General features: G+C 40.7%; 6 protein-coding genes across 16 annotated transcripts; 4 read left to right on the forward strand and 2 right to left on the reverse strand.

Moving 5' to 3' along the window:
- Positions 1–1,928: 1,928 nt before the first annotated feature.
- On the forward strand, positions 1,929–30,773 carry LOC114147108 (unconventional myosin-VIIa-like). 3 transcript variants are annotated; one of them, XM_028021658.1, is made up of 50 exons: positions 1,929–2,283; positions 2,466–2,501; positions 2,655–2,756; positions 2,847–2,999; positions 4,195–4,263; positions 4,354–4,469; positions 4,562–4,689; positions 5,394–5,536; positions 5,808–5,921; positions 6,025–6,178; positions 8,150–8,226; positions 8,308–8,427; positions 9,444–9,586; positions 9,689–9,899; positions 9,981–10,116; positions 10,220–10,386; positions 10,719–10,859; positions 11,733–11,891; positions 12,014–12,106; positions 13,207–13,301; positions 13,550–13,634; positions 13,743–13,844; positions 15,232–15,443; positions 15,480–15,585; positions 15,665–15,931; positions 16,543–16,713; positions 16,815–16,883; positions 16,976–17,100; positions 17,189–17,315; positions 18,380–18,499; positions 18,580–18,753; positions 18,841–19,071; positions 20,452–20,622; positions 20,711–20,828; positions 21,744–21,870; positions 21,946–22,103; positions 22,188–22,366; positions 22,623–22,732; positions 23,557–23,705; positions 23,857–24,010; positions 24,135–24,290; positions 25,077–25,182; positions 26,526–26,639; positions 27,478–27,565; positions 27,852–27,958; positions 28,631–28,816; positions 28,954–29,070; positions 29,158–29,241; positions 30,348–30,467; positions 30,538–30,773. In XM_028021658.1, the coding sequence occupies exons 2-50, from the start codon at positions 2,490–2,492 to the stop codon at positions 30,628–30,630; spliced, it is 6,459 nt and encodes a 2,152-aa protein (XP_027877459.1). In that variant the 5' UTR covers positions 1,929–2,283; positions 2,466–2,489; the 3' UTR covers positions 30,631–30,773. The 3 variants fall into 3 exon arrangements, with proteins under 3 accessions (XP_027877459.1, XP_027877458.1, XP_027877460.1); XM_028021657.1 differs by having other exon boundaries at positions 1,929–2,501; XM_028021659.1 differs by having other exon boundaries at positions 1,930–2,501; positions 15,480–15,586; positions 15,681–15,931.
- A 2,766-nt stretch (positions 30,774–33,539) lies between these two features.
- LOC114147110 (serine/threonine-protein kinase tousled-like 1-B) lies at positions 33,540–51,728 on the forward strand. Of its 6 annotated transcripts, none has more exons than XM_028021663.1 (22): positions 33,540–34,087; positions 35,880–36,001; positions 37,664–37,732; positions 37,896–37,934; positions 38,084–38,159; positions 38,795–38,838; positions 38,930–39,013; positions 39,105–39,185; positions 39,300–39,392; positions 40,462–40,572; positions 41,504–41,640; positions 41,798–41,989; positions 42,243–42,309; positions 42,915–43,012; positions 43,658–43,739; positions 43,837–43,928; positions 45,483–45,572; positions 46,377–46,546; positions 46,622–46,757; positions 47,605–47,716; positions 47,806–47,913; positions 50,416–51,728. In XM_028021663.1, the coding sequence occupies exons 1-22, from the start codon at positions 33,961–33,963 to the stop codon at positions 50,563–50,565; spliced, it is 2,280 nt and encodes a 759-aa protein (XP_027877464.1). In that variant the 5' UTR covers positions 33,540–33,960; the 3' UTR covers positions 50,566–51,728. The 6 variants fall into 6 exon arrangements, with proteins under 6 accessions (XP_027877464.1, XP_027877463.1, XP_027877467.1 ...); XM_028021662.1 differs by having other exon boundaries at positions 33,541–34,087; positions 38,924–39,013; XM_028021666.1 differs by having other exon boundaries at positions 33,542–33,815; positions 38,924–39,013.
- A 2,578-nt stretch (positions 51,729–54,306) lies between these two features.
- Positions 54,307–60,338, reverse strand: LOC114146878 (Golgi reassembly-stacking protein 2-like). 2 transcript variants are annotated; one of them, XM_028021294.1, is made up of 10 exons: positions 60,149–60,338; positions 59,227–59,307; positions 57,918–58,121; positions 57,749–57,835; positions 57,525–57,655; positions 57,297–57,429; positions 56,284–56,392; positions 56,072–56,179; positions 55,500–55,628; positions 54,307–55,373 (listed from the first exon to the last, which is right to left on the reverse strand). In XM_028021294.1, the coding sequence occupies exons 1-10, from the start codon at positions 60,209–60,211 to the stop codon at positions 55,159–55,161; spliced, it is 1,260 nt and encodes a 419-aa protein (XP_027877095.1). In that variant the 5' UTR covers positions 60,212–60,338; the 3' UTR covers positions 54,307–55,158. The 2 variants fall into 2 exon arrangements, with proteins under 2 accessions (XP_027877095.1, XP_027877094.1); XM_028021293.1 differs by having other exon boundaries at positions 56,269–56,392.
- A 2,647-nt stretch (positions 60,339–62,985) lies between these two features.
- LOC114146879 (anionic trypsin-1-like) lies at positions 62,986–66,646 on the forward strand. The gene is made up of 6 exons (XM_028021296.1): positions 62,986–64,752; positions 64,985–65,177; positions 65,259–65,444; positions 65,913–65,974; positions 66,076–66,200; positions 66,294–66,646. The coding sequence occupies exons 1-6, from the start codon at positions 64,539–64,541 to the stop codon at positions 66,441–66,443; spliced, it is 930 nt and encodes a 309-aa protein (XP_027877097.1). The 5' UTR covers positions 62,986–64,538; the 3' UTR covers positions 66,444–66,646.
- Positions 66,647–72,144: 5,498 nt separating this feature from the next.
- Positions 72,145–93,301, reverse strand: LOC114146428 (glutamate decarboxylase 1-like). 3 transcript variants are annotated; one of them, XM_028020440.1, is made up of 17 exons: positions 93,034–93,300; positions 92,105–92,224; positions 88,943–88,999; positions 87,699–87,836; positions 85,819–86,061; positions 84,311–84,401; positions 79,377–79,489; positions 77,789–77,904; positions 76,638–76,717; positions 76,481–76,535; positions 76,281–76,397; positions 76,132–76,196; positions 75,170–75,248; positions 74,897–75,046; positions 74,698–74,805; positions 74,484–74,573; positions 72,145–73,935 (listed from the first exon to the last, which is right to left on the reverse strand). In XM_028020440.1, the coding sequence occupies exons 2-17, from the start codon at positions 92,178–92,180 to the stop codon at positions 73,762–73,764; spliced, it is 1,752 nt and encodes a 583-aa protein (XP_027876241.1). In that variant the 5' UTR covers positions 92,181–92,224; positions 93,034–93,300; the 3' UTR covers positions 72,145–73,761. The 3 variants fall into 3 exon arrangements, with proteins under 3 accessions (XP_027876241.1, XP_027876242.1, XP_027876243.1); XM_028020441.1 differs by having other exon boundaries at positions 73,762–73,935; positions 92,105–92,259; positions 93,034–93,301; XM_028020442.1 differs by lacking the exon at positions 88,943–88,999 and having other exon boundaries at positions 73,762–73,935.
- Positions 93,302–123,844: 30,543 nt separating this feature from the next.
- On the forward strand, positions 123,845–132,120 carry LOC114146882 (kidney mitochondrial carrier protein 1). Its single transcript, XM_028021299.1, has 9 exons — positions 123,845–124,090; positions 124,214–124,361; positions 124,593–124,687; positions 124,909–124,994; positions 127,204–127,299; positions 127,403–127,527; positions 128,340–128,463; positions 130,478–130,558; positions 130,992–132,120. The coding sequence occupies exons 1-9, from the start codon at positions 124,027–124,029 to the stop codon at positions 131,031–131,033; spliced, it is 861 nt and encodes a 286-aa protein (XP_027877100.1). The 5' UTR covers positions 123,845–124,026; the 3' UTR covers positions 131,034–132,120.
- The last annotated feature ends 10,538 nt before the right edge of the window (positions 132,121–142,658 follow it).

The raw sequence follows: 142,658 nt of genomic DNA on the forward strand, positions 1-142,658 counted from the left end.
TCTGCCTCTTTTTTTTTTAAGATTGTGACTTTTTTATTTTTTTAAGAACTACCTGGATGATTTTCAATTGTTAATTTTACATAAGTGACGGTAGAAAATTGTGATTTAGTCACAGGAGAAAATAAAATCCAAAAGCGGATTTTTGTAAACCTTTTGAAAACGTTGTCTTGTCATTTATAACCTAGATGTTCAGCATTTAATGTTTGTTCACTCTGTCTCCCAAAGATTGTATTCAAATGTCTTTTTGTTTGTGGCTTCAGAACAATACACTTATTAACCCAAACTGTGTTGTTTTATTTAGGTTTCACTTGTCTTTGGCGGAGTCGCTGAAGAGAGGGAGGGGGATACAATGTCTAATCCAGGACAGGGAGAACATCGAGTCATCAGTTCTGCTCATTACTCACCAACAAGCTGGCACACATACCTATGCTGTTTACTTAAAGCGGATAAACAGATAAGACCCATGTTTGTCTCCAAGGCGTGTCTTCCATCAATTAGCAATAAATGCCGTGGTGCAGTATCACTCTGATAATGAGGCGGGACCAATATTAATGTACAATGATGAGGGACTTCACCAATAAGCCGGACAGAAACTGCTGCTGTAGTTTGGGTGTGTTGGTTAAGATACTGACAGCTACAGCAGCCACCAGAATACTTCAAGTAAACATTTTGTTGTTGTTGTTGTTAGCTTGTTAGGACATTCAGGGCTGTGTTTACTGATGCCCGACTTCCTGGGAGTTCTTCATCAGAGCCTGATCACAGTGACGCTGGTGAATAATCGGTAATAAAAAAAAAAATAAAATAAAAAAAAACAAACTCCTTCCTTAGCACGTTATTGAGTAGGAATCATTTTCCATCATTGTTTTGGCGCCCCCTGTGGAGCAGTGGGTATGCCTTGCGTAGTGCATACCCACTTTTTGTGCCACATAAGAAGTCATGAAAAAACTTAAATGGTCTTAAACATGCTGATCACAAATCTTAAACACGTCGTGGCGGGACAATTTAATCTCGCATATTCTCCCAAAGTTTTATGTCAGGGAAAAGTCTGAGTCACGCGCAGGCATCTTCACTCTTGTTCTGTGACACGAGGCGGCTGCGGCTGCTGGTCGCTAGCTGCTAATATACACTTCCCAGCTGACTTTTTTCTTTTTTTGTCTGTTATGGGTAAGTACACATGTATAGCCAGTTGCCTGAACGACGTTACGAAGTTATGCGCATAAATAAAAGCTTGGCATTAGGGGTTTAAGGCTGTAAAGAAACATACCGTCACATTCATAAAGATAATGGCCCCCGAGTAATATTTTTTCGCCAAAAATGTTTTTGTTTTTTGCCTAAAAAATCTTGTGGGGGAAAAAAAAGAGGTGGTGATTTATTTATTTATTTATTTATTGCCCAAATTATTTTTGGTAAAAAAAAATAATAAAAAATAACGTAGGCCATTATTTTAGAAAGGTGACGACATACCGTGTGAGAAGCACAAAGCCTCGGGAGCCACAAACCTACTACAGAAATTTATCAATATATGCCATGCTTGATTGTAATCCAACCATCTCCTATGTTTATATGTTTTGGGGCTTCAATTTAACTCAAAGTGGCATTAAACGCATCTTAAGTCTTACATTTGACTTGCTGATCCAGTGAGCAGAAAAAACGTCACCAGTCAGGGTTGAACTCCTGAGTGAAGCTATAAGACCAGGAGGAAGGAGTTTTTAAGCTCTGCCGTTTATCTTTATTGGTGTGGCAGCGAGATGCTCCCTTACGCCTCCTTGGATTTACACAAGCAGGGTCCAAAGGCTGCACATAAATTCATTTCACCACTGACCCTGGAAAATCGACGTCAAGGCTGTTTATGTAAACTATTAAATAACAGAAGCATCGATGCTGATGTCGTGGCAGCTTTCTATACTAAAACTTCATAGATTTAGTCTCAACATTTGGATGCCTGTTTTCCCCTGCGTCAATCAACCGTTGTTTGCACGGTGTTCAAACAAAGGCAGTGATTTTACAAAAGTTTCTTTCAAGTTGAGGGGGAAAGAATTGACAAAATGCCACCCTGGGGACGAGGGCGGATTCAGAAAGAGCTCATTAAAGGGGAAGACAGCTGTTCACCTCTCCAAGTTTCATTTCCTTCCCGTCAGAGCCAGTCCAAAGTCAAAGCACCATAAACTGTCCATCAGTCATAGAAGAGCTGTGTTTCCTCCTTCCTTATACTGAGTCGGCTACTAAACGAGCTCAAGCCAAGTCGGGAGGCTTAATGAGGATCACGAACCAAAGGATCCAGGGGTATTCTTCCTAATTATTTTTGGTTTATGGTGTATTTTTCTCTTTTTCTCTCCCCCCCTCTAAATATTTGACAATTTAACTCGGAACTCACAAGTGGACTTCGTTGAACACAATGAATTACGGTGACACAGCTCAAAGTTAACTTGAGAAACTTGCGGATTTCACATTTGGATTTATTTCAGGGAGCTGGAAAAGCCTAATTCAAGATGCTGAGAAAGGTAAGACTATGAAGTGTCTTAAAAAGTTAGCTTATCAGATCTGGCTGTTATATCACCTCTGTGTCTTTTCCTAAAACCTAGCCACACAGTAGCCTGTAGAATACCAGAAACTACATGAAGCTGTCAATGAGTTTGCCATTGTTTTGTTTCCAGGGAGAATGGGTCTGGGTGGACTCAAAGATCGCGGTCCCCATTGGAGCCCGGGTCAAAGAAACGCCATCTGGTCAGAGGCTACTGGTGGACGATGAGGGAAATGTACGTAACCACTGATGACGAGAAGAAGGAAAAAAAATTAAAAATGTCTCCATCTGGCACTGTGCATGTTTTCTCTCGATGTTCCCTCAGGAGCGGCGCCTGTCCCTGGAGGAGGAAGCCTCGCTCAAGATCATGCACCCGACATCTGTGGAGGGGGTGGATGACATGATCAAGCTCGGGGACATGACAGAGGCTGCCCTCCTCAGGAACCTGCTGCTCAGACACAAGCAAGGCCACATCTACGTGAGTCACACACTCGCTCAGGAAAAAAACACCGTGGAAGATTTTCCCTTTCGTTTCCAGAAAACACGCTACTTTACACACCAGTTTGTTCATGTGGAGCCATCTATTAAAGGTTTCTACAGAAAAATAAGTAGAATAACTGCCTGGGTAATGAAATTATATGAGTATTCATCTAGTTAGAATATTTTTATTGAGCCACCAGGCTGGCATTGCACACTAGTTACTCAAATGTCTTTCTTTGGAAATACAATTTCTACCCAAAAATACATTTGGTGGATCTTTGTAAAATAGAAGATGAGACTAAAATAAAAAATAATCACTTTCCCTATCTTTTAATAGACACATACTCTGTACAACTTAAAGAAAAAATAAATCTGTTGAAGAAAAGAACTATGTGGCTGCTATAACCTGGTTGTGTGGGCGTACGCCCTTTAGTACACAGCTAACAGCTAGCTATTAGAACATTGGGACAGCAACAATAACTAACAGCTAACTATTAGCTATTGCTTTGTACCACAACCTGGTACATAACCATAACAATAGCTAATAGATAACAACAGCTATTGGCTGCTTGCTAACAATAGATAACAACAGCTATTGGCTGCTTGCTAACAATAGATAACAACAGCTATTGGCTGCTTGCTAACAATAGATAACAACAGCTATTGGCTGCTTGCTAACAATAGATAACAACAGCTATTGGCTGCTTGCTAACAATAGATAACAACAGCTATTGGCTGCTTGCTAACAATAGCTAATGACCTCTCTGCAATAGCTTTAGCTAAAGATAAGCAACTATGCAAATTTCAGAAAAATCCCAACAGAGGATTTAGCTTTATTCCTGGTTAATCAGATTCTCTGTAACTGATGGCAGCTGTGAACTCAAAAGGACTGAATGCTGAAAATATTAAAACATATTCTGTTTTGAACTGTACAAATATGTCACATTGAAGGTGGAAAAAAAAAGTTGAAATAATCTCAACAAGGGTGTATCTCAGAGATTTTCCAAACACAATCAAGCTAAGCTCTTGACACTCAGTGTGAAGGATTTTTGTTTTTCTGCATTTATTCTATAGTTTCAATTTATTTTTGCAATTTATATATTCATAAATAAGAAACCTTTGATCCTTCTCCTCATATCAAATCATATTTTTCTTCTGCTGACCACAGATCATTTTATTCTTTTGTTCTCCAGACCTTCATAGGTTCCGTTTTGGTGGCAGTGAATCCCTACCAGGATTTTCCGATATATTCACCCGAGCAGGTAGGTTTCTGCCTTTTATCTCCATCCATTACAACCTGCAGCCGTCTCCACCAATCACGTTCCCGGTGTGAACCTCCTGCCGTTCTGCAGGTGGATTTATATCACAGCCGGAAGCTCGGAGAACTCCCCCCGCACATCTTTGCCATTGCTGAGTCCTGCTACTTCAACATGATGCGCAACCTCAGAAACCAGTGCTGCATCATCAGGTCGGAGACTGCCACGCGTTGCCTTGGGTTACGCTGCTCTTGTTTGTATTCCCTTGCTTCCTGTTCATCCATGTTCTCTGCTTTTCTCTCAGCGGGGAATCCGGAGCTGGGAAGACGGAGAGCACAAAACTGATCCTGCAGTACTTGGCAGCGGTCAGCGGGCAACTCTCCCAGCAATCGATCGAAAATCAGATCCTGCAGTCCAACCCAATTCTGGAAGGTACGCCAGCAGCACCTTTAGAGTGTTTTTACAACTGATAGTCCGGTAGACCTGGTTTGATTGGGAAGCAGTGTTGGAACGTTTGTTACATTTTCAGATGGTGCGGTTTGCTTTCACACTGCACTCTGTCAATTGACCCAAACTAATTGAAGAACCTGTTTCCCTCCTCTGCACCAAGAACCACTGAAGGAAACGACACAAAAGCCTCAGAAGACACTGAGTGCAACTTCCTCCTTCTGAAAATGTTAACAAAAATAGAGTAGCATCAAATTTGAGCAGTTGTAGGATTTCTCATTTGTCACTGGTAAAAGAGCACAAGGTATCGCTAGACACAAGCGTTTGTTTTTGGTATTATTTACCCAGAATGCCCTATGTTGTTGGACACTGCCTGTTTTTGGAGCAGTCTCTGGTTCGCTTGGCGTTCACACATGCATTCGAATCGCACCAGAGTTCACTTCAATCAAACTGATGTGGACCAGAGTTTCCTTTTTTTGGTCCGCATCAGAATTGGATTGTGCATTCACACCTCCCCAAACGAACCGGACTTTCTATTCAAACAAACCAGCGTTCTATAAAAGGCGGACTAAACAAAGTTAGTGTCGATCCATTGTTAGCTCCCCTTAGGCTCGTGTGAACAAAAAAAGCAGACGTCGTGGATTTTTTATTTTTTATTTTTAAACACCATGGTTTCCTGCTTCTTTCAGCTTTTGGGAACGCCAAAACAATCCGCAACGACAACTCCAGCCGCTTCGGCAAGTACTTGGAGATCTTCTTCAACAAAGACGGGGTGATCGAAGGCGCTCGTGTGGAGCAGTACCTCCTGGAAAAGTCTCGAGTGTGCCATCAGGTGAGGTAGCTCCAGCCAAACAGATCCTGCCTGCCTGTTATCTCTACGCCGGAAAGGTCGATACTGTAAGCTCATAAAATCCCCTGAAGGACACCTCTGGAGTGTGTTGTTGGTGTTTCAATCTGCTTAGTGAGATTTTTAAACAACTGTGCTCAGGGAGAAAAACATGCTATTAATCATGATCCACTCTAAATGCGGCTCTTGATTTCTCAGAAAGGCTTAAGCATATTTTCTTTCCTCTTCTGTCGCCATAAACTTTTATTTTTCCCAGGCCTCAGAGGAGCGAAACTACCATATATTTTACTGCCTGTTGGCAGGAATCACCACTGAAGAGAGGAAGAATTTGAGGCTTGGTCATTCCAAGGAATATAACTACATTACTAAGGTATTCCAAATAAAAGCCACCCTTCATTCTGGGAAACAGACGCACCCCTCACGACGCTGACGTCCACCAGTTTCCCGCAACCAGATTCTCTTGTGTCCTTTAGGGCAACTGCATCGTGTGCGAAGGCAGAGACGATGCTAAAGACTTCAGCCGCATCCGCTTGGCCATGAAGACGCTGAACTTCTCGGAAGACCAGTTCCAGGAAATCCTCAAGCTGCTGGCGGCCATGTTGCACCTCGGAAACGTCAGCTTCAAGGGTGAGCGCCGTTAGATCGGGAGTGGTTGCTTCACTCTGTCTACTTTACCGCAAAATTCACAACATCACGGCAAAAGCTGGAACTCTGTCTTTTAGGAAGCAGAAACGGAATCAATTAACACTAAGAATATCATGAATACAAATGACTGGAAACTTGAAGTGCTTTTTAATATTGCTCACATCTAGTTATGCCGAGTTTATTTGTAGAGCATATTTCAGCAACAAGACAGCTCAAAGTGCTTTACACCACAGAAACATCATACAGGCACCAATGGTGAAACAAGCACTAAACATTACATCTGAATCGTCAAGCAAATATACATCAAACATACTAATCAATGTTCCAGCTATTATTAATCAAAGGCGGCTCTAAAAAGGGTTTTTGGCCTTGATTTAAAGAAACTTTTAAGTGTTTCAGCATCGTTGCAGTTTTCTGGAAGTTTCTTCCAGGTTTGTGGAACTTTTTCACGCTTGCGACAAAATTTGATGCGTTCTGTTGGGGTTTTTTTTTTTATCGGATAGTCTAACATAAAATGGAAACAGCAGTGTTGTGGAAGGGAAAAGGTTATTTGATTAATTTCAATTTTAAAAAAACTGAATGTGTGGCTTGGATTTGTATTTAGCTTTGCTTCTCTACCCAAAGGTTTCTACCGGCAGAAAAACTCAGTCTTATTCAAATTGGAAGGGGAGCATTTGTGAAAAGCATTTTTGAAGATTCTCAGTTAGATTTAGGTCTGGACTTTGACTACACCATTCTATTTTTATTTTTAAATGTGTCTTGTCCGGCGGTGTGACACTCAGAATTATTGCTGCTTTGTGTTTCATCGCTGACCTGTCCGCTGTTTCTTCTTCTGCATTCTCTGACAACTTTACACAAACGTGGTCTCTGCTTACTCATCCGGCATTCTGTTGTAGTATATTTGATTCAGAACAGGGATGTCCAAAATGTGGGCCGGAGGTCATTTGCGGCCCTCTGGACGATTTTCTTTGGCCCCACAATACAAAAAATGGAGCGAATTTGCGATTAATGCATCTCCAAACACAGAAAAACAAGAAAGAAAAAACAAGAGTAAAAAAGAAACCCCCAAACTTTTGGAAAATATTTACCTGTCATGTAATACCGCAAATGTGCAACTGTTTATATTTTGAATCAACAATGATTTACAAATTCCTTTTCTACAAAAATCAGACTACTTAGCTTTATTGAAATATTGTCTGTAAAGCAAATATTGTCTACTCTGTTGAAATATTGAAGAGGTATTGTTTACCTCTTCAATATCATTTTATTATTACTTTTACCTTATTGAAGAGGTAAAAACAATAAATATCTTTAGAAAGAAATCTTTTCAGTTTTGATAAAAAATAAATAGATAAATAAACGGGGCCCTCGAGTTCTCTCAATTTAACAATTTTGGCACAAAAGGCAAAAGCGTTGGTCCACACTGATTTAAGAGTTTCACTGGAAAAGGGCTGGACAAAAACTCTCGCCACTTTCCTATGCTGACATGGGTCAAAGGTTAAATCTCCTAACCATGCACTGACGTTTCTAGTTGCACCATCGTTATAATAACTATAAAATAAACTATTACATTCTTGTAGCTCTTAAAACAAGGTGATGGGAGTCCACACGGCACCACACCGCTTTACCTCATGGTTTCATTAGAAGTAGATAAGGAAAACAGAAAACAGAAAATCCTGCATTAGGAGCAATAAAAACATAATTTTACTGGCCCCTAAAGATTGTGACACAGTGTAGTCAATAAAGTTACACCCTCCTGCTGTATCTGTTAGCTTTAAAAAGGAACCAAGCTGAAAGTTCTTTAATGTTTTATAGAATTCAATTTACTTTTTGACCTTTTATTGTTTTGTAAAATTATAAAATACACCTTTAAAATTCGCAGTTGTTCAAGTTCATGTCATTTACAGTCATTTGTGGCTTTTTTTTTTTGTTGTTGTTGTTGCATGCGACCAGGCTCCGTCATAAACAACCTGGAAACCAGTGACGTGGGCGAATCGGAGAGTTTCACCATCGCCTCGTCGCTGCTGCAGGTAGGCGGCCGGGCCACCGTTCACACGTCTGTAAATACGACGGCGCTCCTGGCTGGATTTTAACATGCGTTCGCCCGACAGGTGCAAAGGTCTGTCCTGGCCAACGGCCTGACGCATCGGTCCTTTATGGCCAACAGAGAGCGAGTCACTAAGGCCCTCAGCGCCGAGCAGGCCACCGACTGCAGGGACGCCTTTGTGAAGGTACCAAAGTTTAGCCACGGACTTTAAATCACAGTCGGCTGTTTCCTTATTGAGCCCTAAATCAGGACGACAATGGCACAACTGTGTTACGGTCCATCGTATAAGCAAAGGGAGCCAGTCAAATCTGTCTTAGAGCACAAACTGCTTTGACAGAAAGAGCTACTCAGTGAAATGTTAAAGAAAATCTCTTTCTAACTTATTTGCATTCTTTTTAGATGACTGTATGGCTGTTGCATCATGACACAGCAATCATAGCCCCATAAACACAAATATTGCCCTTGAATAATATATCGGCTTCCTCGGGAAAACGTTTAGATAAAGAAGTGTGATTTTATCACTAAGCAGACTTTTTTTTATGCTCTCATGGATAAAGAGTGAAGTTTTCATTAAAGATGTGCCGATCGAATATTAACATCTGTATCCTTCCTGATATTGAAACATTTTTTAGATTGATTATTGTGATCCATAAGCCCAGATCTATTCAGTCTAATTCTATGCTTTGTGCTCTGAGAGACACAATTTATTAATTAATTACATTTATTTTCACATTATGTTTAGAATTCCTAATTGTACGTTATGAACCATTAGAAAAAAAGTTTGTTGCAGTTTATTTTTTACATTTTTTTTTTACCAATATGTAAATGACTATTGTTGTTGTCAGTTTCAGTTTCTTTATTATTTTTACATTGGCTGTTTTACTAATAAATGCACAGACTGAACAACTTAAAGTTGTTTTCACATGTTTGACCAAGCTTGTTAAGCTGTTGCTGTATTTAAATGTGCTGCACAGGTGCAAAGTTATTAAATTAATTTGTAATTCAGTACATTTACGTCTGGTTTAATAAAAAAAAAAACAAAAAAGAAACATTTTAAGCCAGTTTAGCTTTATTTTTTCTGTATCCATTCCGTATGAGCCGATACCAAACTTCACATATCGGTTTCGGAAGTGAAAAAAGTGGATCGGTGCGTCCCTAAAAACATCTTTTTCTGCATTTATTCTGTGGTTTTTCTCACAGGCAATCTACAACAAACTCTTCATATGGATCGTTGGAAAAATCAACAGTGTCATCTATCAGAAACTGTCCGACAAACCCAGTTCTTCGCTTCTGTCCATCGGCCTGCTCGATATCTTCGGCTTTGAGAACTTCCAAACAAACAGGTCGGGGGCGGGCGAGAAAAGATTTTCTAGCTTGTTATTGAATTTTACAAACTTTGCTACGCTTACAGTATATCTTGTACTTTTTTTTCCCCCTTTTACCAGTTTTGAGCAGCTTTGCATCAACTTCGCTAACGAGAAGCTGCAGCAGTTCTTTGTGGCCCACATCTTCAAGCTGGAGCAGAAAGAGTACCAGAAAGAGGGCGTGCTGTGGAACAACATCCAGTTCACCGACAACCAGAAAGTCCTGGACCTTCTGGCCGGGAAGCCGTGCAACGTGCTCGCTCTGATCGACGAAGAGAGCCACTTTCCGCAGGTACGCCGACCGGGCCTTGGGCCTAGACTTCTTAATTGCTTAAAAAAACAGTTCTCAGTTTTCACTCTGTTTTCGCCACAGGGGACAGACTCCACCCTGCTGACCAAGCTGAACGGAGAACATAAGGGAGACAAGGCCTACATCAGTTCCAAGCGCAATCACGAAACAGACTTTGGAATTCGCCACTTTGCCGGCCCCGTTTACTACAACACCAACGGTAACGCAAACCACTAAGCAAAAAAAAAAAACATCTGTGATGCTGGACTTCTGGGAATACGAAGATGATTTTTTTTTTTTATTATTATTTTTTCCCTCTGTAGGATTTCTGGAAAAGAACAGAGACGGAGTCAGTTATGACATCATTAAAACGATCGGCGTCTCCACCAGTAAGCTCCTCCGGGACATCTTTGAGAAGGACATGGCAACCAACGGAGTGAAGGCAACTAAAACCGCAAAGTTCATCTTGACGCCGCAGAGCTCACCACGGGTAGGAAGCTACGCCTTCCTTTCAGCTCACGCTTCATACTTGACATCAGAACTCACAAAATAAACCAGTAAATTTAATTCTGCTGGTAGATTTAAATTAATTTAACAGTGAGGAATCTTATTGCATACAACCTGCATATATTAAGATATTTAAATGGCTATTTAAGGTCCTCTTCATAACTGATACAATCATGAAAATTGTAAATCAAATCAAAATCTGCCGGATTCGTTAACCCCTAATGTTCCTTGACTTCTCATTTATCTTCCCCAAGTTATTTTGTTACCACGGATACTGGCGTCATAAGCGGCATTTTCCTTTTGTTGTCTCCGCAGATGCAGAACGACAAACGCAAGCAGATGCCGACGCTGAGCAGTCAGTTCCGAGTGTCTCTGGACTCCCTCATGAAGGCTCTGTCCGCCTGCCAGCCCTTCTTCATCCGCTGCTTCAAACCCAACAACGACAAGCAGTCTAAGGTGAGTGAGCTTCCGCCGCGGCAGCACAGATAACGCACGGCAACACACGGATGGTCTTCAGCGTGGATAAACAGAGCTCTGTGTGCCTTAGATAAAAGATTAGGAGGCTTGATTCCAGTCAACATGCCAAGAAAACTAATGTAATTTTATGATATCGTGGACAGTTGAACAAGTGGGAAGCAACCTGGATCAGTTTCAAGCTGCTAATGCAAAGAGTAAAGTGCAATACTGTGGCAGCATAAATGCAGTTTCGTAAGTTCAGTACAAGTCCGTTGTGCAGGCTGTGTGTTTTTTTGTTTTTTTTCTATTACCACAACACAACATTGGTATTTATGTACGTACTTTGACTGCATGAAAATGTCAAACCCCAGACTAAACTCACTGGCGAATGTTTATTGGCGTCTACAGTTACAATTCATCTTTTTTTCTGAAACGTTTAAGTATATTCTAGTGTCATGATTCTCAATCTGTGGGTACAAGTCCCACTGGTGGCGCCCTCAGCGAGGTTATGCGATCGTTATAACTATAATCCTTCAAACAATCACAAAATTTTCAAAAGAGGAAGAAATGAAAACTTTGAGAAATTGTTGAAGCGGACAATAAAACCTGCCGTGTGTTATCTGCTGTAAGTTCTGATCTGCCGCATCTCTTTGCCCCTTTGGTTTTCATTTTGAATTCCTCACTTATTCTGAAACTATAGCATCCATTAAGTCTTTGCTCAGTAACAGCATTCACTCTGAAGAGTGTTGGTGAAGCGACGCGGTGCCACGTCACGTTTCCTCAAATTTATCTGATTTCAGACAGGGGACCAATTTCTTGGTGCTTCAAAAAAAAAAAAAAAAAAGAATTTTCACTCACTCCATTCCCTTGCAGAAATTTGACCGAGAGCTGTGCTTGCGCCAGCTGAGGTACTCCGGCATGATGGACACCATCCGCATCAGGAAGCTGGGGTATCCCGTGCGTCACAAATTTGAGGACTTCCTGGTGCGCTACCGAGTCCTGCTGAAGACCACCGTCTGCAATCCCAGAACCGTTAAGTCACCATTTTCTTCCTGGACTTTGAACAATTTTCTCCCAAAGCGGTTTTATACGGGCCGTATTTGGCAACTGTGAGTGTGAGTACGTAAAATAAAATCGTTTGACTCTCCCCACAGACCGACGCCGCAGTCTGTTGTGAAGCCATCTGCAAGGCTGTAATCAAAGGAAGAGACGAGTGGAGAATTGGAAGGAAGAAAATTTTTCTAAAGGTACGAAAAGACTAAGATTAAAATCTGGTGTACAGTTTATGCGTCAGTCAAATCATTGCAGTTTTTTTTTATCTGTTTATTGCCAAATTACAGCAATCAGTTCCTCCAGTGTTTCACGAATTCACGTAATGTCAACACAGATCCCTGCATTTTTTCGCGTGCAACTGTGATTTATTGGAAGTCTTTCACAAAAATTGTCAGAAACAATTTACGTATTTTCTTGCCACATAGTGCCATTTTGCAGAACAATAAAGTAATTGTGTTATCTTCAGCTGTTATAAAAATGCTATATCGATCAAATATGACCTAAAAGAAATTTGACTTTGTAATTTTACACCTTCAAATTTAGTCTCTGTCTCTTTAAGAAGCTTCTGTTCTTTTTGAAACGTTACCTTCAGGAAGTCGTCACAACATGTTTTTGCCAGAAACTCAGAAACTGCAGCTCTGAGGAGGAGCTGAATGGTTGCCATAGAGATTAAAGTATTTCTCAAACATGCATGAAAGAATCAAAGCAAATACTCCAAGCATGTTTTTGATGACGGAATAACATTTGAAAATGATGTAAAACTCCAAAAAGGCTGGGTCACTTGGCGATTTTATATAATACTGCCCCTTTAAGCGACTGCTAACTCCCACCTTTAGGGGGCAGTATTTCTTATTTTTACGACACTGATGCAGGTTCACATCAACCTTACTTGATGTCAAGTTACCTACCTGTAATCTACGTGGAAAGCAACAAAAGTCACATTTACAGTCATATAAGCACAGATATTGGAAATAAAATTTTAAAAAAGTATTGCAAAAAAATACATATATATCATAAAAGAATGTAAAATCCCAGAGGGCCTGATCAATGTGAAAAGACGATCAACAATAGTTCATTTTAAAGAGACTTGAATTAAAAGAAAGCTATTTAGTCAAAGTTCAGCAGTTTGTGAATGGGTTCATTTTGGTGTTCCCCTAAATGAAATGATTTTGACTCTGTCTGATTATGTCAGTGTTGAAACGTTGTTATCTGAATCCAAAACTCTTTGAGAAAAAAAATCTGAATCATCTGAATTAAGTCATTAGTTTTTTGTTGTTGTTGTTTTTTTTCCCAGGATGCCCACGACGCTGTTCTGGAAAATCTGCGGGAAGCAGAACTGAGCAGGGTGGCCGTGGTGATCCAGAGGGTCATGCTGGGAATCAAAGACAGGTGCTGCAAGAAGAGCTGAAATCTTAAACCGAAATGTGAACGGCACAATTAAATTTATCTTTCCCGCCCCGCCCCCCTTTCCTCTCTCCACCCGCAATAACTGATAGGAATATCACCGCAGCACATCTACAGATAGTGATTTACTGCCCTCTGTGTTGCCTGGATAAGCGAGATGTTACATAAGAACACGTGAAAAGATGATGATTATGACAAGTGTTTATGGAACGAATCGAATCTGCTTTTTTCAGAAAGCTCTTCCTGAGGAAACGGGGCGCGGCCGTGGTGCTGCAGAAGCAATGGAGAGCTTACAGAGAGAGGATAGTGCAGAAGAAGGTTTGATGGTTTCTAACTTCCAGTCGACCTTTGGAGTGTGGACCTTACTCGTTGATCTCAGATTGTTTGAAGCTATTTTTGTTTTGTTTTTTTGTTGTTTTTTTTCAGATTCAGCAGGGTTTCGGGCGCCTGGTGTCAAAGGTCCGCGGTCGGAAGCTTAAGTCTCAGTACCAGAGACGGCGAGCGGCTGCCATCGTCATCCAGAGCCAGGCATGTGGTCTGAATACCATCATGAGAAACCGAAAGCTCGCCCCCGCCTGTCTCCATGACAAATTTTTCTGGACGATAAATTGTCCCAGAAGTTTTCGCGATAAACAACAATTTTCAAGTAATCTAAAGCTAGTGACATAATAATAACGCAAGAGCACGTTCTCAAAAGTCAATCAACTTTAAATTCTAATGAACAATCTTGTTAGCACTGGGAACTGGAAGACGTTTTAAATATCCAAAACAATAATAATAACAAACAAAACTACAGGAACAACAAATAAAATGAATTATCAAGTTTCTGTAAACAAAGTTGTCCTTCAAAAAAGGGGCTAGCTGATCATCATGCAAATGGCATTATTGGGCTCGTTTCAATTTATCAGTACAATTATTTAATTTATTGCTTATTACGACAAGCCTAAGCGCACCCTCTGCCAAATGAGGAGCTTTACGGATCAGGACAAAAGTGGACAAATAAGATAAATAAGGTTCTACAAACCATTGAACTCTACTCTCAGGTGCCCAAACACACAAGGCATACTACACACTGCCCCCTTTTATAAAGCCAAACACAACTTTATCAGTCTCACACAAACTGTGGAAGGATTTCGTCCCACCCTTCCCAGGGGGTTAGGGTTAGGTTAGACTCCATTGAGTCTTGGAAACATCTGTTCCTGCTCAGGGCAGGCTGAAGTCTGGATAGCGACTGGGACATTAGTACACTTTCATTTATGTCTTCCTCTCATAGATTTGCCGCTGTGTTTGGGAATCGCTGTCCTGTTGGAAGCCAACGTCATTTGCTAACCAGACAACCTCACAACGGTTTCTGAAATTCAATATTCTAAATCCAGTTGATTTACTGCAAAGAGCCGAGGGCCTTTGACAGTTCACCGGTGTTTGTTGGTGCCGATATGTTGCATTTGGCTTTCTTCAGACTCAGCCCTCTGGATCTGCTCTTATCTGTCCAAAGCACATTGCGTCCAGAAGTTCTGCGGTTCACTTAGATACAACTTTGCAAACCTTTAAGTCGGTGTTTCTCAAACTTTTTCAGGGTGAGGACCACTTAACCCGTTTAATAAACACTCGCAGACCACCTAACTTGAAGTTGACTCACAACAACACAATCGTAAAAAACAAATTACATTTCTCACTAATTGAGAGTAGCAAAGAGCCATTAAAAAGAATCGAATCGCTCGCGAACGACACATCAAAGCAGGTTTAACTTGGCTTCCTCCTATCAAATAAGTAATCCTGGCGTTGTTTTCTTTGCGATAGGTCCTTTGAAAACATAGGGTATTTCTTTTTCTCTTATTCATATGTAAAATAATTTATGGTGGATGTCACCCTTCAAATATTTAAATTTTAATTTCTTGTGCTGAACTGACCGTAGGTGCGAGGCCACCGGGCGAGGAAAGACTGCCGGCGGAAGAGAGAAGAAATCGCCCATCAGGCTTTGCTCTTAGAAATGGAGAGGCAGGAGCAAGAGGATCTCGGAGAAGAAATCCATCAGAGGCTGATGCAAGTCGCTGAAGAACAAGCCGACATAGAATCACAAAAATCTGGCAGATCTCACAAATCTGAGAAATCTAGTGAATCTGAGAAATCTAGTGAATCTGAGAAATCTAGTGAATCGGAGAAATCTAGTGAATCGGAAAGCTCCAGTGACTCTGAATCGGAGGACGGCTCAAATAAAAACCTCCAACTCTCTGATGAAGACATGGAAGACAAAAGATCAGACGCCCAGGTCAGGCAACTACTCTGTCGTGTTGCGCTTTATTAATTGTCCATTACATTTCATTTGACCTTTTGTTTTTTCTGAGTAGGGCATTCGGGAGGCAAACGAGAAAAGCCCTCGCAGTTCGAACCAGATGACGGTCGTCGTCACGCAGTCCTCTAACTCAGCGAGCTCCACGCCGTCGCTGGACGAGGAGGAGGAGGAAGAGATTGATGATGGCTTTGACGACGAGAGCGACATATTCTCCTTTTACAACTTCAGCAAACGCCACTTCCAGAAGGACGAGGACCACAAGCACACCGCACAGAGGCTGAAGCAGCCGCTGCTGCACCACGAGGACGAAGCAGATGCCCTGGTGAGATGAGACCGTAGTATTAATATCTCGGGGTGTATTCGCACCAACCATGTTTGGTCGACTTTAATTGAACACTAGTTCATTTGTCTAGGATGTATCGAACTCTTGCCCGCCTACAAACCTAGGTCTAGGTTTGGTTGAGGTGAACTCTGGTGCGGTTCAAATGCATATGTGAACGTCAAGCAGACTGGAGACTGCTCCAAAAGCAGGAAGCAGACAATAGAGCTGGACATTCTGGCTAAATACTACCAAAACAAGTATGAAAGTCTAGCATTAGCTGGAAAACAGCTCATTGTCTTCTATCAATGACAAAAGAGAAATCCTACAACCACTAAAATACTCAATTTTTGTTAACATTTTGCAAAGAAGGAAGTTGTGTTCAAATTTTCTTCTAAGGTGTTCCTCGTTTCCTTCAGTGGTTTTTGGTGCAGCGCCCCCACAGGTGAGGAGGGGAACAGGTTTTTTAAAGCGCTTAGTCTGTGTGACAATGCAGTGTGAAAGCGAACCGCGCCAGTTGAAAACGTAGCAACTGTAGACTCGGTTGGATTGCTCCCCAATCCAACCGAGTCTGCTGGACGTCTGCCTCACATTCAGTGTTCTCCCTCCGCCAGGCGTCTCTGACCGTGTCCTGGATTATCATGCGGTTCATGGGCGACATACTGGAGCAGAGGCCTGCAGACTCCATATCTCAGCACTCCAGCACCCTCTCCCAGAGCACCCTGTCCCGCCTGCTTCCAAACAGGCAAGGCCGGAGGCTGAGCAATCTGGTGGGGCTGGATCAGGTAAGCTCCTGAGAAACAAGAATAAAAAATAAATAAATAAAAACATTTTCTTTTTGCTTTAGTGGTCACTATTTCATCTTTATCCACACTTTTCTGAACAGAAAATCCTGAGGAAGAACAAGAAAAAGTTTGGCCCTGGGAACAGAAAAGCCTCGGCCATCTTGGAGGAGGTTGGAACCATATTTGTCTCTCTTCCAGTTGGTTCTTATTCTCGGTATTATTTGCGTTTCTAACTTCTCTGTTTGGTTCTCATCTTTTGCAGCCAGAGAACTTGACCGAGGACGAGGACATTCTGGTGGGAGAGAGCACGACGCTGGATCGACAGCTCACACAGCTGGAAAAGCTGCACATTATCGTTGGATATGGCCTGTCGCGGCAGGGCATCAGGTAAAATGTGAACGCAGCTGGCGAAACATTGTGTTTTGGTGGAGAATAGCGGTGTTTTTTTTTTTTTTACCTTTTCTTGAACTTTTAGGGATGAGATCTACTGTCAGATCTGCAAACAGCTGGTGAACAACAGGAACAGGAAGAGCTGCATGCAAGGCTGGACTCTCCTCTCCCTCTGTCTGGGGATCTTCCCTCCAACAAGCCTCTTCATGGAGGTCGGCAGTCTCTGTTTAGACACTCAGATGTGGTACTATGTTCACTGGGTTTAAAAAAGTTGTCATTTAAAAGGGTAATTAATCTCCAGTTGCTCTTGTGACGGTGTCCTGGAAGAAATTGTTCACCTTCCTGCAGGACAAGGACCCAAAACATGTAGCTTGAGCAACTAACTATATGATGACTTAGAAAAAAAGTCATCATATAGTTATGATGACTATATGATGAAAAGTACAGATATAGTTATCTGTACTTTTTTTTTACAGATGACTAGATCATCTGGACTCATGATCTAGTCAAAGTCTAGATCTGAGTCCTTCTGTTTAAAGATGTCTAAATTGAGTAAATCAGAGCTATTTTGCAAAGAATAGTTAAAAAAGCCGCTCAGGATCGGTTCTCTTAATCGCCGGAGCTTTTAGATCCATCCTTGCTCACACATTACTCAGCCAGATGTCTAAGTGACCAGGTCTACGTCAAATTCTGCAAGGGCCTGCTCTAGATGTGCAATGCTTGTAGAGTTCATAACCCAAAGGTTTTACAGCTGCATCAAATGTTGAAAAAACATGTTTCCTTTTCTTAGTTATTCACAGTTACCCATTACTTTTTTTTTGTGAGTGTGTCGCATAAAATCCCGGAAAAATTCCTTTATGTTTGTTGTTTTAATCTTACCAAAGCTATGAATGGCAAGATGTGACTCTTTTTTTCACTTTAAGATTTCATGACTTAATAGCAACCAGCTAGATTTTTATAAGAGCAATATACATTGCTATATTTAGTTTGCAAACTAAATATTTATATATTTAGTTAATCTAAATATAAATATTTAGATGAACTAAACATTTAGCTATACTAAATATTTAGCTTTAAACTAAATATGCAGCTTGCTTATTTAGTTTGCATCTGTGGCATTTATGAATGAATGAATAACTCTGAGGTGAAATACAACAAATTATTGCTGTTACTTTTTTACTGTGTAACTTTACAAACACCATCCCCATAGGTTTTCCATTGCAGAGCCTTTGTTTCTTATCGTTTTTAATGTTTTCCGCTCTCCTCTGTCGCACAGTGTTTGGAGAGCTTCCTTCGAAGAGGTCCATACGGTTACAGAGAGTACTGCATTGAGAGGCTGCATCGCATAGTAGCCAACGGAGAGAGAAAAGAGCTCCCCTGTTGGCTAGAGCTGAAGGTAAAGTCCTGTATCCTGATGAATTTGGTTGTAGAGTGACTCTTTCAGTCATTTTCACTCATTATCATCTGTGATAACAGGCCGCCAACAACAAGGAGCCCATTGATTGGCCGGTGACACTAATGAATGGTGAAACGGTCAAAGTGCAGCTGGATTCAGCCTCCACCTCCTCAGAAGTCTGCCAGGCTGTGGCTAACAAGATCGGACTCAAGGACACCTTTGGGTTCTCCGTCTACATCAGCTTCTATGAAAAGGTTCCTGGGAGCTTCTTTAGTCACGTGGCTTCAGTGTTCCTACCTGCCTATCACAGAGTTATATCGGTGCTGGTGTTTTGTCTCCAGATGTGGTCTCTGGGATCCTACGGGAAGACCCACGTGTTGGATGCCGTGTCTCAGTGCGAGCAGGAAATGAGGAGGCAGAACAGGGAGGAGAAGGATACGCCCTGGAGCCTCTCCATCCGCAAGGAGCTGTTCTCGCCGTGGCACGACTGCGACCAGGACGCAGTGAGCACAGACCTGATCTACAAGCAGGTCATCAAGGGCATCAAGTCTGGAGAATACGTCAGTGAGAAGGTGAGGGGCTGAAGACAAGCTTCTGTTTTCAGTATTCCTGAAAGAAAAACGTATTCCTGCAGCTTCAGACTGGTTGAGTTAACAAATTGAATTAACGAAACATAGAAGAGCAGCAGATAATTGAATATTTCAGCAATATCTGTCAGATGCAGATACAAGAACCTAACTTAGAACAGAGGTTCCCAGGGGATTGACATTAGCCACTGAAAAATTCAAGATAGCTGCCAAGGTTGTCATGGACAATTAAGTTTTTGCACTAAAATCACCAATTAGATTGCCGTGTTTGGTGTCAAATCACTACCTACATATTTTGAACTATAGAAATCATTTATCTTTTCCTGATCTTCTGTTTCCTTTTTCCTTTTTTTTCCAAAATGGTTTTAATGGTCAGGTGATGTTTGCACTAAAATTGGCAGAAGTAGTAGAAACAGAAAGTTAGGTCCACCAACCACTAATTCACCTAACAAGAATCTTTGCTCTGCTCACCTTAAACACATGAAACACTTAGCACAAGCTAACGCGAAGCACATTAAAAAAATTGCATGAGCTAATGCTAAACCACTGAATATATAAAAAGAATTAGCAGAAGCAAACGCTGAACTGCTAAACACATGGAAAAAAATAGCAGAAGCTAACGCTAATCGGTAAGACGACCGTTGAGACTCTCAAACGGCAAAAAAATCCTCAATTTCTGATTTAAAGTTGTGTGGACAGGATGACCAAAGTCAAAAACATATGATCCAAGTCATGAAAATGGGTGACTTGGTACGGCAAGAATTGGTTACTATGGGCCTCTTGGTTTACAGTTTTGCCATAATCCATTTTCTGGGTAACTGTATCTATAAATATTCACAGCCTGAGATTTTGTTTTATGACCTAAGTCTGCTTTAAATTACCGCCATCATCCCTGACCTGTCTCCTGTGATCTTTGGCAGACATGACCGCCGTTCGTTCACTAATGTTCTGAGGCCTTCATGGTATTGGACTGAGATTGAATTACATACAGTTGAACTCCATTTATAAATAAAGTGACTTTTAAAAGCAAACAGTGGCTCTGGATTTTACTTAGGGGAGTAAATCACGCTGAATGCTTTGCAAAAAGTTTGACAACTATGTATCCTTCCACTTTCCACAGAATACATTGACGTTTGTGGTTGATAAAATGAGAAAAGATAGACATCGGACTTGTGTTGAAAAGGAAAGATTCACTTTGTTTTTGCCGCTTTAAAGAACGAAGTGCCATATTTATTGATATTTTTGGCACACAATGACTTCCACCGCTTGTTAAGCACAGCAAAAAAAATGTCTCAGTCCATCACAGACTTAAAGAAGTAAATTAGTAGATTACGTAATACAATATAACCGTTCTGCATGTCTCAGGAGGACGAATACGTCCAGCTGGCTGCGAAGCACTACTTTGTCCAGTTCGGCTCCCAGGAGCCCGCCAGAGAGAGGGTGCAGAGGGTGGTCCAGGAGTGCATCACAACCACGCGGATCGAGAACAGATCCATGACGATGTGGATTGATCTCATCACGGCAGAACTCTCAAAGGTGAAAGACAGAGCAGCAGTCTGAGTGTTGCAGTGAAATCCATGTAATCAGTCAGATATGAGCTGAGCTCAGACTTTGGTTCTCGTAGGAGAGCTATAACAACGGGAGACTGCAGGCAGAAAAGGTGAAAGGAGACGTGGTGGACATCGCCCGGCAGAACTGGCCGCTCGACTTCTCCAAGCTTTACGAAGTCACAATGACGTCAGGTCGGTCGTCGCAACTCGCCCTGTTAAAGACGCAGCTCGAAGCATCGTACGAGCAAAATTACAATACAGTGCAGAACATATTTTCTCTCATATAGCAACTTCCAGAGGTATTTATGACCCTCCTCATTTTGCCAGGTTCCAAATATTACATAACGGGAAAGTTGGAGGATTGTCATTTCCACCAAAATAAGATCATCTTATGCTGGGTGAAACATAAAAGCAGTTTATGTAAAATTATAATAAATTGAAAGGAGCAATCAGTACTTACTGTACATCTCCTGCCTATAATAATCATTATAAACTTTCAAATATATGTGAATAAAAATAGCTTCTCTCTTTGCAAATCCAGACATTTTTCTTATTACAAAATTACCTTGCACTTTAAGTGGGCCATTATAAACACATGACAATGCTTCAATATGAAAACACTAAATCTCAACAAGTATTTTTGCTCTAGCTTCTACAACTACTTGAACCACTTGACAAAATTAACTTAAAGTAACTTTCCAGCAAGAAACATGAGCTTGTTTTAAGTCAATAATTTCATAATATTGATTAAAAGGTTGTAGTTGTTGGTGAAATAATCTGCCAACCAAACATTTTCCCACATTATAAGTTAAAATGTCTTGTTCCACTGGCAGATTATTTCATTTACAGCTAGTACTTTTCCATCAATATTAAGGAATTATTTACTTTAAACAAGTTCCTATATTTTTGATGAAAAGTTACTTGTAAGTTATTTTTGTCTTATTTCTAGTGCACAAGAATCTAGACAAAATGAATTTGGTAAGATTCTGTTTTTGCAGCGTGGATCTCTGCAGCTCCTACAAAATTACCTCTGGCCTCTTCTCTACACCTCCACAGCCATTTATAATTGCTAATAATAACAATTCACATCCTGCCGTTCATCCGCAGGACCCCCGTTGCCCAAAAGCAGATTTTTTGTGGCCGTAAACTGGAAAAGCATCGTCTTCATGGAGCGAAGGGAGAAGCTCCTGCTGGAGATTCCCTACGTAGAAGTGAAGAAAGTCCAGATGCCGAGGTAAATCTCTATCTCTGCGGAACGTTTTTCTTTGTGTGCTTTTTAAAAAACCTTTGCCGTTTTTGACGCGTGTAGCGACAGCCACCAGTCGGTGAGCGTCGACACGCTCAGAGGACAGTACACCCTGAGGTGCCAGGATGCGGCGGACATGGCAAAGATGATGCAGTACAACGTGAACGGGCTGAGACAGCGCTCCGTGTACGCTATGGTTCAGCAGGACGTTCCCAAACAAGGTGAGGCGTCTTTAATTCCCACGGGACGTTTCGGGTTGACCGATTCGATCTCCGAACTCCAACTGGTCTCGTGTCCATCCGCAGACGATCCCAGCTACCTGATCTGTAAGCGGGGGGACCTGCTGCTGGTGGAAAAAGACAGCTATCCGCCAGACAGCGACTTGTTCACAGCCATCAACCAGAGGACCAAAAGCAGAGGGGTGGTTTACAAGGACAAAATGGAGTTTCTCCCGACTCTGACCGAACCCGCTGAGGATATGCTGGTAAAGTAACCTTCACCAATTTGATTATTTCTTTACAAGATTGCCTTTCTGACAATATATAGACAGCAAGACGGCAAAGTAAGCCTCCCTGGATGGAAATCAGAACTTCATCCAACTCCTTAGATCGGATGCCGACTAGAAAACCCGTGATGAAATTCTTCCCATTATCATAACCTCACTGGGAGTGTTTGGCACTCTGCTTCATATGACTCTGCCTGTGTGCTGAAACCGATCCGCTTCCTCTCCCCCTCCACAGAACCTGCTCAGCCCGAAGCAGCGGAAAGCCTCCGTCCCAACCATCGTCCCTCTGGTCGAAGAGACGGTGGCTCCCGTCTCTTTGAAGGAGTTTGCTCTTGAGAATTTCAGGTAACAAAGGCAGATTTTTTATTTTTTATTTTTTGTCTTATCATCTCCCCCCGCGGTAAATTCAATGTAAACTCTTTGGATTTAAATTTAAAATATACATAAACACAGAAAAAGGCTGGAAAATTGGCTGGATCTGTTCACGTTGATGCATACTTTTAATCTGAACATTTTTCATGTGTTAATGTAACATAATGCAGGTTAACCAAACTACCTATCCTGACCTAAAGAGGAACATTTCTAAATTAACATTTAGAATTTCTATTAAACTTTCCTGAATAAAAACTGACAGTTTTCGGAAATGTTTGGTTGGAGACAATAAAATTTTTCTTTTGAAAACAAGCATAGAGTGTTTATGATAAAGACTATTTGGGCAGTTGCCCAGGGCACATCAGAAAGGGGTGGAGCACCCAAGAACTACAAAATAAAAAATCCATCTTATCAGTCAGTTGTCCCCTGAGCAAGTTTGCTACTACTACTAGAGGTGTATACATGTGAAGTGGAGTAAGTTTCCCTTGTTTGCTGCTGAGCACTAAGAAACTAAATTAAAAATCAGATAATTTCTTGCATTTTAATTGGCTGGAGTGTGGCAGGAGGAGGGGCTTACCCTGGGCACCGTTCCTGGCAGAATCACAGTTGCATGCATATTTATATTTCACGCTTATAAAGTTAGGCACAGTGATTAAGTTTAGTGTCAGTAAGATTGTTCTGATAGAAAAAAAAAATCAATTGACAGCACTCATTTTGACACAAAAATGAGTAGCATCCATGTGTTTCCAAGAATCTCTGCATGATTCTGCTGACACCGTTTCGCCTTCCTCTCTCAGATCAGTCGGTAAAGGCGGCGGCCGTGGTTCCAAGGGCTCCAGCAAGGAGAAGCTGTGGATTTTCTCCAAGGAGCCCATCAAACAGCCGCTCTTGAAGACTTTGCTTAACAATCCAGAACTCAGCAACATGGCCTGCAACGCCTTCATTGATATCCTTTGAAAAATAACATGCTTACTTTTCCAGGCATTAAGGGTCAACACTTCTCAAGCATATTTTGTTTTGTGAATAGTTTTCCACAGAACAATACCTTAGACTTATTTTAAACACGGACAGTGTGAGTCCTTGACCTGGTCTCCTACCCATCTTGAAGTACATGGGCGACTACCCCATCAAACATTCTCGAAGTGCCACGGAGCTGACTGACCAGATCTTCGGTCCAGCCACTAAGCATGAGGAGCTGCAAGATGAAATCTACTGCCAGATAATGAGACAGATGACCACAAATAGCAGCAGGTGTTTCTCAGTTGATACAAATCTGTTTAAAAAAAATTTCAAAATTGAAAAGCTTCATAAACTAAAACGTTAACGCAATTAATCTTTTGTATTTGTGGTTTGCCTTCTCCGACTGATCCATCAGGATGAGTGTGGATCGTGGGTGGCAGCTGACATGGATGTGCACAGGCTTGTTCCCGCCAGGTCCCAGATTAAGGACACACGCGCAGCGCTTCCTGGAGTCCCGGCCCAGGGACCCGCTGGCTGCCGGCTGCTTACAGAGGTTTCGGGATTTTTCCAGGTCAGCCTCGGGATAATGTGTGATGAAGGATAAATAGGCGTTTATATCCTCTCACTTTATTTCTTTACAAAAAAAACCCCAAAAGAAACCTTTACAACTTAAATGCATCAAAAACCACCAGAGATCAAATCTGTTTTAAAAAAAAATAGTAAAAAGTAACCATTTCTTTGTGTGACAAAACAAATTTCCATTGAGCAAATCGGCATTTTGACAACTTGATGTCCTCCAACAGGGGGCTACCAAACATCCAAGGACCGGTGGACCAAGATTATTATTATTAAGATTATTTATTATTGAGCTATCTATCTTGCTAGCTGGCTATGTAGTTAGCTAAGTAGCTATAGGTAGGTGGCTATGTTCTTACATAGCTAGGTAGGTACATAGCTAGCTAGCTAGATAATATATGGGGCTGGAGTATGTTTTTAAATGTTTTCCTCTGCTTTTGTCCTAAATTTAAAAGTAGTCAAACCCCTGTCAGTTTTTTTTTTTTAAATTATTTTCTTTCAAACAAGAAATGTTTCCGATAGACAGTATCTCTAAAGGATAATTAAACAATGTACAGAAAGAATAAATAAAAATAAATTGATATTCCTTCAGACTAGCCAGCAGAAGAGTCAAATTCTTCCTATAACTGCTAACTGTTTTACTTGTTTCCATTTGTGTTTTGGCAATTTATCTATGGCGATTTAGCCAATAACTGGTTTATGTTCTTACTTTGCTTCCATTGATCTGCTAAGATATTTTGTTTCGTCAGATTAATTAATCTAAGTGTTTTTGCCCCTTCAGTAAAGAGCCCAGGACACTTCCTCCCCATCAAGCAGAGGTGGAGGCCATCCAGCAGAACAGCACTCAGATCTTCTATAAAGTCCACTTTCCAAATGACACAGATGCTGTAAGAACCAACATTATTTACTTCTCAGAAATGTGGCTCAGTGTCAACGAATTATGTCATCATTTAAATAGGAGGTTTTCTGCATTTTTGGATTTATATTAAAAACTAAACGTTTGTCTTTTGGCATTATTTTTCTTAATTTGAACTCAGTTGTTTTAGTAACCATGTTGTTGCTGGTGTAATTTTTATGGAATCAAGCTGATACACAGTTTCAAGATCAGTTTCATGGAAACCTTGACAGTATACATATGAAAAGAAAGTACACCCTAATTGAATTATTTTTATACATGAGGACATAATAAAGAGGATCTGGTCATCACCAGCTGACCAGCAGTCCTTACGAACGTAGCTTTTTCATGTTGACATTCTTAAGTAAATAATTTCTTGGTGGGATCTTTAGTGACTTTTATGCTTCATGTTTTAAAGGGGCGGTATTAGGTAAAATCTTGTTCCCTCATCAAAAATATACCTGGAGTATTGACTTGATTCTTTTATGCATGTTTGAGAAATCTTTTAATCTCCTGGGGCAACCATTCAGCTGTTCAAAACACCTGGGTGGACTTAGCCCCGCCTTTCAGACGAAGCTCCTCCTGCAGTTTCCGAGCTTCCACTTCACAGAGCAGCTCTTCCCTGTGACTCCCCTACTCAGCTCCTTCAGACTAGCCAGCAGAAATTAGCAAACACCTCCTGAGCTCATTATAGGGGCTACTTCTCAGTTCAACACTCGTAAAAATGTTGTTAAAGGATTAATAGAGGAGCAACGTTGTGATGACTTTCTAAAGGCGGAGTTTCAGAAAGAGCAGGAGTTTCTTAAAGACACAGAGGCCCAATTTAAAGGTGTTAAATTGTGAAGTAAATTTGCTTTTAAGTCATATTTGATGTATACAGCATTTTTATGATAACTTAAGGTAACATACTTGAGTGTGCTACAAAATAATAATAACCCATAATACTGCCCCTTTAAAAATATAAATATATTAAATCCTGGTGAGGACCAGACAGAGATACAAACTCCTGGAATAAGGATGCACTTTCTTTTTATTATAACTGCAACATTTTCTATCACTCCTTTTTTTGTATAAAACAAACAAACAAATGTTTGTGCTGTACAAACAAATGTTTGTGCTGCAAATGAAAAGATGTCCCTCGGCTCATCGGCTTCACTCACCCTGAAAACAGGAAGCGTGTGGCTTTCGTAAGTCTTCACGGTGTTGCTCACCTACATTCAGTACTTACCACAAACACGGGAGAGAGTCTCCGCTCGAAAACGAACGAGGGAAGTAGGCAAAACCGTGTCTCTCGTCAAAGTCTGAGCTGTGACATTGTTCTGCGATTCCTCACAGCTGGTCGAGGTTTCCTCCACGATCACGAACAGGGAACTGCGCCACAGCATCGCCGCCCAGCTCTCGCTGAGCTCAGCAGAGGGATTCGGCCTGTACATGAAAGTGACACAAAAGGTGCGGCTGGGACGACGACTGTGATCAACAATTTTTATGTTTTTTTTTTTCATATGTAATTTTGTTGATTTAAAGCTATAAAGTTGAATGTATTTTATTGAGATTAAATTTGATAGAGTAAGTAGCACGACTTTCAACTTTTATATTCAGAATTCATTCTTTTATTCACCCTAGATTAAATGCAGTTCAGGCAGTCTTCTCAACCGGGCGGCTGAAATATTTTGTGAGAAATTTCAGTCTTATAAAAAGTTTTAAAAACATATACAAACACCCCTTTGCTTGCACTTCTGGTAAATAAACTCCCAGTGATGAAACACATTGAGGTTTTGTGGTTGAAGTGTGAAACGCTCAGGTTTTAACCTCTGCAGATGTAAGGTGATATTTCCTCACTTTTAGTATTCACAGCGCTTCGACTTTTTTCCACGTTTTGTTACGTTACAATTGTTTTAAATGAATCTCAAAAGTCAGCCAGTACAAGAAATAAGTGCATTTTTATTTTACATTTTGTCTAATCATCAAAATCATTAAGCAATCTTAATCAATGTGTCATTTACTACTAATCAACGCAGATTTGTGGTGCATAGAAGCTGAAAGCTGCTCCTCCATGTTTGTGTTTTAGTGAGGTATTAGTGTGAAGGATTTTGACGAAGGCGATCACAATACAATTTACAAGAATGCTATAAAAGCGACGCTTAGTGAACACTTTCCGGTTGCACCAAGTAATGTAAAGGGAAGTTTTGGTTTTGTGTTGCAAGCCTGCACAAGATCTGTGAAACGGTACGTCATCAACAATCTTCCAAAAGATAAAAATGGTCCTTTCCTGTTTGCCGTGTTGCAGATGATGAGCCTGGATGAGGACAAGTATTTCTTTGACAGTCTAAGGCAACCTCCAGATGTTAATAAGAAAGGGAAAAAAGTGAAAGAAGGTAAATGTCTTTCTGCGTTTAAAAAGAAATTTGAAAACCGTTATGATGAAGCAATGTGGCATTGAATAAGTTGTGTTTTTTTTGTGTATTTGAAACTTGGCTGTCATAGTCTTCTAAGTTGTGTAGTTATAATTACGGCAGATATGATTTATTTTAGTTGTTAGATAAACAATTCATATTTATTGAGTGAATGAAATGAAAAATAAAATGGAAAGTGTTCAGACAGAACTTGTTTACCTGTGTTGGGGGAGTTTTTCATGTTCATAACTCAAATCTCGCTTCACAGTCAGTCAGTCCAATGCGCCGCTCCTGGTGGTCTACAGAAGGAAGCTCTGGTTCAACGTGATCCCAGGAAAAGATCTCATCGCAGATCTCACTTTTCATTACCCGCAGGTGCTTATTGCAGCTTATCGCCTGGGTTTTTACTCGTGTTTGTACGACGGCGTATTAGGGCTGTTGCAGAAAAAAAAACAAAAAAGGAAGAGTGAGTTTCTGCCAGAAAACTCAGAAATTTTTAGATTTATCTCAAAATTTAACGCAGTTGGAAAAAGTCAACATTTTCTTTGAAAATTTCAGAAATTTTTAGATCAGTCAGAAATTTTAAAGAAAATGAAAAATCATAAATTTGAGAGATTTTTAGATTAATCTAAAAGTTGAAAATTTCCTAGAAAAAGCTCTGAAATTTTGAGATTCATCTCTAAAGTTGTCTAGAAAAAATCTTTTGACTTTTGAAACTTGGAAATATCAATGTTTTTCTAAAAACTTTCTCGGATGAATCTTAAAATTTCAGGGTTCTTTCTAGAATTTTTTTTCCTCTTCAAACTTGAAATTTTTCTTGTTTTTTTTCTATAAAACGTCTGAGATTAATCTCAATTTTTTTTTGTGTGGAAATTTTAAACTTTTCAAACTCAGAAATGTTCTCTTATCTTTTCTTGCAAATTCCTGATTTTTTTTGGCAGAAATGTACTCCTCCCTTTGTTTCTTTCTATCTGCTATATCCCTGATAAGCCGTCGTATGTTTGGGATGCAGCGTGATTGTAAAGCATTTCCTGTTTTTCCTCACAGGAGGTGCCTAAGTACCTGCGGGGATACCACACCTGCACCAAAGAGGACATGTTTAATCTGGGTGGGCTCCTGTTCAGAGTGGCCGTGGACTCAGACAGATCCCAGTTTGTCATGATCCCCAGAATGCTGAACGAGCTGGTTCCTTTCGACAAAGTACAAATGATGCAGCCTGAAGAGTGGAAGAAGGTAAAAAAGGGACTTTACAGATAATGTTGGTTTTTTTTAAATAAAAACATCAAAATCAAAGAACAATGGGGGAAAAAAGCAGCCTCACGTTTAAGAGTTAATGATTCCAAACGTATTGTTCTCATGTCTGCCTTCAGAACATCATCTCGTCGTATAACAAGCAGAGCGGCATGACTGTGCAAGAGGCCAAAATTGCTTTCCTGAGAGTCATTTCGAGCTGGCCAAACTTTGGCTGCTCCTTCTTTGACGTTAAAGTGAGTTACGGGAGATGGAGTGGCAATGACATCCTGAAGCCAAGAAAATGTCATTTTTTAAAATGTATACATTTTTTTTTTCTGCAGCAAACTTGTGAGCCAGGGTACCCGAACACACTCTGGTTTACGGTCAGCAAGAAAGGTGTTAGCCTAATCGACCCCAAAACAAAGGTATGCCGAGTTACTGATGGTTATTGTCAGTATTTATGCAGATTAGTGCAGATTGGATGACTATATGATGGAAACAACACAAAGAAATTGAAAGATAATGTGATGTTTTATAAGAGTTTTTACTCTGTGGCATATATTTACTCTGACATCATTCAATAAAATTTATGATGTACCTAATTAGCCATTCTTAACTGGGAAGAGAATATCTCAACTAGAAAATTAAAAATTAAAAAAACACTTCCCACTTACTGATTATCTACATCCAATCTGACTGAGCTCGAGCTAATTATCCAAAAATGTGGCAAAGATTTCTGCGTCTGACTGTAGAAAAGCTTTTATAGAAATATAAGAAATGATTTTGAGCTGGAGCTGCAGCACAAGGTGGTTTAACAAAAATATTTTGAAATCATATTTTATTTTCCTTTAGTTTCACAATATTGTGCAACCATGTTTTGGTCTATCACATAAACTCCCTAAAAAATGCTAAATCTGTGGAGAGAATGTGACAAGATGATGAAAAATATACGGGGTTGAAATATTTTTAAAGGGGCAGTGTTATATAAAATGGACTTTTTTGAGGTATACATCATGTTATAATGTTATTCCCTCATCAAAAACAAACCTGGAGTGTTGCCTTGATTTTTTTGTGAAATCCTTTTATCTCCCTCCCTCAGCTCCTTCAGACTAGCCAGCAGAAATTAGCAAACACCTGGTGGACCTGTATGTCTGCTAAATTCATTATATGAGCTACTTATAAGCGAAACACTGGTAAAGACGTTGTTAAAGGGTGAATAGAGAAGCAGTGATGTGATGACTTCCTGAAGGCGGGGTTTCAGAAAGAGCAGGAGTTTCTTAAAGAGACAGAGGACCAATTTCAAGGCATTAAACTAGAGCGTCAAATTTCTTTTAAGTCATTTTTACAACTGAAGGTAACATGGTTACTTGATTGTGCTATAAAATGTTACTACATGCCTAGAAAATACATAATACTTTCCCTTTAAAGCCCCTGTACATAATCCTTTTTTTTAATGAATTGAGTTATGTCGCTACTGTTTTTATTTATTTATTTTTATCTACACGAACGTACAATTCTCCTAACATTTCAGGAGCTGCAAGTGATGCACCCGTTCAACCGTATCACAGACTACAGCAGCACAGGCAACGTTTTCCAGATGACCATCCGCACCCTGGTGAAGGGCATCAACTTTGTGTGTGCAACCCCACAGGTGAGTGGGCCGAGGTTAAATGCAGATTTAAATAAGGTCAAGTATCAACGGCCCTTTCTTCCTGCCTCAGGCCGGCACAATAGAGGACCTCGTCAAGTCGTACGTCAGGATGTACGAGGAGCAGAAGATGATCTCTCGACCGAAGAACAACATGTTTCCCTGAGGCTTCACACTGAGCCGCTCGGATTTCCACGCACTGTTATTCAGTATCTTTAAGTTTATGCATTTGTAAACAATAAATGATAATGCTGTCCATTATAAATCTTGCCCCTATTAAAAGAATAGTGATATTCAAATGTCTCTGCACTATTTGTGGGTTGGTTTTTTTGGAGGGGGGGGGTTCACTTGACACACAAACGTTGTATTTTTGCAAAGTTTGAACTTAGATTAAGATGAAGTAAGTTAGTTAAAATAATAGTTTTTTGGGGGGTAGTTGATTATATGTTGCAGCTCCAGTTAATGTCTTTACTTGAATTCATTTTTGTAAATATTAAAATTGAACAAGTGTGTTTATGACTTGGTACGGAGACGTTTTAAGGCACAAATTATACGCAAAATCGTGGACAGTAAAGTCAATAAAGACTCTTAGGTGCAGTTCATTAACGGTGCACTTCGTGCTTCTTTTATTTTACTTTAGTCACATCAGTTAAGCGAATGTATTTATAACCTCGGTAGATTTCGTTTGAAAAATATTTTCATTCAAACAAGAGCTAAATTTATCCTCAATCTATCTACCTGCAGTACTCCATCCATCCATCCATCCATTTTCTGTTCACCCTTTGTCCCTAATGGGGTCGGGAGGGTTGCTGGTGCCCATCTCCAGCTACGTTCCAGGCGGGAGGCGGGGTACACCCTGGACAGGTCGCCAGTCTGTCGCAGGGCAACACAAAGACATACAGGACAAACAACCATTCACACACACACACACACCCCTAGGGAGAATTTAGATATACCAATTAACCTAACAGTCATGTTTTTGGACTGTGGGAGGAAGCCGGAGTACCCGGAGAGAACCCACGCATGCACAGGGAGAACATGCAAACTCCATGCAGAAAGACCCCGGCCGGGAATCGAACCCAGGACCTTCTTGCTGCAAGGCAACAGTGCTACTGTTTTGAAAAATAGTTTTTTATTGGTCTGATGAAAGCGGAAAATAATAAACAGAAATAAAAGCTTGAAAACACCAGTCTTTGTGTAATTAATCTTCATAATGTTTTATCTGGTGAAGCTATTAATGTTTTATCTGGTGAAGTACTAATTTACTGAATATAAATTATATTTATATACTAATTTAAATCAAAAGTTAGTAAACAGACATGGTTTAGTTATGTTTATTTGATAGAAACTGTTACAGTTCCAATAATTACCACTGATTTAGTAAGAAAATATGTAAATAAAGCTGTCGTTCCTTAGCTTGAAATGTGCCCTGAATAAAATAATTATTTGTAAATTATTGTTTTTTTTTTAACAAATGTGAGATTATGCCTCTGCCATAGCAAAATGTTTTATCATAAGGCTTGTTCACACATCTTCTGCCAATAAATGTTGTGGGTGCTGTAGGCTTTATATAACATATGATATTAATTTAGCAGGCTTTTTTCAGGTTGCACAGGATGTTCTGTGTTAAAGTGAGAGTAAGTGTTAGATTTTACTGTACACAAATCCTGGTCACGGTAATGAACTCCCTGTAATGTCTTGTGTTTTGCAAAGCATGAATAATCTTTAAACTAACCGTTGCAAAAGTGTTTAACCAACATCCAAATGAAAAAAATTAACAGCTTATTTTCTCCGTATTCATTTTTTGTGATAGCAATATTCTGAATTTTATCCAGTAAAATTAATTAGCTGATGAAAAACAGCACTGTCTTAAAATATAACGATATTACAACTGGATGTAGAATTAGCATTTTTAAGGGTTTGAAGAAACATTTTACTTTACATTCCAAGATTTTTTTTCTTTTTTCTGATTCTTCTTTTTCTTTCTTAGCTTGCAGCTGTGCTTCTTGGCTGAAGAAAGTTTTCAAAATCTCAGCTAACACAACAACTTTACAGTCCTGCATTTTGATTCTCCAAATCTCCTGACAGCTTGTTAAAATATTGATCACCAGTTACTGCTTTCCTTAGAAAACTACGCAGGTTTCACATTGAGGTACAGAACCGCATACACACGGTGTGTGTGTTTGGCACTATGCTATAAATGAGTGGCATATAGGCTGCTTATACAATCATCTTCATAGCCTGTCTAACCTTTTGCAGTTACTATGGAAACCTTGGCACAAAAAAAAAAAAAAATCAGGTTACCATGAGCAGGTGCATATGAAGTGCAATGTGATTGTTTGTACCCCGGTGTGTTGATGCAATCTGACTGCAAGGCTGAGAGACAACATGCCCCTTTACAGTGTAATTAACTTCATCTGGAATGGTAGCCTTAAGTACACTTAATAAAGTTTTTAAGTGCAAGTTTTTTCCCCTCCCATGGAAAAAATTAAAAATGTAAAATATGTCATCGGGTGCAAAAGAGCTAAAGAAGTAGGACAAGTTGCACGCTAAAGTAAAGAGGAGACTGTACGTGTGTGATGCCCTACAAGATGGCAAAGGCATTTTGATGCACTGCACCAAATTTAGAACAAAACACCTTAGAGCCCCAGACCACATCACTATCCTCCCACCTGCACCCCCTCCCTGCAACTTGTACTTCAAGACTAAAAACAAAAAAGGCAGAACATCGAGACCACAGCCCAGTCTAACACATAACATGCATGAATACAAGCACAAACTCTCTCATGTCAACTTAAAACATGCATCTTGTTCAAAATGCACTTAAGGCAGAGCGCCAGTCTGTTTGCATGTATATTAAAAATGATTCGCTGTTGTTGACTAAATGTAAATGTGCGGCTTCTCCCTTCCTGCTCAGGATGCGGACAACAACTTTCAGCCATTTTTTATTTTATTTATTATTTTTTTTGTCGGGATGTTTGTTGTTGGAGCCTAACAAGAAAACTGTTCCCAGGTCGCCGCGGAGCGGCGGCTTCCGGTGAACCCAGAGCTAGTTTGGAGGAGGGTAAAACGATCCCAGATCAGTGTCTCTGTCGGTGTCAAGCCTGCTCTCGCGCTCGCTCGCAGCGCCGCCAGCCTCGCGATAGCCTCGTCTACCGACACTGGAATCAAAGCTCCGCTCGCGAGCTGGATGCTGCTGACAGGCGCGCGCTGTGCGGTCATCATGCAAAGGTTACACTGGATCCGTGTCAAGAAGCCGCTCCCCCGCAGGACCCTCTGGGGCGACAACATGCGAGACGTCTAGCGGCGACGAAGACGGGACTGACGTCTCTCCCCTTACTCTTCTCCCAGGTTTTCTTGTCTTTTCGCGGTCGTGTTCGGCTGCGGCAGGTGCCAAAAAAACAAAAACAAAAAAAAAAACGATGAACGCGATAAGTTCGAGATTTCCGCGAACGGCAGTGTGTGCTCTGGCTCCTCTCGGCGGTAAAGTGGCTTCATGAGTGTCCAAAGTAACAGTGGAAGTGGTGGTGGAAGTTTGGAGGCGACGCCATCTTGGTCGCAGCTCTCCTCGTCCCCTACGATTTCTCAACAACACATAACGGCGACCGCAAAGAGCAGGGAAGGTACTGAAACGCCTCGCCGAGGGCTTGACCCGCTCCCGTTTTAATGAGAAGGTGTCATTTTTATCGTGAGACGGAGGCCTTTTCGGTGGTTGGGAAGCTAACGTTTTGCTGAGGGGGAAAAGAAAAGAAGAAGAGAGAGAGGAAAAAATGGATGTGAAGTTCACTGATGCCGTGAATTGGAAGCCAAACGTCAGCTGTCAGTTCAGTTTAATGCCAGCTCTAAGTAGCAGCGAGCTAAATCACCATGTTTCCTCAGAGGCTGCAGCTAGCTTGTTGACTTGTTTGTGTAGCTTCCAGGTTGAAGCCGTATCAGTGTTGCACTTAGTATCATTTGCCTCCTGTCACTTTGTAGATAAACAACGTAAACTGTGCATGCATCTATTAATGCATAGTTCTGCACGTCCCTGCCATTATTATTATCATTATTAACACGACAGCAGGCCGCTAATGGTACTTTTCAACTAGTTAGTTTTTTTTGTGGATGCATCTGTATTTTTCCTCCGCCTTGTTTTTTGACGTATTTTTTGTGTATGAGGGGTTCGGGTGGAAAAGTAATTTACTCCTAGACAGTGTGGATGGATAAACCGTGATAAGTGGCAACAGCTGGTTTTAACGTCACAGCTTGATCCATTAGTAATAAGGGGCACGATCTGCAACGTTAAAATATTCAGAGCTTTTGTAGTGTTGACAAGTTGATTTCTAAGAAATGTTATATTTTTTTGTCAAAACTGTTCGAGTGACATACTGTACCTCGACGAAAAGAACCCAACAATGAAGCAGTATGAAGCTCGAGCTGCTTTGCATTTCAATCAACCCCCAAATCACTTTCTATTCTGTCCGAGGGTAACCTCTGCTACGTGCTTCATAAGGGTTTCATAATCTCCATTATGCCTTTTAAGGCCTGCCCCAGTGCCAGTAGCTGTGTAAAGATGACAGCCTGGAAATGTCCAATAAGGAAACAAACACTTGGAGCAGTAGGGAGCAGAGCAGCTGTGTTACCTCTCCTCTGTGTGGAAACTGGTTGTACCAGATCAAAGCCCCCCGTCATACAGGCACACATGAGTTTCTTTCTACATGTGACAGGCCGAACGTAACTGTGTGTCTGGAATACGGCTCACCACTGATGATTGTGATTTTTTTTTCTAAAGGTATATCTGGGCTTTTGCTTAGCTGGAATAGCCTTTGTTTATTTTATTTTTTTTTTAGCAGTGTAAGCGCCACTGATGCACACATGTAGCATTTTAATTAGACATGCTGTGAAAGGCCTGGTTGTTTTTGCTTTATGCTTCTTTTTTTTCTTTACGAGTTTAGGTTAACGTAGTTCTAATTGTACAGCTTTAACTCTGCTATTCTAGATGCTTCTAGCGTCTCCGGATGCATAAATGTCAGTGTCTTGTGTGGAGCTGTTGTTTTGACTGCTTGGTGTGATGATACCGTGGGTTAGCTGGTGGAAAGTTTTTGTGTGGACAGACTGGAAGGCTGACTTCACCCACTCTCGCCTTTTCGCTTCCTGACTTCCCAGTGCTGCCGTGACCTTTCTGCTCAGTTTGGAAATGCTCTGACACTAATCTGCTGCACCTTCCACCACACACATTCTTCTTCTTCTTCTTCTTTTTCTTTTAAAGAACCACCTTCCATCCATTTGGTTTTTACTTTTCTACGTTTACTTCCTACTGTTGACATTTTCAGGTCTATCTTGAGTTGATTTTCTATTGTATTTCTTTTGTGTGTGTGTGTTTGTGTGTGTCACTGAATTGACTAAAATGGCAACACCTGTATGCTTTTATAACAGGAGCGATGGAGGAGCTGCACAGCTTGGACCCCAGGAGACAGGAGCTGCTGGAGGCCAGGTTTACAGGAACTGTCAGCGGCAATACGGGAGGCAGCACTGGAAGCGCCAGTGGAGGTGCAAAGGTAATGGCAGCAACCCCACCTCCCCTCATAAGACTGCTTATGAGCTGATATGTATTCAGTATGTTTAGATTCCTCATACGAATGTAACAAATAGAGAAGCAACAAAGAGTCGGCCAGTAATTGGTTTTCCGCTGACTAATTTCGTAATCGATTAATACAGACTCCAAATAAAGGCAATTTGCTGAAAACCCCCAAAATATTCAGAGTAGTAATTAATTACCAAAACTGTAGAAAAAAAAATCTACATTTTGTATTTAAGATAAAAAACACTTTGTGTAAATATGTTCTACCCAAAACTCCTCAAGTGGCCTAATTTAGCTTCACCTGGTAAAAATTGACTAAAGGAACGCTACATTATTACATTTTAGGCAATAAAATATTTATATTCTTATTTTAAACATAAGCTGAATTGTGTATTTTTAGTATTGAACAAAAAGGATTAAGCTGTTCACTAAATAATCTGTAAAATGCACCAATATTTTATCCAGTTAATTCAGAATAATTGATAGAATAATTGATTACTGCAATAATCATTAGTACAGAGATGTAAGAATGAAATTTAAACAATATTGTATTTTCCATGGTATAAGATGTTAAATATTTTGTTATAGAGAGTAAAAAGTATTTTTTAAAAATTAGCTGGAAGGCTGAATGTATTACAGTAAAACTGCCCATTCCTCCCACACTGACTCTAATCGCTAATATAAGATGCTAAAGACAGTTTTAAAATGTCAACCCTATAATCATTTTGTATTTGTTTTAAATTAGTGAAACACTGGCAACTCTCACAGACACGGTGTGACATAATGTCTCCTCTGAATATAAATAATGACCACCCACAGTATGACGGCTACAGAAGCATTTGATATGCTGTCCTGTTTTTTCTTCTTATATCACTGTGTTATAGTTTTTGACAAGAGATTATACTCGGCAACTCTAAACTTTGCAAAAAAACCAAAAACAATCTGAAATCAGTTTGAGCATTCTGATTCGTGCATCTCTTGTAACAAACATCAGCTCAATTGAAAATTAATCCATAATAAAATAGTCTCCACTTTTGGTGCATTTAATGAATGGGGGGATAGGGGAATACTTGTAGCTCACCGATCAAAGCTAACAGGAGGAAAAATTACAGATTTCAATCACATACAAATCGATTAGTGCATTACTAGAGACTACTCTTTTTCATTTTAGACACTGGAACCTTATTTAAATACATTTTCTCACGCTAAACGCTCCATGATGAAATGGTAACAAGTGACGATTAGCTTAAAATCAACTTCAAGACAAAACACTCAGATGCACGACTTCAGCATGATCCAAACTGTATTCAAAAGACTAAATTTAAAGCTACTTTAATCCCAGAAATAAAAGTCCAGCCCCAGCTCCCCACGCTGGAAAATCAAGTTAAAGGTTCCCGTTTTCCTAAAAAGGACTCTTAAGTTCCTGGAAATGTTCATGCGTTGGGGGAGAAACGTCAAGTGACACACCTACTCACTAAGAATCTGCATTCCTGTCAGGCGTGTCAGACTGCAGGCCTGCCGCCAGCGCCTGTTTCTCTATTCTGCGCGTTTCTGTAAAAGTCACTGAGCTTGCACAACACACCTGTACAGACTGTTCTCCCGTTCGCTGACCTGTGTGTGTGTGTGTCTCTCTGCGTAGGGTCTGGCTAACGAATCCTCAAACCACAGCTACGGGAGTCTGGGGTCATCCAGTGACAAGGAGTCGGAGGTAAACCCCACACACAGAGATCTTCACGCACGTCCTTTCTCACGCAAAGACACAAAAGCTGAGTTTCTAACATGTACGCACACATAAAGTGTTGTTATGCACCAGCCGCTCTTCGCTCTGTCTCTCCCTCCACTTCCACCTCCACCTTCTTTTCTCTTCCTAGAACTCTGATTTGAAAAGAGGGAGCTCCCCTGCCTACTCAGTATGTACTCTTTCTTCCTGCTGCTCTTTCCTGCTGAACACCCTGCACTGCGCTCTGCTTTGTTAGGTAAAACGCAAGGGATTTATGTTTTTTTTTTTTTTTTTTGTCTTTTCTTTCTCCTGCTCCTTTCATAAAATATCGATTGTCAGACCCCGGAGAAGAAGCACTCCGAGTCGTCCAGGGGCCGGAAGAGGAAAGCCGATACATATTCTGAGAGCAGTCAAGGTATGTTGCATTAAAATGCTGGGATTCACGCTAACTTAATCACCCAGCAGCTTCCTTTAAAATGTAATAAGGGTTTAAGCGATTAATTGATTATTGGGTTGTCAACTCGTTTAGAAATCAATTAATCCTTAACTGGAATATACAGACTCAAAAAAAGCCATTTGCTGAAAGAACAAGATATTCATAGCAGTGATTAAATCAAAACTACAAAATACTGACATTTTGCATTTCATGATTAATAAAAAAATTTAAAAAACGTGTAAAAAATTTTAACCCAGGACTCAAGTGGCAGAGTTTTAGCTTTATCTGGCTCAGATTCTTTAACAAAAACAAAATCTCATATTAAGCACCGTTTGCAATCTAGTTAGTAATTGGTAATGCAAAACATAATCTATAGATGATTACAGGAATGTTATGTTGTTGCATTTTAGGTAATAAAATGTTTAATTTCCTATTTAAAAATGGAAAGGAATAGTTTTTTTTGCTTCTTTTAATGTATTTCTAATAGTGTTTAAAGGAGGCTTGAGTATTTACCCCAAATATTCAGAATGTGCTATTTTTCATATACATAGGATTAATCGATTAATCCTCCTAACAATCGATTAATAAATATAATTCTGCTGTTTGGTTTCCAGGGAAGACTTCTACGCGTGGGCCGAAGATCAGCGACTTCTTTGACGTGAGTAATTCATTTGTTGTTTTTTTTAAAAGTCTGGAATCCTGATCATTTGAAGCTGAATGTTAATTTGAGGGTTTCTGCAAAGTTTCAGGGAGGAAACGGCTCCAGTCCGGTCAGAGGCCTCCCATCGGCTCGCCGCTCCCCACAGAGCTCGCAGTCGGCCCCGGGCTTAATTGTACGCGTCTCCCTAAGAGTTAAATCGGACCGCAGATTTCTTGTGCGGCGTGTGCGCGACATCGTACCGTTTCCCTTGTGTGTGTTTGCAGATCCGTCAGAACAGCTCCTCTCCCACCAGCCTGTGTTTCGCCGAGCACAGTCTCAAAGCTTCTTTAAGCAAATGTGTCCAGGTTTGAGAAGAAAAAAAAACCCATAGCACACTTTTTGTTTTTAGATCATTCACATCCTTTCTCTCACTGCGGGCCAGCGGACGTCTTAGAAGTATGTTTCTGTTGCCTTTGCAGACGGAGCTGACGGGCCTGAAGCTTGCGGCCCTGGAGAGCAACAAGAGTCTGGACCTGGAAAAAAAAGAAGGGCGGATAGACGACTTGCTCAGAGTGAGTTCTGTCTCTGCAGTAAAATGTAGCAGGGTTCTCGAGATTCTTGAAATGTTTGAATTTCAATTAGGTGTTTGCAATATTTGGAAAGGGTCTGATTTCTTTAAATGTTGTATATTCAAACTGCAAAGTTTTGTAATAAATTGCAATCTTAACGTTTTATTAAAAACCTACATTTAGAAAGCATTATTCACAGTTAAAATCGTGTATTTAAAGATAAGAAGACACTCACGTTTTTTCCTCTCTGTCTGAAGTTAAATCAGACCAAATGTCTCTTGGGTTAGGTCAGTTAGAATGACCAAAATAATTTCTTTCTGATAAATGCCAGAAAATGAAGCAAAAATATTTTCTTAAAGATTTTTTTAGAACTTTCTCAAACCAGTCAGGTGTCCAGAGGGTCTAAGGGAGACAGTTTGCTATATTTTGGATTATTTTATCCCTGCTGTAGAATATATAATACTATCAGAAGACATTAACAATACCAGCGGGAAAAGTGTACGAACTCTGATTTAGTGTTCTCCCACTTCATCATACACAGGTAAATGTACAGAAACATGTTCTACTGCTTCATAAATCCAGCACTTTGGCTGGAAAGCTGGGACTTTATAAGCAGCCATCTCAGCAAAGTTTCTACGTTTAAAAAATTTTTTTTTTATCACATCTAATTGTTTCAGATAATTAAAAAAAAAATCCTGACACCAGACAAAGATAACCTGAGTAAAAATAGAATGTAGTTTTCAAATGCTGATTTTATTATTCTACAATAATTCTCTCAGATTATCTTTGACTAGCAACAAAGCTAGCTTCATCTGAAACCTCCCATGTCTGAAACATGTTATGAGTGCGTCATAACACATGCGTACAGAAAAGCAATGTAAGCAACTTTCACACTGACGATCACTTTTTTTCATGGACGTGAAAATGGGTGTGATTTTAAAAATTATCCTTCCTTGGTGGATCATGAAAGTCCACCTACAACAGGCATCTGTTATGGTTCAGTCAAGGCTGCGATCTGATACGTGGGATCGGGTCGGTTTCATGACGCGCCTCTCGTCTTCGTTTGTAACAGGCCAACTGTGACCTTCGGAGACAGATTGATGAACAGCAAAAACTCCTGGAGAAATACAAAGAGAGACTCAACAAGTGCATCACCATGAGCAAGAAGCTGCTCATAGAGAAGGTAGTCTTCACATGCATGCCCCACCTTCACCTGAGCGACGTCCTTCAAATCAAGGGAAATTGGTGTCAGACGTTTGCAGTACATTTGTGCAGCAAAAAGTTTTGTTTGTCCCTCTTGTCATTTTAAAATTTTTTAATAAACGTTCCTAGAGACCATCAAAGGTCAACCGGCCCCCTCCAGGCTCCCACTTACGAAATCAAACAAATTTTGTGTCAATCAAATGTGCAGCAAACATTTTAGCTGCACAAACATAAAAAGCTTATTTGTATACATTTTGTTTGTGTAACTACTGGAAACCTTTATTTTAATCTTAAGAATTAAAATGGCACAAATTATGTAGCATAGTTATGTAATAAAATTACAAGAATAAAGTCAAAAAAAATACCAGCATAAAGTCAAAACGTTTTGAGAATAAAGTTGTGATATTCCAGGAATACAGTCGTTCTACGAGAATAGAGGCGTTGAATTCCGACTTTATTCTTCTAACATTATGACTTAATTTTATATTTTATACTTCATCATACACAGTTGATTGACACAGTATTTTGTTTGATTTTGTAAACGCGGACTAGCTGGTTGACCTTTGTGACCAATTTTATTTAATTTGAAGAAAGTGGGAGGCAGACTTCACTCTTGTACCACTTTCTGCATAAACGTTATTGGAAAGCGTCATAGCTTACCACTGTAACCAAGTTTAATGTTTCATTTATTCAATGTTGTTGTTCATGTTGAAGATGTCTATGTTGAAAGGCTCTTCTTATTTGTTGTGTTTTGTACTTTTTGGCGTTGTTCTTCAAGGCCACAGATCTTTGAGGGTGTGTGGGGTTCCCCAGTGTGTAACTCTGTTTTCTTTGAGCTGGAAGAGAAACTCCATCCTCCCTCGGCTCATACCGCTGGGAAACCTTCATCTTGTCTTGTTTTCGTCCAACAGAGCACCCAGGAAAAGCAGTCGAGTCGCGAGAAGAGCATGCGGGACCGGCTCCGACTCGGGCACTTCACCACGGTCCGACATGGCGCGTCCTACACGGAGCAGTGGACCGACGGATACGCATTCCAGAACCTGATCAAGTGAGGATTACTGTCAAAAACATTGTTTCCAAACGACCTCAGCTTCTGCTTTAGTTGTAATTCTCTTGTTTCGCTTCACAAGATCATGCGCCTGTCACTTTTTTGGGTTGTTTGGATCCTAATTTATCATCTCTTTTGCTGTTTTTCTGTCGCCCAGGCAACAGGAGAGCATCAACCAGCAGAGGGAGGATATTGAGCGGCAGAGGAAGCTGCTGGCAAAGCGGAAACCTCCGAACCCGGCGTCCCCCTCGCTGTCGGTGGCGTCCACCTCTGAACCGAAGCAGCGCAAAACTAAAGTGGTCAACGGCAACGACTCTGACCCCTTCCTCAAGCCTTCCCTGCCCCAGCTGTGAGTCCACAAAAATAACCGTCTGCCGTAACGGGAAGATGCCGGAACGTACAGAACGGGGTGGCCGCTTGCCGACTATTTATACTTGCTTAAAATCGCACACACTTGATTATATACCCTTCTGCTGCAGAGTATCAAAGTCTGAACTGAATTAAAAAGCACCGGGTGTTTTGAATTAAATCTTTAATACGTTTAGTGAGCGTTTGTTCATTTTCAGTCACCCAATTCAGCTCGGTTTCTCCCGTTTCGACAGACTGACCCTCGCTGAGTACCACGAGCAGGAAGAAATCTTCAAGCTTCGGCTCGGACACCTAAAAAAGGTCAGTCGTAGAGTAAAGTTGCAGAAAGCATCAGAGATCTATAATTCAGGAGGGAGAATCTGTAAATAGACCTACTAAAGGTGGTCCACTCCACAATTTGGTCTTTACAGAAGAGTGGGGAGAAGAATTACCAACATACAGGCTGTTCACACATTCTTAAAAAGGCTTAAATTCATGTATCTAAAAGTAAGGTCTTAAAATGTTTTGAATAAATGTTTTTTAAAAGTCAGTTGGCCTTAAACACAACAATAACAGGTCTTAAGTTTTGTCTTAGCTGGACTATTTAATCTAGAGTATTCTATATGTATGTTTTTTCCTGTGGGGCTTTTGAGGCTAACTCACTGCTAGCATACCCTTGCTAACTAGCTATCTTCTTTTGTGTCTAAAATGGATAAATGTAACTTTATTGCCAATTTGCTGAACAAAGCAAGACATGCTTTGGAATTGTAGGTCGGAACTGATGGAAGAACAGTGGAGCTAAATACGTTGTGACGATGAGCAATAAATCGATTAATTGCATGACAAATGTTTACGTGCTCGATTCCTGCAGAAGAATCCTGAGCTAAAACTTTATTTTCTCTGCGTTTCCTGCTGCGTCTGGTCAGGAGGAAGCTGAGATCCAGGCGGAGCTGGAGCGGTTGGAGCGGGTGAGGAACCTTCACATCCGGGAGCTGAAGAGGATAAACAACGAGGACAGCTCAGCGTAAGTCCACTAAATATAGTCTAACATTTCTGTAAAACCGCAACAACAAACCATAAAACTCTAATCCTCACGATGATATTAAAAAAAAAATCAGTCATTAATACATTCTTCATATTCATCACTTGTAAAGAGTTTTAAAATCCAACATAAAACTCCAGTGAATGTCCTTCATCTAGTCTTGGAAATTACTCTGTTCAATCACGATATTCTCTTTGAATTGTTTTAGATGCTCTAGTTTTAAGCAGATTTTATTGAGTTGTTCATAGAGCAGAAGCTGCTCAAAATGTGTCCACGTGATGAATCTGAGTTACATTTTACCAATTAAAGCTGTAGTTTGGCTCTACAGATCTGTTACCTGCAGCGAACAGCCATTCCAGTGAAATCAGAACCTAACAGGAAATCTAATAAAGGAGTGGAGCTAAAAGCTACTTAGAGGAGATCAAAATCAAGATGGCAAAAAGTCGTCTCTTTTCTCACAGCTTAAAGTTGCTTTATTTTCTGACATCTTGATGGCTGCTGCAGGTAAAGACACTGATAACCAAGAAGTACTACTGACCTAATGAAATAACACCAGGTCCCACTTTGTTGCAGATTTAGTTTCAGAGAAAAGTTGTATTTGTTTATTATAATGTCTTCCTCCAACAGTTTCAAAGACCATCCTACTCTGAACGAGCGGTACCTGCTGCTGCACCTGTTGGGCCGGGGCGGCTTCAGCGAAGTCTACAAGGTACCGCCTGCAAAGCTGGCGTCTCTTGTTTGTCTACTTATTTTCGTGTGAGTTTGCATCTGGAGACAAAATGTCTGTTCTTTTTCGTCGCATGGAGGCATTCGACCTGTTTGAACAGCGCTATGCAGCTGTGAAAATCCACCAGCTCAACAAGAACTGGAGAGAGGAGAAGAAGGAAAATTACCACAAGTAGGTGTCTGCACACATTGTTCCGTTTACAGCAGACGGTTACGAGCTCAATCAGTCAGTAGCACGCTGCCTTGAACTTTTCCGCTTTTTGTCGCACCACAACCACATTTTATGGGAATGACAAAACGCAACGCAGAATAAGAATAATGGGTATATGGCTTAGAATTTTACACAAATAAAAAAAATCTGTAAATTAAACACAGTGCAGCCAGTCGTACTCAAAGGCAACCAGATTTTAAAAAAATCACCTGTATGTAATTTAATACCAGTATATATGGACGCCTGAGGGATTTGTTAGGGTTTGGAGGAAAACTAATACTGCATACCATTCTCTACATACCTCAAAGAAACATGGTGGGGCTGCTTTTCGACAGCAGGGGTGGAGAGGTTGGTCAGAACTTAGATGGGGAAAATATCTAACATGGCTGAAGTTTACAAACTCAAAAAAAGACCATTTGCTGAAAGAACAACACACTGAGCTAAATTTGAACAACAAATATATACATTTTGCATTTAAAATAAAAAAAATCTTTGTATTGTCTACCCAGAACTCAAGTGGCATAGTTTTAGCTTCACTAGTTCAACTTCTGAGAAAACAAAAAATCTCTTACTAAGCACCTTTAATTAATCAGTTAATTCAAAATTGATCAACAGAGTAGCCCTACACAGTATTGATCAGTCTAGAAGCAAATGCCTGAACCGGTCACATGTTAATGTAAGAAGTTGTTTGTTTGTTTTTTTTGCTACAGATGCATTCTTTGCTACAAATGATCAAGTGTACATTAAAGAAATGCTGTCATTGCAATTTAGGCAATAACATTTATTTTTTTATTAAGAAAATTAATTGATTATTTGCATCTTTTAATGCATTTCTAAAATTGTATAAAAAGGCTTATATAAAAAAATCTGCTGAATATCCCAATTTGTTTTTTTTTGCCGATTGTCAGAAATATTGATTAATCAATAGATTAATAAGTAAAATAACCGTGAGCTGCAGCCCAATTATTTGTGTAGTTGAGCTGTTTCCCTGCGCTGCAGCCCTTCACATAAACACAGAAGGAAATGGGGTCAGACAGAAACTGGATGAGACGTTTAGAATGACGAGGCTTTGGTGGGGTGGAACGGAAACCAGTTCTTTCTACAGATCCAGTTAGATCAGAGGACTGGATATATATATATATATATATATATATATATATATATATATGCATGCACAACAAGCTTGCCAAATTTGATTTAGATGACAAGCATGATCATGTTCATTCCACTTTACAAGTATGTAGTTCTTTATGATGAACTATCACCACTCAAGCATGTCTTCAATTCAACAAAACATAAGACGACAAAATTGGCATTCATTTCTTTGAGACGGCACCGTTTGAATTCCCATAAACCTGCATTTTGAGGTTCTGTATGAATAACCGCGTGCAGTTAAAACATAGGATTGGTTCTAATTTATGAACATATTTCATTCCGATCACGCTGGACGCATGCTAATGTTGTATCTAAACGTCAGGAAGATAAGCGCTTCTCTTGTTGCACACACTTTGACAGGCATGCATGCAGAGAGTACCGGATACACAAGCAGCTGGACCATCCCAGAATAGTCAAGCTGTATGACTATTTCTCCCTGGATACCGACACGTGAGTTCACCTCTCCCGACTCCAACATCCTGAGGTTGCTTTGTGTGTGTTCGGGTTACAGCAGCAGCCATGTCTGAGAGTATTCAAACACATCATGAGATGTTTGTATGAACATGCTGAATTGTTATCATAGAAAATAGATTTTCTATAAATATTACATAGAAAGTATAAATTTTTTAATGCATATTTGTTTAGCTTTCTCTTTACATTCATAGTAAATACGACCACATTTAGCAACCGACTTCTACTTGGAAACAAACCAAAATCTGCTTTTATTTCATTTATTAAACCTTTCTTGATACAGCAGTCATTTTTAAAGAGAGTGACCCAAATCCTATTATTGCTGAGAACAGGCAGAATATTGCTCATTGTTTCTTCATCTGACCCCGAAATAATTTGCAAACTGGATGTTTCTTTACTTGTTTAATTTGAATGATTCTATGCTTAGTTTATTGTTGAGCAGTGGGGAAAAACAATGTATTTTTAGAATTCTTTTTGTGGATTAGGAATACTTTTGACTTTTGGCCTACATGATAAAGTTTGGACACCCCTGGTTTTCGTCATGCTTCTTTAGGAGCAGAAAGTCCTGACCTCAACTTCTGTCCTACAAACGGTGAAGGAGTTCAAATGTCTGGTGTTATGCAGCAAGCCTGTCTTTCCAACTCTGGAAAGACAAGTTGGAGCAGCATGCACTCTCTGCAAACACTTCTGCACTGCTGTTTGCTTTTCGACTCTTAAATAAGATTTATTCTCTCGACTAAAGCCACGTTTTTTTCTTTTTTGTTGTTGTTGTTTTTGTTTCAGGTTTTGTACTGTCCTCGAGTTCTGTGAAGGGAACGACCTGGACTTCTACCTGAAACAAAACAAGCTGATGTCAGAGAAAGAGGCCCGCTCCATCGTCATGCAGATCGTCAGCGCCCTGCGCTACCTCAACGAGATCAAGCCGCCCATCATCCACTACGACCTCAAACCAGGTGCGTCGCGTGTCTCTTTCTTTGCCGAACGGAGCGACCGGGAGCGGCGAGTCTGACTGCGGTTACTCTGCACAGGGAACATCTTACTGGTGGACGGTACCGCCTGTGGGGAAATCAAGATCACAGACTTTGGTTTGTCCAAGATAATGGACGACGACAACTATGGCGTGGATGGGATGGACCTGACATCACAGGGGGCGGGGACCTACTGGTGAGACGCGCGCTCCAGTTAGGGCTTAAACAATTAATCGAGTTTAATTATTGAAATAATCGTCAACTAATTTAGTGATAGATTAATCGTTAACTGCATTATACAGACTCTAAAACATGCCATTTACAACACATTTGGAGCAGTAATTCAGCCAAAACTGCAAAAAATATATAAATTTTGCATTTTAGATTAAAAAAAAAGTTTTTTGTCAGTAAGTATGTTCTACCCAAAACTCCTCAAGTGGCAAAGTTTTAGTTGCACCAAATTCTGTAATGATCTCAAATTAAGCATGTATTTTATCCTATTATTAATTGATAAATCAATAAAATAATAACCAGCTCAACCCTACAATGTATTGAAGTTAAGCCAAGCAGGAATAGCTGAGCATGAATAGACATGTTGATGTTAGAAGGTTTTTTTTGGCTGCAGATGCATCCATTGCTACACATACACAGGACTGCTGTTGCATTTTAGGCAATAATGTTTACTTTCTTATTTTAAAAAGGAATTTAATTATTTATTTATTTGCCTCTTACTGTACTGCTAATATTGTATAAAAGAGGCTGACATAAAAAATCTGCATAATGTGCCACGTTTTTTTATTCGATTAATCGCCGGAATAATTGATTAATCAATAACTGAAATAATCATTAATTGCATTAGCTGCAGATTTCCTGCACGTGAAGAGAGATTGCTTATGAAAGCCCTGCATGAAGTGTAAGGGGCTGCGTTTATTGTTCTAAACACGGCCAAAGGCTGCAATCTGAAATGTCTATTTAAGAAGCAAACTCTCCATGAAAATGTCTGTAAATGAGGTTTTTAAAGTGTTTGTGTTGTACGTGTTCAGGTACCTCCCACCAGAGTGTTTTGTCGTGGGGAAAGAACCACCTAAGATCTCCAACAAGGTGGACGTGTGGTCGGTGGGGGTGATCTTCTTCCAATGCCTCTATGGACGCAAGGTACCACCACGTAGTGTTCCTGCTGTCTTCCATGTGGTTGGTAAAAGGCTCTGGAGCTGGGATGACTCTTGTTTGTTTCACTTCTGCAGCCGTTTGGTCACAATCAGTCGCAGCAGGACATCCTCCAGGAAAACACAATCCTCAAAGCCACAGAGGTCCAGTTTCCAGCTAAACCTCAGGCCAGCACAGAGGCCAAGGTGACCCACTCCCACTTTTATGGTTTACAGCTGTTGTTACCATTTCTATCTATTTTATTTATTTATCTTTTTTTTTAGCATAAATGGGGTTAAATGCAAAAGGTCTTCACACAACTAAACTAGTTGTTTTATATTTTATCTTCTAAATCTTGTAGATGTTTTTGGTAAAAAAAAAAAATTAAAAAATGACATTTTCTCCATTTATGCAGAACGGGAATTGGTTCCACATTCAAAGGTTCTCAAACTCTCTCTGTGCCACTCTTTAAAAGTAACGTTTTTGTGGAACTTTAGTTTTTAAATCTTTTACATCTACAGTCTGTAGCCTTTATAACCAAAAGAAACATTTTACTGTTAGGTCAGCAAAAAATAAAAATGAAATAAAAACTTTAAAGCAGCAAATGTTACATGACTTTTAGAAAAAAAAACCCATTTTATAAGTTTAGTTAAATATCTACATTAGAAAATTTGCGGGGCTCGTTGTTTTAAAGAAATATAGTTTCATCTCTATGTCTAGGATTTAAAATAAAGAAACATAAATCTTTGCAAACAGAGCATGGATTTCTTTTTCCTTTTAGGATGGAAAACAATGTAAAATGTTAAAAAGCGAGTCGATTTAAATACATTATTGGCACTTTTAATGCAATTCTTTGTGAACATTCACGTCAAATATTGCAGCCGTTTAAAAATCTGCATTTGTTGTTATATCTCTATTTAAAACATGAGCTGGTTTTTATTTTTGTAACTCATTCTCTACATGAATGTATTTTTCTCATTGATAAAAGGTAACAAAGCTGAAACATAAAAACTTTGTGAACATTTCTCATGAGCTCCAGCCTCATAATCCCCAAAACGATTAATTGGATTCTTTTGCACTTCTCTGTCAGCCCAACCTATGTTAATGAAAAGCCTTCTTCAGTGTTTGTTTGCTTTAAACTTGTATCAGTTTGTCACCAAGCACCATGTTGGCACTAACTGGTTTTACAGCTTTCCACTGGGAAATTGTTTACTTGGGTGTGAAGTGAAACCTACTTAACTCTCGTTAGCTTTGATCTTCAGTTACCGACTGAAGAGACACAGGTCTATAAATAATTAGTTTTTGTGGTTTAATTTAATCCCAAAGACTGGGCTGTAATTTATAACAACTGGTTGTAGTTAAATTTCAGATGTAAAATCAAATATTTGGATTTTTTTTCTCTGAATACTTGATATATTTTTTTATGTTATTTAAGAACAAAGTAAAAATTTCAGCAGATTATTCACTGCGGTTAATCACAGTTGATCACTATGCTGGTTGTGGTTTGATGGAAGAATAATCCACCGACTAAAATCTTTAGTTCATCTCAAGTATCAATTTTGTCTTAAGTCTAAAATTTGAACTAGATATATTTCTGTTTTCACTATTTATATAATTTAACCAGGGATGGAACGATTAATCGTGATTAATTAATCATTGAATTAATCGTCAATTAATTTAGTCATAGATTAAACATTAGCTGGAGTAAACAGATTCAAAAAAGGCCAACTGCTGAAAGAACAACATATTCAGATCAGTAATTAAGTCAAAGCTGTAGAAGAAATATCAACAATTTACATTTAAAATACACAGACAAAAACTGTCCTACCTTATCTCCTCAAATGGGATTTTTAGCATCACCGGTGTGAATTCTTTAAAAAGACAAAATGTCCTATCAATCACCTTTTACAGTCTAATTATTAATTGGTAATTCAAAAATTAATCAAGGAATCTATAAATGATTAATCATACTGTAGGGGAACTTTATGTTGTTACATTTTGGGCAGTAAAATGTTTAATTTTCCTATTTAGAAATAAATCTAATTGTTTATTTGCGTCCTTTAGTGTATTTCTTTAATATATTGTATAAAAAAACGCTCAAGTGGTTAATATCTGCAGAATGTGCTAATTTTCATATCTGATAAATCTTAAGTATAAACGATTAATCGATTACTAAAATGAGCCCTAAATTCGACTGAAAGGTTTGTACAAAGCTCATCGCTGTGTTCTCATCCCCAGAACCAGAACCAAACGAGGACAAGCAGCTTTCAGCTTCTATGCACCACAAATTTGGAACAAACTTCCAGAAAACTGTAAAACAGCTGAAACACTGACTTTCTTTAAATCTAGACTAAAAACCCACCTGTTTAGAATTGGATTTGAAACGTAATCAATTACAAATTTATTGATGGAACCTGACTTAATGTCATGGTTTGATTGTTGATTCTATGTTGCTTTGTGTTTCTGTGTTTGTAATGATGTAAAGCACTTTGAAATGCCTTGCTGCTGAAATGTGCTATACAAATAAAATTTGATTGATTGATTGATCGCAAAGTAGGTGCAGTTCTGTCAGAATCTGACAGAGCATCCGTAAAAATCGATCTAAACGTCTCGCCTGAACCCACAGCATGATGCTGCCTGCTTGAACATGCATTAACAAACGCATAAGGTGAGTCACTAAGAAACCTTCTTCCTCTTCTGTCCTGCAGGCGTTTATCCGGCGCTGTCTGGCCTATCGCAAGGAGGACCGCTTCGACGTTCACCAGCTGTGCTCCGACTCCTACCTTCTTCCTCACATGAGACGCTCGAACTCATCCGGCTCGCTGCAGCCCACCGCCTCCACCCTCCCCACCTTCTGACTGGCGCCGCCCTCAGGTCAACCTTAACACAGGATTGTCAGAGTTGGAGGACAATAAATGAAATGTGGACCTTTTTTTTGTTTTCTTTTCCTCCCCCTCTACGTTTCAAGAATGGACAATTTAGCAACGAGTAAAGTGGGGGGGGGGGGGGGGAATGGAAGATGGAAGAAGATGGAAGGACATGTTCGACTGAACATAACGATGACAGAGAGAGAGAGAAAGAAGAGGGAACTGGAGAAGCCAGAACAGAGAGTGAACCAAGTGTTTCTGCTTTAACCCTTAGAAGAATCCAAAATCAGTATATGACCTCCTCTAGTTGCACTCTATGTATAGTAAAATACAAACCAGATGACTGTAAACGCAAAAGCATCTGCGAGCAGCAGTGGGTGTGGAAAATACTCCCTTCATTTCAAACGAAACAAAAAAAAAAAAGACAGAATAAATCGTCCCGTCTCATCGAGTTTCCTCTGCACGCAACGGGGATTCGTTTTCAAAGTGATGTAACCCTGACGGGGGAGGAGGGGGTTAAATTTGCACTTCCTGTCCCAATCGGAAGCAGTTCGGGTCTGCCGAAAGTGGATCTTGTCTTAAATCTTTTTATTTTCTCGTTGTCGTCCAGGCAAGAGTCCGAAGGTCCGAGAAGCGACATGTTGCGACGCAGTTTGGACTCCATACGGACGCAGAGTCTGTTGTACATTTCTCACTATAGCAGATGTATTCTAACAAGGCTTTTCCCCGCTTTGCTTTCTAAGTGTCCTCCCCTATCTGTTTGTTTCCTCTCAAAAGCTGTTCTTCAGTTCGCTGCTAGCTATAAATGTTGCTTTTAGTTTATTTTTGACAACGGGAATGAGTTTTCACCGCGCGTCGGCCGCGTACTTGAACTTTTCAGAGGAAATTTCCAGAACCTGTCGTTTTGAAAGAATGAGTTGGGTTTTTTTTCCTTCTGCAGCCAACATCAAAATGTCTCCTCAGATTTCTGTTTGCTTACTGACTTCCTTAGAAGACCTAGTGTGCTCTGTCGTGAGGAATATTCCCGCCTGTCCCCGTGCCAGAGGAGGTGAGAAAAGTTACTGCGTTTTATTAACTTCAGCTGGATAACAAATGGATATATCCACACAAAAAAAAATGTTGTCATGGTGTAAATAAAAACAACTCTTACCTGTTTGGTGGTGTCTCTTGACGGCACATTTGCAGACCCAAAAATATAAACCTGGATTCATTGTTTCCCAACTCCGTTCACTTTCATTTGGAAAAATTTCAACCGTCATACAACAGTATGGCTGCTTAAGGCTCCAACACCACAAGGGGGCCCCCAAGAGCATCATTTGATTTTATTTTCCAGTGATTGCACGTTTTGCAAATCTGTCCCAAATTTTAAAAAACAAAAGATATAAATGAAAATCTGCTTGGGCCTCAAAAAAGCTTGGGCCGGCCCTGGCTGTCATCTCAAAGCGTTACATGTCCAAAACGTCCAACTCTGATTCAGTTGGAAGGGATCAACTTTTTCTTTTAAGTAAAGCACAATCATACAGTCAGATTAAAGGGAGTGTTTTTAAGTGGTGTAATGAAAGAATGTGAAACGATGGAGGTTCGATACCAGCATCATGAACTCTGATTGGACAGCCGCAGAATCAGTCGCATAAAAATCCAGACAAGAGTCACAATAGCGAACTCTGCAACTTCACTGCTACGGAACAGATCAAATGGAAAAAACTAAGATTTCTTTTTTGCCTCTCTTGAATTTTTCATAAATTTTAGGGATCTATTTCATCTACTAAGGAGAAATATAGTATGATCTCTCCTTAATCAAACTTTAAAGCTGCAGTGTGTAAATGATGTTTTTTACTTGTTTAAGTGTCACTATGTTACGGCTAATCTTGGAGAAAAAAAAAATCAAGCTCCTCTACCTCCTTCCTGTTGTCCTACTACCACCAGCAGAAAAACACCAAGTCAGAAACGACCAATCAGAGCCAGGAGGAGCTCTGATTGGCTGCTTGTTTACTAAAATGTACCCTACCATGAATGCTAAGGCTAGTTAATATTGCCACCGATTATGGCGGATAAACGGTGTTTCTCTGGCATTAGCACATTAAGCAGTGAGTAAACGAGCTTGATTAACACAAATCAAAACGGCTTGATTTTTTCCCCTCACAATTATGTACATTTTGGCGGTGTAGGTCATTTTAAAATATAAATAAATCACACTTACACTAGGTAAACTAATAAAGCACACAGTTGTCAAATATAACATTTTAAAAGAGGTGCATGTTTGAATATTGACTGATAACTAGTCATCTTTTCTGTTTCACCATCTTGTGTGTATATATATCCAACCATTAGATTGACTTGCAACAGTCCTTCCTGAATTAGCATGTAGCGGCTGCGGACCGTTGATTGCATGGTTTCTGTTGCAAGTCCTCATATTAAGCAGGCGAGTGGAAACAGGAAGTGACCTGCTGCAGACGCTGGATCCGTGTGAACAACCGGCTGATCGATCGGAGAAACGGAGCAGGCATCTGCAACCTCTGTGGCTTTTTGGGTCGCTCCTCATAATTTTGGCAGAAAACGGTAAAGAATCAATGTTTTTAAAATTGAGAGATAAATTCATGTGTTTTCCAATAAATTTCCATAATAGAATTACACAAAAAGTAGCAGTAATATATATATTTTTTAATCCATTTCTTTTTTTTTTTGGCAGTTTGGAGACTTTGTTCCCACAATTTTCCTGAAATATCAACATAAAGAAAATGTTTACATCATCTTTTTTTCCCTAAAGTGTTACATTTTCCCTTTATTCTTAAACCTAAAATAAATAAATGTGTGGTTCTTATAAAATAAATTTCCTATATCATATATATTTTTTTATTATACATTTTCTCCCAAAATAAATAACACGTGGTTCTAAATGAGTTTTAATCAGGCATCTTTGGGGCAAAAGAAAAAAGTGCAATTTGGATTTTAAAGGTAGCAGACCACTAAATAGCGCTTTATGAAGCACTAAGACTACGAAGCGCTTCACAGTACAGTCATTCACACAGATGTTGGATAGAAAGTCCAGGTTTACACTATTCGTGAGTAAATGTGACTGCAGAAAGCTACTATAGATTCTACTCGAACTTCTACTTAATGAGTTTATCAGCTTTATTTTTGTCCGCTTTCATACAGCTGCTAATAAAGTCAAAATGGTGCTGCTATTGAATGAGAATGTAGAAATAAGAGCAGCTGGACGCGGACATCTGCCGATCATCTTTAATCTTATGAATTTTGAACAAATGTACAACTCTATTCATGGCCACTAGGAGGCACTGCACACACTGAGCTCATTAAAGTTGCTACTTTCAGATCTTGAACATTTAATTAGGAAAATTAATGTAAGGTCAGATAAAATAACTAGGACCACGATGTGGAAGGAAACAAGAAAGTTCAGGATTTGAAGGGAAAAACCAATGAATTTACAGTCTGGGAAAATACTTAGAAAACAAAATTATAGAACAAAATCAGAATGAATATCTGAACAAATCTGAAGTGAAATTGAAGCAAACTTTAAAATATGCAAAACTTTAAAATCCTGTATGGATGTTTGAGACTTTTTAAAATGACTTGTCATTTTCTATGTAAGAATGCACTAAAACCTTTGGTTTGTCAGGTTTTTTTCCCTCCACCGAGTCAAACTTCTCAAGTTGGAAAAGTTAAACATTGACGGACCATACAAATCAATAAGAGTGAGCATTGAGACGAAGGCACAGTTTGTAAAACTCATTTGGCTTTATTGCTTGCACCGTGCATTCTGCAGACGTTTTCTCGAACGTTTTTACAGAGACTGTGCTGCAACTGTGACCGACCCAAACAGGGCTCTGGGGCGGGTAAACCAGCAGCAAGAACCATGACCTTTCAACCTGTTTGCTGACATACTGTGTAATATAGAGTTCTGCCTATATGTAGGGACATACAAAGGGACTCTAATCATTTCAAAAAAACACAAACAAAAGTGGTGCAAAATGATGCAGATTCATTCTGGAAAACTTCAGAATTAGTAATTCAATCAGTCTAATGTGTGGGGGTTTGTCAGCTGCTAATAAAAAGGCTGAACAATGGAGCTGGAAAACAGGGCAAAATAATCATGTTTATAGTTGTGTAGATGTTTTTTTTTTTTGTTTTTTTTTTTTAAATACAGCAGTGCAGGAGATAGTCGTCCCACTTCATAGTCAAAAGAAATTCTGCTCATCATCCAGCCCGATTTACATGTAATGGTTATATTAAAAAAAGGAGGGTTGGCAAAGGTAAACCAGTTAGGAAAAAGTGAAAAAAACCCAAAAAACTATTTACTGCAGAAGTGTGAAGCAATCTTCTCTGTACAGTAGCTTTGACAAGCTGCGGCGCTACCAGTTCTGCTGAATGACAATCCGGCAACACAGACGCGTCGGACTGATCTAGAACTACCATCCCGTCTCCTTGCCTCAGCTCTAACTGGGGCGTCGGCCATTGTTGCGTCTCGCTGCCTGCTCTCTCCTGGCCAAATAAATAGAAAAACCACAGAAAGACAGATGGGAGAAAGAGAGAAGAACCGGCTGCGTTAAAAGCTTCGCGACGACATTACGACGGTGGTAGTGTTGTATCCGTGGGGGCCGAGGGTTCTGTGGCGTCTGCCTCTGTGGTGGCGATGGCGGCCGGGACGGTCGCCGCCGTGACCGTGACAGAGGCGGCGACGCTAGAGGCGGGCACGAAGGGCAGAGAGGGGTTGGGGAGCAGGGGAGGGAACTGACCCAGACCTGGTAGGGACAGGGGGGGCAGCTGAGCCAGAGGGGGCACTGTCAAAGATAATTTTTAAAATAACTTTAATTAGTTCAGATTTGTTTAGAATTAAAATGATTTAATATTTTAAAAAGAAAAACAAGAGCTGGAAAACAGAGAGCCTGGTTTTTCTGTAAACTCACCTGTCGTTCCTGCTGCTGTGGGTATGGAGCTGGAGGTTGCCAGGGAGACGGCGCTGAGGTCCGGGAGCGGCAGGTTCAGGTTGGGGAGGTTGGGGAGTGGAGGCAGCCCTCCTGGGAGAGGCATGAGACCTGAGGACGGACACATCACACGCCATCCATTTCTCACACTGGCTGGGTTTCCAGTACAAATCTGCATAAATCTTTGTCAATATTCTGCTAATATCACAAAAAGATAATTTCGCAATTGTGGTGGTTCATCTAAGTAAATTACAATCACAAGTGAGAAAGCTTGTTCATGCGACAAGTCATTAAATATCCTGGCAGCGACAAACGGAGAAGACTACTTCCTGTCGTCTTCATGGTTTTTGCCAGTAGTAACATCCAGCTGTCGATCACATGACTTGTGTGATGCGCAAAAGAAAAAGAAAAAGTTTTCCCATTACAGTTTTGAGAAATACATCCATCTGGTTACGGCTGAAAACCCAACTCATCCTAAGTGCAGAAACTTTGAGAACCGGGAGTTTTTTCTAAATTAGCGTTTCAGATAAGCAAATTCACTTTCAATCGCCTACCTGGTAGCGTTGTGGCTGGGTTAAAACTGGCGGCGGCAGGATTCAGTGGAGGGAGGGGAGCGAAGGAGGAGCTGGAGGCGGAGGGGAAGAGAGGGACCGTGGGCAAGCCTGGAGGAGGAGAGAAACACGGAACGTCAGGAACCAAAATGCAGAGTGGACCAAATATCCAGCTGGCCAAGTGAAAACAAAGGCGATACCAGTCTGCAGCTCACTAGGCATGGTGGGCGGAGCGGAGCTGATGGACAGGCCGGACAGAGCATCTTCAAGGCCGGATGAGACGACAGGCGTGGAGGAAGGAGGAGTTACAGCCGAAAGCTGGACCTGCAAGGAGGAAAGTCAGATTTATTTGTTTAGCACATTTGTAAGATGGGTTATTAGGGCCACTGGAGATAGAAAAAAAAAAAAGAGGGAAGAATAAATTTCCATCAGAAATTTTGAGATCTCAGAAACTTTCTAGAAAAAGTCAGAAGCATTGCTACGAAAAAAAAAAAGTCCAATTCGATTAAAAGTTGAACATTTCTGACTGTCAAAAGTCGAAAATTTGCAGCTTTTCAAACTCAGAAATGTTCTTGTTTTTCTAGAACATTCCTGAAATTAATCCCCAAAACACGTGGCCCCAAACGTACATTTGAGAAACAAGCAATAAACATTTCATTTTGTCAAATGCCGTCATTGAAATCATAACGCAAATATACAACAAACATATTCATCAATGTTCCAGTTGTCACGAATCAAAGGCAACAGGTTAGTTTTTAGCCTCGACTTAAAGGAAGTTGGTATTTTGGCATCTTTGCAGTTTTCTGGAAGTTTGTTTCAGATTTGTGGGGCATAGTTAAGAAAAAGGTGCATCAGGAAAATAGGAAATGTCCCTCAAGTTTACAATGAATGTCAGGTTTTTTTTATAAGTACTTAGTACTGGAGTCTGTTTCAGGATTCTCCTTGTATAGACCCATTTGACAGTGAAGCTGTCATCAGCATCAGTTAACTTAAAATAGTGATTTTCTTTTAAGCTACAGTACATTTCAGAAGTATTCAAATCCCTTGAATATTGAACATTTCCACCAACTTCTATCCATGCTACTGGAACAGTATTCAACGTTTGGTTGTCTTAGAATAAAGCTCAAGTGGGACAAATACTTTTGGAAAACCGTTCATATTCAATCAGCAGTGTGGCTATTCTGAGTTGCCGCCTCTAAGAACTGAACCGTATGAGAACCGTCCTCACCTCTGTGAATCCGTCTTTCAGGGGACTGACTGGCTCTGAAGAAGAGTTTGCAGGGAAGCTGATCTTCTTCCCTTCCTCAAAGGGACGGGTGGGAATCCTGTGGAGGTATCCGTAGCCGATCCCGCATCCAAGGCTAGAGAGATCGGGGGAAAGCAAAGTCAAGGTAGACTGAGATCTTAACTGGAAGTGGAACGTTGAGGAGGCTGCGCGTGTGTGTGTGTGTTGTACCTGCCCTCGCCTCCCCAGGAACCGTTGGGCGTTATGACCACCTCCCTGCAGTTGTCTGTGTCTGTGTTGTAGACGTAGAGCTTCAGGCCCTTTCCCTCGTGGCTCTCTATCAGAGAGAACAGGTCCTCTGACTAAAGACGGCCACGGAAACAACGATATCAGATGAAGCGTAAAAATAGAAGCGAAGGTTCGACTAATGGCTACGAGAAGAACCGACAGCCAACCTCGTTCATAACCATGTCGGCTCCGATGATGTAGTCGGTGTGTGGCCGCAGGCCGGCGAGGGCCGCTGGGGAGTTGGGCTCCACTTCCTGTTTCAGACAGTAAAACCACTTGTTGGATCACATCGGCTCGGACGATGATACGTCCCCGGGTGTTTCCGCGGCTACCTACCAAGACGTGCCACACGTTCTCGTTGGCCCCTTCGAAGCTGCAGAAGCGGATGGACACCCCGAGCAAACCCTGGCCTCCCCACAGGTTGCTGGGAGTCACCGTGGTCTCCCGCAGCTCCAGGGTCTTTGACGAGTACACCAGCATCTTTACTGGTTTCTCCACGTTGGCCTTGAGCAAGTCCTTCAAGGTGTCGTTGTCTTTGTTCTGGAGGAAAATGAGACGGAGGTGAAGGAAGATGGCCAAATGACTCGGCAAAACCCGTGAATGACACTCTCACGGGGAGAACGTCCCAAGTTTTAGAGACCAAAAAAAAGGGGTAAACTAAGACAAACATTTATTGTAACCTTGGCTATAAAACTACAAGTGTGTTATTGGTGTGAACATAACTTGACTAAATGAACTTAACGACCGACGGTGACATTCAAAACGACTCGAGGAGACGGTCAAGCAGGCTGAAAGCGGCGCGCTCCTTCTCGCCCATTTCACCCGATCACTTTTTCCCCACCTGTGGCACCAACCTCGCCAGAACTTCCTGCCAGGCTGCTGCAGGTGACGGTTCTCGCGACTCGATTGAGTTTTGGAGAAGCAGCCGCCTCGAGCCGCAAATGAAAATCGTCTGCGCGCGAGTCGGCCCTTTGCGTGACAGAAAACTACATATGACAATTAATGGTCCTGCCACGGCAAAATGTAAGATTTGTGATTAAGATATTTAAGGTCAACTGACAATTTCTCCCCCATAAATTTAAGACATTTTAAGGCTGTGTGGAATATCTTAGTCCTGGTTCTCTTCACAAACTGCTTTCATGTGTTTTATTACAACTGAATGTAACTGAGACCCATGCAGTCTAATTACATGCACCTTGTTTGTATACGTTTTTATTGTGTCTTGTAAGCTCAGGTGGACTAAACACCTGCAAGAGTGTACGACACATGAAAATAAAGACTACAACTACACCTCAGCTGGAGCAGCAGAACACAAACATATTTAAAGGAGGAATTTGGTTGTAAGTACGCACATTGTACACGAAAAGAGGGAAAGACACAAATGCACATCCTCAAAAAGAATCGGATCAGTTGCCTTTTGTGCCACAAGCACGTGCACACGGACGATTGTTTTTGAACGGCAGTTTTCTTTAAATGTACAACAGCAAACCAGCTGGGGAAAAATGACTATAATATACTGAGCTACAAGTGAAACACCGAAATAAATACAAATTAATAAATAGCACAGAGACGTCTCCCAATTGAGTTTTGAGTTTATCGTGGCTGAAAATTTGCTCTGCAGGAGGCGATGAGTTACGCTTCTCACCAATCGGTTGTTGTTGATGGAGACGATGAAGTCAAAGAAAGGCTCCAGTCCTGCCCGATGCCCTGGCGAGTTGTCCTGAACCTGTGCCGAACATGAGAGACAGACTTAGCGTCTGGATCAGGGCTGCCCAAACTGGGTTCCTCAGAGGGCCCCGGCATCCTGCACGTTTTAGTTCTCTCCCTGGTTTAACGCACCTGGATCCAATGATGGCTCGTTAGAGGGGTTTTAGAAGAACATTGACCTGCTGAAAAGGTTGTTACCACCAGCAGGGAGAGAACTGAAACCATTGAGAACACGACTTTGGGCACCCCTGGTCTGGACACACACACACTTTTTAAGATATATATATATGGAACAAATCCTTTAGTTTTGTCAGATCAAAATTCACGAAAAACAAGTCTGTCAAGTGGGACTTTTGTTTAGAGGCCAAGCTCTTAAATCTTTGTTGTGAATGTTTATGCAGTATGAGACAAGTTATTGAATTTCCTTCTGGTTGGGCGAATCCAACTCGAGAGAGTCCATAACTCAGTTTTAATGAGCTAAATTGAGGCGCGCGGCTTTAACTGTCAAGTTGGGTTTCACCGCTAAAACTGCAACGTCCGATGATGGATGCGGACTCGAACGCAGCTGTCATCCCTCTCCGGAGCTTTAGCTGCCTCCTGCCCTGCTGATGCCCAGCTTCCGGCTGGAATACCTACTAAAGATTTACCCGGAGACATCCAACATGAGCGCTCCAGACGACATCAGACACGTATGACTCTAAAACACGCGGCAGTTCCTTAACGTGATGTTGTGTTTTCCACACGGAGGCCGCAGAGACGGACCCCGGCCTCTCATCAATTCTCCAAGCCAGGAACTCTCTCCCTTCTACCCCTTCTATGCTAAGCTAACAGCTAGCAGGCTACGGGTGATTCAAACTCACCCGGAGGACGTGGTAGCCCTCTGAGCCTCCGCCTGGTATCTCCACGCTCTGAGACGCTCCCATGCTTTGCGTTTTTAGGGGCTTTCCGGGGATCTTGTAACGTTACAGTTCCCGGCGGAGGTGAGAAACCTAAACACTTCCACACACCGGGTACACGTCGCCAAATCACCAGCCTTGTAATGCGCAGGCGCCGTTACGTGGCAGGAAATAACGCCCTTTTCTGAACATGTCAGACATGCAGAGTGCGAAAAGTGTGAAATAAAATAAATACGCATTTAAACACTTCATAGTTAAAATAAAGTCGGAAATCAAATTTAAAAACCTGAGTATTGAAAAGTGCTACGTAAGTCTGAGGTCATTTTATTGAATAAATTAATTTTATATTGTCAATTTTCAAACAGGCAACTGCGACTTTTGTAAATTACAGACAATATAATACATAACATGTTCTTTTTTTATGTGCATTTATTTTATAGCTCCTCAATGAACGTAAACTAAACAATTCTGTCTGTTTTAATTTATTTACAAAAAAACATTAGATGTATTTTTGCTGTCAAGCTAATTCTAAAGTTTGCTTTAGGTCAGCAGTGTCCAAACTTGGGCCAAAATGGTCACCTCGAAAGTACTCATATGTCACAAAATATACTCATAAAAACAACTGTGATTTTTTTTTCTTTTTTAAGTGTTCAACGATAAACTAAGCAAGCAATATTTTAATTTAAGAAATAAAGCAGGCTGGATTTGTTGGAAAAGGAGGTGTCAATTCTTCTAGATCCAGAACACAGCCGTACCAATTATGGACTTTTAAATTAACTGTTCACACCTCTTTCATTGTGAGCACAATCAGGTGTGCATGACTGTCACAAATGTTGGGTCAGACATAATTCCTTTCACACTAATGATGCTATTAGAATTGTTTTGATACCTCTCTGGTGGATGAAGTGTGAATTACACTTGGCTCAGTAAAACAGACGTGTACAGTACAATGGGCAGACTGCAATGATTTATTTACTGAATTTTGCTGATAAATTCATCAAATAATCTTTATCCGAAGCTAGGTTGTGCAATGGAAAAGTACATTTAGGCTTACCAGCATCTTCTGCACATGATATATTAAAATAGACAACATGTGAGCAAAGCGCTGTGCTTGTATTTTGATTATGCAAAATGCAGTAAATGTAATATAATGTACTTTTTTATTTAAACATTGGATAAAAGCTTTTGAGACAGAGTTGTAAAAGCGTGTTTTGTATTCGAGACGCTGCAAGACAAACATAAAAAAACGTTAGTTTAAAAATATATGTTGAGATTTAATTTCTTACACTGATTTCACATTGCAGAATAGGCGCTAGGAGAGTCATGGGACTGCGCAGCAACAGATGGTTAGCTGTATTTGAAAACACTGTCATGATGACAAAGGAACAGTTGGTCAAAAACAACTTTTGACGAGGCCTGTCACGATAACAAATTTAGCTGAGCGATTAATTGTCTCAAAGATTATTGCGATAAACGATAATATTGTTTGAAGTCCATTTTAAACTGATAATAATGCAAGCACATCCTGCCAAAAATAAGTGCACTTTATTTCCAAAAGAACAGTTAACGCTGGAACTGGTAAACGACACAAACAAAAAATAAAATGGACTCTCAGTATCCGCTAACAGAAAAATGCTCTAGAATAAAAACTAAACACAACATAAAACCAAAGTGGAAATAAAAACTACATTCAACCAAAAGAGTACAGATTATGAAGTCTGTATACTATATTGCCCTTCAGTAATCAATAGATTTAGATAGAGAAGACGGGATTATCCGACTACCTGATGCAATAGTTCACTCCTCCCTTACACTGAGGAAATGAGGAAGTGAGGAGTCAGTGAGCCTCTTTTCATCCAGTGTCATCAATAGAAAGAGAAAAAGGCAGGAAGAAACGATAAATTGAAATGAGGTCCATCATTTTCATTTATCATGCGACTAATTGATTTATTGTTTATGGCGACAGGCCTACTTTAGACTCAACTTCAATCTTGTTTGAGAAATAGCAGCATCAATAAAATATTCAACAATACTGAGACGACGACTTCTAGATGGCGCCGTTGGGCTTTTAATGTCATCTTTGAGAGCAGCTGCACCGTATATGTGTGTGCAGGCTTAAATCCTTTGGGTTGCTGTTCAACAAAAGAACGGCTGCTAATCCGTAAGCACATGAACAAAATCTTTTAAATATTACTCCTTAGAAACCAGCATCACATATCCACTCTTAAGATTAACATTATTGTCTGAAAATATCGTTAGACAACGTTTTATTACAAAGCAAAGAAAAGTAACACTAAGAAAAATATATCACCTACTAAACAACGAAATTAACGACAAACCAAAATTGCACAAATGAAACTAATGAGGCTGAGTAAGAAAACCAAAACCCTGGTACAAGAACAAGACAGGACTAATCCAAACTGAAAAACTAATCATGGGAACTAAAGAATAAACTGTGAAACTAGACATGGACTGGCCTGGCAAAACCTGATGAGCAATGGACTTTTTAAAGCAAGGAGTTTCAAATACCATTTTTTTCCTTGTAGGTCTGTTTTTATAAGTTATTCTGGTGTGAACCTTCCTGAGTTGTTCCTGTTGTGTTTAGTTCATTCTGGTTTAAGCCTTTAAAAGACTTAAAACTAAAAAGTCTTTTCGTATCCAACATGTATGTGACACATATTCACTACGCTGCACTTTTTACTGTTATTTTATTGTGAAGGATCGCTACTCTTACTTGAGTGAAATTTCTGGATTCTCAAAAACAAGCAGGTTTTAACAACAAATCTGTTCCATCTTTAAGTTTAAATACAATAAAATTTGTATTAAAATCTAACAGTGGGTGAAGAGTTATATTATATTGTTGTAGATGATCCTTTCTCCAGCTTGGTTCAAAATGTACGAGGTTCTTGAAGAATCAGCGAGTTGAAATCATCAATCCCATTTATTAAGACCAAAATGCAGCACTGTTAGACACTATTTTTATATGTTGTCTCGTAAAGAAACATGGCGATGGACCAGTTTCTGATTCCTTTTATCGATTTTTATCTAAGCTACGCCTTAAAGAGGGCATTCCCTAGTGTAGCAGTAACAATACATAAAGTTACCTTTAAAATGAATCCCATTGGAACATTTTAGTGAGACGGGACGCCGTTTGTAGTCTGAACAAACATTTCTCTTTTTTATTTGTCACTTTCTGTTCTTATATATCAATACATCACAGTGCCACCTACTGGCAGCACCAATTTCTTTTGAAGAAAGTTATTACAGGGAAAACTACATGCATGTTTATGAAAGTAATATCTTGCATTCTTTTTGTGGGAGTGGAATAAAAAGCTATCTGGTTCTCATTTTCTTTAGAGATATTATCATAATTTTTAAACAAATGTTTTCTTCTCGAAGTAGAGAGGAAGAAAATTGATGTCAGAGTTCTTGCAGTTCACCCATTTTCCCCACCAGGTCCGTTTACCAGTTTCAGGACTCGACTAAAATCCCAGTGTTGTTAAATTGAGAAATAATGAGCTCTGGTTAAATACTCATTTTATGTAGAAAATGATTAAATGTTACATGTCATACTAATGGGGCAGATAAAGAGTGACATTCACCGTCCAGCGCCGGGCTCCACCCAGCTGTGACACCAAGTGAAGCAAAGATTATAGCACAAGTTGTGTTTTATTTTCTCCTCATTCTGCTCCCTCTCCAAGGTGTTGGCCTGCCTTCCTCAGATTTTTTATCTGTGACTGTCACCAGTCTTAAATGTTACAGTTATGCAGCCGTGTGCGTGTGAGCAGATAAACCAGATAGAGAAAAGACACAGAGTCCTTTTGTCCATTACAAAATGTTCCTTATGAATTTTTTGTAACATTTCTTATCTATAAAATCACAAGATTTATAGTTTCTTTTACAAAGGACATTTTAGTTCCATTAGTCTTTTTGTTTAACACAAAGTAGTGTACGGGCTTTTTTCTATTTTTTTGTATTTATGTTTGTCCTTAATTTGATCTTTGTTAGCACATTCGCTCCACTTTACATCAAACTACCTTTTAGCCAAGTTTACTATCGTTTTCCCTTGAGCAGAACTCACTGCAAGCTTGTGCAGAAACAGTTCACAGGCTTATTTTTAGTCTAGTCTAGTTTGTCGCGCAAATCTCTCAATTCACTTGAGATAAGGCGAAGCTAACTAACAAATAACTTTTCAGCAAAATAGAGGAGCTTCTAGTTTTTAGTCAACTTCTTATTATTGATGAAAAAGTTCATGTTTCATTGGCTAATTATTTAAGTTATAAGAAGCGGGATGTTTGATTTTTAGTAAAACAATCTGTCAAAGGAACAAGAACGTTTTTCAAGTTTCTTTAGAATGATGAGATGTTACATTTCCTCAGATGACGACGCAGATCAGTGTCCGTGTTGTGATTGGACAGATCGGTGTCCCTCCTGTGGTTGGTGGCTTCCTGTCCAGCAGGAAGTTGTGAACAGAGTTTACAAGCTGCTGCAAGACTGCAGACGTTCACAGGAAGCTGGACCAGCAATGGCTCTGCTGAAGGTTCTGCTGCTGCTGCTGCTGTGGCTGGGTGAGACAGACACACTGGACACACTGGAGACAGTGGAGACACTTCCACTGGCTCCAGGGAGGCTGCTGCTCTCTGTGCCTCTCAAACCTCCCTCTGTTTATGTTTCGGACTAAAACTTCTTTGCATATAAATTGTGATGCTTTTTAATCTTTAACTGTTTATCCTTTTTCTGTCCCAGCAGCCATGTTTGTACCTGATTTCTGAGTAAAGTCCTCTTTTTTTCCTCCTTCAGGTGTTTCAGTGAACTCAGTTGTTTCTCTGCAGAAGAGAATCATTGGAGGTCATGACTGTGATGACAAGGAGCGTCTTCATCATGTTCGACTGGAGAGAAGCAACGGGCAGAGAAGGCCCCGCTGTGGAGCATCTCTGATCCACCCTGAGTGGATCTTGACTGCAGCTCACTGCTTTAAGTCGGAGACAGGGTGGTAGGAAAGAGATATTAACACAGTTTTATCTGCAGATGATCAGGTTTTCTGTGTGTTCATTATATTTAACGTTCTTTGCAGGTATAACGTAGCAATGTTAAAAGTTCATCCACGGACTGCTACACAGCAGGAACAGGTAATCGTGTACGATCCTGTCATTTATGCCGACCACTTACCGAGGCACGACATCATGTTGCTGAAGCTTCGGAAAGAAGTAACAGATGTCCCACCTGTTCAGCTTCCGAATTGCGACAATCGTCTTAAAATGTAAGTTTTTCTCAGATTAAAAACATGACTTCAGGTTTTCTGTCTCCACTCCTCCAGTCCTGCTGCCTCTGCTTCAGCACAGCTGAGTCAGGTAATCAGGCCACCAGTAGAACCAGAACCTGGTTAGCTCAGGTGTGTTGGACCAGAGACACATGTAAAGGATGCAGGACGCCATAACTGAGGACCGGAGGTGGACAGTCCTGTGTCTGTGGATGAAATCCTTCATGGATTTATTTTCTGTTCTTTCATTGTTCTTCATAACAATTAATGGTAACACTTTATTTGACGGGGTGTGAATAAAACTGACATGACACTGTCATAAACACGAGTAAGTCTTCATGAATATTTATGACTGTTGTCATAAAAGACATGACAGTCTTATTCACACCCTGTCAAATAAAGTGTTACCCACTTAATTTTCTACGTTGTTATCTTGTATTTTTACATTTTATTCTTATTGTGTTTTAGAGGCGACACAGTTCAGCTGGCAGGAGAGGGAGGAACGATAACCGGCCCCAATAATGAGCGAAGTGAGAGAAATATTGAAGTCATGAGAATAAAATCTTTGTTTCTGCCTCTACAGAGAAGGTCGAGTGAATAACATGTTTATGATGCTCATGTTTCTCCACAGTAAGAAGACCTAATGTTTCATCACGTCTTCAGTGTGTCGACATGCAAGTTGTTGCTGTTTCCCGCATCGAGCCGACAAGTGGGCATGTGTTCAAAACCGCAACACCAAACAAGGATATATGTCTTGTAAGTTTGTTTCTTCAGTGTCTCTCTACAGCGATGAAAAGACTTTTCTGCTCCACAACATAAATAAATGTGTTGATGTACATTTTTCTACAGGGTGACTCTGGTTCAGGAGTGATCTTCAACGACATGATTTATGGCGTCATTTCTCAAGGTGGACTAGACTATGCATGTCAGGATCCAACTTTTATCATGGATGTGTGTGAATACATGGATTGGATAAAACAAACAACTGGGCTTAAATAAAACCAAAACTATCATGAAATAAAATTCTCATCAAATTTCCTCTCAGATATAATTTTATAGCCGTGTCTTCATCAGTTTGTCTCACAAGTTTGTAGAATTAGGATGAATTAATAGTTCTGTTTTTTTCTCACCTGGCCTTGACCTACCTAATGGAGCTTTCTGTTTCTCAGAAATGAAAAATAAATCAATAAATGAATGTAAAAGAAACATTTTTTGTCTTTATTTTACAGCAGAAATGAATAAAAACGCAGGTCTGATGTTGACGTTAGAAAAACTGTTTCTATTTATATTTTCATAATTGTCCTCGCAAAAGCGGGGAAAAAACCCACCTCGCCCCTAAACACAGAAATGTTTCAGCTGCAGAGAAAACTTCTGACTTTAACTTCATCATTCTGCTAAAGGCTCGGTTCGCTACAGGCAGTCTGAGTCGGATGGGTGCATGGATGGATGGGTAGGTGGATGGATGGATGGATGGATGGATGGATGGATGGGTGGGTAGGTGGATGGATGGATGGATGGATGGATGGATGGGTGGGTAGGTGGATGGATGGATGATCCATGGCTGACACCAAGCAACTTTGCAATGCGTGGAATTGGCAACTGTGTATCTACCATGTCTTGCAGATTTTCCTTCTGAATGCTAAATTGGATCCATCCATCCATCCATCCATCCATCCATCCATTTGCAATGCATGGGATTGACAACTGTGTGTCTACCATGTCTTGCAGATTTTCCTTCTGAATGCTCAATCTTGTTCGCCTTTTGCCCCTTGAACACATGGAGGTCTCTCCTCCTCTGCTTGAAAGCAAACTAAACTATGCCGTTGTCTTACCATTTACAATGGACTCGAATGAATGAATGAATGAATGAATGAATGGAGCTATTTAGTTATGGCCAAACTGCAACAAGAAAAGGAAGTCTAAGCGGACATTACTAGTTAATGATTGATTGGAAACATCCATCAATCATTTACTAATAATGTCCGCTTAGACTTCCTTTTCTTGTTGCTTGGCCATAACCAACCAACCAACCAACCAACCAAACAACCAAGGATGGATGGAAGGATTTAATGGATGGATGGATGGAATGATTTAATGGATGGATGGATGGATGGGTGGGTAGGTGGATAGATGGATGGATGATCCATGGCTGACACCAAGCAACTTTGCAATGTGTGGGATTGGCAACTGTGTATCTACCATGTCTTGCAGATTTTCCTTCTGAGTGCTAAATTGGATGGATCCACCCACCCATCCATCCATCCATCCATCCACCATCCATCCACCCACCCACCATCCATTCACCCACCCACCATCCATTCACCCACCCATCCATCCAACCACCCACCCACCCTCCATCCATCCATCCACCCACCCACCCACCATCCATCCATCCACCCACCCACCATCCATTCACCCACCCACCCACCATCCATTCACCCATCCATCCACCCACCATCCATTCACCCATCCATCCACCCACCCATCCATCCAATTGAGTAATTGATGTTACAGTGTCTCATCTTGAGCAGTCAAGTGGAGCCTCTTGTATGTTATGCTCACAAACACACCTCATAATATACTGTTGCCTTTAATCCCCAATATGGGAACTTTATCGTTCCCATCTGTAGAGGCTCTCCCGCCGCCAGGTTGCCCGCTGTCTGTTTTCCCGCTCAGTTTCCGTGACAAATGCTGCCTGCCTGACGGTTTAAAAGGTGGCAATTCAGGCTTCCTTTTGTGAGGGGGCGCTGGCTTAAACTGTAACTGTGCTTGTCTTGTGAACTCTTCTTTAAAGTTTGGCTGTAACTTGCCTTCACCCAAAATCAAAATTCTTCGGTTGCAAATTGGGTCTCTTTGGGGTGTCGGCACGGTTATTTTGTCAGTGGTCGGTAGACGTTCTAGTGTTTTATTGGTTGTTTGTGTCCCAACTTTGCTTTCATCTTCAGGTTTTTCCAAAGCAATATACTCTCCTACCTTAGCCTCTTTGCTCTTTATGGGTTCCTTAAAATTCTCGTGTTTCATCCTGTCAATGCAGTACAGTTCTCTCATCTTCAGTAGTTGGTCGGTGACTTCTTTGATTTGGGCTTGATCCCTCTCTCTGTTTTCTACTAGTGCCTTTATTTGACCATTTAAGGATTCATTTGTTTTCCTCAGGTCTCTAATAATAAAATCAGACACTGTGTGGTCAAAGCTTTTCTTCACAACCACAGCCTCCCTCTCCTGTTTAGCCTGTTTCTCCAAGAGTTTGCTCACCTGGCGATCTTTCATCAACAGACGTTTTACTAATCCCTTGTTTCGCTCCTTTTCCTCAGCTAAGCTGCCTGAACCTAAATCAAACCTTGCTTTAAACGCCTGCTTCGTTATCTCTATGGCTTCCTCCATTGGAGTTTTGGAAAGTTTCTTTTCAAGTCTCTTACTTTCCTTCTTTGAGTCTTTCAACTGCATTTCCAGAGATCTGATCTTGCTCTCAAGAAGTCTGGACTTCTCTTTCTCATTGAAAATGTCAGTATTCTTCACGCCAATTTCGTTATTCTTTCGGATTACGTCAAGCTCCAGTTTCTTCACTTCACTTCGATACTTTTCAATCTTCACATTGCATGTTGGGATTCGAGACATCACATGCTCTTTCTCTGCCAAGATCTTATCAGTATGCAGTTTTGAGTCCCTCATGACTTTCTTTAAAATGGTTTGAAGCTCTTTGACTTTATTTTTGTATTGCTTTAAGTCAGACATCAACTGAGTCCTGTGGGAGCCGCGAAGCTCTATCTCTTGTTTTAACTTCGGGATTTGCTCGCATTCCAGGAACTTGTTGTGCTTGAGAGACCAGTTTAGCTCTCTGGTGAGTGCCTCGATTTTCTCCTGTAAAAGCTCAATTTCTTTATGAGCATTTTCCAAATCCTGCTGCCTTGTGCTCTCCTTAATCAGTATTCCAGCTCTCTCTCTAAACTTTTTTAACCATTCCAGAACCAAGACAACCAGTTCATCTCTAGTCATTTGTCTAATTTGGGCCTTTGTTAACAAATCACTGTCAGATGAGAACATTTTGATGGTCCAACCGGTGTATCGAAAAACCTACGAAACAAAATGCAATATTAAATCCAAGATTTAAAAAAGCGAACCTCCTGCTGCTTTTTCCAGAGTTCTGTGACTTGAATTCAGGATTCGTTTGCCTTTAAGGCAATGACACCTTACCTATGTCTTTTATGACATCATAACACTTTGACATCATCAGATTCCATCAGTGGAATAAATTAATGTGTGCTGTGTTGCTAGGCAACATCAAAGCCAGCTCACTGTAATCCAATGAAACCTAACAGGGCAGTTACAAACTGCAGATTACAACTAGCTGCAGGATTTAAGAATTTTGTTTACACAAATATTATAATTAAGTAATTATTAGCTTCATTATTTTCCTTGTGGAATCAAGAAATTATTCTTTTTAACTGAATTTGAATCAATAGCGTATCATGCAGATAATACGACTCCACTTAAATTACCAGCACCTCACCTGCTGCGGTCTGAACTCGCAGCCTCTCAAATTCCTCCTGGTCGCATCTGAAGAGAAATCGGCGCTGGTTCATTAGTCAGTTGGATCGGTCTGAACCAAACCGATCAATTGAACTCTGCGAGTTTTTTTACCCTGTGCAGTCCAGTTGTGCGCTTTGACGAGGATTTATTTATTTTTTGGCAGGGAGGGCAACGTGCACCCAGAGGTCTCCATTTGTTAAAACCGCAGGATGAGTTGAGTTTAATTCTTCGCAGTCTGCGTTGGTTGTGCAGTGCACTGCGCCCGCTACGGTTTAATGAACTTCTGCACTGTCATTTATTTCCTCAAGATAAACTGTCGGCAGGGGCGCAACTCCATACTTTCTGAGGTGTATGCGTACATGTCATCGGCAATGACATAAAATTGTACAACTCATTTTTAATTAAAGTATCAATAATAATAAATGTACATACATATGAATAAATTGCTACCTACAGGGCAATTAAAAAAGAATGAAACAAAAAACAGGGCAATATTTCATCATTTAATATATAAGTGAGCCAAAGAGCCACTTCTGTTAGCCTGTATAGAACCGCCTATGGGCGCCAGGTCTGAGGCATTTTGTTAGCATGTTTTCTATCATTCTTATAGCTTGATAGGAAGCCTGATCCAAACTGGCAACCCACATTAATAACATGGTGAAATAATATTGACCACAAAACACTATATTTATAAAAAGATATCAACGTTTTTCCCACACAATCCTAACAAACGTTTTTAATGTTCTCTTCACAATATTTATTTACTATTAATATATTTGTATGGTTTGTTCTTTAAATTGCCATCTATATTATTTTCAGGAAATGATTGAGGGATGAAGAGGCTGATGTCTGGTTCTTTAGGTTCTGACGGGTCTGCGGTTCCTCTCCTGATCCATTCTGTCTGATGTCAAACCCACTGAATGTCGCTGACACATTTATTTTAATGCCCCTTTTAAACGTCACTGTGATTGTTTACCGTCTGTATTTTTGCCAGAGGTTTTATTTCTAAGGACGGTGTTTTATCGGGTGGCCATTTTAAAAAGACGCCGGTTGATAGCAGCTCACTGCGGCTGCGCAGTGTCCGTCTCTAGGTAACCATGACAACAGCGTCAGTTCGTGGAGGGGTCCTAATTAGGTCCCGCAAAGAAAATTTAGCTGACCTTAATATTTCCCGTGTTTTGTTTTGGTCATTATTATTACACTTATTGTTGAGATGTGTGTGGTAGCTGCGTCTATCAGACATTTATAGCAATACGGAATAAATCGCGTCCCGTATTGGACAACAACCGCCTGTCATTGTAGCCTAGCTTAAGCTAACCTGAATATTTACAGCTCTCTTGTTGATACGCTGACATTACTTACTTACCTTCTGTCTTTCAACCACTTTGAAAAGTTTTTCTTTGTCTCTCCAACATCTTTATCCCTCCTCCTCTTCCGTTTTCTGCTTTGTGCCCCAGAGTTTTTTCTGAGTCCCATCTTTAGCTCCCTGTTGTCTGTTCCTCTGTTATTGATCATTTCCTACACAAACAGCTGTTAAGTACATCAAATGCTGACTATAAAAAAATTCCCCACATCGTTTTTGCGCCCCCTCTAGTGCAGCGCCCCTATGCGTTGCACACACTGCATAGCCACCTTTTTGCACCACTGACTGTCGGTTCCTCTGTCTATAAGGGATTAACACATCGTTGCATTCTCCTTAATTTTCTCTGGTCTGTTAATGAGACTTGAATTAAACGCACCATTTCTACCAGAGGTTTGGAATGAGCTTCCTACCCAGAAACTCCAAAGCGTCCGGTCCATAACTCTTCAACACGCTGTCAGCTCCCGGTTAGAAAGACGCATTTAGTTCAGTGTCCATGAGATGATATTCAGAAAGGATGTTTTAATTAATCGATTTTAGCTACCTCTGCTCCTGCCCATGTGCACCAGTCAGGGGCGTCAAATGACGGACGGGCTTTAAATTTTCCGGTCGTTTAAAAAAATAACCGGTCACATACAGAAAATATTCCGTTAACGGGACCTCTGCAACTGATAAGTGAGCTTAAAGTTGGATAATGCTCAAACCATTTGGATTGCATTTGTTAGCCTAACAATGCTTTATAAAGCTTGATAACTTACGAGTAACGTTTGGCGTAATTTTATTTAGATGTGAATGAAAAGATAGAACATAAAGTATTTTTTCCCCATTTAATAGACTTTATTCAATATATTTTTCCATAACAGTATGATTTGTGTTAAAGTGCCTTCTGAAAACCCTAAGGGAGCAGTTCTGTTGCTGTTGGCTTCATTAAAATTCAGACTAGTCACAGTCATTGATAACATCCAGTACACAGATAACAGTATTACATATGCAATTGTGCTGTTCACATATGGTCCCTAATTACCATAAATATGTTAACATATATCTTATATAACACACATCCATTTACAATGGAAGAAAGAAAGGTGAAGATTGTGCAAAGACAGAAACGGCAACCGTCAGACGAGATATTCCACTTGGCCCCTGTAACACTGAGAATAACAGTAATATGTATTACAGTGAATCCACTATACAACGGTAAATGCATTCGGGTTCAGTCAGATGCATAACTTTCTTCGCAGTCTCCAGAAGAGAGTACATTCTCACATCCTTGTGCTTCTTGCTAAAATAGGCCTGGCACAACAGCCAGAGGATTATATAGATTCATTCTTAATCTCAGAACATTCAGGCCAAAGACTCATTCACAGAAATCCACAAATAATAGAAATTTCATCACGCCTCAATAAATAACTTTTTTTTTTTTTTTTACATTTTCTTTTTACAAACATCTAGAAGAAGTTTCACACAAAACAAATGGATTGCTCTGGTCCTGGGTCTCTTTCTTTGGCAGACAACGTCACTATAAATAAACTTTATTCTGCTGAGCACTTTTACAAACGTATTACAACGTAATGCAGAGAAAGACAACGCCACATTGAAATAAATGAATCTGCAAATGCTGGAAGCTAAATAAATATGTTCTTAGATGCGCGAATAGTGACTCACTATCAATGTTTAAACTCACTTGTTGGCGTTGCCTGAGTACTGGGAACAAATACGAGCCAGCGCTAAACGAAACAAAGGTCGTCGCAAGAGCTTATCGTCACGAGGGAAGACGTTGCAGACTGTAGCTCTTTTTACAGAGGCTGTAAAATGCTTTTAGCATCGCCTGTTAGCATTAAATGAGCAAAAAGACACACGGCGCCTTCGGAGTTCAGGACGATGATTCAGGACCAATAGGCTGGTGCATACAAAATAAATATAAGCTCTATATATAGAGAGATATATATCATAGAGCATCCATGAGTCAATTATGAGTAGCAAATATGTGATAAAGCAAAAACTATTCAGTGATACTTCAGTATATTTTTATGTGCTTTTTTCCCCCATTTTTGTAATTTACAATCTTCACACACACTCACTCACACATATAGCTTGAAAAGACAAATGTCTCTGAATGAGAGCCTTATTGTTACATTTACGTTAAAATATTAAAAGTCTCCACATCACAGAAAAATCCTACGCTTTCTGTACCTGGAGATGTCGAACACAGGTTATATATTTAGTCTACTATGTGAACTTGTTTCTCTTCAGTTGCTGAAACATTTAGAATGCCTCGGGTAAATTACTACTGAATAAAAAGAAACCAAAACCAGACTCTACCATTTATCGTTCTGCAGCACTGTTGATGGTTCACGTGATTGGTATTTTTGCTTGTTAGGCTCGTGGCAAAAACACCCCCACAGTTTGCTGTCTGAATAGCAGAGAGAACTACAGGTCCTGACCCATCCTCTCAATCTCATCAATCAGGAAGTCGATGTCAGACTGGGTGGCAGCAGCATTGGAGACAACCATGCGGAAAAAGTTGACTTTATTGCCCTGGGGTTGGTAGCCCACCATTGTGGTCCCCGACTCCATCATCATGGCCTTGATCTTTGGAGCAACCTGGTGGAGTCAAAACGACAGGTTACTATGAAGCAAACCTGAATGCCTGTGTGTACACAATAAATCGCAAATATATTATCTTTGCAACACCAATATTTATATCGCAGAGGACTGCTTAGATGGCAGCGATTGCTGGGAATTATATTTCCAGTGTGATGCGAGTCTAATATTTAGCCAGTTGAACGGAGCAGATGCGCACTCAAATGACCTTAAAGCTGTTGTTTTTTTTTCTTTTACACATAAAAATCAGAGCAGTGTGAGATTTGTTGGAACAAATGGATTTTTATTGAGAATAAAATGTTTATTTATTTACTAATTTGGTCACCACTTGGATTTTAGTTAGGCATGTCGGAATGGGTTGGTATAAAAGCATGCAACACTTTTAAGATCTTTCTTCCTGAAGAAAACAGGAAAACACAATTATGTGCAACTTTGTGCTGCTCTGTCACTTAAAATTCCAATAAAATAAATTCAAGTTTGTGTTCAAAATAAGACAAATTGAAAACAATTTCCGGAATATGAATAATTTGGTAAGAATCATAAGTTACCCTGTGGAGTTTTTCTCGCCACTCATTGCTGTCGGGCATCCCTCTCAGGCTGGGTGGGATGTACCAGAAGCAGACGTTTGTGTGCTGAGGCTGTAGTCAAACAAATATGATTAATCCACATTAGTCATTAAATTGTTTTACTTTTCATAAAAAAATAAAAATCAACAATCAAATGTACATTGTATAATTTAAACATAAAATTGCTGAAGCTCACCACGCCATCAAAAACCATCTGAAATCCTTCCCGGTTCTTGATCTTGTTGTACAGGTACTGAGACAGGTCCAAACATTTGTCGATGTGCTGCTCGAAGCCAATTGTGCCCTGAGGGGAAAAGTTGTTCAACCAATGTTTATGGGTATAGAAGCAAACATTAACTATTCCTATTGAGTTAATGACTCTTCAGCCAACTCACCTTGGCTTTCCACATGAGCCAGAACTTAAAGATGTCAACGTGCCGTCCACACTGGATGGCCTTGTCGCCTGTATCGTAGGTGACGTCGTACTGTTTGTCTGGTTGGAAAAGGTAACCGGCGCACATTGAGTTGCAGCCTGCGAGGATTCCCTGCAGAAAAACAAGGCACGCAACTTTAGCACTTCCCCTCTGACACAGATCACCTGGAACTTGTAGGAAATACATGCAACTTATAAGATATTTATATACAAATATTGATTTTTATGTTTGTACCTTCTCTCTGACTAGGATGGCAGAACACTGTAAAGGGACACCCATCATCTTGTGGGGGTTCCAAGTGACAGAGTTGGCCCTGCGATGTTGAATACATGTCGTTATGTGAATTATGTTCATTCATTCACTCATTAAAGGCTGAAAATCTCCAGCAGAATTAGGGTGCATTCACACCAGCCATGTTTAATCCACTTTAATTCAACTGTAGTTCATCTGCCTAAAAGGTTTGGTTTGTTTGGAGAGGCATGAACGCGCAATCGTACTCTGATGTGGACCAAAAAGAGCAAACTCTGGTTCGCCCATAAACGTCAGTCTCAGTTCGATTGAAGTGGACTGATGTGCTTTTAAAGCATATGTGGATGCCAAGCGTGCCGGAGACCACTCCAAAAGTAGGAACCGGACTGAAGCGCAGGGCATTCTGGGTAAATACAACCAAAACAAATGCTCATGTCTCGCACTAGCAAGAGAAATGGCTTGTGGTCTTTTGCCTAAGACATAAGAGGAATCCTATAACCACTAAAATCAAATGCCTCTCGGGCGAGCCGTGGTGGCGTAGCGGTTAGCGCGACCCATATTTGGAGGCCTTGAGTCCTCGACGCGGCCGTTGCGGGTTCGAATCCTGGACCCGATGACATTTGCCGCATGTCTTCCCCCCTCTCCTTCCCCATTCCTGTCAGTCTACTGTCATATAAGGGACACTAGAGTCCACAAAAAGACCCTCTTGAGGGGTAAAAAAAAAAAATCAAATGCCTCTCCATTTTTGTTTACATTTTGTGAAGAAGGGAGTTGCGCTGGTCGCTTTCAGAGGTTTTCATATCGTTCCCTTCAGTGGTTCTTGTTGCAAAGCTACCGCAGGGGGTGACTAGGTTTTTCAAAGGGTCTGAACTGAGTCTACCGGACTATCATGTGTGAAAACACTTTTCAGACACAAGAGGGCAGTTTCTATTCTCATGCTGTCTTACCTCTCAACTCCATTTAGTTTATGACGATGCTTCCTAGACATCAGCAGTCCGCCGCCCCAGGCACCCTGAGAAGACAAAATAAGTACGATTAAAGATCAGATGGATCTCTGATCCATATGTATGTGAACCCTGAGTTATTAGCTACTCACATCAACATGAAGCCACAGGTTGTACTTCTCACAGATGTCAGCAATTTCGTTGATGGGATCAAATGCGCCATAGACAGTGGAACCGGCTGTGGCATTCACAAACAATGGCACGTAACCCTGCGGAGACACAGAAATTATAGATGGATCAAAATCTGAGTTGAAATTAAAAACATACAATGAGTAGAAATAATGACACCAACCTTTTGTTTCGCAGCAATGATTTTAGCCTCTAGGTCTGCAGGTATGACTCTCCCTCTGAAAACATGTAAAACAATATATTTTTATACTCTTGGTTTCAAGAGTCATTTTTTATATACGTGGGGTTTTCTTCAGATTGCAGCTTTTCCATCAACAAACCTTTCGTCAGTACTCAGCAGGATGACGTTGTCGGTCCCAAAACCAAGAGCGGCTCCGGCCTTCTTTATAGAGTAGTGGCTCTGCAGGAACACACATCAGACAAAAGCTTAATCTATGATCAAACAGCCCCATTCAGGGAAGGTTGAACATTTTTGTGAGATAATTGATTTTTTTTTTCTTTTTCTCGCTTGCACTAAAACTGTCGAATGTGCAATTCTTGCAAGATGAGCATCTGGCAGGAAGAAAAGAACAAACGACGTGAACATTTCCCTTCTTAAAACATTTTTCCACAAAGAGTAGAGAGTTTTTTTTAAGAAATAATGTTTACCTTGCATTGCTAACAACTACTTTTGTCAAAAGTGAATATGTGTCATAAGATTTTTTCTTTTTGGTAAAACTTGAGTTAGTTGCTGGAGAATAAGCGTCCATTAAATTGTACCTGCGTGACAATTTGTCAATTTAACCAGCAGGGGGCGTCCTTCCGTCACATAGTGAATTCAGAGGTGAATGAAGAGTAAAGCAGCAGCAATCATAACATTAGCGTGCTTCTTTAAAGCTACTCATCATACATGTAAATATTTCTCAAAGTATCGCTTATTGTCACTTCAACATGTTTTTGTGTCAGAGTATCAAACTAAACATTGACTCATATTAGATGAAGATATTAAGAATACTTTTGCATCTCAATCATTTATACAGATATGAATTACAACTGCTAAAAATCTCAAATTTAGTTTCTGTGAAAATTTCATTCTATCATTAACAGCTAAAAAAAAAGTTTTATTACAGAAATGTCAGCTTACTAAAGCACTGGCTCTGAGTTTGACGACTTTGCTGAATTTGCTTTTTAATGGTATTTTAATTTTGTGAGATTCCCCAGTTTGTGATTCTGGGGAACAAAAGAACAGATTTTTCAAAAGGTTTCCAGCCTGGAAATACTAAACAAGAACAAAATTATTATGGTTATTAACTCACAACATCATTTGAAACATTTGAAAGCCTTTCCAAAAGATTTCTGCTTATGACAACTCGATGAATAAATCCGAACTACTGTGTTTTAGATTTTCAAAGGGTGAACTGTCTGAACTGAACACTGAACTAGTTCTCCCGAGGTGTGAGGTGGAGCAGCGCATTGGTGTGAGATGACGTACGTGTTCAGATGTGAAAAGGACGAGGCGGGGAGCAGCAGACATGCCCTTAGTCTTGACCTCAGGAAAGTACTTGTAGCGAGCCATCATCACGCTGTACATGTTGGAGATAGCGCCCCCTGTCAATGAAAGACATATAACTCAGTCCCACAGCGGAGAATCATCCAGACCCAGTAAAATATGAGTGAGGAGGAATAGCTCCAAAACCTTCTACGTCACAGCAAGTCAAGAGTTAAATAGGTTAAACTATCTACTGATTTCTCCCCTGAGATTCCCTTCTACCATGAAACCAACCAATTAAGTGAACGCTACAGATTATGAAAGGTCAGAGGTCAAATATCCAGGTAGAATCATGCCAGATGCTTGATGGCTACAAAAACTGTGTGAATGAGGTGCGGCTTGTTGGGAGCAATTAACAAAATATCATTGAGGTTGTACAGTCAAGTTCAAATTTATTCTGACCCCTGGCAGATTTAGATGGAAAGTTATTTTTATTCAGCCAAGAAGTTTGTCGTCAAACGTAAAAAAAACGTGAAAAAAAGATATAATTTTAGGGAGAAAAAACTATTTCTGTACATTTCTTTATAGCTGCATTTCCATTACAAATGTGCGCAAAACTTTGTGTTTGTTCGACATTAGAGGAATATTGACAGTTTCACAATTGCAGTGTTTCCATTAAACAAGAAACGTTGTTATCGTCATTCGTCCATAAGTTTGTTCACGGGATAAGTCATTAAAAACATGCCGCCCCATGATCCTCCAACTACTTCCTGTTGTCTTCTTCTTCATGGTTTGATCATGTGACTCCGATGATGCGAAAAAAAAGTGTTTCCATTGCAGTTTTGAGAAATAAACCATTTTTGATAGGGCCAAAAAAAATCTCATCATAGAGCAAAATCGTTTATTAAAAAACAAAGAGTTGTTTAAAAATTGCTTTCCATTAAGTGAATTTATTTTCAAAATATTAAATTATGCAATTATATAGTCATAGGAAACACAGCTTCTGTATACTTTACATAAAATTTGCATGCCAAAAATTATTTACACATTACTCAGTGCATTAGTGCATTTATTGGCTTTTGTTCTGCATGTTTCCACAGATATTTTTTGACAGTTCCTATTTTCCAATGAACTTAAAGTATTTAAGATTACATCACTATTTTCCTTTGCTCCCTTCACAGGTTTTCTTTGGGATTTAACTCTGGCTGGTTTATAAAACGTTTATATCTCTTCCAGTCAGAAAAAAAACATTTTGAAAAGCTAGAAGGTCACTTTAACTCTAAATCTGTTGGTTGTAGTGATAATTTAGGACTTAAACCTTTAGTTTTAATTGAGCCTGAATGCCAGAACATTCACACCAACTAAACTTTTATCAAAGAATCTGTAACGTTTTAAATTGTAAAATCAAACTACCTTGTTATCAGACCCATCCAAATAAACACCTTAAAAAGCCCTAAATATTCCCGCCAGTGATGCATGCAAGTATTTTCTGAGGAAAACCACATTCTTCTTCTAGTGACAGTATTATTGGGATCCTTTAAAGCACGTACTTGCTCAGCTTATCCACCGATAGTGGGATTTATTAACTGACCTGGTGAAAAGAGGCCGTCTCCTTCTCCGCCTGGCCAGCCAATCATCTCTCTCATCTTCTTCAGAGTCAGCTGCTCCATCAACACGAACACTGGAGCAATCTCGTAGGTAAACCTGCCAGTCATAAGACCCCATTATCAAGACGGCACATTGCTCCATATTGCAAACACATTTGGAAAATGAAGGTATGCAGCACTTGCAGATGTGACACATCACCGCATGCACACACACGCGCACACACCACTCTTCCATTGTTTCTATTAGCCTTTGTGCATTTCCATCCGCACAGGACAGAGCAGACTGGGCTAATTAAAAAGTTTCTGATAGGAGCCAACCCGCAAACATTCATATTGAAATGGCTCCTGAAATCATTGAGTGGTTTAATTAGAACACACAAAGCCCTGATGGCTATCTGGCGGTCCGTCCGTCCCGGCGACGGCTCTGAATGGGGCCAATGTGACGGCTGAAAGAACACAAATGTGGAAGGGTGTGTGCGTGGATGTGTGGACGAAAGGAGGAGAGAGGATGTTTGAATGAGATAACAGCTCTGGTTGGCCCTAGAATAAAAAAAGTCTGAATCAATGAATTTCACCATCTCATTAAAAGAACAAAAAATATTGCAAACTAAATAGAAAAATTTATTCTTTTAAGATCCAGAAGAAGAGGCAAGGAGGAGATTTAAATGCTAGGTGTGGACTTGACCTCAATGCTGGTTCAGAAACGATAACATGAGAGGCATGTCGACCGACAACAAAAGAGCAAAACTGCTTGGGAGGCTAAAGTAGGTTAAATCTGACACAGAGAGCTGACTCTTCCAAACAAGCGCACGCGTCTTTGCTCTCTTTGTTACGTGACGAGCCATTCCCTACACGCCGCCTCCGGACACATCGCTGTTTACCGCGCCTGTAAGGAGGCCAGTTACACAACACTTCACTGCTTCCATCACTAAAGAGACGCCGGTCCACCGTGACAAGACTAGGCTCTCCTCTCCCTGACCCACACTGGTTTTGCTGACGTTGTGGTGGGAGAGTAGAGTGGGATGGTATAGATCCCACTCCATACCATCCCAGGTTCATTTGGCCCTTTCGCCAGATTGCACCCTCGTTTTGTGGTCAAGTGCAAAAAGATTATTTGACTCACCTATCCTCAAAAAATTTTGCAAATAGTTATTATTTCTTTATATTTCTGGAATAAACTGTAGAGATTCATAGTGGTGCAAATATCTTGATTAATTTAATGTAATTGTATATTGTAATCTCAAAACTTTTTCTATCCTAATTCAATCAATTTTTGTTTTTTCATCTCTGTTGGATCAATTGAATTTTCAGGGTTAATATATGTCTATTTGCGAGTTCGTCCCCTGTTTTGTTCCTATCAATTATTATTTCATCCATATCTACTTCTGTTTTGTATCCATCATGTATCAGATAATATTTTCATTGTAATTTAGTTGTTTTGAATAAAGGTGCAGAAAAAAAAAACTATCATACAGAGAAGCACAATTTCTAGTCCTGGCAATTCTGAATTGATTCAAAAATCCATTTTAGTCTGCTTAATTTTGCTGCAAAATTATATTTTGAACAATTCTTTGAAAATCGTTTCTGAATCAAATCATGACCCTGAAAATCGGAATCGAATTGTTAGACAATGAAAGACTTGTGTCTCTAGTTATGAAGATAGTTTGTCATTTAAAAAAAAGACTCAGCATTTCATGTAATTTATTTCAGGTGGATGTAATTAGAGAACATTTTACTCTCTCTATCTTTTGGTTCTCATCCCTGTTTGGGTTAGCTCACTCTCTTAGAATATGATAGTTTCTCAATATATTGAAATAACTCTGGATGACCTCCAAGAAACATTTATTTATTAGAGTCGATTCATTTCTTTACTGTAGACTATGGGTACGTTGTGTGTTTCTAAAACAATTTTCTCAAACCCTCAGTTGTCAAAGCCAGAATGAAACGCCCCCAACAATGGAAGAAATTGATGTGTGGCTGACGATCATCGGTTCATACCACAAGAAACTATGAAACAACTATAACTACGTAAGGAATGAGAAGGCAAATAATGAAATGATGAGCGCCCTGTGTAGGAGATAGCTTAGAAACAGGACAGAAAAGGCATAAAAGGTTGAAAGAGAGAAACATTTTGTGATGGAGTCTAATCCACGTGCTGCCCTGCAAGCTCAATTTTATTGAACAGACATAAAAAGACAAATTCTCCTTTCATGACTTATGGGCTTCGACTTTCATCCACAACAACAAAAGGTCAAAACTGCAGAGATGACAAAAAGACCAAGATCAAAGTCTTCTATGATATGTTGGAAGTATGGATTATGGGAGAAATAATATATATACTTAATCCCCACAACATCTCACTTTCTCTGGTTTTAAAACCAATCCCTGCTACAGCAAAAAAAAAAAAAAAAAAGGGACAAAACCGATGCACCTTTTTAAAATTCTCCTTATCTCTGAGTCATTTCATGCTGTAATGACAATAATGGTGATCATTATCACAATCAGAGCCAATCATTGGTCTTTTCAGGGTGAAAATTACCCCTCAGTCACCTGCCTGTCCCCCAGAGACAGCCCCTAAATGCCCTTATTATCATCATCAAGGGCGTGCAGTGTGTGTGTGTGCTTAGATGAATTGGTGCACGAACGTGTGTTTTTATGTGCTAAACCCTCTGACACTACACACAACGCTACTTTCAGACGCTCAGAGGAGCAGGGACTCGGTTCATAACCATGGAGACAATAGAGGCGGAATGAGGACTCTGCAGGGATCTGCGGCAGCCGGTTTCCTCGCAGTAACAGGGTTTTCTGTGCAGCCTGAGGATATTGTGTGTCAGTGTGGGGCCCAGCTGGCCTATCTGCTAAGACCAGCTCACAATGAGCCGGCAGTCAATGGACTGGAAAGACTTGCTGCTGAATCTGGGACAGCCGGGGCTGGTGTGTGAGTGTGAGTGTGAGTGTGTGTGTGCGGTTGTCGTTATGGAGGTGTGTTTGAGTGTGCAAAGTCAATGGCCCTGTCTCTTGGGGCATTCTTCCTACCAGCAGATGAGATGGGAGAGAGAGCAGATTAAGGAAGAGGTCATTTCTTGAGATAATGTTTAGGGAAAAAAATGAATTAACTTAGTGCTGTAGCTTTTTCGTAATTCATGTTTTGTCGTTGCAGTTTTTTTTTTCCTCTTCGGCTCCCTACAGCTTGTTCAGTGTCATGTTTTCTGCCACACGGCTGCTGTTAGCGGTTAAATCTGAAGAAGTAGCATAAAATTCTAGCATGTTATTAGTTCACAACATAAATAGCTTTCAATGTATTATCTTCAGGAAAAAAAAGTGATATTTTAAATATATATTTTCAGATTGGAAACCGTATGTATAACTCCAGCTTGTTTAAGGTTTGGACAAAGAGGAAAAGTGTGAACACCTCCAAATTGCACTCATTCTTAAATGTGTTGTCTTTCCTGAGAAAAAAGGAAGTTTTTCAGTTTGTAGCTTGGCTGCTGCTTGTAATGCTCTGAAAAAGAGCTGGGGATGGTTTCAGAGCTAAAGGGACAAATATGGTTTAAACTTGAGTTGATGCCCTCAGAAACATTAACTTTGGTTTGGTTTCGCTTTGCAGATGATTGTCAAATCATACCTTCTTGCAGACTACGCTCTGTTGGACTTCCTTTTGAGTTAAGGACCACTTCTACAGTACACAACACCCCAACAACAACCAGGATCTACTTAGCCAGCGGGGACATCAGCATGGCTGGATAGTATTGCTTGTTTGTTTGGTCTTTCACGCATCAAACTCAAAGCAAGGCAAAGGAATTTAATTAAGCAGTTAGAACAAGCAAGAACATTTTTAAGAACCAGGACTGGATGATATGACTGAATAATTTATCACGATATAAGCGATTCATATCAGCCGATATGAATAATTTTTTATTTGTTTCGTTTAAATTATCTCAAATGCTGCCAAACTAGTGATTTGACCTTTCCTGTTTTATCCCATTTTCATTCCACATTGTTGTTTTTTATTTTTAAGTCATTATGTGACACGGTGGCACAACATGAAACTGCTGCTGTGCAACTTACCTAGCAGATTGTTGCTAGGTAACCAAAGAGTGAGTGAGTCAGTTGACACCACCATCTTTGCTTATCAGCTAGATGTGAGAGGTTGAGTGGCTAAAGCCTCACCTCTGCCTACATCTCCCAGAATGCTGTGCGGCTTTGGATCAAAGTTCAGTGAATATTCTATCGATTGAACATTGAATATTCTATCAGATATGTACGATAAAAGTTATTATTATTAGCAGTACAATATAATGGTAGTATACAATATCAAGTTTAAAAACTCTGAAAATACTGGACTAATTTTGTTTCTTTACACGACGGATTCATTATTCCACTTTCCAAGAAGGGCTAAGTTTGTTTACCTATTACAATGGTGTTACTTATTCTGTTTTACAGATCGTATCAGTGTAATGGCTTTTCTTTTCTTTTTTTCATCAACATGCACATGTGCTGTGTGGGTTCATGTGTATTAAGAGCATCTAAAGCAGATGTGGTTCATGCCCTCCATCAGACTGGGCCACCATGTAAGTCTGACCTGAGATCAATATGCAATCTAACCACCCCTGGGGCATGGCAGCCTCTGATACGCACAACAGCAGAGCAGAGCGGAGCCCTGCATGTGTCAATACAAAGTCTTAACAGGACAAACAGAGCACTTTATATAACTAGCCTTGTGGTTGCTGGGACCTGTGGCGGAGCGAGCGCAGGGGACCGACATAAACCCTTCCGCCGCATCCTGTTATGGTAATGACCAGAGGCTATTTCCAGCAGTCTTTAAACAGGAAATCCCAGTTGTCCTCATGTGACACATGTAAAAACAAACTGTGTCCCGCTCAAGGACAAGCAGAGGCCTGCCTTCTGTATGACTTACATGTTGGTGTTCGCCGTGGAAGTGAGCCACTCTCCGGCGAGGCCGATGATGTCCAAACCAGAAGATAACTGATTGAAGAACCGTGGGTGGCCTGAACAAATAAACAAATACAGGTTGCATTAGCAGGTTGCATCAGGTTTCATATACAGTGCGAACAACTAAATTGAGTTTATGTAATGCACTAGAGACAATCTGATTATGATTTGAGTGGGGAAAAAAACAAAAACAGAACAAACAGAAGAGCTATGGTGCTCAAACACTGTTTTTCTTTCTATGGTCACCTATAAAAACAATAGATCAAACATGAACATTTAGTATGCGATATTTACCCTGGTGACAGCTGTATGACAGCCGTTTAAACTGCAAGGTGCTCACACTCAGCCAACACTCAGGACACGAGCTCTCTACATGGGTTACATGATGAACAGATGCATACTAAGTATCACAGAAAAAATAGCTGGTATATCTGCTGTTACCGCTATCGGAAGAAACGGGCCACTTTCTGTTTCAGCACCGTGGAGAGCTCCACTTCAGCCCACACATACACACACACACGCACGCACACAATAAAATCCTCCTGGCAGTGCTTTAAAACGAAGAGAAAAACAGAGGCTGAATTGAACAAGCATGGGGTAAAACCCAGGGGACAGTTTGCGCTTTGTCGTTTTAGCAGCTTGAAACAGCCCACGTCAGGATCGGCCTCAGGCTACACTCGGTTTAATAAGTCATGGGGGGAAACAGGAGGGGACGTCAAATGAATAGCAAGGGGAAACACACAAGGTAGTAGTTATCTTAATAGACTACATGTGTGGAAATAAAACCCTCTTTGTTTTTCTGGCGCTTAATTTAAAAGTAAACATTGATTCAAAAATGTAATTATACATGTTCAAACCTTCAGCCTAAATAAATTGTAGCCAAGTCACACTGCGAAACCAGTAATATTTCAGCAAGCTTTTGGCCAACAGTTTTTTTTTTTTTTTTTCTCCGAAGAGTTTTTGCGGCGCTAGTGGCTCGTATTTTTTCTACAGTGGGCAGAAAGGAAGGAGGGTGAGGAGAGGGGGGAAGACATGCGGCAAAGGTCGTCGGGACCGGGAGTCGAACCCGCGACGTTTGCGTTGAGGACTAAGGCCTCCAAAAGTGGGGCGTGCTAACCCCCTGCGCCACCACAGCACGCACCTGGCCAACAGTTTAACTATTTAAAGTAATTTTCCTATGCAACCGTGTAAAATTAAAGGGTAGTATTGTGTAAAATACATTTTTTTAAGCTTTACGTCATGTTATAAAGTGATTCTTAATACCGTAATCTCCCATGGCAACCATTCAGCTGCGCAAAAAACGCCTTTAAAAACAAATCTCCACCTTGAAGCTGCAGTTTTCGAGGTTCCGCTACACACAGCAGCCCTCCACCCGAAACTCCAATGCTCAGCTCCTTCAGACTAGCCAGCAGCAATTGGCACACACCCTGTGTCTGCACATCTATTGAACTCAATATACGAGCCACTTCTCACCTGTCCGGATGCCGTATTTCAGCGTATCCCTGCAGTCCACCAGGATCTGCTCCAGGGACTCCGGCTGGTCAGACAGCTCCAGGTTGAAACCCTCCATGCCCTCCAGCAGCTGGTGAGGGTGGTGGAAATCCAGCACCTTGGTGGAGCGGTCAAAGGTTTTCTTGATGTAGTTTGTGAGGATTTCAACAACCTCCAGCAAAAACTGTATGGTGGGCTCCTCTCCATTTTTGGCTGGCAGAAGGTCTAAGAAGTGGGAGGGGAGAGTTAGTGGGAATAAAGCTTAGCGGTGAATTTAAAACCGGTCCTTGTTTAAAATTCAAACATATTTAAAAAACACCAAATTCAATTTGATCTCCAAATGTTTATTTATTTTTTACCTTGTGTCTCAATGTCAGTTGGAATCAAATAGCTTAAAGACGACTACAGGCTTATTTGATAACTGCACTTTAGAAATGTTCCTGAACTAAACTTTAAAAGGACAAATTGACTTGTTTTACCTCAGGGGTAAAAGTGATTTTTCTGTTTCTCCTTTAGACCCAAGTGACCAATGAGACTTGGATTAAAGGTGGGAATGTTCTGGAAGCTTATTTTCAGTCTATAATAACTAGTAAAAGTTTCCTTGCGGCCAGGTTGTCATACAATAACGTGAAATGCTGAACTTTGAATCTATGATGGTGTTAGACAAAATGGCCGTTTCACTGCATTAAATTAACCTCAATGCTTAGATTAAAATCTAAAATCCTCAGTCATACTTAAGTTTTACAAGGGCAGTTATGAGAACTTTTGAGGTTTTTTTTTATTAAATAGTTTTCAAGCTGGACACCATGCAAGCCCAAAAGGCTTTGAAACACTTCTTCAGTATTCATAAAAAACTCAACAAGTTGTAAATTATATTTCATAGAAGCTGTAATTAGCGTAGAATAACTGAAAGGATTTGACCTGTGCAGGTCATACAGTTTACAAGCCAAACCTCATTTAAAGTTATGTGCAACTTTAAATGAGTTGCACATAACTTATAAAGAGTCTTAAAATCTAAATAGGATAAAAGTTGCACAAGTTGTATTTTATGACACCTGTCATTGCTGCAGAATGAATCTGTTCAGGTTTTAGTCTGCAGTTTTCTGGCTGGACCCCATTTAAGGTGGCAGACAAGCCAAGCACCTTTAAGCCATTCTCCTTTTTGGGTTTTAACAAACTGAATGAAAAAGCTTCATAAACTATATTTTATACAATTTCTAAGTTATTTGTGCCAGGTCATTTCCAGGTTTGACCGATCTGCTGCTGTTTTCTGATATATCCTGTCTGAGGTGAAGAAGAACCTAAAAAGCTGTAAATCACATTTCCAGTGTTCACAAATCGAAAATAAAGGCCTAAATACATCCAAAAGAATGTATTTAGTTGAATCTTTCATACGTTAAATACGTCCAAATTTGACCTGTCTATTGAGTGTGGTCTTTCAAGAATTTATTGTGCTTTCATATTAGTCAAAATCAGGTTTGACTATTGTTTATATATACTTTGAAACCGCGGTACTCCAGATGTTGTTGAGGTGAAATCAAATTGGGAGCAAATTTAAGCGTCGTAAATACTCTGCCAGGTGAAAACAAGCAATAACATTAACTAATTTGACTTAATAGCTAGTTAATTGTGTTTCTTGGGGGAGGAGAGGGAGAAAATGAAGCAAAACAGATATAAATTCCCAAACTTAATGAATTTAGCTAATTACGAACACCTTACAGTTGGATGAAAAGATAAGAGCGACAGGCCAGCGAAAGAAAAAACCACAAGGAAACACTTTTGTAGTTTTGTACGAAGGCAGTGCTAAAAGCACCGTTTTAGGCCCACCGTTGTGAAACTACAGCCAGGTGTAAAGGTCTCACCTCGGGCGAACAGGTTGGAGAAGTCCGTCTCTGTGCGGCGGTAGCGCGAGTCTCTGTCACTGTTGTCGCACGAGAGCAGGTTCTTCTGGCCCGCGAGCCTCCCTCTCTCTTCCAGGCTGTTGTTCTTCTGCAGGAAGCCTAAAGTGTTGCACGACGAAGAGAATGCGTTATCTCCAAGCACCTCCATTACACTCAGAAAAAAAATAAGGTTTATGAAAACAGAAAAAGAAATAATAAAAAATGAGTTTATTTCACAAAATCTGAGACGATGAATGTCCGGGAAAAAAAAGAAGAAAAAGCTGTTTCGGCTGCATATGATCTGAGCCGTGTGAAATGCTAATTGGTGTGGGCAGGTCAACCTTAAATAGGCCAGCGGCACGCGCCAATGTTAGGACTCGACCACCGGGGAAAGGGGCGGGGGTAAAGATTCTCACTCCACCTGCCCTCAAGGCACGACTTCATCAAAGTCGAAATGATAAATTAAAATTAAAGAAGACAAAAAAAAAAAAAAAAAGAAAGGAAAAAGGATCACTGGCTTGTCGTACTTCCTGGGGCCTTTCATTGATTTCTGGTGAGACAAACAGGTCAATAACATTCCGTTTGATTACCTTCATCTCCATTTTGTAAATCTACATCATCCATGGATTTTGCAAGTCACAAAAACAAACCACAGATGTTTTGTTAAAATAATAATAATAATAATAATAATAATAATAATAATACAAATATTAATAATAATAATGGTAATGATAATAATGCCACTTTCATCAAAATGAGACGAAAATGTTTTATTTAATTCTAGGGTTTTGTTTGTTTTTTCCTCCCTTCCTCGACATGTCGAAAGGGCTTTTCTTCTCAGTGCTGATAAAGAAAGGACACGGTGGTCAGGGGGCGGGTTGTCGGGGGTATCACCACGGCACCTTAGGGGCTAATGCCCGCTGACCTTTGGGAGATGGAAACGCAAAGTGACAGTGGTGGATCGGCCTGTACGAGCAGCTCAGCTCTGAACAATGGCCTACATTTCAGAAGGCCTCAAAATGGGTAAAAACAAACAAACAAAAAACTGCAGTAATGACCGGTTTCGAAGAAAAAATTGCACAATAATACAAATATTTTCCGCAAATTGAATGTCAGACAGAAGAGACAAACAAACAAACAAAAAAAACCCCGTCCTCCTGATGTATGGCTCACGAGGTGGTGAAATCGTGACAGGAAATGATGGATGGGCTCGAACCAGAACTTACCGCAAATCTTCATCCCCAGTTTCCGTGTGCATCCGTGCATCCACGCATACTCGTAGGCTAAAACAGAATGAACGTTTTTGAGTTTTGCTTGTGTGTGTGTGTCTTTGTGTGTGCTGTGCAGGCCGTGCAGAGGCGGATGACGACGGAGCACACACTGAGCACAGCGTGAAGCGACGGCTGTCGGACAGGTCGGCTGAGTCATATTCTCCTTCCCTTTGTTAAATTATTTTCAATACACAGAATTGGTTGGCCTTTATTTTCTCCTCTAATTATATCCTCTGTGCCACAACCCCTTTGTATTTCAGCGAGAGTAGTTTTAAAACATTTCCGATTTTGGTTTCAATCAATAGGGACCGAGGGGCTCATCCACGCCGGCTCGAAACCATGCAGCCAAGGGGCGGGCTGGAATTAACACCCGTGAAATGAGCCCACGGACGAGAAATTAATTGAGTGCAACAAAGGATATGTGACTGGAACGGGCTGGTAATGGGCGTGATTTTAGGTAGCCTGTGGCAAGCTGGAAATAGAAAGCTTAAACCTTACATCTGATACACTGTAAAAATGAATTGAGGAGGACATTAAATATGAACCAATAAAACTACTTCTATTTTTAATCAAAAGTTACACAAATGCAATGTTTCAAAATGTTACAACTGTAACAGCATTTGTCGCTTTATCGTTGTGAACGTCCTGGCTAAACATTTAAATTAGAATTAAACTGCAGATGTTGGTTCACGCCACTGTTATTCTTATTCGTTGTGTGTGGCATCCAGCAAAGGATGCTGGGTATGTGGTGTAATAAAAATCAATATAAACATAATTAAAATTAAGAACTGTCAAAAGACTTGTGCTACAACAAGAATTCAAGTTAGCGTTTAGCGCTAATGCTAATGTGAAGAATACTGACAAGTGAAGTTTCTTGCACCTGGAATGTGATGGAATTTAAACAACAAAATTGTTAAAATTATTTATAAAAAATTTTTTTCTGAATAATTTTTTTTCCGATTAATTTATGCCCTAGAAAATTAAAATTAAAATATGAGTTCAATATTTACTAAAATGATAAAGAGCTAGCAAGCATTTTAACTTGTAAATACAGCCTAACTTTCAATAACTGTTAGATTTTACATTAGTAAAAGTTAAGAAATTTAAAATGACTTGAAATTGTGAATGTTTCTGTTTTGAAACACGAATTTTAGCCTGTTTAGCAACTTTGCTAATGCTAAACCTGCTAGCAAGTGGCGCTTTTTAACCATGAGTTCATTGTCAGAGAGCAGCACGTGTTAGCTGTGGTTACCATGGAAAGGTTTACAAACCACCATGGTATTTTCTTTTCATTGTGATTAGGAACAGTGCTAATGCTAACGTTAAACTTGCTTATTAGATTCTGTTGAGTTAGCACATCTGAAGAGTTAGTCGGAACTCGCTTAAGTCTTGTTGCTGTTGGACCTACATAATTTCTACTCAGAAATATTGAGACGAGTAAAACAATATCCAAACAAAAATATCCAAACAAGTTGTTACGTCGGCTTTATAGCTTAAATGCTAACGTTTTGTTTCTGTACAGTATTGTCAATATTTCACAGCTTCTTAACCCTGAGGCTCTCATTAGCATATCTTAGAAGTGTAGTAACATGCTAAACAAACTCTTATGTTTTTGTTTCTTTTAAACCAGAAGCACAAATGACTAATTAGTTCAAATGTAGCTATACGTTTGTCAAATAAATACATTTTTAAAACAGTATCAAATAATTTATTTATAAGCTGGAAAAAATGCATAATTTCTTTTCATAGATATTTGGCAAAAATTTTCCTCCCAAAGAATTACAAAATTTTTAACACTACAAAATCTTTTATTTAGAAATTCTAACAGCTTGTTTTATTAGTGCACAGAACTCAATCCAGCTGCAGCCTGAGGGACAAGCGTGAGCTGCAAAGTCATGGCATAGGCCTACATAAAGCACCTGATGAGAAACTCTGTAAAACAAAACAAAACAGAGCAACAACAAAAAATGTGTTTTTATATGCTGAAGCAATCTCGCGTACCACGACACAAACACCCACGCACAGACACAAGCCCGGCAGGCGTGAGATGGAGCACAGCAGAGAGATAATGGCAGCAGCAGCAGACAAAACAAACATTATAGTTTAGATTTTCTTATTTCTTTCTTCTTTTCATTTCTCTCCAATGCGTCTTTGTGGGGGTACAGATTCACCTTGGGAATAAATCCGGGAGTTTGAGACACGTCCACTTGACGCCCAAAGGCCATAAGTATATAAACTCTCACTCCAAAATGTTTCGTTTAAGGAAAAACAAAAGAAGAAAATGTCATATGTGCCGCTTCACAGGCCCCTGAACTGGCCGTTTCTCGCTGGCTGAGTTGAGGAGGACAACACCCTGTTGTTATTATTATTATTATTGTTATTATATTTTTTCCTCCGCGTTGCGGTGAAGATGGCCGCTCAAACGTGTTTTAATAGAGTCGATTTTGTGCATGCGCCACAGACTGAAAATTTGACTAATTGACCCCCCCCCCCGGGTTAATGTACAGCCATCTCTGGAAAAGTGGATGAAAAATAATTAGCCAACAAAAAAGATGACATCAGTTTTTACTGGGAAAAATATATACATATGCATTTCGGTTTTTATCATGGAATATTAAGAAGTCAGAAGTAAATGCGAACGAATAAGACTCCATCAAAAAAAAAAAAAAGGAAGAAGACGCAAAACGAAGCTGTAAATTATTCGGAATTATTATCATGTGTTTTCTATAGGGATAAATGTCATTCAGATAGGCTTTAATGGTGCGTTATTTCAGCCTTGTCTGCTGCCCGGCGCGCACTGCTGATCCGCCAGACAGCGACAGGCTGGTGTAATGGCTCTGTTTTTAACCGGGATGATTAACGACGGAGCCCACACAGCAAATGGCCCGGGCGAGACTGCCTTTATCAGAGAGAGGTTGAGGGGAGTGGAGGGAGAGAGAGAGAGAGAGAGAGAGAGAGAGAGAGAGAGAGAGATGTGGGGGGTTGGATTGGGTTCAGAAGAGCCTTTTAGCAAGGCACCATCGGCCTTGTCGTTGAGCTGCTATCTTTTCTAACTCCTGGACACGGAGGCAACATCGCTTTTGTCGTGAGCCGGATGGTCGGTGTGTGAGGACCTACTTCCAGTCGGGGGTCGTAAATTAGCCGCGTTGGGGTCCTGCTCCTCCCCGGTGGCTCTGGGTTCGGACGTCGCCATCGCTTCTCCTGGTATCTGGTGTCCAAAGCTGGGGGAAAATTCACCTGCAAACAGAAAGGTGGTGGTGGGGGCGCGGGGTCTGAAAACATAAAATCCAGAATAAGCGGTAGATCCATGGTGAGATCTGATGAAAATAAATAAATATTTCCGAAGACCAACCCCGGTGTGGGCATTGATCGAGACGCGCAGTTTGAAGAGAATTGCGCACGACATAAACAGAACAGGTGCACATCAAAACGCAGATATTTATGGATATTTTAAAAATGTTTAAACGACCATGTCTCGATTTGCAACAATTTCCCCCCATACATAATGCATAACGAGAATGATTGACAGGAATGAACCAGACACCTCTATCTTTGCGTCTTTCAATAAACGAGCCTCTTTTATCCCCCTTCAGTTTTTTTTCTTAATTAGATCCTCCAAAAAATAAATTAAAAATAAAATATTTGCGCTTTATTGTCGAGCCCCAGCCATCGCACCAGTTGATATTTTCGAAGGAGCACAAGGACATAGAAAACATTTAGACTAATTTTGCTCTATTAAGAATCTATTTGATCAGTGAAACATTGCAGTCTAAAAAAAGAAAAAACGAGTCGATGTCATAAAGGTGTGAGGGGGAAAAAAAACACGATTCGTTCTGTCATTCTTCTAGGATTTCAAATATCAAAAGTAATTGAGTATTTTCATTTAAAACTGCATCATAATAATAATTATTATTGTTTAATGAAACCAGCTCCGGGTTTTATGATAACTAGAAGGATCAACCTGTCACCTGTCTGGGTTTTTGCGGCTATCGACGCCTTGTCAATAAACACGAAGCACAGAAAGGAAAGGGGTGAACGGATCTTACCGGCACAGGTTATCGACTCCACGCACTAACTGAAGAATATGCGCGACAAGAAGCAGTCCATTGACGGAGGGAGCGCGCTGAAAGAATCCAATCCAGCTGCGAGCGCACGTTGACCCGCCCTCCACCCGGTCCTCTCTCAAGAATATCTTTTATTCGTTATTTATATCGGAGAGCTGAGGCTGCCCATTGGTCCCTCGACGCAGGCAGTGAGTCACGGCGCTGCCTCCCCGTGACGACTAATGAAGCCTGGCCGGAGTCCACTGACAGCGGAGAGGCACCACAAGAAGCCTGGGAAGACTTGGGGAGCGAGCGAGAGAGCGTGGGGGTGTGAGGGGTGGGGGGACAAAATGTGAAATTAAATGCAACAGTGACGTGTTGTTCCTTCAGGCACGTGCGTGTCTCCAGGTGTGGGTTGTGGGGGTGGCTGGAAGTGATGTTGGGTGGTGTGGGGTAATGATCTCCTAAAACGCTTTCTGACTTGATTCCTCAGCGACTGACCTTGAGGAGACACATTTTTTTTAGACTCTTCTTGGTTTCAATTCAGTCACCGTGGGGTTATTTTGAGCTGCAGACATAGACTACAGCCAAGCCCCTCCTTTTGTTTGAACAAGTACAGAGATTGACCTGCCGGTGTGCACTTGGACTTATGGTCAGCAGCTGATGGCCACACATTGTCCTTTTTTTTTTGTAAGGAGGAGGATTTATGGTTCTATCAATTACATCACCACGTTTCACGATGTTCTCCATCTGAAATGCTGAGTCAGTTTTCCACCAGATGTAATCAGACGCACACTGTGCAAAAGGTTCCACCTATGTTTCATGTGTCACATGATTTTTTTTTTCTTCTAAAAGTCAGGGCTTTTTTCGGCAGGCGAATGTGTGAACGGGTGTGTGGCATCCAGGAGCGGTTGTGAACTGATTTCACTCACCAACATGTAGGTTTCAGACGAGACGTCTTGAGATCCGATGCGAGTTCAAAGTAAACAAACATGACGGACTGGGAAGAGGCAACGGCGATATAGTTTCCAACATCCATTGAAGTTTCTGGTTGCAGTTGTTTGGTCTTCTGTGTCTATGATTCCGCTCCGTGTTTCCATCCTGATAAGCGGAGCGTCCTTAAGATTTTTGGGAAGAAGAAGAATTACTTTATTCATCCCAGCAGGGAAATTATTTCGCAGTTACGCAGTTTTTTTATACACAGATTAACACACACACGACGAGAGCTGCGTCTGCAGGCAGCCAGCTGAGCCGGCGCCACTTTTGAAGGAGGACATACGGCAAAGATCATCGGGACCGGGAGTCGAACCCACGACGTTCACGGCCTCCAAATGTGGGCCGTGCTAACCCCCTGCACCACCACAGCGCAGATCGGGGTGAAAGTCATTAAGAATCTTGCCGGGCGAACTAGCCATTAGGCTTGCAGAGTTTTAAATATGACTTTGGGTTCTTGTGTTACCTCCTGGATGAGTCAAGGATACATTTTAGGATCATTTTGGTCGTCCGACCGCTCTTGGAAGGCTCTCCCCACTGTTCATTGTTTCATCATTTGTTCCAATTGGCTCTGATTTTGTGTGACTGGAGTCCTAAACTCTTAGAAATAGCGTTACAACCCTTTACATACCGATGAATGGCAATAACTTTGTTTCTCAGCTGTTCTTCAATTTCTTTAAATCGGAACACAACGTGCCGGCGTTCGTGATCGGATCTGTTTTCCATTTCTGCGTGAACCTTGTAACGGGACATCGACTGCCATACACTTCACAAATACGACCTTTGTGTAAAAATGGCGAGAAGAAAGAGATTAAAAAAATAAACTTCTTTAAAAGTTATCATATAGTGGTTGTAGATGGAGCAGCTTGTTATTCTAAAAGCATCGACTCTGGGGGACAGGTATGCCAAGCAGACTGTCAGATTGTGGGATTTGTCTGTCTGTACTCTGATGCCATTGTGTTTACCTCAATCTTACCTCAATAATTGTACCTTCTTGTGTTTTCACCAATGGAAAGAGGTTAAATAAGATGTGTTTCACAGAATTTCTCTTCAGTGTTGAATATGCAGTTCAGGCTTGATCAGTCTACGTATTTTAGATTTGGAACTCACTTGAGTTCAGGCTTGTTGAAGACACAAACAATAAAATAACCCTTGAAGCTTGATGAATGTAAATGCCTCTTGCTGCCCCCCTCCCCCGACAGACTGATGCCCTGGGTGGCGTGTCATATTGCCTATCTCAATACTGCCATCGAGTGCATCGGTAAAGCGAGCGAGATGCGTCCTCCGTGCAGAAATCATCCGTTTGAGCAACGTCTTTTACATTCACCTCTGCCTGTGTCATATTGTTTAATCTCCACCCTGATTTATTAAAGTGGCACACAGAGAAAAACCTTCAGATAACAAAGCAAACCCCCTCTAGCGGGTCCAATATGTACTTAGAGGCGTTCCCATCCCTCTGCTCTGCTCACCATTGATGTTCTGCACATTTTGTTTTCCAACAGGAGCTTCCCAGGAACTCTTTTCCGTTTTTCTTTTCTTTGAAAAGCAGCATCAGTGCTGGGCCGCATACGTTTTCAAAAACAGGTCTGAACTTGTTCACCTGCTTTCCATGCTGCGGCTGTGTGAGTTTCACCTAAAACTTGAGCATAGCAGACAAAAATGTCCTTTGTTGAACGTCCTCTTGCGCTGAGAAATTTGATGCCGCCGATTCTCCTGTCACTTGTCATCAAACCACAGCAGGTACAAAGGGCCCCAACGAGGTGAAAGTTTGTTTGACCAGCTGCCGTCAAACCTCGGAAACTCCAAACATCGTGTTGGTTGCTAGTCTCCAAATGTTTCTTTCCATGGAGAAACCGTAGAGAATTGATTTCAACTTTAGCCTGGCTTTAATAATTGAATAAAAACTATTTATATTGTGAAATTGATGCAATTCAAATATAGCACTTCAGCATGGTTTGTGTTAAATGTTCTAATTTTAGTGAAATACATTCATTTTTCCCCGATATTTGTTGTGTTCCTGAAACGGCTGAAAATTCTACACATTCCATTCTGGGGCGGTCTGCAGTCTGAGACATTTCTCACGCAAACATCTTCAGTGGGCATTACAGTACACTTGCACAGTGACATTTCTTAACTTTTCATGTCGTCTTCAGGCAAACTAGACACTCATTTCCAGTTTTAGTTTTCAGGGATGTTTTTGTTTGCTCGTTTTGTAGTCATGCACACAGAGAAAGCCGGTGGCAGAGCAGCTAGATTCTGTTTTACAGAGGGGATGACAGTGGACCGACGGTATTCACGGGGGCGGGGGGCATGGACCCCAACCACAAGTAGCTATAATCCTCATGTACTTGAGCCCCCACCCCTCTAAAAACACTTATAAGTGCCTATTTTAATAATTCAAGCACCAAATATATCTTAATATGTATCAGTAAGCACAGTCGAAACTGTCTTAGCACTACCGCAGAAGCTAGCGTCTTCCTTATCTCTGCTATTGACAGTACGGAAAAACCAGTGGCGGCCATTGACTGGTTGTTTGCCGTTGCCAAATATCACTGTATTAGTAACTTTAGTATATAAGAACACTTAAACTGTATTTTTTAAGTAGATATAAACTGTACCTATTAATATTGCGCAAACTTATGATTTAAATAATTTTTTGTGAAGTGTTAATAATACCCAACACCAGTTTCATTTTAATACAGTTCATTAATCAACTGATTAAAATGTCAAGACTACTGTTGTTATACTCAAAGGGAATATTTTGTCACCTTCCTAAAATAACGGCCTAAATCAGTGTTTTTCCCCCAAAAAATGATTGGCAAAAGACGACTTAGACCATTATTTTCCAAGCTGATGAGTTTAATTGTATTTTTTTAATGATTGAAAGAAGTTAGGATTGCTTGATTCACACTGACTAATGAAGTATTGCAAATGTTGACGAACAAAAGGTGCAGCTTTTCCATTATTGCCTCATCTGTGTTAAACACTGGTAGTGTGGAATGTGTGTGTGGTGTTTTGTGTTTGATTATAATTGTGTGTAGACCCTGATGAACACCAAATCATTTACAAATAGTTGGACGATCAGTTAGTTCAAGTATTTGAGTTTTGGATTTGTTTGCTTCTCGTTCTAGTTTATTCCTTCTGTTAGTTTAGTTTCTCATTTTAGGCCTTCGGTTTATTTTGTTAGATTTGGTAATTATTTTTATGTTCTCTATATTCATAGTTATTCTACCACTTATTCCCTTTGCCCAGCTGCTTGTCATTTACCTCATCTAGCCTCACTTTCTCCCCTCCCAGCTGCTATTTCTTTCCCTACGTGGTTTTTTTGTCCTCTCTGCTCCATCATCTGTATATCTACCTCTTGGTTAGACTTTGGTTAGACTCATAACCAAAAGACTTTAAAGAGGGTGCACTTCATTTAATGAAACAACATCGTATGTGGCGTCATTTACCTTAACTTGTAACCTTAGACATGTTTTCCTAGCCCGCCTCTCTTTACACCAACTTAGGAAATAAAATGCTACACAGATAAGCCACTTAAAGCATAAAAGACAGTGTTTGTAACACTTCCAGTGTCCGGCAGTTTCACGGCTTCTCTCAAGTAACTGTTTCTGTCCACCCTCGGTGGCAGCCATAATTCATCCAATAAGTAGCTGTAACTGCTACATTAGCCGCGCACACTTCGAAATGACTCGCCTCAGTCTCAAATCAGCATGCAGCGAGAGAGAGAGAGGGAGAGAGTTTGTGGAATAAGTTGTTGTGTGGTTGTAATAGGTTCAGGTCTCCTTGGCACTTGGCTGTATTATTTCATGCTTGTCTTGGGATCTCGAGAAGACGCCGACTGTTAGATTGACGGGCTGAAAGAGTGAGCCATCTTTTAGACGCTAATTTAGCACATGACTGACAGGATAGTTTACATATCTCTCAGAATTTGAAGCAGTGTTAAGGCAAGAGTTGAGGTTGGCTGAGGACATTTAAATGTGTTTGCCTTCTCCTGGTCTCTCATCCAAGCACTTTCAAACCCGCAGAAACTCGCACCAATTAGGCGGTGCGGTGACGTTTCTCGGACGGTGAACGCTCCCTCGAGCTCTCCAACTCGCCACTGAATCCACGACGCGTGCATGACTTTATTCATTTGTATGTGGGCTTTTGTGATTGTAGAAGTGGGGAAGTAAAAAAAAAAAAAATCACTATGACCTGTTAAAAAGTTGCTCTTGTTGCTGCAGTTCTGGAAGAGTTTGGAATTCACTGCATTTGTGTTTTAAATGCATCTGTTTTTCAACACAACTTACTTAAATGTATTGGCAGCATTATGTAAGATGATCTTCTGAGCTTTACATCACGTTATGATGCAATTCCCTCATCAAAAACACACCTGGATTGTGTCTTTGATTATTTCACGCATGTTTGAGAAATCCTTTTATTGCCCGTGTCAACCATTCAGCTGTGCAAAACAGCCGGGTAGACCTAGCCCCGCCTTTGAGGGTGAAGCTCCTCCTCCGAGCTGCCGTCTACAAGCTCCTGACTCACAGAGTGGCTCTCAGCTCCTTCACACTGGCCAGCAGCTATTAGCAAAAACCTGCTGGAACTGCACATCAGGTGCATTGCAAGCTACTTCTCAGCGCAACGCTGGTAATAATGTCGCTAAAGGGTGAATAGAAGAATGGCGTTACGATAACTTCCTGAAGGCAGAGTTTCAGAAAGAGCAGTTCAAAGCATTGAATTACGAAGTACAGTTTCTTTTCATTTCTATTACTTGATTGTGCCATAAAATGGTACTATGTGCCTGGAAAATACTGCCCCTTGAAATAACTTCATTTTGTCATCTGCTCATCATCAAGCTCACTGAAAAATTGTACTCTCTATTGTTTTGGTTCATTTCATGAACCTAAATTACTTGCTTAGATCATCCAGTAATTTAACCTTCACAGTTGGGGTGGAGAAAACAGATTATTGTGCTGAAAAATCTCTCTCATCATCAATTTGACATTGTAAGTATCCATGCAGCAGCTCGCCTGCTATGCATGAACGGAGATTTTTAACGCCTCTTAAAACTTTTGGACTTAAAGCAAAACTGTGTTCACCATGCAAGAAAGTGAGTTTAATGATTTGTTTCCAAAGGCTGATGTAAAACATTGTGCTTGTACTGACAATGCTGAGAAAAGAACCGACAATACGCTAACTCCTATAAGCTAACTCGCACATATTTTCTGCACAACATTGAGATGTACACATGTTTACACACAGAAGGATTTCATCAGTTAAGGTAAATGTATTTTGTTGACAGTAAGACCACACCCAAAAGAGGTTTTGTTTTTTGAAGTGCCTTCATAGCCACAACGTAAGCCCTAAAATGTCCAGAAACTACAGGTTAGCTACAGGTCTGAACTGTAGCTAAATTAGCAGACAGTCGGACTGAAACATCTGCACAAAGTCGAGAGAAATGCAGTTCTAGATCACTGACCAATGTCCAAGGGACATTCCAGGCTTCCGCACAGAAATAGTGTTTCACCAGACTTAAAATGGCAATAAGTAAGTAAATAAGCAAAAGTTTGATTTGATCATTTTGGTGATCATTAGGAAACATGCTGTTGACATATTTTTAAAAGCTGAGGAGGTTTTATTGATTAGATCAAGGATAGGTTTGTTTTTACGGAAGTCATCAGACATCTCCTTGGGATCGGAGATGTCGAGACGTAAGTTGTTGCAGTCAATCCGACCCACTATAGTGTCATCCGTAAATTTAAACATCTGGTTTATTTGCCAATACAAACTCAATCATTTGTATAAAAGGAAAACATTGGGTGCCCAACACTGCTGGACATTGGTCTAGACTCTAGGCCAGGGCTGGGCAATCCTGGTCCTCGAGGGCCGGTGTCCTGCAACTCTTAGATGTCTCCCTGATCCAACACACTTGAATCCAACCGCAGAATCACCTCCTAAGAACAGTCAGGTTCTCCAGAGTCCTGCTAATGAACTCATTATTTGACTCAGGTGTGTTGAAGTAGAGATACATCTAAAAGTTGCAGGAGACCGGCCCTCGAGGCCTGGAGTTGCCCACCCCTGCTCTAGGCCAAAAATCCAGTTGCACACTGACTTCTTCCCACCCACAAAAATGACTTTTGGGATAGTGATAAAAGCAGAAGAAAAGTAACACAAACAAAATTTGTGCATGTAATCTTTGAGGATTACATAACATCAGTTTGAGGATGTTATGAAGACAAAGTGAAACAGTACCCTAAACACACCTGTTTTTCCTGTGCCCTCAACGAAAGGGATTGCGTGATATGGTAGACAGATAGTTGGCAACCTCTTACTTGAAAGCTTTTGTAATCATAGAGCTGGAACTTTCTGTTAGATGTTACAAAATCAAAGTTCAGAAAAAGGAGAAGCAGCAAATGCTGATGGTTCTCTGTTGCCTGCTTTGGTCCGCACTGAGAGTCCTCTCAAAGAGCCAGACATGTGTCTCCAAGCATAACATTCGCAGCACAATTTCCAGTCATAACTGATCAGGGTTGGTTTTAAGAAAGATTCGAAGCATTAGAGGCAAGCGGATTGATCCAAAAATATCCATAATAACGGGGTGTCAGTTTCAGGTCAATGCTAGCGTGGTAAAATCCGTACCTTAGTTTTAGATTCCCTCTTGTGGAGAGTTATCCGTTTTCCATGAGGTTCTTGATGTATGAGGTTGAAGAAGAGTCAGTGAGTTGAACTCATGAATTCCATTTATTAATACCAAAATGCAGCTGGTCCATTGTTCAAGCTATCCCTATGGGCTAGCAGACCAAAATGGCATCAAACAATAGTTTGTAATTCCCTTTGTTAGCCTCTAAGCTAGATGTTAAAGAAGGCGTTCCCTAGTGTGTAATTTCCTTTAGCCTTAGCTTTGCGCTCATGTGCTCTATGTGAGTGCATGTCTGTATATACGAGCATGCAAATAGCTAAAAGAGATAGAGGAAAACACCGAATTGTTTATTCTCAACACACTTGAAATTTGGTTTTATTTTCGTATTGTAATTTCTCAACTCTACCTCAAACAAGATTTTTGTTTTGATTTTCACTCAAATTGTGATTTATTTTCTTTTTTAAAATTTTTTTTGTAGACACCTATAACGTTTGTCCAAGTTCTGTATTAGCGTCGAACAAAATAATTCATAGGAAATCCCACAAAAACACCTAAAGGGTCAGAGGTGTGACGATATATCAAACTTAAATAAAAAGGGACACCTCTACTGAAACGACTGAACTGTGGCTCATTTTAAAAGGTGTGATTAAAAAAATAACAAAAATGTGGGGGGAAAAATTAAATAAACAGAAAACAAGAAAAACTGGCTCCTTGTTTTAAGATCACCAGCTGATTTACACATGCCAAGAGAATCACTGCGGCAGTAGATGTCGTGGAAATTCACCCAGACACGCCGCCGCCGCCGCCGCCACTTCATCATCAGGCAGACACAGCCACACCTGCCGTGGAAGGTTGATGGGAAATTATATCCCACCCAGACCACATGATAACAGAATCATTTCACACTCCACCGATCCTCCGCACGGCTCTCTTCGAGTGCCAGCGCGTGCGTCCGTTATCGTGGAGGCACACGGTGCGCGCGCGTGCCTGGAGAGACGGCGCTCCTCACAAAATTTCCATTTGTATGAACCCTGGGGCCACGCTGCCAGAGAGAGACAGCAGAAAGACACGCTACGTCCCCTTAGGACATCGACGACGTAAAAGCCGTGTACTCCGAGAAGGAGCACCCGCTGAACATACCTTCCCTGCCTTGGTTTCACTATCAAAGACCTGCTTCTAAAAAAAAAAAAGAAACAGCCCTTCCTATGAGGTGCATGTAAGTACGACGCATTCGGGGCCCACGTTTCCCCGTGTTTGGGAAGCATCTGTGCAGGTCCGTCAGGGTGACGCGGTTTTCTGACGGATCCACATCCTCATTGCCTCACAACCTCCGGCAGGAGAAAGGCTAATAATAAAAGCAAATTACAATCAGAGGAGCACGCCGGAGCTGAAGAGGATAATTGCTCCATTATGGTGCTGCATGCAGGTGGAAGTGCACATCTTGTATAAAAAAAAGACAGAGAGAGAGAGAAAAATGGGGGGTTTAAAGTCCCGAAAGGTGATGTCACAATCAGACTACATAACGGATGGATAACTGAGACTAAATATCGATTCACTTGTTGGAAATATTCCCCTTTTCCAGGTGGGAGGGACATGCAAGGCCAGTCACTGGTGATATAACCATGACTCACGAATTAGGACAAAGAAAGACCCATTTCCCTGACCGCTGCTCATTGTGACCGGTGCACAAAGAACACCGAAACCAACATATGTTTACACCAAGTATACTGTGTGTATGCTTGACAAGGCAATGCTGTATGTATTCTTTTTTTCTTCCAGGAAATGGTTACTGTGATCTGGTGGACGTCAGGTACAGCAGCTCACAGCATTGTGGAAAATGTCATGCAAAAACAAAGTGAGTCAGAGTCAGTAACTAGTTGCATTTACTTGATTAACCTTTAGGAAAATATGTACTTTTAGGAGCATTTTTACTTCGCTGTGCTTTTAACTTTTACTTGAGTGATGTCATGAACTATGGCTACTCTTACTAGTGTGGATCCAGTGGCTCCACCAGTTTGAAATGCGATCTTTGAAAGTTTTGAGTTGCGGTGATGTCTGGTTAATTTATTTTCAGTAAAAACCTGATTCCCCCGTCTGATGCCGTTTTATCTTACAAAATATTTATTTAAAAAAAAATGTAAACGTAGGATATTGTAACAAAAGAATTAGTGCATACATTTATAGCTTGTCATTTTAAGTGGGTTGGATATTCAGATGAAGGAAATTATCTTGTGGTTTCGCCATGTTTATAAATCGTTCCAATGCTAAGCTAAGCATAACTCCTAATCTACCACTTCAGTCCACTCAAATAATGTTATCGAATTAATTTAACATTAACACAACCCGCTATCGTTTTGGGTTTGTAAACATGACGGTAGCAGTTTTGGACGCGTAGCGCTGACAGACAGACATAGCTATCTATCTGTGCTACAATAGGAAAATCTGGCGAGGTAGCACTGACAGTCAGAACACCAGTCCAAATTTCAAACAAGAGTTTTTCTGTAAATCTAGGACAGAACTCTTCCTCTGAACTATGGGGTTCCCCAGGGGTCGATATTAGCGCCTGCTCTTTTTGCCTTGTATCTGCTGCCTCTGGGTTATATTTTTAAAAAGCACAAAGTCTCTTTTCATTGCTTTGCTTTGCAGACGACATTCAAATCTATCTACCTATAACTACAAATGACAGCTGGTCCGCTGTACAGATGTTACAGGATTGTGTTCAGGATGTACAGTCCTGGTTAAGAGCAAATTTTCTGAACCTAAATAAAGGAAAAAAAACTGAGATTTAATGTTTGGTCAATGCAATGCTGTCTTTCACTGGTCGGTTTTTCACTCTCCCCGTCCGTTCTCCTGCCTCTGACGTCGAGGTCGGCCCCTAAACGACACATCCGTTTATGGCTCCAGTAAATCACTCCCTTGTTTGTGTCACTGTCATGTGAGCCAAAGGCTTTTAACAACTGATATTTATATTATTACAGACGCTTTACTTGTAATAAGAAATCTATTTGTGAGGGCGACTGCAGCCTCTGGGTGTTTCACAGTGTGTATGTCATCATTATCTCAGGACTTCCTGAATGCCGCTTTGACTTGCCGTTTCCATTTCCCTGCCGCCCAAACCGCCGACAGAATCGGCCCATCTGTCTCTCTTTTGGCCCCATTCATCATCCCTCACTCATCATCTCCGTGTTTCTTCATTTTCTCTCCTCTCTCAATCTTTGTCTCTCTTTCACTCATCAGCCATCTCTCTCTGGGAAGCTGCTTTGCCTCCTTTTCCTTCCGCTCTCCATTAATCTGCCTCACTCTCAGCCTTCCTCTGGCTTTATTTTCGGCCCCTCATCTCCAGCCGGTTGCCTCCTCCTCCCCCCATCCTCCTCCAAAGCAGAAGATGTTTCAGTGGATGAGCCCATCACGATTGCAGTCAGCCAGCTCTCAGCTTTGCAGAGCAGGAAAAAAATAAATATGATCGTTATGCGAGATACGGGACTTTTCGTTACGCTTACAACTTTTTCTCGCTCCAGATGATCGGTTTGATTGGAGGAGAAGTCTCAAATTAAACAGGATCTTGTTAAAATGCAGCTTTTCACGAGACGCTCTGAAGGTGAACCTGTAGCAGCTTTAAAAAGGACGAAATTTAAAGGCCATTAGCCTGGAAGAACACACGTGGTCACAATATCCGATAGGGCGGACGCCTCATTAAGCAGGCCCAATGTGAGCGTTACATAAATGTGTGCTTTATGAAGCGTCCGCCGCGCTGTACCACCTGCGCACGCTGCAGCAGTCCCAGCCTTACCAGTTCCACACTTTGAAAAGTGCAGAGCTGAAAATATACATACTGTACATATACACATACATTCAAGTCTGTGTGAATACTGTCTAACTTTACTAAGCCTGTTTAATTATCCTTGAAGGGTTTTTTTTTTAATCAAAAAACTATTTCGATTCAAACCCAGGACTGTGTTGCTACAAGGCAACAGCACTGCCAGCACCTTAAGAACTGTTTTCATAAGAATCGTTTTGGTTTATTTGTGGTTAACATATTTGTTTTTCTATTTAAAAAAAAAAAATGGGAGCTGGATATCTATTTGTTGAAATTCTCAGGCAGAGGACATCGGAACGCGGCAGACAGGGTTGAAAGTCGGCCGAATTCAACACAAAGATGAAACTGTTCTATTTAAATAGGTTTTGAGAACATCCTTGTACGCCGTATTGTCAATGCCTCATAGTCGACTGTGCACAATTGGTGCGTTTCCCACTGACGGTGGAAATTTGTTAGCTTGAAGTGCTCAATACTCCCTCGGTGCTCAATGCAGTACTGACTGCCTTGTGAAATATTTGAACAGCTGAAAAAAATGTAGACTAGACACAGCTTGATCTCGCAAGATTGATGACTCAGTAGGGAAAGGAACTGTTTGTCAACGTGGAAAAAGCCAAAAGCGTGATTTGTTATTTTTTAAAACTTTCTTTAATTGTAGGTTGCAGCAGAGCACTTTAACTGTCTTGAGGGCAGAACTGGTTTTAAATTACATCTGGTGAATTACGTGACATTTCAAGAATGCCTTTGTTCATGTCCTGTCTTATCCTACACGTGTTTCTGTTTCGGTTGCGTCGTTGGTATGAAAAAAGTGCAACCCTATTGAACTCTTTGTACCTGGAGGGACTGTCTTGTCGTGGTATATCTATGCTTATCAAATTATCAATTTCCGACACAAATATGTGAAGTTTCTGCACTTCTTCCATCAGTTTAGGGTCTTGCTATAGAGGAGGAGACACACACAGGTGTGTCATTACAACAGGATAAAGGGGATAGAACTTTGCGTACAAAATACTTGCAAGATGCTTAGTTGTTCTTTATAGTCACGGTGTCACTATACTTGCATCACAGTGGACAACACTGATTCATTTCAAAGCAACTTTTACGTTCACACTAAAACCAGGAAGCTAAAGCACATCACCCCAGTTCTAAAGTCCTTACACTCAATAATTCATCAAACTAAGTTGCCGCCTCTCCTCTCTGCTTTTGGGTCCGAACCTACAATCGCAAATCACGACAGTCTGGCATTTTTAGTTTCCGCACCTCCCGTTTTTAGCCGTAGATTGTTGGTCCGCTTTTCTCGTCCTTTTTCGGCAAGTTTTTTTTAAATGAACTTCCTTGTGACCAACTACCTTCGAAACATGAGAATAACGTTTATCTTTGTCTCTAAGGCTGCGTTCACACTGCAGGCTGAAGTGAGCCAATTCCGATTTTTTTTTTTTAACGTAATGCGACCTGTGTCCGTTTTTTTTATTACAGAGCCCTTCAGAAGACAAGAAAATGTATTTTTCCTTTTCGTCCCCTCGCAACGATCTACTGATCAGTTATGCGGCATAATTGAACACTGTAAGTCCTTCTTACAGTGGCCACCGTACTTTCTGCCTAACTACAAGGTTATGTGAGATTTTTCCAAGTATGTTAATATCTCCTTTTGAAATATCTGACATTTTATATCTTTTTCTTTAGTATAGAAAGGCACTACAAAACTATGATAACAGAAACGTTCTGTAAGTAGGAAAGAAATAAAAATACATCCAAACTATTTGGACTATTTCTGAGTTATTATTGCGGCGTAATAAATCATCTGACAGTTTTGATTGTATCTCTGTTGTGTTCGTAGTCTGAATGGTTTAAAGGGCCGTTTTCATGTTCAGTTTTTGTTTATATCATTGGTTTATAGTGCCTTTCTGTCCTAAAGAAAAAGATATAAAACTTCAGATATTTCACAAAGAGATATTAACATTCATGGAAAAACCTCACATAACCTTATATTAAAGCAGAAAGTACGGCGGCCACCGTAAGAAAGGCTTACAGTGTTCAATTATGCTGCATAACTGATCAGTACAGTATTGCGAGGGAACGCAAAAAAAAAAAAAAAAAAATTCCCAATGTCCCCTGAAGGGCTCCGTACTTCATGACAGTCTGAACAGCACAGGCCACTAGCATATCCGATATGTATCGATTCAAATGCGACCGAACCTTCAGGTCGCATTCACCCGAACTGAACATCACTGAAACTGGACAAATCTCACTATTCTGCGCCCTGATACGCTACGATCAAATAATCAGTTATTACTTACAGTTCCTCGAACTCGACTTAAGAGGAAAGGAGATCGAGCTTTTTCTGTTGCTGCTCCTGTTTTATGGAATAACTTACCTTTCCAGATTAGATCTGCCCACAGCCTGGACCATTTTAAATCGCTTCTTAAAACTCACTTTTACTCTCTGGCATTTAAATGATGTGTGTTCTGTTTTGTCATTTGTGTTGTTGTTTTTGTGTTGTTGTTTTGTACAGCACTTTGGTGCAGTCTTGTCTGCTGTAAGGTGCTATATAAATAAATTTGACATTGACATTGACATTGATAGGCGCAAGTGGGACGTATAACAACCACGACGGACTATAATGAGGATTAAGTAGTTAACATGCTGCTCCGGTCGGACAACAACTTCAAATGTGTAAGCTATGCTCCACCGTTAGCCTCCATGTTCACTTCCGCAAACACTGAGCACTTCTACTTTTTATGGCGGTTGGCAGAACACTGAGAACGCGGACGCTGTTGTGCCCTCTACTGTGCATGCGGGACACTTCCAGGTCCTTTACCCGTTCAGACTGCAGAACACATTCAGGTCGCATGTGGCAGTGTGAACGGCCCCGGCAAAAAAATCCGATTTGACAAAATATCGGGATTGGGTCGTTTCAGTTTGCAGTGTGAACGCAGCCTATTGGAACGGTTGGAACAACCGTACAGGACTCAGACTTTAGGCATCAACAGAAGTAAACGGGCTGCACTTACTTCCTGGGGTTGCTGATGATTTTGATGACGCCATTTGACGACATTTAGTCTGATATTTTTATCGTGTAAATCACTGCGAACTGCTATAACGTGTTGCTGAAACGTGCTATACAAAATAAACTTGACTTGACTTTGCAAAATCACTCCCTCCGTTCATCCGTCCTCTTTTCTCTCCCCCCCCCCCCACCGCCCGACCATTCGGCGGCTCCAAACCGAGGCCGTGTGACCGTCGGGCCAACCTTCAAGCGTCACGAAGGAGAGAGGCAGTCCCACGCCGAGGAAACGGGAGAGATTATAAAGATTTATTCCCCGCCGGCGCTCCGGTGGCACCGGTATGATTATGATGCCATAACACAAGGCGCCATAAAGACAATACTGTCAGCTAAATGAAGAGCGGAGCGCTGAAATGTGTTCACCCTGGCGTAATCAATCACCGCTGTCAGCCGCGCGGCCCTCCGTCAAAGAGAGCCGTCACTGTCAGACGCTCCTTACGTTTCTGGGTGTTTTTTCTCCCCCAATCAGTGAGCGTGTGACTGGGAATCTGGGTCATTTCCCTTCCTTTCTCAGGTGGCCACAAGTCTCCCACTTACATTACCTTGTGTCCACCCTGATAAGAGGTGAGTACACGCCGACTGAGATCACACACACACACACACACAGGTTCCCTCTCTAATATTTCACAAGGAGGAAGAAAGGGATTCATGAATCATCCTGATAGAAGCAGAATGGAGAGAGACATCCCTCCGTTATCTCCACTCACACACACACACACACACACTGTAGGAGATTTATGGTACAAGGCTTTAATGGCGCCCTCACACACTTTTTTCTCTCTGTGTGTCTCTCCCCTGTGTCACATAGTCACACAAACACACACCGATCAGTCATTAACCTCCTCCCTCCACCTTTCTCTTCTCCTCCTCTCCTCCATCTTTCCCTCTATCTGCTGTCCATCTCAGCTCTTCCCTAAAGGAGTTCTCATTTCTCACCCCATTCTTCCCATCTCCTCCACTCTTTCCCTCAACCCAAGACAGCTCATAACTTCTGGGGATTTTTTCTTCTCTTTTTTCTTCTTTTGGTTCACTGGTGGCCTTAATTGAAAGTGGAGTAAAAATAAAGATGTCAACGTCGCCACTCAGCTCGGAGAGCTAAACGTTTCCGATATATCATTTTTAAGAATGGAGACGAGCCCAGGTGTTGTTGGGTGAAAACGTCTTACTCGTGCTGTGTGTGTGTGTGTCTGTTTTTAACAGGTAAATGCTGCAAATATACAGCTTGCTGTCAGCCATCGAACAGGCCGTAATAGGAGCGGTGTTTAAACCTTAAACACAGACCATTTACCCCCGTGATTTATAGAAAAAGGGGCCGCTGCCAAACAAGGCAAGGTTGATCCCCTGTTTAGCCACTGTGAAAGGCCTTGTTCGTATTATTCTCTCTACTGGGTATACATGCAGCCCTGTGCTGTCTACTCTCAAACTTAAACTCATCTCTATACATACAGTACCTTGAAACAGTGTTCATACTCCTTCAACTTTTTTTTCTGCTTTTTATGCATTTTGCTAGTGTTCAACACAATTTTGTGCAGAACTCTGAAGGGAAAGTATATATGGTTTTCCTTTTTTTTAATCAAATAAAGTTGCATTCATCTCCATTTGTTCTGAATCAAGGGCGTATTTATGTATTTTCCAGCTATATTGCGCCATTTCAAGGAGATGTGTCACTTTCAGTTTTTATAAAAATGCTGTACATATCAAACATGACTTGGCAGCTTGAAATTCGGCCTCTGTCACTTTAAGAAGCTCCTGCTCTGTCTGAAACTCCGCCTTCTGGAAGCCGTCACAACAACATTCCTCCATTAAGTCATTTACAACGTTTTACCAGCGTTTCACAGCGAAGCAGTTCGTACGACGATCTCAGCAGATGCGCAGTTCCACCATAGGTTTGCTAATTGCCGCTGCCGCTAGTCTGAAGGAGCTGACTAGCTAGCTAGCTAGTGGGGAAATCATAGGCGAGTGTTTGGCTCGGACACTGCAGCTCTGAGAAGGAGATCGGTGAAAAAGCCAGCGCTTGGTGACAGCAAAAGTTTCTACAAACAAAATGGCTGCCACAGGAGATTAAAGGATTTCCCAAGCATGATTAAAAGAATCAAAGCAACATTCCAGGTGTGTTTTGGATGAGGGAATAACTATATAACTGTCTGGATCTTGGGCTGGGTCTGGTATTTATTGTTTCGTGTTCCCATTATTTGATGAGCTCAGCCTTGTTTCTGTTTTTACTTTACCTCTTATATCCTGCTACTTCCCTGTTGTTCTTGGTTCCTGTGATTTTTTTTTTGTTCTGCTCTGGCTCCCCGTGTTCCCTGTGATTTTTCTGTGTTTTTTGCTATCCAGATTTTTATTAAATCTTCAAAACCACGCTGCATTTGGGTCCTCTTCGTGACAATAACAGAATGTAATGCTCAAACATAATGCTACCCCTTTAAAGAAATTCCAGTGTAGCCAACAGTCAAACGCTACCTTTGGTGGGGAGATGTTTAAAGCAGGGTTAGCTTGTAAAAAAAAATTTAATAAATACTTCAACCATCATCAAAAATTGGAAAGAGATTTCAGAACTATAGAAGTATAACTATTAGAAAGCTAAGGTTGTTTTTGCCGATGCCACAAGTCATGTAGGAGCCACAGGAAAGTTGCAAATGAATTTTGGTCAGATGAGACCCACACCGACAAGCATGCTAAATGCAAAGTGGAGAAAATCGTACGCGGCGCATCAGTGTATATTTATGCGTCAGAATGTCCCGCCAAAGTCCAAACCTGAAGGAATTTTAACCATTAAATTGAAAAGCGGTGTTCTCAGACGCTCTCCGTTTCAGTCTGCATGAGCTTGAACAATTTAAGCAACTAAGAATGTAAAAAAAAAAAAAACATGGAAAAATGAGTAGAAATGTAAACTTAAAAACCTGTCAGTGTGACTTTCTCAAGTTCATTCTACAAAATATCGATCAAAAGGGAAGAAACATTAGCACAAATTTAAAAATTTAAAAGTTTATCAGATAAAATCTCAACAAAATACCTTGAAGTTTGTTGGTGCTACACCACAAAATAAGTTTAAATTGTACAACTGTTTTTTGAAGTCACTTCACCTGCATCTTTAACTTACTTCTTAATGTGCTCCCTAAAAAAATAGCCGTTAAACTCAACAGCAGGGACCTGTTTGGTTCACTTTGAGCCAGTGTTTAACATACAGGCTCAGATTAATCCACTACCTGCCACGCACTAAGCAGTAGACACACACACACCGAATCACACACATGTTCAGAGGTTGTGTGTACTGGAGCGTTTAGCTGTTAAAGAGACTGATGCCTTATGGAGTCGGGGGAAACCGGGTTGTAAACGGAGAACTAAATGTTCTTATATCACCGTTGATGTTTGTTTCTCTCTCCCATACTGGCTCGGATAATATGTTGCATGAAAACAACACACACATAAAAAATTAAAAATAAAACTTATCAAACATTTTCAAAATAACTATGCATGTTTACATCCTCTAATGTAAAAAAAAGAAGAAGTTGTTTTTAGGATGCTGTACTTCCCTGCAGCATCTCTTGTGACCTTGGATCAGGAAGTCACTGCAGGTTCTGTGATTTTTCAGGTACGGCTTTTCCTGAAAACTAAAATTGTGCTGCTTCAAAGTGGAAAACTGAATTTCTTTTAGTTCGTTTTGGCCCTGTAAACGTGTCAACATTTTAAATCCTCGTAATATTTCTCATTTGACAATTTCGAGGCGTTCTTGTGAAGGCGTTACGTACCAAAATTGCTGTGGCATCCTCTGAAGCAAGAGCTGCACTGCTCAAAATAGAAATGGGAATCAACATCTTCAGTTGCAGATCACATTAGCTGTGCTCTACATGCATTATAAGGAGCTCAAAACAAAACAAAAAAAATATCCAAAACTATACCAAGTCTTCACAAAAATTTTACATACTTCACTACGAGATTCTAAGCTGAATACATAAATGGGATTAAGTCAAATAGTAACATTATACTTTATAATCTTATGCAATTTTTTGCCCCTTAGCTATCTATTAAGCAGTAGATGTGTGAAGCCAAATGTTATTTTCTCAAATATAAATCACATTCAGTCACTCTCTCTTTAATATAATGTAATGTGATACAATGTACAGTGTAATGCCATCTGTTCCAATAGGATACAAAGCTGTAACGATAACATAAAGGAAAGAAAACAATAAGATGAGACATGTTGCAATTTTGTCAACTGAAATTGTCAAAATGTGGATAATAATGGCACTAATATAAACAACTGCTGTGCAGTCTAATTAAATGCCAATTTTATAGATATATCATAAGCACTTATTTTGCATTACAGACTTGTTTGTACTTAATAAAACAATGGCGGTTCTCAACAGTCCCTGTTAGCTTCTTCTTCGACTTTCAATTGATGTTAATCTGCAACTTGGCTTTGACATCCCAACACAGAGAAGCAATTTTCTTCTTCTATTTATTTTCTTGTTCTTTTATTTTTGCCTAGTGTTGCACTTTGATATCTAGCATTACGGACACTGATTTTGTCCTCTGGAACTGTTTTTTATTTTTATTATTTTTTTTTAGCTAGAAACGTCACTCATCAATCCGTCTTCCTTCTAGTTTTCACTTGAACCTCTATTTTCGCATGCGGGACAGGTACGCACTCTCACACAATCACACACACACTCACACCCCCACATTTATAGTTTGCACACCCACATCAACACACACCCTCGCGCCCTTCCAGAACAGCCCTATAATTTGCCAGATGTGGTGAATCACTGGTTACTATGGCAACTAGGAGGGAAAGACTATTTCGTTTCTTTTTCTTCTTCTACTCTCAATTTTGGCAAATTGAGAGTAGAATGCGGTCCGTGTCATTCGTTCCTGCTCCGAACGCAGGAACGAATCCGAGCAGCAGCCAATGAATGTTGACCTTGACGACAATGGCGGCCGCGCTGATTGGCCACGAGCCGCCACCCTGTAATTAAATGACAGGTGTTAATTTTCCAATGCAGCAGGACTGTTGTGACTTTTACTGAATGGAAACACACACACACACACACACAACGACACACACACCTACACGCACACAACCATCCACAGCATCATCATCATCATCATGCAAGGCATCACAAATATGGATGAGGGAAGCAAATTCAGAAGCAAGCTGCTTCCAACAAAAAAAAAGAGCTGAATTGATGTTAATGTCCTCTGACAGGATCAGTGAGTCACTATGTACTAATATAACACACACACACACACACACACACACACACACATGGCGTCTTTCAAATGGGATGACAGATGCAAATTCCTTTTGATTATCCAGGAGTTAATGGATTTCCCAAAATGCCACTCTAAGATGCTTCACGTTGTAATTACCCTTGCGCCATTTAAAAGGCGCAACCTTTAAAAACCAAAATGAAAGTTGCTGCTTCTCAAAGGAAGAAAGAAAGAAAGAAAAAAAACCTCCAGTCATCGCTTTCACCAAAATAATAATAAAAAAAAAAAAATAGGGGTATGAGCTGGGCCAATCAGAGTTAAAGGATTATCCTCGCACACACACAGGGCTCAAACACACACACACACACCCACCCACACACACACACACACACACACACACACACAGGGCTCAAACACACACACACACACACAGGCGGCTGCATATGGTCGGAGCTGATAAGAGGAATTTTCCTCCCCACAGGGAATCAGGAGAAGGAAAAAAACAGTAGAACACGACAAAAGGAGATGAGGAGGAAAGGGGTTGGTCGGATGGGTGGGGGTGGAGTTGGAGACACTGTGTGGTGACAACCGAAAGTTAAAGCGTCTATGTCACAATCAGTAACAGTGGAGCAGGTTTAAGAAAATGGCAGCTGATCGACGGACAGAATGTTGAGACGGTACCGCACAGTGAAACACTTCTGTCACAAAAGCGGATCTTTGTCTTAGAAAAACATGGAGGAACGCTACACTGATAAAACATCAAATAATTAGACTTACCTGTGTTGAGCTCCGGTAATCGACCTCCTCTGTATTTAAGAGCCTCTCGGTTTAATCACCACTTTGTCAGATCCCCCTGTTTCCTGCATGTTCTTCACAGGTTTCCTTCTCGTTGCTTATCATTTTTAGTCCCATTTTATGTCCTAGTAAACACCCTGATTGCTGGTTTTGTTCCTCTTTGCCATGGGGGAGCAAGTCGGCTGAGCAAAATTCTCCTAAAACAAAGTTCAAATGAAACATTTTAAATATTTGTTTTGGATTTGGAATACTTTCTTTAAATGCTTTTTGAGCTGTTAAACATTGTTTTGCTCAGAAATGCTTAGGGAATTCTAGAGACAATGAAAGGTATGTCAAGCCTCCTGGCTCTGATTGGTTCATTCTGGTTAGCATTGGGAGAAGGCAGAGGAGCTCCATTTTTTTCACAATTATTTGTCTCCCCATACTGATCTCTGACCCAGTTGACCTTGCCTGATGATGAGTCAAATTTATGGACCTCCACTGAAAACATGTCAGGTTTTAAGAACCCCTCTAGAATACCAACAGGATGTCATTCTTTTCCCCTCCCTTTGAGATGACATCACATTACGTTCATATGGATTTTTGTTTGTCTTTTTTTTTTGAAGAGCTGAGCGTGGGTGGGTTCCCTGCGTGTGTCTGACGAATGCCGTCCCCAGAAAGCCCTTCCTCTCAGCATACGCCCCTCCATCCCCCTGCTTCTGCTCACGTCAGACCAAATGAATCCAGCTTTGAACTCTGAGGGGGCTTTGCAGGGGCTCGAAGCTCCGTCCAATCAGAAGCTGAGCTCTGTGGCAGGAATTTTACATAAATCTGCATGCTTAATGCGCCCTGCAAAACCGCAGGAGCGACAGCGCTGCTTCACCTTTACCCAGCCAGGATGACTACGCCACCTCTGACCTACCAACAATAAAATAAAAAATAAAAAGAAACAACTGCCTGATAAATCTATTCATTAGCCATACAGCAGCCAGAAACAGTGGAAACAAGCTGTATTTGTTTGTGTAATTGCCCATGAGCAAAGAAGATGGAAGTAGGACGAGGTGCAGAGAAAGCAGGCGTGTGCAGGGGTGTGTGTGTGTGGGGGGGTGTGTGTGTGTGTGTGTGTGTAAAACTAGTGAATAAACAGAGGAGATGGATGAGTCTATTAAAGCAGCAGCTAATCCAGGCTATTAAGAGGCAGAATGAAGGAGTGTAAGAGAGGGTGCTACATGGGGGGGTTAATGGCTCTAAATACAGACCTAAACGGGGTGAGAGATTATTATAAATGCACCCTGGTTGGAGGGGGGGGTGTCACTCCGTACTGTCCTTCAAGATCATGGAACCAGGATCTTGGCTTTATCAGGCTTTTTGGCTTTAACAGGCAACCATAGCAAACTTTCGTACTGAACACACAATTGGAAATTTGGCGTATAAAGCAAATACCTTTGGTCACTTGTTGCAAATATTAAAGTTGTGATTTGTTCTGTTTTTGCAGGATGTTTAAAACCCACCACTGGCAGGTTGACCTGAGTGAAGTTTGTCTTCAAAATCAGACAAAAATGGTGTCACGAGTTTGTGCAGCAAAACATTTTCGTTCATGCCGCTATTGTCTTAAAGACATTAAGAAATGTTTCCAGAGGTCATGAAAGGTCAACCACCCCCCTCCCACCTACTTCAAATCAGACAAAATGTGTGTCTGATTTGAAGTAAATCAGAGTAAATGGCTTTGAAAATATTAATGAAATTTTAAAGGTCACTTTGATTTTGTAAAAGTGGGGGACCTGGTTGACCATTAGGCTTTCACAAATATCTTCAAAGCTAAAGCAGCACAAACAAAAAATTTTGCTGCAGAAACCAGCACAAATGTTAATCAATCGGTGTTAATCGGCTGATTAACACCGATTTTATCTGATTTGAAGACGGTAGGGGGGCTGGTTGACCTTTCATGACCTCTGGAAACATTTCTTAATATTTTTTAAGTGATTAAACAAAACATTTTGCCGCACAAACGTTTGACATCGTTTTTGTCTGATCTGAGTGAAGTTGGAGGGGCAACTTCACTCAGGTGGCTGTTTGTGGTGGGATAAGTAAAAAAAAAAACTCAAGAAATGGCACACCTGATGCTAGGAGTTGATGATTTGGAGGAAGACAACAAGGTGCAAATGAAAAGAATCTGAGCAACTTGGTCGATTATCTGCTTTTTTGTTGTTGCAGTGCTGTTGACCACCTCACACCACAAACCTGTTCTGGCATCTCAGCTTTCTGGTTGTTGTTTGTTCTGCACCTGGGGAACACACTGTCCTGCTTTAGAGTGTACTACCTACCCTTCAGTTGCACTGTTTAGTAGCCATTTTGATGTTCAAGGTGGGGCTTTTTTCTGTTTTGTACCTTTTCTAACGTCCATAAGTATTTTTTTCACATGACTCAGCTATATACTTATTGAAGATTGATGATCCCGCAGACTTTTCATCCCCATCCCAGACGACCTTGCTTACGATGGCCTCCCTCAGGTGTTATCCGGACAAGCAAGGCGGAGTAAATCAGTCGTACTTGAAGAGGTCAAAACCTGAGGACTCTGTAAAGGTAAAAGGGATTTCTCAGAGGTTACGTTCTGATGTCCATTTTTGGGCATTTCCAGAGGATTTTCTATCATCCTGAAACCTCCGACTTACTGGGGCCTTGATAAGAGCGTCCAGCTGATCAAGCAGAAACCCTGAAGCATAGTGGAACATCACAGCTCTAAGGTCTTGGTTGTGTAAGACGAAGGGTGATGACAAAAAAACAAACCCTCCGCAAGTAGAGCAAAGAAAAGATCAGCTATTCACAGGGATTAGCTGTGATGTGAAATCCCTGCATCGTGTCAGGAAGTGAATTCAAAGCCTGGATTTCTGGGAATCGTGATGTGACTCAAAAAAAAAGACAAAAAAGAAAAAACAAGACTGGAAAAATACACAGCAAATTTTTTTTCCCTTTCCCCACGTCACAAGGATCTCTTTTTCTGTCATGCCCACTGGGGGAGCAGGCGGACTCACGTTCCCAGCCAATCGCGATGGAGCGTGCGCCCGTCCCGTCAGGCCTCGTTCTCAAAGCTTCGGGGTGTGAGGAGAGCACGGCAAAAAACAACCAGGACAGACAAACACGCGCTAACCGGGGTGGACACGCCTTCAGATCCCATTAGGTTCAATAGTGCCCCGAGGTAGGGGTAAAAATACCTCACCACACAGAGAGAGGCAGCAGGAAACAGCACTGTTGTGTGTGTGCGTGTGTGTATGTGTGTGTGAGAGAGGGAGGGATTCAGTGTTTATTCCAGGCACGCTCACCTTGACCTAAATATTTTTTGCAAATAAGTATTTTTTACTATTTTAAAGGCAAGACTAATTTCCTTTTAAAAGTCATGAGCCAGGTAAAAATATAAACAGCATTTCTCCTTTTTTTTCTGTCTGGAGGCACAATCACGATGTTGTGTAATCCTTACAAACAATTCAGGGTTAAGGTTTCCAAATCTCCGGTGTTTCCTGAATCATTCCAGCCGACAGGTGAGGAATGTCTGGAACATTTGGGCGTTTCCTTATCGGCTTCCATCGTTCCATAACTGCACTTCTGTCTCACTAAATTACAGGTTTGTCTAAAAATCATTGCGGGATCATTATAAAAAGATGGTAATCATGACTGTTTTTTAGTACCTATGATGACTATTATTATTTATTCTGCATAAATGTCTTTTTTTTTTCTTTGGGCTTTTATAACTTATCAGTGGATGTTAAGGCAAGCCAGCCCACAGGATGATGCAACTACCTCCATGCTCTGGTCATTGTGACCACATGGCTCAAAATTGGCCCTTTCTGACCATTTACTCCTAAAATGCATCTACACCATCCACACAACAAGAAAACAATCTTGTTATCTTTACTGTTTCATCTGGTATTTCAAAAATACCCAGTGCTACCCATAAGCCATCAGAGTTCCCAAACGTCAACAGACATTGGTAAAAAATATTCTGCTCTATCTACTTAAAAAAAATTAAGTTAATGCGAAGATTCCTAGAATAATGCTTCAGCTTAAGAATATTGTTTACCATGGAAAAGCCTAGACCAAATACCTTATTTGCATATAAACTATAATGTCAGCATGTTTTTGCTATTTAGTTTATGTACAGCTAAACAAAATGTATCAAGTTATTCTAGGTTTGCAATACTTAAATTACTCAACTTGACTTCATCTGTTTTTATATGTTGCTGTAGTTGATTTTATTAAATTTTTTTAGGACTGTGGTTTGTATGCGACTGTAGGGATTGGCCAGTAAGGTATCCCACAATACATTGCGCCACCAGCAGCAGCAACTAATCAAACCGTTTTGTTGTCTGTCGCAAAAATGAGTTATAAGATGTTTAAGGCAAAATCATAGACTCCAAAGCTTCATCTGTACAGTCAGTTCATGAGAAATGAAGATGTGCTTTCAGAGCAGTAGAGCGCTAATTGGCTAGATTTTAGCACCAAGAGTGAGTTGTACGCTCACTGTCATGACCACCTTCTCTGCCTGCTAGTGAAAAAACTGTTCACTTCCTTCAGTGAAGCAAACAACTACTGAGTTTCATAGTTTTTATTTAGCAGGGAAACAAATACAGACAGGAGCCAGGACTTAACTTGTACGCTAAGGTTGTGCAAGTTTATGCAACTCAAAATGATTAAGTTAGTTGGGTTGTGTAAACTTAAAATGAACAACTTGCACTCATTAACATTTTTAAGTTTCAAAACCTTGGTTATTTTGAGGCAATGAGTCTGCGTAATGTTTTTTAAGCAAGGTGAACTAATTGGTTTTTACAGTTTGCTTTCAAATTTAATTTACTATATTAAAAAAGTTGAGTAATTAATGCAGAGCTTAGTTGTGCTTGATCTACTTGACAAAATGAAGGCCACTTTACTTGGATTTTATTTTTCATGTAAAGAAATAAGTAAGCACTTTAGACAAAGAACAGTTTTGCTTGATCAACATAAATAAATGATGCAAATAGTTGCCTTCATTTTTGTTTAAAACAGAATTTTTTTTTTTTTTTTTATCAGTGACGCCTGACGTTTTGCACCATGGAAATCATGTTAGATGAAGCAGCACTTCATTGGAAGATGATCTGCAGCTTTCAAGTGTTGCGTTCATGCACGCACAAACTGCCAGTGCTGGCCTTGCTGCATGCTTGTGCTTCTTTTTCAATCTACACAGTCAAATACAAATGAATACATCCAATTTTAGTTGGTAAAAATTATTATATTTGTTTGCTGAGTATTGATTCCTCTCTGGAACTCCCCCCCCAAAATAAAACAACAGCTCAGACCAATCATTAAAAGGCCCAAATCAGCACAACATTCATGTCCATGAATGTCGTCAAACTTTTCCATCTGTAATCTCCAGCGTTCCCTGAATCATTCCAGCTGACAGGTGAGGAATATCCGGAACGTTTGGGCGTTTCCTTCAGCCTCCGGCACTCCTCACCGGCTATCGTCGTACCATGACTGTACTTCTGTCCCACTAAATCACAGGTGTTTCTCACATCATTATAAAACCATACTAATAATGACTGTTTTTATGATAAGACCCTACAAACCATCTTTTAAGAACCTACGAATTACTATTATTTATTCTGATAAAATGTCTTACATTTTCAGATTTTTATAGACTACTGGTGGATGTCAAGGCAAGCCAGCCCACAGGATGATACTACTACCACCATGTTTGACACTGAGTACAGTGTTCTGGTCATTGTGACCACATGGTTCAATATTTGCCTCTACTTCCAAATGCATCTGGCTTATCCATGCCATCGACTGGTAAATTTCAGTCAAGACTGAAGGTGTATATGTTGGAACAATGGCTTCTTTCTTTGTCAAAAACTCCTAACCCTGCTGGTTGTTTTATGAGTGATGGGGTTCTCCATCCTGGGCGATATGTCCTGGGACGTGGGAGGGCGTCATTAGCACTGAACCCCCCCCCCCCCCCCCCCCCCCAAAAAAAAAAACAGGTTTCTCATTTGCAGTTTCACCATAAACAAGTTTTTCTTTACCTAACTGCATTATCAGTTACATGGAAGGAGTGTCGCCTGATGTTGTGCAATATGCAAATTATGTAAGATAAAGCAATGTGGAAGTTGATCCGCAGTTCTCGAGTGTTGCATTCATGCAAGAACTGCCGGTGTTGGCCTCGATGTGAGCTGCGACTCATGTTCGCCTTGCTTAGTCAAAGGACTCTCCCGAACCTTCAGCACCACTTAATTAAAAGATTTAAGTGTATGCATATATCTGATCCTACAAGGTTACCCATGCAGATTAATACATCCAACAATAGTTTGTAAAACTGCTTCCATTTGTTTGCTGAGTAGTCATGGGAAAACAACAGCTCAATCCAATCATTAAAAGGCCCAAATAGGTACAGCACTCATGTCCATGATGAGTGGATGAAAACTTTTCCATCTGCAAAGTTCTTGAAAGAACAAAAGGTAGTCAAGTCATGTGTTTCACATTGGATTTTTCCACTGAATGACACATTAGTGCAGTTAATGTAGCAAAACAATGTCTGACCTGAATTTTTAAAAAAAGTAATGAGTTACGTAAACACTTTTTGTTTGAGATTTATTAGGCCAGTGTGTCATGGATGTCAGCCTGTGTTCTGCTGTTTGGATTGTCCGACTGCAGCCCAATGCACTGCCCTGAAAACCGTAGACGCATCTATAGCCTGAGCACTACGGCGTCTTCTAAACGGAAAAGTCACATTGACTTAGTATCACGGTGCGACAACACACTTACAGGAATGTACGCTCTTGTTTGCGCACATCTTCAACAAGGTCTTGTCGAGAACAGGATCGTTGACGTGATGTTCCTACAATCAGTCACAGTTCAGTAGAGAACGAGGGCTTCTTACTTAACTGACACAATGACCCTTGAATTTGAAAAGGCCAACTATGTTGATGATTGTGTCTTGGGTAACAACTGTGTGGTTGTTGGTCTTATCGTGATCACCTCCAACTGGACCTGCGACATTCTTAATGATCAAGCCCAAAGTATCCGAATAGAAAAATCAGCTTTTTCTACTCTGACTGATGGTGTTCCCCAAGGTTGCGTGCTGAGTCTGATGACTGTTTTCTTCATACGTCTGCACGCTTGCTCATAAAAAACAAAGTAAACCATTTTCTGTTTCAGAGGGAAGGGGGAAAAAAACACCAATTAGTTTGGTTAATCATTGCTCAACTGTGTAGAAAATGTCTTTAGTTTTAAACCAGGAAAAGCGAACAAAACTAAAGCCTTTTCCTGGTACCTAAACACATGCTCCACTATAGGGGAAACATCAGACTCTCTTGTGGCTGTTCTGCCACAAAACGTTCAATTCGGCAACCAAAGTTGCACTGTAGGTAATGTCATATTCTGCATCAAAGCATGGTACACAAACAGCACAAAACGTCTTTAGAAACTGAGTCATGGCACCAAAATACGACAGACGATAACAGGATGTTTCTTTCCGCGCAGCAAGCCTGAAAAACTGTAATTTCCACACTGAAAATGATGAACGAGGTAACCCTACAGTGTTAATTACCCTCCCACGCACATGCATTAGCGCAAAATGTGTGAAAACAAATCAAAACATCATGGCTTGATAGACTTTCTACCTAAAAAATGAAATTGTTTTTGAAAACTGATTCTGGTATCTTTGTCTGACGGGTTACACAGTTCGGGTAGACCTAGAGTCATGGAGCGAGAAGGTCCAGAGACTGACTGACTCCCTCCCTGCAGTCCTTCGGCATTGAGTTTGCACGTTCTCCCAACTTCTCCCAGTGGTTTGTGGATTCTCTCTGGCTTCCTCTCACAGTCCAGAAACATAACTGTTAGGTTGGTCTCTCTAAATTATCCCTGAGGGTGACAGATGACAACACCCCAGCCCCAGAAGAAGCTCAAATACTTTTCACACCTGACTTTGAGTGTATTGCTGTTCCCCCAAATTGAATGACTATAGAAATCTATCTCACCTTGCTCAGGGAGTTTTTATATAACTTTATAGAAATTGTATCAAAACTTTTCCAGCTCCTCAGTGGCTTTTTGTTTCTAAACTTACACATCTCCGGCCGAGCATTTGGACTTGACCCATAGCTTCCTTTCTTCGCTACACAACCATACGGCGCAGACCACCAAACACAGATACAGTATATCATCTCCCCTTCTTGTGTCTCTGCTCAGGCTCGCCTTTGACAAATCACCACATTAAATGTGGCCATTTGCTTCCACCCCCCGACTATCGGTTTCAGATAAAACCGCAATATTTCCATTCATCTATTTCCGTTCATCGATGTTGTGCCCGGCGCTCGACCTTGCACGCACCGCACACACAGGCGCGTGTGCGCAGGAGCGCGCACGGTGACGCGCACGCCGAGTTTGTCCCTCCCGGTCGTTAATAACGTGTGGATGGGAATTCCGAGGTTATTGACCCATACCCGGCCCATTAATCAAGCAACACAACTAGCATATGATCATAATAATGTATTTCTTCCGGTAGGAGGGATGGACTCCAGAAGTAGAAATATGAATGCACACAAATAAAATGAAACAAACAATATATAAATATATATATTTAGTGGAGCTCTCTGTTTCGAGAAAGCAGAACTCATTGAGTTTTATTCTGGCCATCCATGCAAATTTAAATCCCTCAATCAGGGCTTTCCATGTTGTGTTTCCTAATTAGCTTCATGATTGCTCCGTTTTCCTGCTGTCTTTGTTTCCCCCATGAAGCAGAGACTGATTGGCTCATCTGTGATACAGTCATATCGTCACATTAGGCGTTCCGTAGTGGCGTTGATGGGATATAATAGTGTTGTTGTGACCTCTAGCGGCAGCGGAATGAAATTACAAATTTTAACACGGATAGATCTGGTTGAGTTTTAGTTCCCAAATGATTCCCATACTAAGGCAGACAAAGATATCTTTTGAAGAATTTCCCTCTCCAACTCCAGAGTGATGCACGTTTAGCTTGAAGCAATAAATCACAAACTGTCTTCATGTCTTTTAAGCTCTGTTGCTAGCTTTATGATTGCGAATTTATGTGTCAAAAAGGTCAAACAAGAAGACAAGACTTAAAACTTTCCAAAATGATATTGATGTAATTTCTGACTGTTCTTTTTCCAGGTGAAATTGATTCTCTTTGTTTTATTTTTTTTGCTAGTATATAGCAGCTCTGATCGAAACGACACAGATTGTCTTGTGAAAATGATATTTGCATTTCATGATGGTCAACATTCCAGGCCAGTTTTTTCTCCATTACTTGATTTTATTTTGTGCTACAATTTTTATTTTATTTTGCAATGTTTCTGTTCCTTTGGTTCTTAACCATCATTTTACTTTAAGGCTGAAATGAGCAAGCTAATGCAGTAGCTTTTTTCTCTCCTTTTTTAGCTGAGTGATCTGATGGAATTTCGGACTAACTCGTCTCTGACAGACATACTGCCACACTGATTAAAAACTGGTGCTGCTGAACAAACCGAACGTCAGGTGAAGTAATGCCACTATCAACCGAAAGGTGGCAGTGGAGGCCAGACTTGATCGAGACTGTTGTTTACAGATTTACAAAATCATTAATAGAGCCTGCCTGGGAAAATCTTAACCAAATGTAACCAAAGTGAAATAAAAACAACTTAATGATAACGAAATACTACAAATATGGATTATTTTAACATCAAATGAAAGTAACAACGGAGACACACAATACAACAAATATACACCAAATTCCTCTTAAGGCTCCATACAAGCCTGAGTTAGGCCTGCCTAGAAGAATCGCTACAACGTAGAAATAACCTACCAAACACAAATTTCTCTGCTTTTTTTGGTTAGGTGAGGTGGACTGCATTTTCTCATGTTTTGACAGCACAAATAAAAAAAGAGAACCTTTAAGCTCTTAAATGTAAAATTTTAAGTGTGTGTTTATGCACCATTTTAAAACCAATATCTCTGACATTTTGTTCTTTTTGGCACATTAAAGCTGTATTATTATTATTCCAGTGTCTGACTACCATGTTCTGTCATGTTCCGTTCCTAAATTAGGCCACGCCCCCCTCAAAGAGTAAAGGGGGGGGAAGCTTTTCTATTTTGTATTTATTTATTTTATGCGGTGTTACAAAACTTTGGATGTCGTGAAGTCCTGTGGTGGAAACCTAAACACCCAGCTGTATTATTTTTTTAATAGTGAGTCTATATTTGTTTGAAGAAGAAGCGGAAGCAAAGATCTGATATCTAAAGTCACGAGACGTTCTGGCATGGTTGCCAGGCAGCGAGCAGTGGGCGGAGCCTGAGAATACAGACGCCGGTGAAGGAGCGGCGGGAAGGCGGAGCTCAGCGCCTTTCAAGTCTGCCAGTCTGAGGAGGCGACGTGGGGCTGAACTTCTCTGGCGACGACCGGACCTGGGATTCTCTCATAAGAAACATTGGCTGTATAGTACTGAGAAGCGGCTGGCTGCGTCTTAACACTCGGTCCGGGGAAGAAAAAAAATGTCCACCGTGAACTGGAAGCCTTTCGTTTTCGGCGGGCTTGCTTCCATAACGGCAGAATGCGGTGAGTGGGTGAGGGATGGAGGAGGCCGTGCAGCGTGTGTTGGGGTGTTTTTGTTTTGTGTTTTTTCTTCCTGCTTTGGGTTTGAAAACAAGGTAACGAGTCTCCAATGCTGTGGGTTAACAGGCACTTTCCCCATCGACCTGGCCAAGACGCGCCTCCAGGTTCAGGGCCAAGTCGGGGACATCAAGTACCGTGAGATCCGCTACAGAGGCATGCTCCATGCTATCATGAGGATAGGACGAGAGGAGGGGCTCCGGGCGCTTTACTCAGGGTGAGTGGATTCATTTATGTAGCTGAGCGTGTTTTATTTTGCGCAAAATGAAAGTGTAACCCTACTGCATGTACACAATGTATTTCCTGTTCCTGTTTCTTGTCGACCCATCTCTCTGCATCCTTGTTTAACCAAGAGAGAGAGAGAGCACGATTTCTGGATTATCAATGTTTTTCTGTTAGTGCTACATTTTTAAAATTAAAAATAAGCATGTTTTTTGTTTGTTTGTAGCATCTCCCCCGCCATGCTCCGTCAGGCCTCCTACGGGACCATCAAAATTGGGACATATCAGAGTTTTAAGCGGCTGCTGGTGGACAGACCAGAAGGTGAGCGTTCAGTTTCTGTTGCACTTCTCAAACACAAACCCACAAACCGTTGCAAGACAAACACGCCACATGCATGCATGCGCATTGCTGCTGAAGCTCACAGGTGTCGGTGTGACATTGCGTGACCTCTTAAAGCGCAGCGCCTGGCCGGGTGCTACGAGTTATAAAACCAGTACTGCACGCTTTGAGTGGATCAAGTTAATATCTCAGTTTTCTTCCAGATGAGACCTTGCTGACCAATGTGCTGTGCGGCGTTCTCTCTGGAGTCATCTCTTCTTCCATTGCCAACCCCACTGATGTGCTGAAGGTATGTAATTTAGCATAAATAAAGGTCGTGAGCGGTCCTGTTTATTGTTCTTAAAGTGGCAGAGCGGGTTTGACGGGTCTTTGGGCCCCCAAAGCAAAGTGCGCGAAAACATTTCAGTGAAAAACACAGCAGTCTGTCCAGAAACTGGAGGAACGTGTGGAGTTTTACTTAGTAGAATTTAAACCTTTTCATGTTTGAACCGGCTGAAGTCAGAAGTTGTTTAATTGCTCCACTTATGTGCAATAAAATCTCAGTTTTAATCCAGCTGTTCTGTGTCAGGGAACATTAGTGAACAGAAAGCATCACGAAGATCAAGACACACTTCAGATAAGTTGGGGGGAAAATGGTGGAGACGTTTATAGCGGGATTAGATGATAAAATAATATCCCAAGCACAGTAAGAATTATGAAACGGTGTTCAGTCCATCTGAAAATCTAAGTGGAGCGGTTCACTCTCACACTTCATTCTGTCAAACAAACCAACCAAACTCTTTGAAAAACCTGTTTACCTCCTCACCTGTGGTGGCGCTGCACCACAACCCACTAAAAGAAACTACATGAAAACCTCAGAAGAAGACACTGAACACAACTTCCTCCTTCACAAAGGGTAAACAAAACTGGAGTGGCGTCAGATTTTAGCGGTTGTAGGATTTCTCTTTTTTTCTCGAAAACCAACAACAATTATAATTACAAGCTAATCTCCTTCTAGTGTTAGACTCTTGTGTTTGTTTAGGCTGTATTTACCCAGAATGCCCTGCGCTATCGTCCACTTCCTATGTTTGGAGCGGTCTCCGGTCTGCTTGGTATTCACATGCGCATTTGAAACGCATCGGAGTTCACTTCAACCGAACCAGGACCTAGGTTTTCAGGAAGGCCAGAGTTTTTTTTTTTTTTTGTTTGTTTGGGTTTTTTTCCACAAAAAAGTTTTATTGCTCTTTCCGTCATCCCCAAACCAACCAGACTTTCTAGTCAAACAAACTACAGCTTGACTAGGTCGTTTGAATGCAGCCCGAGTTAGAAAAAATAGCCTAGAGGGTCACAATAACTCTGTAGAGATCCACACAGCTGTCGACAAGAACAATTATTAGTTGCGCACTCGTGTGCTGACACAACAAGCTTGGTGGAAGGTGCTCAGGTCTGGAGGTCTGAGCTGATTTCTTTACAAAGTGGGTGGGGATGGAGCTGAATCCTTAACAATAATCCTTGCAGCAAACTCCAAAACCAGGAATGGACGTTTAACTTCCAGCAGGACTAAAGATCCCTAACATTGAAGCTAAAGCTGCCGTGGAATAGTTCAGGTCACCGATGTCAAATTGAGACCCTTAATGTGTGTTATTGTACTACTTTTTGGTCAAACCTTGGCTTACTACACCTAAATCGACTGAATTGCCTCCTCAGCTTGCATGTAGCGCTATAACGGCCTAGATATTTGGTGTGTAGAAGCATAGATGCATCTGAAATCTGCAGTACTGCGACTTGACACGCTTGGAGGTTTAGACCCAAAAGTCTTTAACATCAGTTGTTCAATCTAATCTGACAGAACTTGAGATATTTAAAAAGGAAAAAAAATTCTCATGGAAAAATGCATAGGACGCTTTCTAGATTCTTTTTTTTTTGTGTGATAAGAAATGTGAAAGCCACATATTGTTTTTTTATGCGCCACAATTTTGCACTAGTTTTCTGTTTTGCCGGTTGCACAAAAAAAAAAATCCCAACCTTGGCCGTCAGTTGATGAAATGTGAAAAAGTTCAAGAGATATTAATACTTGGTGAAGGCAGCGTAGCAGAGCGAAAGTCAAACCGGGGCTGTCGTGACCTCGCTGGTTCTTTATTTATAGACTGACCCCTGAAAGGCCTTACATAGTGTTCTGTAAATGATACCGGTTGGTGAATGCCAACACTCTTATCTCTCCTTTTTTTCTCTCTCTCTCTGTCTGCGCTCCGTTTGGCACGGTTAGTGTTTGTAAGATTAACGCCTCGACACATGCGTCTGCAGGTTTGGAACGTTGTGTTTCATAGGGGTGTGTGCTGCATGAGGTGTCTGTGTGAAATCATCACAGAACCGAGCAACAAACACAGTGGCCGTTTCTTTTTCTTTTCTTCTTTTATTTTTTTAAGTCACACCCGCAGTGTAATTACAGGTTTAAACACAGGTTAAAAACAATGCACCCGTTGTCATATCTGATGCCCTTTCTTTGTGTCTTCTCCCAGATCCGGATGCAGGCTCAGGGAAATGTGATCCAAGGCAGCATGATGGGCAACTTCATCAATATCTACCAGGAGGAGGGCACACGAGGACTGTGGAAGGTAGAGGAAATTGGCAAAGAATCAAAAACAAACAAAACAAACCCCGGTGAGTTTCATATTTCAGAGTTTCACCCTGTAAGGATTCCTTTTGTCTTCGTATCAGGGTGTTTCTCTAACAGCGCAGAGGGCGGCCATCGTGGTCGGCGTCGAACTCCCGGTCTACGACATCACCAAGAAGCACCTGATCCTGTCGGGTTACATGGGGGACACCGTGTACACACACTTCCTGTGAGTTTCAGTTACTGAAGGGATCCCTTCGTATCCCTTAAGTGGCTGTAAATTAGAGCTGTCGAAAATGAAAAGCATCAGTTAAAATATGTTGTAGTGACGTGCATCTGTCAGGATTTAGAGTTTTTGGTTTGCGGTATGTATGTTTTTGGATAGATTTAAAATTTTCACACAGTAACTTTAGAGCCAAAGACATGGCTGTCCACTTAGTGACTGGTCAGTTAAGGAGTGTGATAATCAAAGACCCCAGACACACATTAACCATTGTTGATGTGTTTGAAAAGGGCTGCTTTAGTGGTTTTTAGGATTCAGAGGTCTTGGTTTCATTGGTGGCACCGAAACACTGATTAGCGCCATGATATAATGCAGGATGTCCACGTATCCTTAAAAAGTCTTAAACGTATTTATCTAAAGTTAAGGACTTACAATATCTTAAATTTATTTTTTTTTAAATGTGAGTTGGTCATAAATGCACCAATACCAGGGAATAAATGTTTTTGTGACTTTTCTGTCTGGCTAAAGTTTGAGTTGCACACAGTTCTGTGACTTGAGGCGTTCTGTAACTAGCTGCTAATATCACCTAGTTAGCTATTGTGGGTAAATGCAAATATATCACCTGCTGGCTGGATGACGTTCATTTTCACTAGTGGCTTACTTCTGTTATCAGCATATACGAGTCCCTTAACCATCCCCTTTATTTATAGGAGTTTTTTTCTATCTTAAGTTTTATTCAAGGTCTTAAATTTGACTTGCTGAAACCTGCAGATACCCTGTAATGTCCCTAACGCTGGCCGCTCTTTGTTGCCCATCAGGTCCAGCTTTCTGTGTGGCCTCGCTGGGGCTCTGGCCTCGAATCCAGTAGATGTGGTCCGGACACGCATGATGAACCAGAGGGGAGGGGCTCTGTACCAGGGAACGCTCGACTGTCTGCTGCAGGTGAGTCACAGACTAACACCTGGATCATACTAAACGTATCTGTCTTTCAACGGGAAAACACACACAAACGCTGTCTGAGGTCTTCCTGTATAGATTCGTCTTCTACAGTTGAATATAGACAGATTTCATCTTTTGCTTTACATATCAACTGCAATAAATGCACAATCAGCTAAATACTCTAAAGAAATCTGTTACTAGTGCTTGCTAAGTACTAGTTTTTTTTTTTTTTTTTGGTTTCACTTTGGTAAAAGCTGAAAAAGTGATCAAGTTACACAAAGCATAAATAGCAATAAAAATCTTAAGTAACTTTGGAATAAAGTCATCTTTCTTATCTCTCGTCTGTCAGTCTTCAAGTAGGTCAGTGCTCTTCACAGAGCATTAAGTGCTGCATTAATAAACCGCAGCCTCAGTGCTTTATTTAGAATCAAATACTTACCAGAAGAACCTAAAATTGTCTTTTTGTCTTTGGAAAGCCGCACTGGTTCTTTTCTAGAGCAAATCGAGAACTTTCTTTAACGTTTAGGACTGGAGCTGTTTATAGTGAGGGGAAAAAACACCCAATCTGTAACCTGGAAGTGTTTGTGGTTTATGTTTAACAGCCAGATCAGTCAGTGAAAAAGATTAGATTTGGTTCTTTTAGTCTCCAGTGCGGCCGTGTGCAGCTCGGCTTTAAGGGTCGTTCGTTTTAATGGCCGTAATGTTTTATATGAAGGTTCTAAGAACTGGAGGCGCTGCAGTTTATATCTGGCTGCTAGACACCTGGTGGATCACTTTGATATCTGGTCTGAACATGGTGCTGCATCAGCTCAGTAATCTGCAAGATCTATTAATGCAAGAATTTGTGTTGCACTTGTTGTAGCCCTCAGTGAATTACTGATAGACATGTTGCTACGGGCAACGGGGAAGTCTCTTAACTGCTTCGTTTAGGTGGGTTTACTCATGCCTGCAAAAACCCACACTTGAATGCTAATTCAGATTGAAACAGAACATTTTGCTGCAAAATGGAAACACAGCCTAGTTTGTTTTTTTTTTGTTTTTGTGAGAAACAAAAGACAATGCAGTCCGCTGCACTTTATGGGAAAACGTGATGATAATAGAGCAGCTGTTTTTACAGTGGTGACGCAGAGGAAATTTGAAGCGTGAAAAACAAAAACGCTGAACTCGTAAGTCGGTGAAGAAGCAACTCCAACATAAAATGTGGTGGAAATTGATGAGTTCTAGTCATGACATCTAAAAGAAAACATTTGGGAATATTCAAATGAACCATTCATTTGAATCCAACTCATTAAACGTATGCTAATGTCCTGCAACGTACACACACAGTGGGGCCTGTTTATGCATGTTTAGTCAACAGGAAGGTTTATAAGGTTGACAAACCTGAGGCTATGTCTGTGGTGAGAGACAGACATAAAGAATAGCCATTAAGAAAGTTTGGACTAATGTGTCGGCAGACTATACGTCTTCTTTACAGAATTAGATTGATTAAAAAATAGTCAACATGTCCAAATCCACTCTACTACTCTACACTACTCAAACTTCCCGGAAGTCTTGCTTTCTCTTGCTGCCTTGCAGCCTGTATGAACGACAGACATGTCGAGACTTTTTTTTAATTTTTTTTAGAAAATACAATTTTCCCCTTAAATTGCTTCACTCACCTCTGTACTTAATCTTATTTCATTTTTAAAAAAATATAGCGATACAAAATATGTCTAAATCACTTGTGCGTCCACACTGAAGAGTGTTGAATTATGCATTCATTGTTAGGGGGGGGGGAAGATTGGCCTTTTACATTTTTTCACCTTCCAGTCATTAGCTAGGATTGATTAGTTGGAAATTTGTTCCATCATGGTGTCAAAATTATTTGCTCTCTCAATTTATTGGTTTAAATATGTCAAGTTTAAAGTTTTCTTCTTCCTTCGAATCAGCAAGCAGTGCAGAGTATCATCACTAGCAGATTCCATCGGAGGATAATGAAGTGACATTCGACTGAACTTGTTGTGTTTTCCTCCTGCAGACGTGGCGCTCAGAGGGCTTCATGGCGCTCTACAAGGGTTTCTTCCCAAACTGGCTCCGCCTGGGGCCGTGGAACATCATTGTATCCTTTCAGCCCTCTGAGTCGACGACTACTCTGGTTAAAATTGATATGTATTCCAGGATGTAGTAATAATTGAGGCAGGTTGTAAAATGCTGTTATGCTTTCAGTATAGCATGGGATTCGGAGACTTTTTTTTTCTCTCTAGTGGGGGAGATTAGCTTAATTCTGGATAACACTTTTATGTAATCTCCTGGAACTACTGCCTCATTACCCAAATACCCCCCGTCAGAATGGCCGTAGGAGACCTTTAGCGGGCAAGAGAATAAACACAGGGTTTCATTTTTGATGTTAGGAGGTAAATCGCTCTTTGTTCAGGGCTAAAAACGAACTTATTTACTTTGGGTGGCAAAGTTCAAGGATTCCCTCTGCTTTCACTTTTGTCTACCCAAAATGTAGCTCCCCTTTCCTCACATTTCCTTCACTCCATCTTCAGTTCTTCCTCACTTATGAGCAGCTGAAGAAGATCAACGTGTGACTGAAGGAACGTCGGAGAGAAAGCGAGCCGAGCTGTCGCCCAGAGACGAGCCGAGGGGACCAAAATCAGGAACGTTTGGATCGTTGGAGGCTCCTCAGCGGAGCCGGCGAGGGGAAAAGCCAGGGGAGTACGCAAATGGAATCCGATTCCAGAGCGACTCCCGGCTCCATGTCTGTTTTAAAAAAGCCTTGCGGCAAACGGGGAAAGGACTGTGACAGGAATACTCACACGGCTTCTTCTGCTCATCTGCCACTTCAAGGCGCTACAGTACCATGGTTCCGCTCGGACCCAAGCCCAACTGTGAAATTCTCCAACTCTAAAAAAAAATCAACACTTTACATTTCAGTCGAAGGCTGCTGCGCTTCAAAACCGTCTCTGTTATGGTGATGAAAATGCATCCAGCCTGTGTTATTTAAATGTTTTTTTTCCACATAAAGTGCTCTGTAAACTGTGTGCCTTAACCCAATTTGTGGTTCAGGATGTAAAATGCTCGAGCTGCACGTGGACTCCCGACTGTTGGACATCCGCTGTGACAATCGGCGCGATCATTCCCCTTTGAAAAACCGACACGTTGCGGGTTTAATATCTATATTTAAATGTTTGAAGTTATTTATTTCCTGTGGTCTCCCTTGCGTATTTGCAGAGTAAAAGGCCAAGAACAGAGCGTGGTATACTGCGAGCTTTATATTTACTCAGCGTATATGGCTCAAATACCAGAGTTGTTACATAGACGGGACATTCATCACATGTGCATGACTGGCAAGTAAATATATCCTCTAGCAGCTCAGTGATGTTCAAGCTCCTGTTACATCCGTCACTTAAAAAAAAGTCATCACGTATGCAGACGATATGTAAACTTGCATATACATTTCACTGGGTCAGATCAGGCGATTCCCGTCACTGCTTCAACAGACCGATTGTTCACTCCGTGCTATTCCTTCGTACTGTATTTAAACGCTTTAAGCTTTCGTCGGAAAGGAATGTGTATGCTGCTTCTGCCAAAGTGTAAGCCGGTGTCATTTTTGTAATAAGTTTATTTCAATGCAGCCGTGGACTTGTATATTGAAAATAAAAAGCGTGAATTGTAGCCACTTTGGTTTGGTGTGTGACTGGATGCAATTGTTGGCTATTTAGGCCACTAAAACCACTAAAACGAAAAAAGTCACTACACATGCAGATGATATTCTAATTGATCTAAGCAGGAAGAGTTTAACCCATGGAGAATGAGGGAAAAGATCACATATCTTGCAGGTTTGCATAACAAATTATTTTCCAAAAGCCCAAATAATGGTCAAGACTATTAAATTTTTGGAGTTTACATAGATTTTATTCACTTTATTCACGGTGTTGTCCTATAAACTTAATCTCTTTTTTATTATTTGACAACCTTCTCGCAATAGTTTGCTGGACTCTCGGACCGTTCCTCATGACAACTAATATAACGGAGTCTGGTTTGTTGAATGCCTTTTCAACTCTATCCAAAAGTTTCCGATACAATACAATTGACTCAAATTTATTCTTTTGTCCTTTATTTGTTATTTAGTAACACTCTAAAAGTATATTTACATGAGGCTGGATTTATTGAAATCCAGCCTCGGGCATTCAATGTAAAAGGTGGGGAAAGTGCTGTCTGTTTGACTTTTACAGCCACCACAGTGTGGCGCTGTGGGCCCACACACACTCAGCCGCTGCTACTCGACCCAGATGTTAACACCAAGTGCTGTTTGAAGCTTTCCAAATTCCCAGCTCTCAACTTTGAGGCCACAAAACTAGCACAATTGTGTTTCAGAGGGATTACTTTTTTTTCTTTTTTTTCTAGTCTCTTCAAGCACGCTCATGTTTCATGCAGCACAGCGCAAACATGAATTTTTCAGGGGGGGATTTAAGATGTAATTGTTTTATTTCCGTGGTTTAAATTCCCAGTTTTCCTTCGTGTGAGCTGTTTTGAGGAGACGACGGGAAGCTCCGGGGAGCCGAGCGGGAAGCGTCGCGTGGATCCGTGGCTCGCTGTTTTATTTAGGGGTACGGTGTGGTTGGAGGGGGTGTCAGCTTGGGACTTATTACTCGTGTGCGAGCTGTTACTGTCACATCTTCCTCATCTGAGCCCCCATAGGTTACGCTGCTGCTGCTGCTGCTGCTGCTGGGAGGGAGAGACTCTCAAACCGCTGCTTCGACGCCAAAACTTACTATTCACGGCACTTTCCAGCCTGTTTTCCAAACTCCACGTGTGAGCTGTGTCAAATAATGGCGGAAGAACATGTCACGCTGCCAGTGAGGTGAGCTGTGGAGGGAAAAAAAAGAGAGAAAGAGAGAAAGGAATTAAAATAAAATGCGTGTGCCCAGATTGGGGCATCCATAAATAGGCAGCACAGCTTTCTGCCTGGCATCGTGTCCCTCTATGAGCTGGACCAGTGCGCCCACAGGGGATTCCAGCAGTCAGACATCCTCCATTATGGGTATTATTTGTTGCCTGGCCTAAAGGCACAAGGGAAGCGGCAGTATTGTGTTGTAGGGATCAGAGTAAGCTTTTATGTCTGAGGAATAAGGCTGTACTTTGGCCTTTTTATATACTTTTTTTTTTTTTTTTAGGGGTTGGGGGTTGTTTTGTCATTTGTAGAGGCTGGAGACGAAGCGGATGTGTGGATAAATGTGCAAACAAGGAAGTACATTTATCACAGTCCAGCTGAGGGAAGGACTGTGCCTTTTTGACTGTACAGTGCTGACAAAGACAAAAATCACTACTTAGCCTTTCCTTTTGCTCATCTTTTGAAAGTTTTTTCCATCCTCATTATTCCATTTATTCTCTGGCTTTATGATGATCTAGTGCCCTATTTTTTTGTTAATTATCTTTTTATAAAAAATAATTTTGTATTTGCATATTTAAATAAAAAAAAATATAAGTAACTATTTTCAGCTGATGCTGAATCCTTGGCTGCTGGAGGAGAAGATGATGTTGTCTTCCTGAGAAACGCGGCCGCTGGCGGGCCACAGACGACGGAGTTATAAAACAACTCTGTGCCACGGTCTGCTCTTCACTGTTTCTATGGTAAACATGTTGATGCCTTGCATTGCTACACGAGGCCCATGAGGACAAAGCTCAGCTGAAGTGGGGACTTTGGAAAAGAGGATGGGAGTCGGCAGAGATCAGAATTCACGCTGAAGCAGCTCTTCAACCTAGCAAAAACATTCAGAAAATAATTAGTCTCCGATGAGTGTTAAATATAGTTGACGTTGGCAGCTGGTTAGGAAAACGACTGAAGACAAAACAAAACAAATCCAGTGGATTCCAGCCTTTGTCCGTTCCCATACAAGTGTGTTCACCTATTGGCAGACTTTTCTGTGGAACGTAACTTCACATTATCTGTGGAAAATCCACCTACTGCTAGAACTTCTTGTTTAGTATTTCTGAAAAATTCAAAAGGAATCGGTAGTTAGGAAGCTATCTAGGTATTATAGTACTTGACTTTATTGGCTGGCATTTGGAAAGCAGCCAATCCAGAAGCGGTATTCATTTTCCGCGGTGCTGATCGGCTAAAGTATGAGCAGAGATAAGGACCACTATGTCTAGCTAACAGTAGTTAGTTTATCTCTGTTAGTAGTTAAGCTAACTGTAGTTGAGCCAAGATGGTTTACCTTAATATAACTAGATTAAGGTAAATTGGTATTTGAACTACTAAAACAAGCAGCTACAAAATATTTTAGAGGAAATCTCAAGGATTTGTGGATTTTAGCTAACAATGGCTGTAGAGGTCCATTATTAATGCAAATTTTTTGGTGTATCATGGAATTGCTTAGTTTGGCAAATCAACACGTAACCGTAAAGGCTCAAAATGGACACTTAAGATGAATCTTGTCGCTACTAGCCCTCCAAATGAATCCCAAATCTTGAGGTAGGGGCAGGTTACTTACTGGCTACCATCTTCATAGTCTGAACGTACCCCGTAGGTACACCACAGATAGCATCTAAGTGAGCTGTAAGGGCAGTTTAAAAAGTCAGCTCGTATTTAAAGTCCCTCCTCTTAAACCAGGGGTGTGCAAAGTCAGTCCTCAAGGTGGCGGTACCCTTCATGTTCTAGATCTCTCCCTGGTTCTATACACCTGAGTCAAATGATGACTCGCTAACAGGCCTCTGCAGGAACATTGGCATGCAGAAGAGGTAGTAACTACCAGAGTGTTGAATCAAGAAGGATCTTGAGGACTGATTTTATACACTCCTGTCTTAAACAATGCCATAGATATTAACCTTGCAGAATATTGCAACTTATACAAGGTGCGGTTTGTACCTCTGTACAACAGACTAGCTGCATAGACACACCATCATCTTGCTCTTGGTTCAAATTCTAAAATGTTTTATTTGATACAGTGGAACTGTGGACAACTGGACAACTATATGGAGACCCTTGAAATTCTTGCAAAAGAAAAAAATATGACTCATAATGCTGTTCATCAAATGTTTCTAAACAGACAATTAAGAAATTGCAGCTATAGGACAATGTTCCTGTTATATTGCTCGGAGACGGTACAATCCTTTAGTGTCCACGGCCAAACAAAGCTGCAAAAACAATTGTACCTCTTGATGTTCCTATGACTGAACCCACGTTGTTTGTTTGATGAATCCACCATAAAAGCTAGAAGCATATACCTTGAGCTGCGTCTCTTTTTACTGCTCTAACTATTTGAGAAAGGTCAACTAGGTTTTTGAATCGTGCACCCCTTAACTGTTCTCGGGAGCCTAATCTCGGCCAACACCCCCCTCTTCCAAGCAAACAGCCAGCAGACCCCTTATTCACAGAACAGTCGACCTACATTTTGCACACCAGTGGCAGAGGACGGGGGCCCCCAGGGGACAGGATCACAAGGATGAGCCGCTGGTAATGCCTCTCCATTGTTTCATTAAGATGACAGCAGGCCAACACAGTGCATGCTGAAGAAGATAAAGTAAGGGGAGATTATTTGTTGTGCAGTCTGGCATTCTGCATCCTTTGCTCCCGTGATCAAAGAAGTTCCCGTTATGTTGTGTCAGACCCAGATAAAAGTGAAGGTGGTTGATGTTTCCCTTTCTCCCTTTCCTAAAGATGCTCTCCACCTTCAAGGACTTGTGGCAAGATGTGTTGAGAAAACGTAATTCCAGCAAATGAACACTAGGCAGAGCCCATGCGCTTTCTTCTTGCTCAGTCGGGCAAACAGAGACATAAAAACACCCCCGACCTCCATACACTCACTTTGTGCAACCCAACCCAGTCAAAGTGCCCCTAATCAATGTCCCAACCTCTGATAAGAATCAAGCATTTAGATATTCACCAGTATTAGTTTTCTTGGACTCCTGATTTAAAATTCCCTCCCCTCAGGCACGGCACGCCAAGACTTCCTGCTCAAATCGCACAATAATACACACACACACCCACACACACGCACGCCCTCACACACACCTACACACACACAGGGGCCCTGTGATGTGAGTCAGTTCTCCTCAGTTGGAGAGGAGAAAGACTCGTTTGGGGGATACAAATGTGCTGATGGCGCGTCACGCCAGACGGAGTCAGCAGAGAGATCAGGAGAGAAAACTTTATAAGAACTCGGCCGACGTGAAAGCTGTGATGTGTGTGAAGAAAGAGAATAGAAGATGATAGGAGGAGCAGGGATTGGCGGGAAAGACGGGAGCATGCAACACATGTCCTGATTCTCTGTTATATCATCAGTACAATGCCTAGCAGACAGTAGCAGAAAATGTTGTACTAAGGACTCCTTATGGGGCTATCTGATTCTGTATCACTGATTTGTCTTGTGTAAAATTTTGGTCTTCATCAATTTAATAAAACAACATTTCAGCTGATGCACATTTCAAGATACATATGTGCTGTTCTTTTTTCCCCCCACGGAATCCTGATTATCTGTTATATAACTTAACCAGTCGATCGTTAATAATTGTTTTTGGCCATCCAAAAGTTCTCGCTGGATATTTGACCACTTGACTTGGCAGAAATGGTATACTTACATTTAAACTGGATGGTCTCCTGGAATTGACCAGGGCACAGTCTGTAAATTTCCAACAGGGTTTACATAGGGGCCATTTCAGAAGCTTGATGTTAGCCTGATTTATTCATTCAAAACCTGTGTTTTGGATGTGTGTTTTGGACCTTTTTGTGTATGTATCCAAGTATAACCCATATTTTTGGCGTAAGATGAAAGGCCAATTGATTACGATGTCCAAGAACAACTCTGGAACCATCATGCCAATCATAAACTGGAAACTGTGCCATCTTTTGCATCGAAGAGAGTTTTACACCATCACGGTCTATGAGGATGCTGACAGAGAAAGAAGCTCCCGCTCTCAAAAGCTAAGGCACAAAATTCAAATTCTTTCTGGAGAAAAGTTTCTGGTCAGACAAGAAAAAGACAGAGTTATTTATTTCTGATTTTCATGTCCCTTCCCCCATCCTTCAGCACATTTTGAGCACTTGTTTCATGTCACACCTATGCAGTTGCTATTCCGTTGTATGTCTGTTTTAGACCTCATAAGGAATTGAAACCTTATGCTACAAAATAAATGCTTAGACTGTGTAAAATAAAATCCCATCTAGCGTCAGCACACAGCTTCAGTTATTACAGCTAGCAACTAACAATCTGTCTCCAAATCTGAACATTCAGAGTCACATAAAGACTTTAAAAGTCAGCCTTTTATCACCTGAAGAATATTTCCGGGATTAAAGAACTAATGTCCCAGCACAACCTAGAGAAACTTATCCATGCGATTATCTTTAGTCGCATTGATTACCTTTGACCTCTCAGGTCTTCTGGTTCTGGTCTTGTTGCTAAATTGTACCACACAAATAAACTTGATTGATTAATTGATGCCTGTTTAAATGTGTGTATGATGTAACCGATTGTATCACTGGGTTCTACCACATCGTTTGTTTTCTTTAGAGTAACCATTTGAGTTGCACTGTAGCAAATGATTTATTTTGCAGACCATTTAGTTATGTGGATGAGTTTGTAAATTAGAATACTAATCTAAATACTCCAGTTTCTTTGTTCTTTGGTTTCACCTGTTTTATCAAGGTATGGTCTAATGGAGTGCAGGTGTGTTGCCAATTTGGTATAAAACCAGAAAGACTTTGGCTACTCAGTCTGGATGTCAGAAAACAAAGACGTTAAACGATAAAATCCACCAAAAGAACTTGGAACTGGCTGGTGATGCGGCTTTCTTTTCTTAATTCCCTATTTTGATGTATCGATGTTTAATGTCTTAAGTTTTCTTCTTAAGACACTTTGTGATCCATGTCTGGAAAAGTGCTGCCAAGAAGGAAAAATGTTTCTAGTCTAGATGAGGCTTTCAAATCAGACATCACAATAGCAACCACAAAACAGTGAAGGACGTGTATTGGTGAATGACACAGAGTGAGCGGAGAAATCCAGAAGTGTCTCTAAAGTCTTCTACTTAATTTCAAATAAACATGTAGACGGCTTGACGTTTGGACACAGCAGGGAGTTCCAACCAGGCGATGATCCCAAACACATCAAAACTGGGAAGAAAGCTCCTGGAATGACCCCTAACAACCTTGATGGAAATGTATTTACTGAGCTTAACAGCCAGATCTGTAGCAGTAAACTGACTGCTTTTAATGAGCGCCACCGTTTCAGATAAGAGTGGACTGGCATGCTGGCAGAAATATGTCAAAAATGTGTTGATGAAGACAAAAAAACGTACGCAGTTTCTCAGCAAGTTGCTGGGGATGCAATTCATTGCTAGATGTTTGCACGGTTGAGCCAAAAGTGATTCATTATTTATTTGTTCCTCAGAGAAAATGAGACAGACATCTCTCAAAAATTAAAACGGTGTAAAAAGAGTATCAGCTTCAGAATGTCAGAAGTTATTGATACCCTCCTTAAAAATTTATCAGTGGGGGTTGCGGGGAATCCTTCATTGGCAACCCCTTCTCTTCATAACTGAGCAGCTTTTTGCATGTTTCTTTGTTATTCTAATTATCAGTCTTTGGTGGGGAGCTCCAAGTCCTTGAGGTTGGAAGGTGTCACCCTAATTTTTACAGATTCTGTGTTATATTCACGTAAGGACTTTGGCTTACCCAATTCAAATTGGCAAAAATTAATACCGAAGAAAGATGAAAAAACATGATGTTAAATCTAAATCTTGTCAGAGTATGAATAATTTTTGGTTTAACTATTGACCCCTTGCACGTGACATCACGCTCTTCAGAAACCTGCCCAATCCTCCATGATGGACATCAAAACAACCAACGAGCCCGCTGACTAGTAGTCCAATGTTGCTTTTATTTAGTGCATGATCGACTGCACAGACTGTCGTCTTCTTTCCCCTTTCAATGAGGACAGAAAACAACAACGGATAGCAGCCGTCAATCATAGGAACTGGCAGCCCTAGGTGTTATTTGTGAATTTACAGTGAACATTCTTTACAAGGTAGGAAGATTAACGTTCACGTAAGAAAAACGCAATCAAATATCTCACTATGAAGAAACTACACGTCTAATCACTAGTAGCCATGGAGAAAATGCCCCACCGTAACGTAGCCTAGCATATACGACAAAAACTGGTTAGCATCTAGACTTTTCTCTGCTCCGGTGTACGGGAAAACACCGTTTGTGAAATATTGGTATAAACCATGTGGAGTGTAGGCGATCAATGTCATGACGGACGAGGTATGGGTCGGTTGCTAAGCTAGTTTCTTCCAACTTTTGTAAACATTGCGGTCTATGAGCCCCAACTAGGTCAGCTACCTCCACAGACAAATTAGCTCGACTTGAACAAGTAGGAACACCACAGCCATACTGGAAACGTCCATTCAGTATTCCCGTCCCTCACTTCTGACGTCCGTCATGGCGCCTCAACGATGTAAAGTCAACATAAATATTGTAGGCTATGAATCTAACATTGATGATCCCCTCATATCTGTGTGTATGAGGGGATAATCCACAATATGTTTAAAACACACGCAACAAAGTTTGGACTTAATATCACAGCTTTTGCTTCTATAACCCAGGAAGTGCTGTTGCCATGGTGGCGGTCCAAGTGATGTTTTCCCGTCACGGCACAGAGATTCTTCATGCTCAGAACGTGCCGTCTGGTGCATGTCTTCTCTAAATGCTCGTCCAACTCATCTGTGACCAACATTGAAATTTCAGTCAAGGGCTCCATGACTCGGAGAGATCCACAAAATGTGTCTCTTATGACTTTCCCATGGCAGCCGGCACGCAGGAAAATCTATGCAATTTGTCGTTTGGCTACAGTGTGTTCTGCATGTCTATTCTCCATTATGTAGAAAAAAAAAAAAAAATCCAGTCAAAGTGCTCATCTCTTTCCCTGCGGCAAAAGAGAGAGAGAGAGCGAGAGAGAGCTTCTGTATCCGGCAGGAATCACTGCAGTTCTCCTCTCTTATCTTGGCGACCCAAAGAAATGAATGATCAGTCAGGAGCGTTCAGAACTCAGCTGCTCGGGGGTAAGGGAGGGGTCGACTTGGACCGCGAGGAGGGGGGAAAGACACGGCTTCTGTTTTAAGTCGCCTCACTGGTGTCTGTCAGCCTTCGTACAGATCTTTTAGAAGTCCCCGGAGCTTCTCTTAGCTTGAATAACAAGTTTTTTTCCCCCTCGTTCCTCCAAAGGACACGGCGGAAGCTCTGAGCAAGAGAGGAAGGAATGGAAAACAGTTTCCATAAACCTCTTGTTAAATCTAGATTTTGGGTTATTTCAACACACTTTCGCATGTTGGTAACAGTTAAAATCTTTTTATTATTATTATTATTATTATTATTATTTAACAGTGTCTCAGTGTCAGGAACCAAACACAAGCTTGTGATCCAAATGGCTTTGGTGGCCTGAGGCACAGGAGAGTAAGTAGAAAGTAAGCAGACTGGCATGCGCCATGAATATGCAGTAGCTACAGGCATCCACAAGCGCATTTGAATACCAGGGAGTATAAAGACGGGGTGACTTTTACGAGAAAACAGGCGAGGTGACGGGGAAGAGAAGCACAACTGGTGAAACAATACAAAGAATACATTTATCCTTGTGATGTGTTCAAGCTGTTATTAGGGCTTGGGACCCTAAAAAGTAGAAGTGCAGCTGTTCGTTGTGGACCTCAGAGGTTTGTTAACAGAACATTATTGGAGAAAACATCATGGAAGCCGGCAGAGAGGGCAGAGAGACAGCTGTGAAGAGGTTTAAGTCAGGGTTAAGTTATAAAACACGGAGCACGGCATGGCAGAGAGGAAACTGAAGTGGGAACATCTTGTTGGCGCAACAACTATTCCATGTGCAGCCCATAAATCCTGGTGTTCATGAAAGCACGGTAAAACTATTGTTTAAAAAGACAACCTTCAACAAGATTCAAGCAATGTAAGAGACACGTCCATAAACATGCAGTCGGAACTACAATGGAAAAGTTTAAGAATATGTTCTTATAGGAATTTAAAGATTCAAAGACATATAAATGTCTTCTGAAGGCAATTGGTTGCACTCAAAGAGAAGGGGGTTGAATACTTTTGCACACTGCATTTTTCAGTTTTTTTATAGGATTTCTCTCAGTGTATTATAAGCCTGGAGGGTGACCAGGCTTTACTTGTGCCCCCACCAGGCTTAGAATAGTTAATTTATCTTACTTTTTTCTTTTTTTATTATTATTATGATTGCCTTTTCAAAAAAAAAACTTTATAGTTGGTGTTTAGGTATTAATCTTCCAGTCTTCCAAAACTGCATAACTGTCAAGTGATATTTTCACATTTTCTGTCAACTTTAAACCTTTATTAAGGCCGCCCTAAAGCCCAGAGCGTAGCAAGTTTTCTGGGGGAACCCCTTTATTCATTAGAAAATACTGTATATGTATTTTTTATATGTACAGTACAGACCAAAAGTTTGGACACACCTTTTAATTCAATGAGTTTCCTTTATTTTCATGACTATTGACATTGTAGATTCACACTGAAGGCATCAAAACTATGAATAACACATGTGGAAATATGCACTAAACAAAAAAGTGTAAAACAACTGAAAATAGCCCTTATATTCTAGTTTCTTCAAAGTAGCAACCTTTTGTTGTGATTACTGCTTTGCACACACTCTGCATTTTCTTGATGAGCTTCAAGAGGTCGTCACCTGAAATGGTTTTCACTTCATAGGTCAACCTGCCCTGTCAGGTTAATAAGTGGGATTTCTTGCCTTATAAATAGTCATGAAAATAAAGAAAACCCATTGAATTAGAAAGGTGTGTCCAAACTTTTGGTCTGTACTGTATATTTGTCTAATATAAAAACAAAAAATGGCCTAGTCAAGGTCCAGATCAAAATCCAATCAGGAAATTGTGAAATGCTGTTCACAAATCCTAACCACCCCATGTAGACGTTTGTAGTTGTGGAAAAGATCCAGAACAATCTGCAGTGAAATCTTTCAGCGTGTTTCCAACCTGCTGCTCTAAAACTGAACTGAAATTAGGAACTAGTTTTAGGTGTAAGGAGACTTATTGTAAGCCTCCTCGCTCCTCCTGTGATTCTTCCGCACAGCAATAAGTTGCGCGTTAGGAACCAGGAGTTTATGTTGGCGTACGAGATGAGCTCTGTAAGTGTGACAAGCTGAAATTAAAGCACAAGAGAGGCAGTA

Source organism: Xiphophorus couchianus, chromosome 6 (assembly GCF_001444195.1).
Source record: "Xiphophorus couchianus chromosome 6, X_couchianus-1.0, whole genome shotgun sequence".
NCBI lineage: Eukaryota > Metazoa > Chordata > Actinopteri > Cyprinodontiformes > Poeciliidae > Xiphophorus > Xiphophorus couchianus.

Bases quoted from the DNA above. Each gene is read 5' to 3' on its own strand.
- LOC114147108 (XM_028021657.1), top strand. The intron at 8,227-8,307 runs GTAGGCGGCCGG...TTCGCCCGACAG, and splicing joins TCGCCTCGTCGCTGCTGCAG to GTGCAAAGGTCTGTCCTGGC. The intron at 25,183-26,525 runs GTAAGAACCAAC...GATTCCTCACAG, and splicing joins TTCCAAATGACACAGATGCT to CTGGTCGAGGTTTCCTCCAC.
- LOC114147110 (XM_028021662.1), top strand. From the start codon at position 33,961: ATGAGTGTCCAAAGTAACAGTGGAAGTGGTGGTGGAAGTTTGGAGGCG. The intron at 40,573-41,503 runs GTAGTCTTCACA...TTCGTCCAACAG, and splicing joins AGAAGCTGCTCATAGAGAAG to AGCACCCAGGAAAAGCAGTC. The intron at 46,547-46,621 runs GTGCGTCGCGTG...TACTCTGCACAG, and splicing joins CCACTACGACCTCAAACCAG to GGAACATCTTACTGGTGGAC.
- LOC114146878 (XM_028021293.1), bottom strand. From the start codon at position 60,211: ATGGGAGCGTCTCAGAGCGTGGAGATACCAGGCGGAGGCTCAGAGGGC. The intron at 59,308-60,148 runs GTGAGTTTGAAT...TGTTCGGCACAG, and splicing joins AGGGCTACCACGTCCTCCGG to GTTCAGGACAACTCGCCAGG. The intron at 58,122-59,226 runs GTGAGAAGCGTA...ATTTTCCTCCAG, and splicing joins CCATCAACAACAACCGATTG to AACAAAGACAACGACACCTT.
- LOC114146879 (XM_028021296.1), top strand. From the start codon at position 64,539: ATGATGAGATGTTACATTTCCTCAGATGACGACGCAGATCAGTGTCCG. The intron at 64,753-64,984 runs GTGAGACAGACA...TTCCTCCTTCAG, and splicing joins GCTGCTGCTGCTGTGGCTGG to GTGTTTCAGTGAACTCAGTT. The intron at 66,201-66,293 runs GTAAGTTTGTTT...ATTTTTCTACAG, and splicing joins CAAACAAGGATATATGTCTT to GGTGACTCTGGTTCAGGAGT.
- LOC114146428 (XM_028020440.1), bottom strand. From the start codon at position 92,180: ATGGCGACGTCCGAACCCAGAGCCACCGGGGAGGAGCAGGACCCCAAC. The intron at 77,905-79,376 runs GTCAGTTAATAA...TTTCATTGACAG, and splicing joins AGACGGCCTCTTTTCACCAG to GGGGCGCTATCTCCAACATG. The intron at 75,047-75,169 runs GTACAAACATAA...GTTTTTCTGCAG, and splicing joins CCATCCTAGTCAGAGAGAAG to GGAATCCTCGCAGGCTGCAA.
- LOC114146882 (XM_028021299.1), top strand. From the start codon at position 124,027: ATGTCCACCGTGAACTGGAAGCCTTTCGTTTTCGGCGGGCTTGCTTCC. The intron at 124,091-124,213 runs GTGAGTGGGTGA...GTGGGTTAACAG, and splicing joins TTCCATAACGGCAGAATGCG to GCACTTTCCCCATCGACCTG. The intron at 127,528-128,339 runs GTGAGTTTCAGT...GTTGCCCATCAG, and splicing joins ACCGTGTACACACACTTCCT to GTCCAGCTTTCTGTGTGGCC.